Genomic DNA, 144,179 nt, shown 5'->3' on the forward strand with positions numbered 1-144,179 from the left:
TGGCTTAAAAGGTCATTAGAAATACCACAAACACTACCCTGAGCAATTTCATTGTCCTTCAAGTTCATTTTTGTTTTAAATATAATTAAACTTTGAATAGAAGGGCAAAGGTGTGCCCAATGTTCTTTTAGACTTCTTAGAAAAGCCAGACAAACCTGAACCCAGGAAGGTTCATATTTCCCCTGAGCTGACAGAACTGACTGAACCTGAACTGGGATAGGCACCAAGAGGAACACATAATCTTTGAATTCAAGCACTGAGATAGTTTATGTTTTGTAAAATTCTCATTAACTGAGTGGCTACAGATATTTTGTGTTGCCTTTTGATGTAATTGAACTGCCTCAGACTACCAGCAGGAGCACCTTCAGAAAGAGCAACTCAAACGGCTGATCTTTTTTTATTTATGAATTGTTTGTCAATTACGGTATTGTAAAATTCTTCTGTTGTTATACCTCTGCTTGTCGTGCACATAAAGACCTCTCCCTCTAGTATCCTCGCATCAAAAAGAAAGTTACCTCCATTACAGTGTTTAAATATTGTCAGTGTGATTGTGCCATGGGCCACATTTTTGCTATTGACAGAACTTTCTGGAAAATCAAAGCTTATGTGATGATCCTTTCAGCTCTGGCATTAGTGAAGGTTCAGAAATGTGGCTGTGGAATGGAACCATCCCCCTTATTGCACATGTATAACAACTCGTGGATTGATAATGTCAGTGGAAAAAAAGCATTTATTGCACTGTATTTACACAACTGATTAGACTGATATAAGAACACTGTGAAGTGAAACAATACATAACGCATTAATGCCATTCCCATAAATGAAAAAAAAAACAAACTCAAAAAGCATTCTTTTCTTTTTCTTCCCCTTTATTCAGTACTTTTGCTCAAGAAAAATTAAATGACATGCAGAGACATCATGTGATAGAATAATAAAACACCAGCTCATTGACTCCACATGGCTAATAATTTAGACAGTTTACTACTCAGCTGAGACACAAAAGAGGAGGTCAAAGTAAGATCAGCACGAATGACTAGACTCATACAGGTGCATTTTCAGCAATGTTCATCAGTCATTCCACTAAACTGACCTTAAACATAAAGGCTGAAAAGTTCAAGTACAAAAAAGTTCATGTAATAAAAAATAAACATCTTGTCTCATCAACACAATTTCTAAAACATAATTTTACTTAGCACCAGATAAACAATAATTAAGAGCAGAAACAGAGATCAATACACTGTAAAATGATTAGATTTTGACAGTGAAGGAGCATTTTGTCATCCCAAACCTTAGAAAACGGTTTGGAGGAAAGGAGAAAGTGAGAGAAGGAAGAAGATAGTGAGAGAAAGGGGGAAAGATGTACCAGATGCTGAGCTAGTTGTTACAACTGTGGTCGCGGCTGTTGCGTTGGTGGTGCTGTTGGTGGTGTTGGTGGTGTTGGTGAATGGTGAAAGGAAGGTCCCAACAGTGGAACGCAGGAAGCTGCTGTAGCGAGAGGTTGATGTAAAGACCTGCATATCTGCACGAAGAGCAATGTCTGCGCGGCTTGTACTGCCACTGCTACTGCTGCTGTTTGAGGTGCTGTTAGTGACAGTCAAAACTGCAGCCTGGAACCATGCCAGACCCTGCTTACACATCAGAGGGCCCCCATCATCACCCTGAGAGACAAAGAGAGAGAGAGAAAGAGGTAGGGTGACAGAGAGAGAGAGAGAGAGAGGCATACGAACAGATGAGATGAGATCATGTTGACAAAACATGGAAAACTGCAAAGCAAAATTTGCAAAGGCAAAAATCGTCTTTGAGACAAAAATTTACATAAGTAGGGTTTGTTCCCTCAAACATTCTGACAGTAGTTAGACTTAGGAGATGAACAGACAAACACATTGACAAGTAAACATGTCTTGAGTAAATACCTGCTGTAAATTCACAGGAAGAGTGCAGATGCTGTCAGAAGAGGATGAATTCCCACAGCTGACCACGCTGGTCTGGTTCTCCTGGAGAGTTTGTGAGGCTGAGGAAGAAAGAAAACGAAAATCTTTGTGAGGAAGCAAAAATCAAATAAGGAGTCAACATTCAGGATAGTGCCAAGTGAAACTGCTGATTTCAATACACAATGACTATGCATGTGTGCAAGGACACACATGCACACGTGCACACGCACATACACGCACACACACACACACACTCACACACGTTCTTACCTCCTCCTTGTCCTGAGCCCCAGCCTGCAACCCAGCACCGTGTTCCTGCGGAGAAGGTCACATCTCCCAGGTTGACACAGATGGGCTGTATGTAGTCTGAGAATCTGGGTGTTCTGGCCAGCTCCAGAACAGCCACGTTGTTGCCTGTCAGGTTACTCAGTGTGATGTTGTTAACTGCAAGCATGTCTTCATTCGGGTTGGAACCATTTTGATTGAGACGTCCAAGGTACACGGTCCATTCTGAAGCATTGGTGGAGCTTGAAAATGGAAGACATTATCACATCAAGAAAACTTACACTCACCATCAGCTACCACAAAGCTTGACATTCTTATCATGAATTGACCGTCTTCATTCAGCTGGTACCTGGAGAAACAGTCAGCAGAGCTCAGGACGAACCGCTCGGCGACCAGTGTACCTCCACATACGTGTCTGCCTCCTTGGTGGAGACTGGCCAACCATGGCCACAAGCCTGCAGTTGCCAGAGAGCTGCTGCCCCCAACACGAGTGTTCTTAGGGGCTCTACCACAGACGTTAGCTGAAGACAGAGAGAGAGGGACAGAGAGAGAGAGAGAGAGAGATAGGATGAGCAGAAAGGAAAATAGGAGAGGGTTTGTGGCATGAGTTATAGAATAGAGGAAGAATGAATGTATGCCAGGTTCATTAACTAGTCATTCTCTGGAGACATTTGATGGGCACTTACGGGGTGTAGCGGTGGTAGTGGGAGCAGTAGGAGTAGTGGGAGTTGTAGGAGTAGTAGTATTGGTAGGAGTGGGAGTGGTGGCGTTATGGGGTGTAGCGGTGGTAGTGGGAGTCGTAGGAGTAGTGGTATTGGTAGGAGTGGGAGTGGTGACGTTGCAGCTCACAGACAGGTCACCATCAGTTCCAGTGGAGGTAAACGTGACAAAGCCAGGCTGGTCAGTGGTGATTTGAGAGTTGATCCAATCTTCGTACCTGGACACTCTGGCGTACACTCCAGGGAAGTTAGGTAGGGCACAGCCTTCCCCAAAGCTCACAACACCTGACTGGATCCAGCGAGAGCCCTGTTTGCTCACCATTGGTCCTCCTGAGTCTCCCTGAGCAGAATTGTGCAGAGTAGAACATGAATATCATTAAGTGGTGTAGGATGATCTTTGATCCCTAACAGTACCCCCACTACCCCCCATCCCATCCACACACAGGAGTACCCATAACAAAGAGACTCACCTGACAGGAATCCTTCCCTCCTGCTAATAATCCAGCGCAGATCATGTTGTCGGTAATCTGGTACCTACCACGATACAGACAGCTACATTTCCTGTTTCCCACTATTGGCACTTCCACCTCCTGCAAAGTCTGAGGTGAGGGAAGGGGGACTGAGGAGAGACAAAACCCGACAATCATCAAAACCTGAGTGTCTCTCCACAGTACAATATAATCCATCACAACTGAATACATAAGCTATTGAGCCACTTAACTGGCCCAATGAGAACACCATAAAAGTACCAGACAAGCCTGCAAATTCCAAGCTTCAGATTTAGTGGATGCCGAAAGTATAGATTTTTTTTTTTGTAAATATCTTTGGCTATTTTATATTACTGGACGTGTTTGGGTGCTCAGCCTCAGGTGTGGCGATTGTTCACATCTTTGTGTAAAAAAAAAAAAAAAAAAAAAAAAAAATGACAACGGAACTACAGAAGAATTAGCTGTCTACTGTTTGTGAATCTCCTATTTATAATCAGCTGTCAGTCTACCTCCGTTCTAATCAGACAGAGTAAAGCCTTGCATTTTGTCTGTAACGATAATAATCTTCATGTCAAAGTGCTCCAGCATCAATTTAGGTTGGTCTCACTTATGTCCCACCTATACAAGGTAAATTGTTGAATGTTGTCGCACACATTCTCACCATCTGTTGCATTGTCTCCCCAACCCGTGACCCAGCTGTCAGTGCCATTGTAGAAGGTGCTGTTTGATGCAGCCAGACAAACTGGTCTGATAAAGTCAGTGAAAGTTACAGATGCGCTGAGACGGAGCAGAGCAATGTCATTGTCAAAGGTGGTGCTGTTATAGTCAGGGTGACTGATGATCTGAGAGACTGCTCTGGACACCTCATTTGAGTTGGATCCCTCCTGAGTCTGACGACCCAAGTAGACGGTGACTTCTGAAGCTGAAACGCTGAGGAAGGGGAAAATAACAAGTTAAAGGTTGTTCATGGTCAGTATCATGCTACCGTTTTGTTACATTCAGAAATCTAGATGATTCAGTACCCTGGAACGCAATGAGCCGCTGACAGCACCCAGTCTTTGTTGATTAAGGAGCCACCACACAAATGGCCGCCAGATTTGTGCAAGCTGACCTGCCAGGGCCAGGCACCAGGAGGAGCATCCTGACCTCCCACTATCCTGGTGTTGAGGGGGGGCTGACCACACACTGATGGGAGGAAGAATATTTTTAGGCAGAGGTGGTCACACTGATAAAAAATCTTTGAAATTTCACCTGATGTAAACTCTGGGACTTACCATCTAACTGTGAGTGGGTACCTGAAAATCAGACAAACATCAGTGAGTGTCAGTATTGGAAGTACAATGTGCTTTTTAGTTTCAAATTAAGATTTGTAGTGCAACTTGTAGCTAAAAAACTTTATTGTTTTGTCAATATCTTCTTTTCTTTGAGGTCCTATTTTTTTATTTATATATATATATATATATATATATATATATATATATATATATATATATATATATATAAAATTTATAATGGTCCTAATATTTATTGTCTTACATCATAACAACCAGTGTTTATGTCTTTGTTTAAAATTTGATTCAAATCATTTACAAGAAGAAATTTGTGTTTATTTCAAAGTTATTGCTTTCAACGAATGTGTTTTTTTTGTGGTTCTTTTTTGTGGTTTTTTATAACAAATGTCTCAGTTAATGTTTTTGCTGTTTTGTTGTTGTTTTTTTATAAAGGTCAGAAGGTAGTGGAGTTCTGCCAGGCTAAACTCATCAAAAACCATACAGTCTTAAATGTTTGTCTGGATTTTATTTTATCCTTCTCTCTTCACAGTCCAGGCAATCCAGTGAAGCGATCTGGTGAAGCATAGAAACTTAACATTTCTAAATCACATACAGTTATAATGCACCACCATCCAATGCCTGTTATAGCTGTTTTTGTCCATTTGGCTTTTGAGCATATCGAGATGTTTTCTGTGTGTGTTTTTATTACTCATTGTTTGGAGAACATGATGGTATTTTAGACACTGAAAACATGTGTTTTCAGAGTTGCATTTCTGTTAAACATTAAATGTCAGGTGTTTTTTTTGGCATCATAGGGCTTAGGTTTAAACAGGAATTACCACAGTTGAAAGTAAAGATCAAGATGTATGACACCATCCACACACAGACACATATACCAGTGTGTCCTGTACCAGCTGTTAAAGGAGTTTTCTTGTCTTCACCATTTAATCTTGAAGATTTACAGATACACACATGTGTGCTAGATTCTTGGGACCCTCCATTCACTTCTGTTATAACAAAAGTACAGAATAACCCTAAACCGTCCCTGACCCTGACCCTGAATGAACCCTGCTGTTACCAATAACAACAATTTCTTTTATAAAAACACTTTTTTTTTCACCAGTGGGGATGATGACCTCAATTTGACACTTTCAGTAAAATGTTTAGTTAACAACAAGTTAGCACCCCCCCCCCCCCCCCACACACACATACACACTTCAACAATTTTCTTTTGGTAGCTTATTGCGAATCAGAAATGAACAGAAAGGAAAGCAAAATGCAAGGTGAAGTGGACTAGTCTTTTATGAACTCAAACAGAACTCCATTATTATTATTATTATTATTATTATTATTATTATTATTATTATTATTATTATTATTATTATTATAAATGTGTGTAGTGCGCTGAAAATTGCTACACAAGACAGTGTTGTGTTTGATCGCAAAATGAAACAAATTATATCTCTTTCATTAAACTTTTCCGGCTGCAACAATTGGCAAAGATAAAACCATTAACACAAAGCAACAACTTCCAATTCCGTGGAAGGGTTTAGCCTAATGGATGCACAAATAGTTTTAATAATGTTTTTTCTTCAGTTTTACTGGAACTGTATGTTTAAACTGGATAATGATGATTATGCAATATGTAATGGCTGGCGATACAGCCTCCTTGTTACTACCTGTTTGCAAAACCCAGTTTGTATTATTCTCTGTCCAAAACCACCTACACCGACAAAATTACTGAACAAGCTACCACGACGGAAGAGACAAAAAAAAAAAACAGTCAAAAACAAATTCTCCACACATACATGAACCAACAGTAAAAATGCCCCCCCCCCCAAAAAAAGACATACACTGACTTCTCCTCTCAAGCAAAGTGAATAAAGCAATAAGTTGCTATAAAAGTTATAAAAGGTCATAAACTCACCCTTAGCTAAGAGGGTCACCAGAGACACCATACACACTGCCTTGAACATCGCCATCATCATTCCTGACATCAAAGGCAATATTTTTTGACTCTCTCTTTAAATATCCCTCCAACCTAAGGCCCCTCCCTACACGTCCCCATTTCTACCCTTTGTAGACATACGTCAGACACAACAGACACATGCAGGATGCCCTCCCACATTCTTTCCTTATGACAAAAACCCCCCCCCCAAAAAAAAACTTGAATAGATCTATGACATCTCAGTTGCCATGTTGAAAAGATCCAGATCAGGGTAAAGTGGAACATTTCTTTGTTATCCTGTCAGTTGAACTGACACAACTAGAAACAGATCCGGATCAGTAAGAATCGCATTTTATTTGAATTACATTTGCGCAAATACTCAAAATGTTGCCCGTCTGCATTTCAGTCAAATCCTTGCCAACAGCGCGATGACACACGGCATAGCATTGTGATAAATATCGAATGAAGACACTGGTGCAGACAAGGGTATTTCCTGCTGCGTTTTTTACGCAAATAAATTGATTTTCATCTGATTTATGCAGAGTAAACCAAACACGCAGATCCTTTTCTTTATGATCTGTTTTGGTTTACTGCTTATGTATTTGGCGTATCAGAAACCAATTGACTGTCAGTCTGGGCATGTTCTACCATCTGTAGCTCATTCTGCCAATTACCACAATAGGTATAAAAAAGACTTTATATCAGTCATTTCTCTCTCTGAGGTATTGAGTCCACACATACCGAGCTTCCTCACACATTCTGATGCCTGCTGTGTTGTATTTCAGGTTACGAATCTGGCCTGGTTTATTGGAATTCTGATCTTTGTCTAGTGTTTTAGATTTGGCAACTGCCCTGTGGTTAAAATTATGGTTTCTACAAGTTCCTACCTGCTTATTGACTTCACTGTGGATTTGTGACTCAGGCTTATTTGCTGTCCCTCTAATGAACCGTACTCTCTGAATTATAGATCGTCGATTACCTTCATCACACTGTTGTTGTACCTATTGCTGTTCAGCTGATTACGAACTCTCCCAAAATTATTCTAGCACTAGAAATAAAGTTACTTTCATTACAGAGATTTAATGGTTAAAATAATGTGTGTGTGATTATGTTGTGACTCAGATTTTGGCTGCTGGCAGAATTATCTAGAGAACCAAGTTTGTAATGAAGATACGACACTGGAAATTCAAACGCATTGCTGTAAATTCTTACATCTCTTATGGTTCCTGTTATTAATGCCAGCACAAAATGGATTATAAATAATTCTGGCATTGCTATGATGGCAAAGACATTCATTCATCACACAGTATTTCTGTAAATTATTGTGCTAGAATGAGAACATATTATACTGAATCATTTTTATGAGTGAAGACAAATGTTTGTTCTTAATTTGTTTGATTCAGTACATTATGGGTTTATGAAGACACGGAGGGTAGTCACATGACAGAGTAACAGCCACTTAATCTCACGTGTCTCATAACTTTGGCAGTTCAGACACACAGGCACACGTGAGACACAAAAGACGAGGTCAACACAAGGTAAATGACTAGATTCATGCAGTTGCATCTACAGCAATGTTCATCGGTCATTCCACTAGCCTGACCTTAAAAATTAAAATGCTCAAGAACAAAAATGTAACAATTGTGAAAAATAAACATTTTAAACTTGAAACATTAAAACATGAAATATTAAACTTGAGACATCAACATGAGAGAATACATCACTTGACTAAGGACAAGTGATTACCTAAGGCATTACCTAAACTGTCTGTTAGAGTGCACACAATTGTTCATTCAGCAATATTTCCATGCAAGAGAAAAAAACACAACAAATTTATAAAAAAAAAAAAAACACAGAGGGAGTTTTTGAAAAACTCCACAAAGAAAGGACCCTGCCGCCCTGACCCTCTTGATGTGAGGTGACACTACCCACTGTGCCACCGTGCACCCTGGAAACGAATCAAAATATTACATTTGGCCAAATGCTATGAGGAAACATTTTCATTTTCTACAACCTTTCCTGAAGGTATGCTGTGTTTATTTAACGTATATAAACAGCTATTAATGGTCGGTCCCACACTCACTGGCACTCAACGCATCCCCGCATCGAAAAACTGCAAAACATGTTTGGTAACCTATGCTCCACTGTCAGTTCACAGTGAGGGAGTATTTTTCATTTTCTTACCTCTCTAAGACTGAACGGCATATTTACGAGAATAAAAAAAGTCAAAAGATAAAAGAAGCATAAAGTGTCTCAAACTTTGATCAAAGTTTTGGAGGAAGAAAGGGACTGAGAGAATGAGGAAGCAAGTAAGAGAGAGGGGAAGAGATGTTATAGATCCTGTGCCAGATGCCACAGTTGTTGGGGTGACTGCGGTGTTGGAGAGTGTGCTGTTAGAGGACGTGCTGTTGGAGGCTGTGGAGGGGAAGCTGCCGACAGTAGACTTCAAAAAACCGCTGAAGCGAGAAGTTCGGGTGAAGGCCTTGATACGTGGGGCATGAGGACCAACATCTGAGCGACTTGCACTGCTACTTCTACTGCTGCTCTTTGGGCTGCTGTTAGCGACAGACAAAAGTGCAGCCTGGAACCATGCCAACCCCTGTTTACACATCAAAGGGCCCCCATCATCACCCTAAGAGAGAGGGAGAGAGAGAGGGGGAGAGAACAAGAGTGTGGAATGGTGAAAAAACAACACACCGACATCATTAACACTTATGATTCTGCAGTTAAATACTCGTCAACCCAACATATATCAGCAGTAGGGTTCAATATGAGAGTAGACTGAAGCAAACAGCATGTAACTGAAGTGTCCTATGATGCTTGCAAATTCTAGATCACTGACATTCTTAAGCAGTGATGGTGTTGATACAGTTTGGTTCCTATGCAGTATGGTATTTCTTCATGCACGCATACTTTCAGTTTTCATGAGAAACCAATGAAACTGAGGTATGACCTGTTACCAGTGATTTGCATGACTCATACCAGTCATACGCATTCCAGATTTCATTTGGACCGTGGAGGCCACAGGGGCATTTGGGAATTCTGAAAAGCTGCTTCTAGATTACTAGTCATCAAATATGTACCCATGAATTCCCGAATCTGACACCATATTCTCATCAGCGTAACCCTCTAGCATAGCAGGTTGTTGGATGAGACAAGTTCCAGGGTCAACATCAGATTTATCACAAACTTGGACTTTGGCTGATTTAACACACCTATCAACAGTTCAACCACAACAGACATACAGTTAAACAGCCCGTGTGTACAGGATGGTTGTGGGCCTAAGAAGATTACATCTAGGAACAGTTGGTAGATTTTTGCCACATTTGTTGAACCTACAAGTTAAGCATATAATATGGATAAGCTGGGTCCAGAACAACAATCAACAGTTAGCAATTTTCAGACAATGACATCAACATTTCTAGGTGATGCCCAAAGAGATGTAAGCCATCTGTGGCAAAGAGGCATCTTGCTGCACCATTCACAGCATATTGAGAATCACAGGGTCTTGAACTGCCACAACAAAGCTGACACACCCCATCGTATGAGTTTCACAGTGAGGATGCCTTCCACTTCCACCAGGACAGTGAGGAGTATGTCCTCAGATGACCGTGTGGAATAAATTCTTCACAGGCCAGTTCTCAGGGCCAGGAGTACGTTGTCAGCACCTAAACTGTTAAATACGTTTAAGTGAGGCATCTTGTTGTCAAGCACTAAATGATGCTCATGACATCTCATAACATCTGTCAGCTTTCAAAATAAATGGCCCAAAGCAACCAGTACCATCACAGCAGAGGTGTGGACGATAGAAAAAAAGTCTACCATCCAACAGACCAAGTACTGAAGGAAACCCACAGTGGTGGATGTGGTAACAAGCGGGTCAGGCTCTAAAGCTAAAGAGACAAGTTGGCTGCTGGAAAGCACTGGTCTGCTGTTGCATGGAGTTGTAGCTTCCAAGTTCCACTGAATCTATTGTACCTACAGGGATAAGGTTGTAGCCACATTAAGTCTGTAGTGGAATTAGTCCAACATGGTCTGACTGACACGCAAGATGAAGAGTAACATCATCCCAACCCTGTTTGTCTGTTCACAACCTCTAGAGCAGGGGTCTCAAACTCCGGTCCTGGAGGGCCAGGGTCCTGCTGTTTTTCTTGTAGACCAACTAAATAGAATCTCTGATTGGTTGAAGAGAGTCCACACCTGTTTTCAAGGTGAAAATCAACAGGTAACTAAGAGGTGAAAACAAAAATCAGCAGGACCCCGGCCCTCCAGGACCGGAGTTTGACACCCCTGCTCTAGAGTAAGACTTTAGTCTTTAGGTGCTCACAGCCTTGCCCATGCAGAGTGACAGCTGCACAAGTAAGTAAGAGCATGTGCCACCCACAGACCTCACCAGGGCTCAGCCTTCTGTCAGCACGGCATGAGTGTGACCACTGATTGCTGAAGTATGCCGGTGCAGTTGGAAGTAGTGCTCCCAGAAGTGATGGCCCACAGCAAGGACGAGGGAGATGCTCTTGCTTTAAAGAGAAACCCTTGACAGATGAAAGATGGTCCTTAGGAGAATGGTCACCATCACCTGGGACAGACTAAGTCAACACAGACAAGAACCTGGACAGCTCTGGGTAAAGCAAAGTTCTCTTTCTCAGGTCTGAGTGAGCTGGCAGTGCTCCAGGCATTGGTTACTTTAGGGATTTTGTTTCTGGTTGAATCAGCTGGACTGTCGTCTTTGACTGGCAGTGTGCAGTCAAAGTAGGCAGGTCCACTGAGACATAGGGTGTGGTGGTGGCATAGCTGGCAACTCTAGAGAAGATCTAGTTAAGAAATGAGCTAGGAAAGTGCTCAGCTGAGTGAAAATGGAAAGTGTGGCAGTGATGCTTTCCAAAGGAGCTGATGCTGTCATGGCATTTGGCCAAAACAAAGCCTGACTTACCGGTAACGACTTACCGGTAACGACATTGTCTTGCTTACGCGGCACACACTTGTGCCAGATTTTGTTGTGGTGGTAGGGAATTCTGAACAAACGCTCACACCCATTCACACCTTCATTGCTCATTGCAATACTACATCTGTGGAAAACAACAAATATCTAAATATGCACAGTGATTCACTCAATGAATCATTCAGCTAAATTGTGTTCTCTGGTAACTTAGATTAGAGTTCTTGAGCTTACCATAGTTATATCCAGCACATGCTACATGGGTGCACCAGCCTCATTTCTGCCTTGCTCAGTGTCTATGCTTTATTTAGATCACTGCATTGGCTAATGTATTAGGTAAATTTACAGTTACTTTGTTACTATAGCTAATACTAATACTAATGCTAATGCTAATACTAATAGCTACATTTACTAGTACTTGAGTGACTGTAGTAGAACTCCTGGGTGTTGATGTGCAGTCACCAAAATTCAAAAAAAAAAAAAAAAAAAAATCACTCGTCTCTATCCTGTGATTGGCAGTGAAAGAAGATGACAGACTGGATTTTTTGTTGACAGTTTGTGAGAAAGACTGTTAGATAAAACCATATAAAAATATAAATCAACAAGGATCCTATTGCCTTTTTCATTATTTATTTACACAGTCAAGATACTTTAAAAGTTCCGCTTGAGTAGTTTTCTCATGGGTTACCTTAACCTTTACTTGAGTAATTTTTCAGAGAGGTATCTTTACTTTTACTCAAGTATGGCTGCTGGGTACTTTATACAGCACAAAAGAATGAGATTTTTGCAGTGTTGAGGAAGTTATTCAGTTACATGAAGCATTAGATTTGAACAGTTACAGGGAAAAGGGAGGCGGAGAGATGGAGCAAGAGAGCAGCGTAGACGACTGCGATTAAACATGGCAAAAGTGCTACACATTATGTGGGTAAATCCTAAAGAGTTACTTCTTATATTTGTCCTTGCATTCTGATATTTGAAAAGTTACAGTGAAGAAATAAAAGACAAACAGAATGACACAATGAGGCAATCTCTTGAGGAAATACCTGCTGTAAATCCACAAAACCAGTGCAAATATTCTCAACCGAGTTAGAATCCCCACAATCCACTAAACTGGTCTGGATTTCCTGAAGAGTTCGTTCAGCTGAGGAATTGAAATAATGAAAAAATGAAAAGTGAGAGAGTACTTGGACTGAAAAGGCATAGAAAATTGCTCATTATTGTTACCAAGATCTGTGTTGATATCTAATACCTGATATGTGTACAGTAATAGGTGTACAATAAAAGTGTGATATCTGCTTGCATGCAATCACACACACACTCTCACACACATGAACATTCTTACCTCCTCCTTGTCCTGAACCCCAGCCCACAATCCAGCACTGTGTTCCTGTGGAGAAGGTCTCTGTTCCCAGGTCCACACAGATGGGCTGTATGAAGTCTGAGAGTGTGGGTTTGCTGGCCAGCTCCAGAACAGCCACGTTGTTGCCTGTCAGGTTACTCAGTGTGATGCTGTTGACCCTCAGAGAGACCTCGTTAGGGTTGGAACCATTTTGATTGAGACGGCCGAGGAACACGGTCCATTCTGAAGCATTGGTGGAGCTGGCAAAAGGGAGGAAATGGTCACATTTAGAAAATTCATAGTCATTACCAGCTGCCACTGGCTTAGATTTTTCAGTTACATATTTGATCTTTTCATTCAGTTGGTACCTGGAGAAACAGTCAGCAGAGCTCAGGACGAACTGTTCAGTGATCAGTGTACCTCCACATACGTGTCTGCCTCCTCGGTGCAGACTGGCCATCCATGGCCATAAGCCTCCAGTCGCCAGAGAACTGCTGCCCCCAACACGAAGAGTGTTCCGAGAGGCACTGCCACAAACCACATCTTGAACTAATGAGGGGCAGGGGGACATATTGGTAAAATGAAATATTAGTAAAATGAACTGAAGAATGGTCAGAAAGAGAGAATGAACAGAAAGGAAAAACATGAAAGTGAGTTGGTGTCAGTGTGGAGAAGAAACATGGGAGAATGAACACATACAGAAGTTTAACTGATTATGCTCGGGGGGATGTTTGATGGGCCCTTACAGATTTCAGTGGTGGAAGTGGTTCTGGGGGAAGTGGTGGTAACAGGAATCAGGCCAGTGCAGCTCACACTCAAATCCCCGTCAGTGCCACTGGAGGTAAACGTGACAAAGCCGGGCTGGTCAGTGGTGATCTGAGAGTTGATCCAGTCTTGGTACTGGGACACTCTGGCGTACACTCCAGGAAAGTTAGCTTGGGCACAGCCTCTCCCAAAGCTCACAACGCCTGATTGGATCCAACGAGAGCCCTGTTTACTCACCATTGGTCCTCCTGAGTCTCCCTGAGCATAAATGTAGAGAGTTGTAAAGATAGTAGGATTGTCTGGACCATGGGTGCCAAAACCCTGTGCTGGTGAGGCTGTGCCCAAGCTAACTTTCCTGGCCTTTTTCTTGTGAACCAACTGCATGTGGTTGGCTCTCCAGGACTGGATTTTGACACCCTTGGTCTAGAATGATCTTTGAGCCCTGACAGCATTCACTTAACACTAGCTCTGACATGACCCATAACTCCACTGCTGCCATCTACTGTCAGGGATCAGGTCCCTGAATGGGAATTGAACCTGGTTTGTGGTGGTGAGACCACCGAATCCTAACCAGACCCATAGCACCTGGAATGAGCAGAGCAAAGTGGACAAGATTACAAAGACCTTACCGGAGCAAGATGCCGGAATAACCCAGCAAAAGATTTTTTCTTGAAATCATGGCTGAGAAAAAAAACTTTAGCAGAAGTTTTGGCTCAAGTCCAAAACACAGAGGTTGTAGTCAAAATCCAAAATTCAGGCCAACAAGTCTAACACACAAGATACAAGAGTAAAAAAAAAGAAAGAAAAGAAAAGCAAGCACTTACTAGCAAGGACTCCAAGACTGGGCAACAGAAAACAACAAAGACAAGACTTAAATACACAAAATAATCAAGGAACAGGTACAGCTAAGTACATGACAGACAGGTTCAGCTTTTGAGGCCCTCTGGTGGGCTATGTCTCCCTCTGGTGGCCCATAGAGGAACCTGCTAAAAACCTCACATCTGACATCAGCCTCACAATTTACTTTCATTTGGAATGATTGTTGCACACAATTTTCCTGAGCTCATGCACTGCAAAGCACTGCATCAATGCAACAGTACATTAAATTATTAATTTAATTTATTTTAAATGAATTTATTATTAATGTCCTCTTTTTTAAAATAAACTCAGAGTTTTTTGTGGAATAATTGGACATTAGTAAATCTAGCACATAGGGAGATACTGTTTCAGAAGAATTCACCTGACAGGAATCCTTCCCTCCTGCTAATAATCCAGCACAGATCATGTTGTTTTTGATTCTGCCGACACCATAGAGACAGTTACACTGTCTGTTTCCCACCACTGGCACTTCCACTTCCTGTAAAGTCTGAGGTGAGGGAAGGGAGACTGAGGGAGAAACAGATCAAACACATAAAAGTCAAACAATATAATCTATAACGATTGTAGCTACACTGAGAAATCATATCACCTTTTCTTTGGCCGATAAAATTATAACAGTTGTGGAGATTTAAGCGTGTAATTTCTTTAATCTAAACGTAGCCAGTCAGCTGAGTATTTACTTATTCAAAATATAGATAAGACATCTCATAAGCATATTCAATGAGCCAATTCAGTGATTTTGGAGATCGTTATAGATTATATTGTTTGTTCAGGATCATGATCCACAATGTTTATCGCAATTTTCTTTGTACACTTCACTGTGCAGTACAACCAAGCTGAAAATGATGTTGTATTCCATTAGAACTGTTTTAAGAAAATCTACCCTTACAAGAAAACATTGCTCGTAACATTAAGGTATTTGAAATACGAGTAAATGAATAACTGAAAGACTGCCTGTTTCCAGATGAAAATTCAACAGTGCAGGCTTGGTGTATCTGAAGTCCATAACAACGAAACAACCAAAGAGTGAATGCAGGAGATAGTGAAACAGAAAGCTGTCAGCCAAGTTTGTCATTACCTCATCTCTACCCATAGTCTTTCATATGTACATTACTATGCAAAGTAATTGGGAAGTTTTATACAATCAGTGCTATGTACATAAAACCTGACATTTCTCCAGAATGAGAATTTGTTCAAGAAGAAACAAAGATCTTAAAGGGCAAGATCACTCTCTTAGACGGCTGGGAAAACAAAGATCTTAAAGGGCAAGATCACTCTCTTAGACGGCTGGGAAAACAAAGATCTTAAAGGGCAAGATCACTCTCTTAGACGGCTGGGAAAACAAAGATTTTAAAGGGCAAGATCACTCTCTTGGACAGCTGGGCTCAGATTGTTCATTGATCACACACAGCTTTTTGTTCAGTTTTTATTTTTTACCTTTGGTATTTTTCATTAAGAGTTACTCGTATTCCATAAGGATCTAAAATGCACTGAAAAAACACATTAACAATGATTAAAACAGGCCCATATGTCAACAAGGGCAGACTTACCCTCTGAACTTTTTTCAGTGCATTTTAATAATGGCAGATATGATGACTGTCACAAATAAAATAAAACTAAAAGTTTTTCCAGGGTCTGACATGACTCAGTTATGTATCGTCTCATGGGTTCTTACCACCGGAGGCAGTGTTTCCCCAACCCGTGACCCAGCTGTCAGTGCCACTGTGGAAGACACTGTCTGCTGCAGCCAGGCAGACTGGTCTGATGAAGTCGGTAAAAGTTACAGATGAGGAGAGACACAGCAGAGAAACGTCATTGTTAAAGGTGACAGAGTTATAGTCAGGGTGAATGATGATCTGTGAGACAGATCGGAACACCTCGTTTGAGTTGTTTCCCTTTTGTCTCTGCCGGCCCAGGTAGACGGTCACGTCCAAGGCGTTTAAAGAACTGCAAACAACAAGTTTGAGGATGTTAATGGTTAAGAGCATGCTGCTGCAAGATGACATTCAGCAACCAGGATTGTACAGCACCTCAGAAAGCAATGAGCCGCTGACAGCACCCAGTCTTTGTTGATTAAGGAGCCGCCACAGAAATGGCCGTCAGATCTGTGTAAGCTGACCTGCCAGGGCCAGGCACCAGGAGGGGCGTCCTGACCCCCCACAATCTTGGTGTTGAGGGGGGGCTGACCACACACTGATAAGAGGCGGGGAGGAAGAATATTTTAGGATGTGGAACACATATCGTTGTAAACTTTTTGAAATGCCACTTGATATAAATTGTAGGACTTACCATCAGACTGGAAGTGGGCACCTAAAAACACAAATTGCGGTTCTGTGTAAATTTCAGATTGAAACATTGACTTAAAATATTTTAACGTTAACAAAAGCAAGGGCTTTAAGAAACAATGTAAAAGTACTTCTTTACTGCACTTAAGTAGCATATTGGTAGATGTGCACTCTGACTATTGACATCAGCAATTTTAACTCTCTACCTGACTATATATATACATACATATAAATATATATATATACAGAAATTATATAAGTTTTACTCCAGTACATTTATATATTGACAACTGTTGTTACTCGTCTATTTTGCATGATCAGTCGTAAGCTTTTTTCCCCCTTATTTTTGCATTATCTAGTAGTAGCGGGAATGGAAACGACACTTCCTGTAAGGTATGTCAAGCATTTGTGAGGCATTTCAAGCTGCCGGAGAACCTAACCTATGTGGAGGTACACAAACAGGTGCAAGATCACGTGCACAGGCAGTCCCCGGGTCACGAACGAAATCCATTCCCAAAGCCTGTCTTTAAGCCGAATTTGTAGGTAAGTAAGAGCAGGTACATGCAGAGTGTTAATGGCAATGTGATCCAACTTGAAATGGCGGATGGTGTTCTCCTTACTCACGCTGATGAGCCGCTGAAGCCGCACAGTGTTTTCATGAGAGTCACAAAGTAGTGTGTGCGTTCGTTATTACGAACCATTGTATTTAAGTCACATTTTTTAATATATTAAGCTTTATTGCAGTCTGCTCGTAAGTACGAGTGGTCCGTAAATCGTAACTCGGCGACTGCCTGTACTCAAAGACTTTAACTCAAGTTATTTTTGGGTGAATGGGTGAAATACACTTTTATCAGAACCCTTGTTTTGTGATTGTATCTTTACTTTAACTTATCTAATGTGAACAAGTCTTCATCTAATGTCAACTAGTTCCAAAACTCACATGACTTTTTAAGGCGTCCTTCATTTTAACAGCCTCTTTTAATCAGTGCACCTCACATAATCCGGTTGTCATTCAAAACAGCCGTATTCGATACTTGTTCCCCTGCGGCGTTCGTGTTTCCTTCTACGTAAAGGCTCTGGCACTCCTCTTTATGAGAGAGAAAATTGTGACAAGAACAGGTTGTAAACCCTAGAGGCATGACCCAAAAATCATGCTCGAAAGCAGTTGCATTATCTATAGGTGGGTGATTCTTCAACTATAGTCATTTTTTGTGTCTCTGGAAGACATAAGAAAAACAAAAAAGCATTTCTACATTTTTATTTTGTCACACGACTTCACACCAAGAGGAACGTCTGAAAAATAAATAATAACTAAGTCATTAATTTTACTATATAAGAAGAGGCCTTTTATGTATGATTTTTACTACATTGCCTTTGTCCCTATGCTGGACCTTGGGCCTTCAACGCTGCTTTATTTTGAATTTAATATTGAAATAATGTGGAGTTCAAATTCAAATTAGACATTAATTTCTATTTTACTGAAATATATCATGTATTGTAGTATTTCTTCACATTTTCTTGTATTTTCTATAAAAAGAATACGTATCCCTTGGGTTCACTGTCATTTCCACCACGCTCTACAAAATAGAATTCTGGGATCTTAGGGTTTGTATATGTGGTAACCATAGTAACAGCCACTCAACAGGGGAACCCATGGTTGGAGAAAAGAGTGACCTCCATAGGGGGTAATAAAAAGTGGAAAAATCAAGGTAAATATGAGTTAAATTGAGAATATGTTTATTGGGGGTGTCATTTCCAAACACCTCATATTTCATATGAATGTAAAAACAACTGGACCAATTTCATTTAATATTGTGTATTTTGTGTAGATTTAATGCTAACTCTAAAACTGACATTAGCAGGCTAAGATATCATGAGATTTTAATAGAATTATGACAAAATGTCATTTCCACAACAGGAAATAATGATTTCCTCTTAATATTAGAGTGAATGTGTATGTATGTGTGTGTGCGTGTGTGTATATATATATATATATATATATATATATATAATATATGTGTGTGTGTGTATATATACACACACACACACACATATATATATATGTATGTATGTATGTATAGGTATATGTATATGTGTGTGTGTGTGTGTGTGTGTGTATGTATGCATTGCTATGGTTCACCCAACCCGCTTTCTGTAATACCCCCCAGGTGAAGGGGATTCCGATGTGAACAAACCAAAGAGTGTTTCCAAAAGACAATGTAATTGCGATTTAACCCTTTTCCAGTTCTTGTTTGGTGACAGTCTTGACATTGTTCAACTTCTTAGCCTACAACTGCGTAGGCTCCTTTTTGTTGCAAAGACTTCGGGTGCAGAAGTTGTTTTTGACCTAAAACATAAGCGACAGCAGACCACAACCCAGGAGCGTAACGAGCCAACACCGGGCCCTCAGTGCAGGATGGTCAAGGCGGGTCCCCAGCCCATCTCACTTAAACAGAATGCGTGGCGAGGTAATGTCAATAGCGAACGGGAGAAGTATTTTGAAGCGCGCAGCTTTAAAATAACCGGCAAAAGCGAAGTGCATTGCGCAGTTGACGTCACAATCATATTATTAGGCCACTAGTAGGCCTAATAGGCAACAGACAAGCGTACATTATAGGAGAGGAGAGAAAATAGATAAGTAGCCCACGCTCACGGGCCCTTAATTGTCGCGGGCCCCAGTGCAACCGCATTACCTGCTTACTGCTAGTTACGGCCCTACGTATTGCAACCGTATTGTTATTTTTGACTAGGCTGTCCGACTTTGGTAGTTACATGTAACGACAACCGCTCCATTCGCTGCACGATAACATCGGCTACATTAGATGCACGATAACATAAGGCAGCTCAGTATGGTTTAGGTCTCAACGTGTTTGGCGTCTGACAGTTTGCACGATTCATATAACATGAAAGGATTTCCGATTTACGATGGAGTAAGGACAAGGACAACAGCACTATTTTATATCACATGAAACGCACATTTCCAGTTTTTTTTATGTATCTAATGCTGCCCTCCTGTCCATCATAGTTGTCAAATATTGCACAATTGTGTAAAATGTTATGGCACTAAAACGGAACATTTTTGGAGAAGCTGTTACAAAAACAGAGATTAAGAAATTGTCTATGTTTAAAAGGTGAGTTATAATGACGTTTCAACGTGAAATGTTTAATTTAGTATGAATTAACTTACCCTTGGCAAACAAGGTTACCAGAACCACCACGCGCACTGCCCTGAAGAAAGCCATCCTCGTGATTATTCTAGACGGGCTGTTTATCTCTGTCTGTCTCTGTACAACTTCAGAACAGAATATCTCACACGCTTATGGATTTTTTTCTAAATATGCAAATTGTCTGGCGAGAACTTACCCAACCTGAATAGTGAATGTTGCATTATTACTTGGCACGCGGCCATGAAAGGCACTCGGCGACTGTTAAGTATTCTAGGTTTCTTGAGACCCCCCGACCTAATTTTAACGAGTGTGGGGAGGGGAGTCATAGCCCCCAACCCGCACCCGCGATATTTACAAAGACTCATTTTTGAAGGTACTTTCCAAAGACCTAAGCACCCGAGGCCGTAGGTTTGTGAAATGTCAAACTTGGCCCTGGACGTAGCCCTAGGGGTGTAGTACTCCAGCCGCACTGAGTTTATGGACATCTGCTAGAATTTTGGAGTTACTTGGATCAAAAGCTTACCTGTGTCATAAAAATTATACTATCTTATAGCTCCCACGGCTCTAACTCTGAAACGGTAACCGCTATCTACACCAAATTCGCTAGGTTTGCGCTTTATGTGTAAGCGATCATGGCATAAAGTTTACAGATGTCGGAGGCGAAGCCCCTGCCCATAAAAAATTTAATATAATAGAATATCAAATTATAATGGGAGTCACTGGGAATGCCTACCCTAGTGGAAATTCCCGTTGAAAAACCAGTAGCCAGTCTATTGGGATGAACTGGTCTCTATTGGCCTGTACTGGTTTCAATTGGTTCCAACTGGGTTTTCAGATTCTATTGGTTTGCCCAGGTAAGAATACCAGTTGAAACCATTTAAAACCCGTTCAGACCAATAGAGCCATGGGCAGTGGCTGCTCCACCAGTTCAACCCAGTTGAAACCAATAGGATGTAACTGGTGTTGTCTGCTATTCATTTCAACTGGAATCAATTGGTCTCAACTGGCCTAACAAACCCAATACCTATATATAGTACTGGAAAATCTGCTGCTGGAGTGCATACCATACCCCTTTGTGGAGCAGATATCCAGAAGCGGACAGCTAAACATGGCGGGATAGCCGACCACCTGTAGGAATCAAAGTTTCTTTGGCTACGATTCTCAACTTCTGTCTACAACTGAGACTCTTACTTAATTAAAGTGCATGGTCTTTATAAACGAGTACATTTTTCTCCTGAAATTAGGTCGCGTAGCAAGTTTTATACTAACAGCACATTACTATACATACATTAAGTATGTGTCTCTACCGTATGAACAGAAACTGTTTCTTTGCATAACAAGATACTATAAATCCCTTCACGTTTTCGTTGTTCAGTTATTTCAAACACGCGCGTATGTAATGGTTTATTTTGTTACTGATAGTCATGTCACAGTTAGTTGAAATAAAGCTTCGTTTTTAGATGATGCGTAAGATAACAAGATTCCATAATTATCGCTTTCATTATTAAGCCATCTTAATCGGCGATTTTCCATCAATGCCACAAATTTGTATGCAATGCATTAGCTATGTAGGCTATACTGACATAGTTACATCGTTATTAGTTCAAACAGAACTTGGTTTAAATTCGAGATCCCAATTTATCTCAAATGCTTGTTTGCAATACACAAAAGATTGAGAACACGAGGATAAAGCGCTGCAGAGATAGTTTCACAAATTGTTGTCAAACAAAGAATATTATGAGTGTAATAGCGTTATGATTGTTGTTGGCAGGAAGATGGTTGATGGGACATATGAATAATGTGATTGTTGAAAATAGTAAAAGAAGGTGCAAAGCTTGTCATTGAAGTGTCGTACAACTGCATTTCGTTGTGTTCTAAGTGTTGAAGGTTGTTCTATTCTAAGTACTCAAGGGTTGCTGGTGTGGAGACTTCATACATGTGTGTTGCGGTTTCGTTGTTCAGTCATTTTAAACAGCAGTTTTCAATGACACGCGTGCGTATGTAATGTGCTACTCTGACACTGATAGTCTAGTCATGTCACCATTAGCTGAGATAAAGTTTTTAAATGCTGCGAAAAATAACAAGATACCAGAAACAATTCCATTGTCGCTTTTAACGCATCGGTGAGGACGCAACGCGATACACATTTAATTTAATATGTTTGAGTAACTTTGCATGCTGGGAAGCATTGAGGTAGCTCGCGACCTCTGGTTTAGTTAGTCGAATTTATGAGACCATTGCAAGAAGTACCACGCCATTCTCTGTCCTGCTTATAATTGCTTTTATTTGATTACAAGTGACAGTAGCAGAAAACAGTTAGTTGTGTTGTTCGGTTGTTTATACACGTTCAAGCAGAGAAAACGAGTTGCATAATGTGTTTATTAGAAAAACCGTTTTATATTTGGCCACGATGGCTTAGTGTGCGCGAGTGGATAAATGAGAGGCAGATATCGCACCTGAACTTGCACCCGTATCAATGTTGATCTAGGTCTCATTTAGTTACTCGAATTTAGGAAACCACTGCAAGAAGTACCACGCCATTCTCTGTCCCCTTCATAACTGCTTTTATTTGATTACAGATCAAATAAGAAATACAAAGTAAAATATGTGACGCTGAAAAACCTGCCTCTTCTGTGTGTGCAACAATCACACTGTGTATGTAGTGTACATTGTCACATTAGGTGTGACATTTACTTTTAAACATTCAAACACAATTGTATGAATCATGTTGTAGGGCATTATTTGTGACTTGTTCTGTCAATCACAGATCTTTAGAGTCTGTTATTGTGCGGTGTGTTATCCAGGACATCATGGTCTCTCCCTATAGTATTCTGGCAACAGAAGGAATTACATTGTTTCATTACATAGTTTAAGTAGCTAAAATAGTATGAGTGTGATCATGTAGTGACTCAGGGTTTATCTGTAGGCAGAATCATGTAGACAACCAAGTCTCTGTATTGATATTACTTGAAGACTGTACATTGGAAAAGTTTTGGAACACACACTGTGATTTGTTTCACAGTGTTGAAGCAAATTATCACCCCGGAATAAGAACACTCATCATCATCATTTTTATGAATAAATGTTTGTTCTTAATCGGCTTTATTAAATATGTTTGGGCCCAAAATGACAAGGAGAGTAATTACAGATTAATGTATTGATCTCAATAGCTCATCATTTTGACAGTCCCCTTGTCACTGTAAACACAAGAGGTCAAAACAAATTCAGCATAAATGACTAAATTCATATTTACATTTTCAGCAATGTTCATCAATCATTCCACTAGACTGACCATATACACAAAGCCTAAGAGGCTCAAAAATATAAAAAAATGTAAAAATGTTGAGAAATCAACATCATAAACACTTTCACAATCATCCTTCATTAAATAAATGTATCACATTACTTCTAAACTCTTGTTAAGCTATGAACAACAACAACAATAACCCCCCCCCCTTTTTTGTGAGTTTATTTTGCCCTCAGTTGCTTGTTAAAGTGTTTTAAACTATTCAAACAGAGGAAGTTGATAAAAAGTGTAAGTATTACAGTGGTAAATGAAAGGTACTTTTTGACTGAGAGAGGAAAGATAATTGTGACCATATTTATTAGACAAATAAAATGTAACCTCATGACATTTTTTGAAAGGCACTGTCGTGTAGATCAGAACCCTTAAGACAGAAGTACTAACATAGTTGTTCTCTATGTCCTCTTCAGAGAGAAATGATACAAGTTTTATATATCAAAGTTCCAGGCTGTTGTGTTTGGCATATTAGTTTAATGTTTGTAGTTTTTTTTCGTTTTCCTTTTTTGGGGAAATGTAAGAGAAAAGTTTGTGATTGAGGACTGGAATATAATTAAATAAGGCAGTAAGAGTATTAAATATCCTCCAAACATTCATAGCATTTCATCGCAGAATGAGGGCTTGTGGAATATTTATATAGACCGAATACCTCAAGATCCCAGCGATCCAATTGATCATCAGATCTTGTAACTATGAAACAATTTGATTGGTGAGTATGCCCGGTGATTATTCTGACTACACAGAAGGAGGTCAATGTCTTAAACTCCAGAGAAGGGTTTGCGAGAAAGGAGGGATCGAGAGAAGGAGGAGAGAGGTGAGAGAGAGGGAAAGTGATGTACCAGCTCCACGTACAGTGGTAGCTGCTACGGTTGTGGTAGTTGAGGGTCGTGGAGGGAAGCTGCCCACAGTGTTGTCCAGAAAGCTGTTATAGCGAGAGGTTCTGGTGAAGACCTGGATGTCTGCACGAGGAGCAACATTTGAGCGACTTGTACTGTTACTGCTACTGCTGCTGTTTGAGGTGCTGTTAGCGACAGTCAAAACTGCAGCCTGGAACCATGCCACACCCTGTTTACACATCAAAGGGCCACCAGCATCACCCTTAGATAGAGAGAGAGAGAGAGAGAGAGTGAGAGAATGAATGAATGAATGAATAAATGACTGAAATGAAATGGCTTTGATAAAATATGATTAACCATGTGAAATCAATTTGGTTAAAATTGCTCTCAAACGTCAATCTTAAATCACTTTGTATTTGTTAAAATGAACAAATGTTACCACCTTATGTTAGTTGTGAACAAATGTAACATGAATTAAACGAATAAAATGTTGTAGATTTAGATCAAATAATAAATCTGAAAGATTTTGACTAAGGTTGACTTTAAGATTGTATAGTGTTGTGAGGAAATTATTCAGATTCTTGAATAGTGAAACTTGAACAATCAGGAGATAGTGAGCGACATGGGGAAAGAGAAATGACGTTCATTGTGACTATTTAAGTTTCATTCTTGAATTCAGTACTTGAATAATTAGACTGATTTACCTGCTGTAAATCCACCAAACCAGTGCAAATATTCTCTGTGGAGGATGCATTCCCACAATCTACCACAGAAGTCTGGACCTGCTGAAGGGTTTGTTCAACTGAGGATGAGGGGAAAAAGGAACAAAAAAGATTAGGGATAAATTAGGGTTAGGTCCAGTTTTTACCAGGATTTATGATAATGTCAGATGCAAACAATAACCTTTATAGTGAACACTTGAGATGCAGGGGTACTAGCACACACACACACACACACACACACACACACACACACACACACACATGCACACGCACACACGCACACGCACACGCACACGCACACGCACACACACACACACATTCTTACCTCCTCCTTGTCCTGAGCCCCAGCCCACAATCCAGCACTGTGTTCCTGTGGAGAAGGTCTCTGTTCCCAGGTCCACACAGATGGGCTGTATGAAGTCTGAGAGTGTGGGTTTGCTGGCCAGCTCCAGAACAGCCACGTTGTTGCCTGTCAGGTTACTCAGTGTGATGTTGTTCACCCTCAGAGAGACCTCGTTAGGGTTGGAACCATTTTGATTGAGACGGCCGAGGAACACGGTCCATTCTGAAGCATTGGTGGAGCTGGCAAAAGGGAGGAAATGGTCACATTCAGAAAATTCACAGCCATTACCAGCTGCTACTGTTTTAGATTTTTCAGTTACATATTGGATCTTTTCATTCAGTTGGTACCTGGAGAAACAGTCAGCAGAGCTCAGGACGAACTGCTCAGTGATCAGTGTACCCCCACATACGTGTTTTCCTCCTCGGTGCAGACTGGCCATCCATGGCCATAAGCCTCCAGTCACCAGAGAACTACTGCCCCCAACACGAAGAGTGTTCAGAGGGGCACTGCCACAAACCACAGCTGAAAAGATGGAGAGAGTCATTTTACACTGAGGTAAATTGGAGACAGAGAGAAATTCCTAGATAGACAGACAGATAGATAGTCAGGGACAGATTGGTGGAGTTTTTCAGAGACATCAAGAGGGCTACACAGACTTAAACATACAACTCCAACTTGGAAACTGGAGTTGTGGTGTGTGTGCATGTGTGTGTGTGTGTGTGTGTGGGATAGCAGAGTGCTGCTAACATCACTTTTGATGAAATATTATCATGCTTAAAATTTATATGAGTTTCATATGTGGCTTCATGGTGTCTTAATTTTAAGGTCTGTGGGATATATTTAAAAGAAGAGCTTTTAGAGCTACAAGCCATATTAAACCAGTTCAGGAACTGGAGTCTGTACTGAGAGAAGCTGAGGGAAGGTTCTCCGTCTCTCCCTTTACTGGCCATTTTGAGTTAGACTTTCTTTGTTTAGTCACTTCCATTCATTTTTTTTGGTTCACTCAGTTCATTATTCAGTCATTGTGCACACCTATTTTTGTCAATCAAGACTGGTTTTCTTCTCCTGGTTAAGGAGCCAGGAATGAGAGAGAGAAAGAGAGAGAGAGATAGAGATTGAAGGAGAGACTGTCAGGGTTCCTGCATGAACTATTTTCTCTGTTGTGCCCCCTGCTGGTCATGTCTGGTGTTAGCTGTCATTTGTTTTTGGTTTTGTCATGTGCTTTTGTTTATTTTGGTTTTCCATGTGCTCTGGCCCCGCCCCTCACTTATTGTGTCATTGGGCTCACCTGTCTCTCGTTGAAGTTGTAATTAGTCTGTCTATTTAAACCCTGCCTGTTCTACCCTTTGTTTGTCAGTTCAAACAAAAACAAAACTCATTAACTAATTATACTCTGGAGGTATTTCATGGGCACTTACGGGGTGTAGCAGTTGTAGTGGTAGGGGTTGTAGTGGTGGTGACAGGACGCAGGCCATTGCAGCTCACACTCAAATCCCCATCAGTACCACTGGAGGTAAATCTGACAAAGCCGGGCTGGTCAGTGGTGATCTGAGAGTTGATCCAGTCTTGGTACTGGGACACTCTGGCGTACACTCCAGGGAAGTTAGGTCTGGCACAGCCTCTCCCAAAGCTCACAACGCCTGATTGGATCCAGCGAGAGCCCTGTTTACTCACCATTGGTCCTCCTGAGTCTCCCTGAGTGGAATTGTTCAGAGTAAAACATGAATCTAGAATGATCACTGGCTCTGACATTACACCCAACACTGACTCTGACATCACCCTGATCCCCTGCCACTCTCTGCATGCCCACAATGACATTTTTATTCAAAGAGTACCAGTGATCCTCCTCCCAGATTTCCTGGGCTTATTCAGTGCACAGTATTACAGCATTATAACAGTAGATGAGAATTAAGTGCTACTCTGTTATAATAACTTTTCCATAATTATTACAATGATTTAGAGGCATTATGAATATGTTATTATTAAGAACACACAGATGCAATGATTTTGACTCTCCCATCTTCACATGAAAATTACAGTGTCCTGCACAAGAACTGCACAAATACAAAGGCGAAACATTTTACAAATGATTAAATGATTAATTATTTGTTATTTTTATCAGGTCAGTTAAAATGACAATGACATTTTAAAATTTGATAAAGTGAATGAATTGGTTAAATGGTGGGAATATTTACTAGACTCTTTAGTATGTGTATACACACACACACACACATACGGAGCAATGTTCGCTAGTGAGACTCACCTGACAGGAGTCTTTGCCTCCTGCTAATAATCCAGCACAGAGCATGTTGTCTGTGATTGAGCCAACACCATAGAGACAGTTACACTGTCTGTTTCCCACTACTGGCACTTGCACTTCCTGTAAAGTTGAGGGAAGGGGGCCTGAGGGAGAAACAGATCAAACACATAAAAGTCAGTCACTTACTGGGACTCCACAGAACAAAATCATCTGTAACATATAAACACATATTGTATAAAACCACTCAACTGGCTCATTAAACATGCAATGTAAATATAAGACAATGTGTCTGTGTATTCTGAATGTACAAATACTCAAATGACTGGATAGATTAAGGGAATGACGAAATCCCAACCAACTGAACATGGACAGGACTCCATAAACTCCATCTTACTGTGCTATTATGTTTTAATAACACACATATATGAGCATTCAGGTGACCTGAGTGGGTAAGAATATCAGAAAATGGGACATTTATGTTTAAAAGAGACAAAATTGTCATAATTCTTCTGGCTATTGATGAGATGAAGTAATTCTCAAAATGGCTGCTGTAGCAAGAAAAAAAACAAATGATGTATCTTTTTTTTTTTATTAAAGATATAAAATGCCACATCGCTTGATTAAACAGTCCAGTGTAGAGACTTTTTGAGAGCCAAGTTTTACTGCAACCTGTTTGAAGACATGCATTCCTTGTCTGTACTACTAACACCCTGTCTGCTGCTTTTTGTTAGTTAGTTAGTTTGTTTTCAAATATACCTATTATTAGCATTTTTAAATTGTGTTGAATTGTGATTAATTGTTCGTGACACTTCTTCAGCAGTGATCCTCATACTGGGCTTTCTGAGTTTATCTTCACTTTACATACAAATGAACATTGTGCTGGAGAGAAACTTACTCAGAGCTCAGTCTTTCAAAGAAACACTGAGATTTCAGTTTTAATGGCAATTTTAAATGTGTTTGTTATTACTGTTAAATACTGGGAGATACTTCTGTTCATTCTTAATCATTAACAAATAGCCACATTACAAAATCAATCTTGGATTTCTTTTAAACATGCTGACTTTTAATTACAAGACGGCAAAGTATATAAACGAGGACAAATTTCCCCTTTGAATATACAGTAGACATTGTATTTTAGTAATGTTGGATATGATGATGGTTGCCTCACTAAGTTTTGCCCAATGCACTAAAATATCACCTAATTTACATGTAGCTGCAATGTTAATGTGGCCCTGGTTGTTCGTCTGATTTGAATTGATTTGAATATATCTACAGTGTACCCAGTTACTCTGTGGAGCGCCTGTTCAGTTTAACTGTTCATAATTCATGGATTAAAGTCCGCCAGCTGATGACGTCGGACGATATAGGACCGACCGGGCCACCTCCTCACTTTCTGCTTCCGTATAATTCCGCCCTTAAACCTTCAAATTGGCTCCTATACGTAGGTCTGTAACAATGATCTCATAATTGCCTAACCGCGACTTTTGAAGTGATTGCGGTTTCTTTTTGAACAGCGGTTAAAGCATTTTTTTTTTTTACCTCCACCAAGGAGAATATGTTTTCGGTGCGGTTTGCTGGTTTGTCTGTTTGTGAGCATGATTACGGAAAAAACTACCAGGCCGATTTTCATGTAACTTGGAAGGGTGCAGCGTGGGCCATGGAAGAACTCGTTAAATTCTGGCGCGAATCCGAGACACTGGGTGGATCCACGTATTATTTTCCACATTCGTTAACATTGCGAGATAGGGCAAAAATGAACTGAATTTGTCGCACATCCGCGAACCCGTCGTAATTACAGTGAATGATGTGCCGCGACTACACAAAACATAACATCAACAAATACAGTAGGTATGTCAGAAATAAGCAATATCCTTACGTTTTTTCCAAGTCGATATGACCAAAGTTTAAAGGTTATTGGGGAGCATAACATGAGCATAATCGCTAATCGTTTCTTACAATAAGTTCACTTTCACAATCATACATTCTGACTTTTTTATTCAAATAGTTTTGGAAATATATCCAGACGTAGTGGTTTGCGGTTGCAGATTTGAATATCATAGAAGAGTGGAGTGTTGGCTTTGGCGGAGGTCTGCGCTCTCTGAGTGCCCTTCTAGTTTTTTAACGAGATGGGTCAAAGCACGGGCACACTTTAGTTTGCATCTGTCAAACACGTTTCCAATGTCCGCGTGCACCCTGTACTGCGGCAAAACAGCAGGTATCCTATCAGGGGACGCCGCGCCCGCATTGATTTATGGTTGTGAAGTAAAGTCGGCTTTCGAACGTTACAAATCCCAGCAGAACTGGGCAGTCAGAAGCGGTGTTAAACCTTTGAGAAATGCCCATAACATTAAACTGACACACGCTTGGTTTTCGCAGGAGTTTTCATTTACTGGAAAAAAAAAATTTGGAAAAACAATTATTGGAAAAAATTAAAGTTGGAAAAAAGATCGCTTGACACTGTCCCGTTGATCCTGTCAAAATGTGGGGAATCTGCAAGCCGAACTGAGTTCAGCTATTGGAAGACTGTGTTCTTGTGTTATTACATTATGTGGGTCACATTACAGTGAAATAACAAAAATACGTAACCTGGGATTCATTCAAAACTTTAATTTGTTTAAAAAAATAATAAATATTTTTTAAATGTGACCGAAAGAGAGAATTATATTGTTAATCGCAGTTATTTCTGAGATAATTAATACAGAAACATTTGGAATTGTTACAGCTCTACCTGTAAGTGACAAGTTTTTATTCTTTGCTCTGATACAGCAAAGGGGCTGTTATTTTTGGCCATCATGCACCTAAGCGCCGCTCAGTCCTGCAACGTAGGTTATTTTTTCTTTGCTTAATCGTTTTGTTTGTGTCAGCCTGCCGGCTGGTGTGCGTGTGCGCGTGTGTTTTGCCCAGTTTTGCCAAGCGTACTAGATAACAATTACGTATGCTTTTGTGTAAATAAGGTGAACTAACAATAGGGTATAGAAAAGTAGCAATAATGAATTAGAATGGTCCTAAGAAACCCAATACTTATTTATTCGTTTTTCTGTTGATCTGTTTATCTCTATGTATCTCTTTCGTTATTTATCGATATAATCTATCTATTTATTTGTTGGAGAAGATACCTTATAAGCCCTACTGATTTGTTTATGTTTATTCTTACCTTTAATAAACAGTTGTGTTAAATTCTAATATGTACACATGGACATCAAAGTATGTGCTCCATTTGATATGCTTTCTGTTTTATTGAACTGAAAGTAGATCAGCCCTGCGATGGACTGGCGACCTGTTCAGGGTGTTTCCCCACCTTTCGCCCAATGAATGCTGGGATAGGCTCCAGCACTCCCTTCGACCTTAATTAGGATAAGCAGCTTAGATAATGAGTAAGTGAAAGTAGATCAAAAGTAACCAGAAGTAATTTGACATGCTAAACCGTTTTATGCATTCTAAACTAAGTGACATGCTCTAAATTAGAAAGGGGTTTAACTATGTTAGTAACTAAGTAAGTGAACCCTGGGATCTGCCTGTCAGTATCCAGGGGGTGAAGAAAGTGCTACATACATGTCATGTCAGAGGATCTTACCGCCTTCTGCAGTTCGTCCCCAACCTGTGACCCAGCTGTCAGTGCCATTGTAGAAGGTGCTGCCTGCTGCAGCCAGACAAACTGGTCTGACGTAGTTACTGAAAGTTACAGAGGAAGAGAGACGCAGCAGAGCAATGTCATTGCTACTGGTGACAGAGCTATAGTCAGGGTGACTGATGATCTGAGGGACAGTTCTGGACACCTCATTTGGATTAGATCCCTGCTGACTCTGACGACCCAGGAAGACGGTCACCTGTGAAGCTGTAATGCTGAGGAAGAGGAAAATAACGAGTTAAAGGTTGCTCGTGATCAATATCATGCCACTGTTCTGTTACATTCCGCAATCTAGATGATTTAGTACCTTTGAAAGCAATGAGCCGCTGACAGCACCCAGTCTTTGTTGATTAAGGAGCCACCACAGAAATGCCTGCCAAATACATGCAAGCTGACCTGCCAGGGCCAGGCACCAGGAGGGGCGTCCTGACCCCCCACTATTCTTGGGTTGAGGGGGGGCTGACCGCACACTGATGGATGGAAGAATATTGTTAGACAGAGGAAAACACACTACAAAACCCTACAAAATCTTTTAAATTTCACTTGATATAAACTCTTGGACTTACCATCTAACTGTGAGTGGGTACCTGAAAAACAGACAAACATCAGTGAGTGTCAGCCCTGGAGATACTATGTGCTTTTTAGCTTGATTTCTAGCTTCAAATGAAGATTTATAGTGCAACTTGTAGCTTAAGAGCTTTGTTGTTTCGTCCATATTATCTAGTCATATTATTTACTGTCTTACCTCACAGTTTTCAAAATTTAAATTCAAATTTTACAGAAAGTAGTGGACTGGCTCATTAGCAGCTGGAATGAAAATTCCACTCCTTGATTCCATATGAATATATCAAGAAGAAAAGACATAGAATTCTAGTTTGAAAGCAAGGGTGACCTTTTGTTAGCACTCACATATCTGGTATTTTGTATGTCTGTGTGTGCATTTGTGTGTGCCTATATATCTGCATTTTCCCCCTATGAGTAAACACAGTTAGTTGCTTAGTTTCATACAAAAAGAAATGAACTACAAGAGGTTGAAATGAAATGACTACAAGAATTGAATGTGTTTAATTTGAAATTTAAGTCATTGCTTTCAATGAACATGTTTTTGTTGATCCTCATTATAACAAATGCCTCAATTTATGTTTTTTTCTGTTTTCTTTTCTTGTTTTTTGTTAAGGTCAGCAGGGAGTGGACTTCTGTCAGGCTAAACTGATCAAAAACCATACAGTCTTAACTGTTTGTCCAAATTATATTTATATCAGGCAATCCAGTGAAGTGATCTGATGAAGCATAAAAAGTTAAAATTTCTAAATTACAAAAAGTTATAGTGTACTGTCATCAAATGTCTATAATATACATTTTACACACTTGACTTCGGAGGATATTGAGATGTTTTCTGTGTACTTTTTTTTACTCACTGTTTGGAGAACATGATGGTATTTTAGACATTGAAAATTTACTTATGTATTATCAGAGTTGCATTCCTGTTAAACATTACGTCAACCACCATGTCAGGGTTTTTTTTGGCATCAAAGGGGCAGTTTTAAAGAGGAATTACCACAGCTGAAGGTAAAGACCAAGATGTATGACACCATCCACAACACAGACACATATACTAGTGTATCTTGTACCAGCGGTTGTCTTCACTATTTAATCTTGAAGACCTACAGATACACACGTGTACTGCGTATGTTAGATTCTTGGGACCCTCCATTGACTTCTGTTATAACAAAAGTACAGAATAAACCTGAGCCTGAATGAACCCTGCTGTGATCAATAACAATATCGTTTATTAAAACATTTTTTCTTCCACCAGTGGGGATGATGACTTTGACCCCAGTTTGACATGATGTTCCCAGTAAAATGTTTAGTAAGCAACAAGTACACACACACACACACACAACAATGCCCATACTGTTAAAAATCTGCCATTCTTTGACTGCCATAAGCCTATTAAGTTAAAATACATGTACACACAATGTAAGGCAGCAATTGGATGAGAGACTTTTTACATTGCAATACATGAGCTAATGAATATTCACTGACTGTGATATTAAAATTTTCATAGGCTCTCCCTCTCTTCTTCGGAACCTTCTCTCCCCTTCACTCTTCCTCTCAGTCCCTTTGTCAGTTACTTTGATCTTAATTTCCCTCTTTCATGGCCCAAATGCCTCCACGCATCTTCGACCAGTGCACGTCATAGCAAAAATTCAGTTGCTGTAACACCTAACAGATGCCCGGTTCGACAACGTATCGCATCAACATCCGCACCGTTTGATCACAAGTTGATAACGATCGATTCCAATGAATACCAGATCACCGCAGAGGTTAGTTTCCTGTGGGGATGGAATTTGGATCCTGGCACGAGTCAAATTTGCATTCCTTCACTTGTTCACAAACTATATAGAACAAAAGAAAATGAAACTAACCTGTATGACATTACCAAATAAATGTGTGTATTGAACCTGTAATCAGTCATACAGGCGTAAACATGTTATATGGCTTTTAAATAACCACTGACTGATTAACCAGCAGCTAATTCTCAAACTGTCAGTGAACCTAAACTGTTTGCAGTCTTAGAGCAATTATATATGAAATTGCTCGGAAACATAAAATGCCACAGATACAAGTTACTGTTCCTTAACTGGAAAAAGTTATGTAAAATTATTCAAACTGAGCTAAGAGTAACACTTCCCAAATTCTGAGGGGTGTTTCCCCCCCCTTAGACTGACACACCTCCTAAAGGGTAGCATTACCCACAGTTTCCCAAACAGATAAAAATCAGCTACCCCAGCGCTCACTGGGCGAAACAACCTGGACAGGTCACCAGTCTATCACAGGGCAGACAAACACATTTACAATGTTTATTATCTCCAATTCACCTGACTTACATGTCTTTAGACACACAAAGGACCCTGGCCGAGTGGCCGGGAGTTGAACCAGGGATCTTCTTGATGTGAGGTGACAGCGCTAACCACTGCGCCCTCGTGCTGGAGAATCCGTGATGATAAAAAAGCCTCTTAAAATCAGCTGCCCGTCATCTATCACCCCTCAGTAACTCTGGTCTCTTACACCTGAACATGGCTGTGCCTGCTCTTCTTCTACCTTTTCTCTCCTTCCATCACTACCATTAGTGTAAGTAACTCCACTACAACGTCACTTCGATAACTTCTCTTAATTAAATGAGCTTCTACGTGAGTAATAATTCATACACACATATTTGTTTCATTCAGTTATATTATAGGTAGTGAGGATATTGTTTATGAATTATTTTGAGTAATCTCTAGGTTCAGTGTTCAGAGCGCTGAGTTATAAATAGAGTTTTTCGGAATAACTGTAACTGGATCCTCAAACGGGAGTATGGTTATAGCTATGTCATATTAGTTTTCAGTCCAATATTCACAGCAAACCATTAACTACAATTTATTTATACCAATGGCATGGCACACACTACAAACATCACAATCAAATATGGGGCTAGGACCACCAAACATCTGTAAGTCAACATTACAACTTTACACCTGTAAGACCTCTGTCTTTACCTCCAATCAGAGCCCATTTGGACCTGACTGGCTAATCACCTCATTACTGGATTTGTGTTTGCGCCTTTCCTCAGTTTGTTCTCTCATTGTACCTTTATATATATATACATCTCCACATGTTTTCATGTGTGCCTCTCTCCTACACTGTACTGAGCCTTTCCTTGTTTCCTTGTTCCTGGTTCCCTGTTCCTTGTTGCTCAGTTTTCCTTGTAAGCCTTGTTAACCCTTTTCTCTCTGTTATCTCTATTCCCTCTATTATCCCAGTTTGCCTTCGAGTGTACTGACCTTAGCTTGTTCTCTATTCCCTTTATTGTCCCTGTTAGCCCTCTAGTGTACTGACCTTAGCTTGTTCCTGATTTTGATCTTGCCCAGCCCCCAGTAGCCAGTGTTTTCTGTGTCAGGCCCTGCCTGTTTATCAACTACAATTTGGATTACGATTAAAGAATTGCCTGCACTTGCATCTAGTCTTTCTCTATTTATAATTACACTAGCCACAAACACTCCTCTGCAAAAACATAGACACTACAGAGATTCTAGACACACCCCGTAGATATGACACAAAGTACAAATGTGCCTGGTCAAACAAACACATAAACCACATTTAGAACTCCCCAATCACTCACCAACTATGACTAGAACCACAAAGAGAGATACCATGACGACTTGAAAGACTTGTAGATGTAACAGTCGTTTTGCATACACTAAATCCTGTTTCAGTGGGCTATAAGAAATGACACAGCACATTCACTGTCAGACAGAGTTTATATGTAAATATGTATATAGGACTGTTTACTTTGGATCATTGCCATTGCCACTGCATCGGTGTGATCAGAGTGTCAAAACATTGAAACATAATGCTGTTTCTTTATCTCATAATCGGAGCCTTTCTCTTATATCTCTGATGAAAATGATTTGTGTTCCTACTGCTGTCATCTCCTGATAATATTCCCTGAAGATGCTTAACTGTGTTTTGAACAAAAGTAAAGAGGATATAGCATTACAAAACCTAGTTTAGCTATTTGTTATGTTAGCATCTGTCATACACTAAACATACAAGCTTTAACAAATAAATTCTGCATTCCAAATATCTAGAAGAATAAGTATAACAAGGAGTTTATAATATCATCCATTCCCAATAATGCTAGCCACATTAGGGGCTTTTTTGTTTGCTCCCTAACTAATATTTTTCATAGAAGCGCCTTTCTATGGCACGAATCTAAGAGAAACAGTTCATGTTTTCCAATCATACACAAACTGTCCAGTTGAGTTCACCTTTCAAACAAGGGGATAAAAGGTCGTGAACTTACCCTTAGATAACAGGGCGATTAGAAATACAATGCATACTGCCCTGAACACAGCCATCTTCATCAAAGATGCAGTTTTTCACCTCAGTCTTCAAATATGTGTCTTGTATATTGATCCTCTCTCTACACGGCTAAACTTTCTGCCACAGATCAACACACCTGAACTATTCCTGGAATTTTTAGAGTCAGTCTCATTTGCTCTTGAGACAGCCCTGTCTGGGAAATGATCATAGCTATATGGAAGTGGGAATTTATCTGTTGGCATAAGCACATGACTAGATAAATGCAAGTCTTTCCTGGCATGAAGTGATAAAAGTCATTTCCTCCTTTGTGTTTTTTTCTCATTCAGATATGATTATGAACTAGCGCACGTGTTGTTTACAAGTGTTGGGATTCAGTTGTGTGTCTGTGACTTTTCAACTAAAGAAATGTAGACAATGTATATCAAAGGTGGTAGAGAGACTTGAGGAAGTTGGCTTAAAGGTCTCAATTGATAGATCCCAATTTTACCTCCAGTCAGTAGTCAAGTATGTGGGACACATTTTCTCTGCAGCAGGAACTGCCACTGACCCAGAGAAGGTAGAAACAGTAAAGAACTGGTAAGAGCCATCCAACCTCAAGTACTTAAATCTTTCCTTGGGGTTTGTGAATAGTATGTCAGGTTTATTGCCAATTACTGTCCTAATGCTGTGTAGTGTGTTTGTATACAGCTAACGGATTAGTCCACTTGTTTTTTTTTTAATCGCTGTTTTTAATCGCTTATTTTCCCTTTGAAAATGCATGGGCAAACTTTTAGGTCTCTAGTGATAGGTGAGGGATTGCACACAGCGGCAGCCGATAGTTGGATTCAATGGTCTTTTGCTCCATGAAGCCAGCAGCAAACTCAGACCAGTACGAGTCAAACACTGATGTTGCAGTGTAATCACATTCGCATTTTCTGGCGGAAATGCTTCTGTAGTTCTAATCTACAGTTAAAGAATTGTTTCAATTTGACAGATGTAACTTTGTCAACAAAAATGATGTTATTTTTGTTGACTACAATGATGTGCCATTTTAGTCAGTGAGTTATTGACTAAATTGAATCAATACAACATGACTAATATCTGACTAATCTTAAGGGACATTTTAGTCAAAAGACTATGACTAAATTTAAAAAATGTGTAAAAATTAACACTGCCTGCAGACTACATTAAAATGAGGAACGCGGTCTTGCGAAGTTATAATTTAGTATAGGTTTCACAAATAACAAAATACTTAATCTTTTAAGTTTATCTAGAGAGCAAAGAGTCTGATAAGAGTTTGTTCAGTTTTAAATGACGTTAATGTAAATAGTAGAATAAATAACACACATGTATAATACGTCTTAGCTTGAATATCAAAACTTGTCTGTTCTCATTTTATTAATTGGATATGAAATTGATTATCTTCCAATCGGAATGGTATTTTAGGGCCAGAAGCAGGACAATGGGATGAGAGTCACCAGGGTAGAGCTGATGATGAGAAGCTGTTAAATGAGAAAGATGTTAAGAGCAGTATCCATCCATACCATCCATTTTCTGCTGCTTATCCGGGACCGGGTAGTAGCAGGCTAAGGAAGGTAGCCCAGACATCCCTTTCCCTGGCTACATCCACCAGCTCCTCCTGGGGGATCCCAAGGTGTTCCCAGGCCAGCCAAGATATATAATTCTCCCAACGTGTCCTGGGTCTCCCCTGGGTCTCCTCCCAGTTGGTCGTGCCCAGGAGGCATCCTGACTAGGTGCCTGAATCACCTCAACTGGCTCCTCTCAATGTGGAGGAGCAGCGGCTCTACTTCGAGCTCCTCCCGAGTGTCTGAGCTCCTCATCCTATCCCTAAGGGTGTGCCCAGCCACCCTGTGGAGGAAGCTCATTTCTGCCGCTTGTATCCGCGATCTCACCCTTTCGGTCACTACCCAGAGCTTGTGACCATAGGTGAGGATTGGAACAAAGATCGGCTGGTAAATTGAGAGCCTTGCCTTCTGACTCAACTCCTTCACCACGACAGTCCGGTACAACGCTGCCGCCCTGATCTGCCTGTCAATCTCCCGCTCCATTTTACCCTCACTCGTGAACAAGCCCCCGAGATACTTGAACTCTTCCACTTGAGGCAGTAACTCAGTCCCAACTTGGAGGGGGCAAGCTACCTTTTTCTGGCAATAGGACCATGGCCTCGGACTTGGAGGTGCTGATCCTCATCTTGACCGCTTCACACTCGGCTGCAAACCGCCCCAATGCGTGCTGGAGGTCACAATTTGATGAGGCCAACAGAACCACATCATCTGCAAAAAGCAGAGACGCAATGCTGAGGCCACTGTACTGGACACCCTCCTCAGCCCAACTGTGCCTTGAAATCCTGTCCATGAAAATCAAGAACAAGATTGGAAACAAGGTACAGCCCTGACGGAGTCCAACACTCACTGGGAACGAGTTTGACTTTGTGCCGAGAATACAGACACAGCTCTCACTGCAGTTATACAGGGATCGAATGGCTCGCAGCAGCAAACCTAGCACCCCATACTCCTGCAGTACCCCCACAGGACATCCCGGTGAACACGATCGTAAGCCTTCTCCAGATCATCAAAACACATGCAGACTGGATTGGCAAACTCCCATGTTCCCTCCAGTATCTGTGCAACAACTGGTCTGCTGTTCCACAGCCATGACGGAATCCACATTGTTCCTCCTGGATCCGAGGTTCAACAATCAGCCGCAGTCTCCTTTCCAGTACCCTGCAGTAGGCTTTCCCAGGGAGGCTGAGCAGTGTGATAATTGGAGCACACTCTCCGGTCCCCCTTTTTAAAAATGGGGACCACCAGCCCTGTCTGCCACTCCACAGGCACTATCCCATTGAAGAGGCCTGTCAGCCATGACAGCCCAACAAAATCCAAAGCCTTCAGCATTTTAGGGGACGGATTTCATCCACTCCTGGTGCCTTGCCACTGTGGAGTTTCCTAACTGCCTCAGTGACCTCTGAGATGGGTGATGACCCTCCTGAATCTTCTGGCCCTGCCTCCTCTATGGAGGGCATGTCGGTCAGGTTTAGGAGCTCCACAAAGTCTTCCTTCTCTTGTCCGACCACATCCTCAGTTGAGGTCAGAACCTCTCCGTCCCTGCTGAGAACAGCCTGGACGAGGCCCTGCCTGCCCCTACTGAGTCGCCTGACGGTTTGCCAGAACCTCTTTAAGGCCAACCGAAAGTCCTTTTTCATGGCCTCCCCAAACTCCTCCCATACCCAAGTTTTTGCTTCCATGACCGCCGTTGCTGCAGCCCTTTTGGCGTGCCAGTACCTCTCAGCCAATTCCGTGCTAGCCAAGCCCAAAAGGCATCCTTCTTCAGCCTGACAGCTTCCCTCACCGGTGGCGACAGGCCACGACAGGCACCGACGACTGTCTGGCAACAGCTCAAAGCTGCCGCTTCAACAATGGAGGCTCTGAACAGGGTTCATTCGGACTCCATGTCTCCAGCCTCCCTCGGGATCAGGGAGAAGCTCCTCAGTCCTCAGCCTCCTGAGTCCTCAGCCAGCCGTTCCCAGTTCCCCTTCACTATGCGCTTGGGTTTACCAGGTCTGTCCAGCAGCTTCCCCCGCCATCTGATCCAACTCACCACCAGGTGGTGATCAGTTGACAGATCTGCCCCTCTCTTCACCCGAGTGTCCAGAACATACGGCCACAGGTCTGATGAGACGACTACAAAGTCATCTGAGCTCTGGTACCAGGTACACTTATGAGCCGCCTCATGCTCAAACAAGGTGCTTGTTATGGACAATCCATGGCTCGCACAGAAGTCCAACAACAAAGCACCACTCGGGTTCAGATCGGGTAGGCCGTTCCTCCCAATCACTCCCCTCCAAGTCTCTCCATCATTGCCAACGTGAGCATTGAAGTCTCCCAGAGTCCCCAGATGGTGTCTTCACTGGACAGTTTCCAGTGTCTCTAGTAAGGCTGGGTACTCCGAGCTGCCGTTCGGCGCGTACGGCGTCACGACAGTCAGAAATGTCCCCCCGCAACCCGAAGTCGCAGTGAGGCGACCCTTTCATTCACTGGGACAAACTACAACACAGCAGTGCTCAGTCGGGGGCTAACAAGTAACCCCACACCTGCCCATCGCCTCTCACCCTGGGCAACTCCAGAAAAGGATACAGTCCAGCCCCCATCCAGGAGTTTGGTTCCAGAGCCAAGGCTGTGCATAGAAGTGAACCCAACTATATCTAGTTGGTATCGCTCCACCTCCCGCACAAGTTCCGGCTCCTTCCCCCCCAGAGAGGTGACATTCCATGTACCAAAAGCCAATTTCTGTTCCATAACTCCAGTCCGCTGGGGCCTTCGCCCTAACCCGCCACCCGCATCGCACCCAGCCCCTATTTCTCTCCTCCCAGGTGGTGGGCCCAAGAGAGAAAAATTTAGAGCAGTGTGTTTGGAGTTTAAACTTGTGTTAAGTTGAATTATTTAATACTGGAGATATTGTGTGTGTGTGTGTGTGTGTGTGTGTAATTTGTTTTCGTTACAGCATGGTGGGAAAGCTCAATTCAGCAGTGTCAGTAACATCAAGCACAGGCATCAACATCACATTAGACATTCAACATCCCACAGTTTGTAAACACCTTTATTACTAGTTTAAATAAACTGTGCAAACAATAGAATATTTCTTCTGTTAGAATGTTTTTTTTTTTATTAAAGTGCACTAAATTATTCAGAGAAAAGAAACTCAGAAAAAGTGGCAGTATTACAGATGGTAAAAAGTGTGACAGCATTTATCAGACAAATGAAAGGTACATTTTTGAATGCCACTAATTGTTTGATCTCATAATTTTGACAGAACACAAAAGAAGTTAAAACAAGTTTAGCGTAAATGATTGGATTCATAGTTATATTTTCAGAAGTGTCCATCATTCTGTTAGACTGACCTTAAGCATAAAGCTTAAAAGGATCAAATGGAAAAATGATGAGACATCAACATTAACATGTTTTTTTTCTATCCTGTACACAAACAGATTTTTAAGCTGTAGAACAATTTACTGTTGACCCTGCTCAGGGATTAATTTGACAGTGTGGAGGGAACTCAATGACCTAAAATCTAGACAACGGTTTGGAGAAAAGGAGGGATGGAAAGAAGGAGGAGAGATGTGAGAGAGAGGGAAAGTGATGTACCAGTGCACATCACACTCAAATCCCCATCAGTACCACTGGAGGTAAATGTGACAAAGCCAGGCCGGTCAGTGCTGATCTGAGAGTTGATCCAGTCTTGGTACCTGGACACTCTGGCGTACACTCCAGGGAAGTTAGCTTGGGCACAGCCTATCCCAAAGCTCACAATGCCTGATTGGATCCAGCGAGAGCCCTGTTTGCTCACCATTGGTCCTCCTGAGTCTCCCTGAGTGGAATTGTTCAGAGTAAGACATGAATCTAGAATGATCACTGGCTCTGACATCACCCTGATCCCCTGCCACTCTCTGCATGCCCACAATGACATTTTTATTCAGAGAGTACCAGTGATCCTCCTCCCAGCTTTCCTGGGCTCATTCAGTGCACAGTATTACAGCATTATAACAGTAGATGGAATGAAGTGCTACTCTGCTATAATAACTTCTCCATAATTATTACAATGATTTAGAGGCAAAATGAATATGTTATTATAAAGAGCACACAGATGTAATGATTTTCCCATCTTCATATGAAAAGTTACAATGTCTTGCACAAGAATCGCACCAATACAAAGGGGCAACATTTTACAAATGATTAATAACATAAAAACAGCAGTTATTTGTTGTTTTAATTAGGTTAAATGAAAAAACAATGACATTTTAATATTTGTTAAAACAAATGAAGTGGTTTAATTGTGGGGAAAAAAACCTGAACTATTTAGTATGTGTATACACACAGACACAGGGTTTGAATTATGTGTGTGTGTGTGTGTGGGGGGGGGGGGGTAAATTTGGAACCCCCCAAAGGAGGTAAAAACAACAGTTCGGGGCGGTCAAAACATTTGTATATCCTATAGTACATAGCCCTGGAGAAAAATTTGATCCCTCCCAGATTGCATTGCATATTTGCACTCTGCAGACACACACACACACACATATGGAGGAATGTTCGTTACTGAGACTCACCTGACAGGAGTCTTTGCCTCCTGCTAATAATCCAGCACAGATCATGTTGTATGTGATTCTGCCATCACCATACAGACAGTTACACTTTCTGTTTCCCACCACTGGCACTTCCACTTCCTGCAAAGTCTGAGGTGAGGGAAGGGGGACTGAGGAGAAACAGATCAAACACATAAAAGTCAGTCACTTACTGTGACTGCACAGAACAAAATCATCTATAACATATAGACACATACTGTATAAAACCACTCAACTGGCTCATTAAACATGCAATGTAAATATAAGACAATGTGTCTGTGTATTCTGAATGTACAAATACTCAAATGACTGGATAGATTAAGTGAATGACAAAATCCCAAACAACTGTAAATTGACAGGACTCCATAAACTCCATCTCCATCTTCCTGGGCTTTTATGTTTTAATAACACACGTATGTGAGCATTCAGATGACCTCAGTGTATGAGTACATATGGGAAAATGGGACACATGTCTTGTGGAGACATGACAACATTGTCAATTCTACCTGCTAATGATGAGATGAAGTAATTTTCAGTGGCTGCTATGGTAAGAAAAAACAAATAATGTATTTTCCTTTAATAAAGGTATAAACTATGGTATTATTTTATTAAAATCATTCCAGGATAAAGACTTTTTCAGGACTATTTTCAGAAGGTTTGCAAAGATTTACTGTCTGATTTTACGCATCTGAAGACATGCATTCCTTGTCTGTACTGGTAACACCCTGTCTACTGTTTTTGTTTGTTTGTTTGTTTTCAAATATACCTACTTATTAACCTATTTAAATTGTGCTGAATTGTGATTAATTGTTAGTGACACATCTTCAGCAGTGGTCCTCATACTGGGCTTTCTGAGTTTATCTTCAATTTACATACAAATGAACGTTGTACTGGAGAGAAACTTACTCAGGGCTCAGTCTTTCAAAGAAACACTGAGATTTCAGTTTTAATGGTAATTTTAAACGCCATGGCTGTGCTTGTTACTACTGTTAAAAATGGGAAATAATTCTGTACATATGTAATATAAGATAATAAGATATATAATATAATAGTATAATAAGATAATAGAAGTTGCTGTCCCTATAAGTACGTAAATAAGTATAAGTACGTCCAGTGCCTGTAGAAAATCCAGATAGCTTTCCACGTGACCTGGATTAAAGTCTGACCAGATTATGCTCCAGGTGACCAGAGAGGCCTGTGAGCTCCTCTGGCGATGTGGGAGAAAAGAGATTTCTCCCTGCTTCTCGGCCACTCGCGAGCCAATTTCATCACTGTTTGCTTCTGTCAGTCGCACCCCTTAAGCCATCCGTTTGGCTCCTGTAAGTAACTAGCTTTTATTCTTTGCTCCGATACAGCGAAAGGGCTGTTGTTTTTGTTCACCACGCACCTAAGTGTCGATCAGGCCTGCAACATGTTTTATTTTATTTGATTGATCGTTTTGCATATATGTCTGCCTGCTGGCTTATCTGTGTGTGTGTGTGTGTGTGTGTGTGTGTGTGTGTGTTTTGCCCAGTTTTGCCAAGTGAACCCTAGATAGCAATCAAGTATACTTTTCTGTAAGTAACGTGAACTTACAGTAGAGTATATTAAAAGTAATATTAATGAATTAGAATTGTCCTCAGGAACCTAATAAGCATGCTTGTTCATATATTTATGTATGTATGTATGTATGTATTTATTTATTTATCTCTTGTGAGTTTTGATGATTCTAGCTAGCAAATGTGTTAAGTAATATGATGAAATATATGAAAGATGTAATAAAAGGCCTATATCTCTGATGAATGTAGCTTCTGGTAGTTTTCCACTGTCTCTGCTTTATGACTTGTTCACCTTGTGGAAAGAGGAATTCAGTGTGAAAGAAGGAATTTGGGAAACAAGGTCAAAGAAAGGGCAAATATGGGTGGCCATGAGGACCAATGTTTTGCAAAATAACCAGAGTAAACTAGGTTTTAGTTGTCCTTGTGGTTAAAGTATGTGGCAAGAAGGATATAAAAGCTTTCACAAAAGAGGAAGTCTTCGAAGCTCACTGAACCATCATTGTTCAGTGGCATCCAAATGGCTGTTGTACTGCATGCAAGGGGAATAAAGTAACCAGTGATTTCAACATCTCTGACTCCACTTTTACTATTGGAAAAATTGCAACCATGCTATTCATCTCTTCAATTATCTATGTATCTATGTATCTATGTATCTATCTATCTATCTATCTATCTATCTGTCTGTCTGTCTGTCTGTCTGTCTGTCTGTCTGTCTACCTATCTATCAATCTATCTATCTATCTGAGAAAATACAAGGTAACCCCACTCATTTATTTATTTTTTTCTGACCTTTAATAAACAGTGGTGTTAAATTCAGAATGTGCTCTGTAGTTTTATTAAACTGAAAGTAGATCAAACTAGAAGTAATTTGACACTCTAAACCATTTTGTACAATTCTAAACTAAGTGACATGCTCCAAATTAGAAAGGGTTAGCAACCAATTAAATGAACCCTGGGATCTGCCTGTCTGTATTCAGGGGGCAAAATAAGTGCTACATACATGTCAGAGGATCTTACCGCCTTCTGCAATGTTTCCCCAACCCGTGACCCAGCTGTCAGTGCCCTTGTAGAAGGTGCTGCCTGCAGCAGCCAGACAAACTGGTCTGATGTAGTTAGTGAAAGTTACAGAGGAGGAGAGACGCAGCAGAGCAATGTCATTGTTACTGGTGACAGAGTTATAGTTGGGGTGACTGATGATCTGAGAGACTGTTCTTGACACCTCATTTGGGTTGGATCCCTGCTGACTCTGACGACCCAGGAAGACAGTCACCTGTGAAGCTGTAATGCTGAGGAAGAGGAAAATAACGAGTTAAAAGTTGTTCATGATCAATGTCATGCCACTGTTCTGTTACATTCAGAAATCTGGATGATTCAGTACCTTTGAAAGCAATGAGCCGCTGACAGCACCCAGTCTTTGTTGATTAAGGAGCCGCCACAGAAATGGTTGCCAGATGTGTGCAAGCTGACCTGCCAGGGCCAGGCACCAGCAGGGGCGTCCTGACCCCCAACTATCCTCATGTTGAGGGGGGGCTGACCACACACTGATGGGAGGAAGAATATTTTTAGGTAGAGGAACACACACTAATATAACATCTTTGAAATTTCACTTGCTATAAACTGTGGGACTTACCATCTAACTGTGAGTGGGTACCTGAAAAACAGACAAACGTCAGTGAGTGTCAGTATTGGAAATACAATGTGCTTTTTTTTCTAGCTTCAAATTAAGATTTGTAGTGGAACTTGTAGCTAAAGAACTTTGTTGTTTTGTCGATATCATCCGTTCTTTGGGGAAAATACTCCTGTTTTTTACTTAGTTACAATGTACTGTCATCATATGTTTATAGTATATATTTAATTTTTACCCACTTAACTTTGATCTTAATTTCCCTCTTTCATGGCCCAAATGCCTCCACGCATCTTCGACCAGTGCACGTCATAGCAAAAATTCAGTTGCTGTAACACCTAACAGATGCCCGGTTCGACAACGTATCGCATTAGGATCCCCGCCGTTTGATCACAAGTTGATAACGATCAATTCCAATGAATACCAGATCACCGCAGAGGTTAACTGAGGCAGAAGGAGGATGATGCTACCAAACAGACCAATCAGAGTTGTTGTGGTCTGCTTTGACATGCATTGCCGCGACATGTAGTTACATTTCTGGGGAGGTACGCTACAGGCTACGGCTTAGGCTACGCGGCTATGTGTACCCACGGCGTAGATTCGACACAGAAGTATAAACTGACCTTAAGACCTCTGTCTTTACCTCCAATCAGAGCCCTGTTGGATCTGACTGGCTAATGATCTTTTTACTGGATTTTGCACCTTTCCTCAGTTTGTCCCCTCATTGTACCTGAATATATGTATATACCCAAGTGTTTTCATGTGTGCCTCTGTCCTACATTGTACTGAGCCCTTCCTTGTCACTTGTTCCTTGTTGTGTAGTTTTCCTTGTAAGTTGCGTAGTTTTCCTTGTAAGCCTTGTTAATCCTTTTCACTGTGTTAGCTCTATTCCCTTTATTATCCCTATTATCCCTGTTAGCCTTCGAGTGTACTGACCTTAGCTTGTTCCTGATTTTGATCTTGCCTAGCCCCCAGTAGCCAGTGTTTTCTGTGTCAGGCCCATACATAGACACTACTGACATTCTGGACACACCCTGTAAATATGACACAAAGTACAAACACGCCTGGTCAAACAAACACATAAACCATATTTAGAACTCCCCAATGACTCTGACCAACTATGACTTTGACCAAAACCGGTTACACAACCATGCGACTATGTTATTGAACTTTAATACTGTAGCATGTTGGGTGGAGGGGAGGGAGCGTCCCAGCACGCATTGAGGCGAAGAACTGTAAATTAGCCCCAGTTTGCTATTGTTGCTTCATGTTTCCCTTTTTGTGTCTAGTAAAGGCGTATGTGTACTGTTGATCATGTTGTCTTTGTGTTGTGATATTCAATTCATGTGATGGTTTGTGTACCGTCATTGTACTCATCTGTGTGAATGATGCATTCCCTTCCTAACGTGCTGGAAATTTAGGTGTATGTTACTATTAATTCACATTAATGTGCATGTAAGGCTGATGCCTGACAACACAACGCAACGCAACGCAACGCAATGCAAAACTGCATGTGTACTTAACTGCTACAATATAAGATGATCTTATTTCTTTCCATTCAACTTTTGGTGGTGTTTCAGCTGTCTTAAGGTTTCTTGGCTATTGCTGCGGTATTAACAGTAATGAATGACATGTAGTTCAAGCAATGTTTATGGCATGATAATGTATGTGACCGTTCATTGGTGGTGCGCCAGAAGGCGGGACCTAAAGAAAAAGGTAAAAGCAATGCAAATGCACACACAACGAATGGCGACTGTTTGAAGCAGAAGCCAAATCCTGGACATTTTTAGCAATTTAGAAATCCATCTGGACACATTTTTAGGTCCGAAAAAGACTACTGTTACCGTCTTTTTGCAGACACTAAATCCTGTGGGATATAAGAAATGACACAGCACATTCGCTGTCAGACAGAGTTTATATGTAAATATGTATATATGACTGTTTACTTTGAATCCTTGCCACTGTGTGATCAAAGAGTCAGAACAGTCAAACATAATTCCGTTTCTTTATCTCATAATCGGAGCCTTTCTCTTATATCTTTGATGAAAAAGATTTGCGTTCTTACTGCTGGAGTGAAATGATATCACACACCATGGCTGCAAACTGGTTTTGGAACAAACGTAAAGAGGACATAGAATTATAAACCTAGTTCAACCATTTGTTATGTTTCCTTCTGTCATACTCTGAATATACGAGCACATAAGAGATAAATACTGTATTACAAATATCAACTAGTATAAGTGATGCATAAAAAGTAGTTTTTAATATCAATCAATCCCAGTAATGTTAACCACATTAGGGGCTTTTAGTTTGTTTCCCTATCTCAAATTTTTTCATAAAGGTGCCTTTATAGAGCATGATTCTAAGAGAAACAGTTTGTTTTCCAATCACACACAAATCGACCAGGTGAGTTCACCTCTCAGACAAGGGGATAAAAGGTCATGAACTTACCCTTAGATAAGAGGGTGATTAGAAACACAACGCATTCTGCCCTCAACACAGCCATCTTCATCAAAGATGCAGTCTTTCACCTCAGTCTTCAAATATGCGTCTTGTATATTGATCCTCTCTCTACACCTCTAAACCCTCTGCCACAGATCAACACACCTGAACTATTTGTGGAATCTCTTTCACTTTTGAAAGAACCTGGAAGGCAAATGCTCATAGCTATTTAGCGGTTCAAATTTAACTGCTGGCATGAGCATGTGATTAGGTAAATGCAAATATTTCCTGGTATGAACTGATAAACGACATTTCCTCCTTTGGATCTTTTCTCATTCAGATATGAGACATTAACCAATGGCTGTAAAAAGCATGGACAGCATAACGTCTCTAAAAAGTGAAGCAACCACATGTCTAGTGCCCCTGCTGGCAGGCTGCAGTATAATGTCTAGCACTGCCCATCCCCATGTGTTTCAATGACAAAATAGCCTATTTTCCATGTCCCTTTTCTAGTGTAAACTGTCTTTCCATCAGCAGTGTCTAATTTGAGCAGTTAGTTTTCCCTATGCTGATATCTGCACATTTTCCCCCAAAAATTAGTTTTTAAAACTTTATCCTACTGTATTGTGAGAGGGCGTGGATACACTTGGGAATGAGGTGATTGACAGCCTTGGCTGCAACGCGCCAGGTATTGGAAGAAGGGGGCGGGCCTACAAAATGATTTTTTGTTTGTTTGATTCTGCTGGTAGTCAGCAAAGGGGTATTTCAGAAGGCGGGTTTAGCAAAAACTCAGAGTTAGTTAATTCAGAGAAAGTCGTAAACCTTCTAGCAAAACAGAGCCATAGAGCTCTGCTGTTTGGAGGTTTACTACTTTACTTACCTCCCCCCCCCCCCCCCCCCCCCTTCAAGTGAAGAGGTCATTTATTGTTTATCGGACCCAAAACACACAAGCCAGGACTCAGGCCTGCTATGATCATTTAGATTTTGAGATTTTGTTATTGGAGTGCCTAGAATGTGTGTGTGTGTGTGTGTGTGTATGAATGTGTGTGAGAGAGAGAGCATATTGATTGTTAAGCCTGTTGATTGTGTGAGGATTTATATTTTAATCTGTTTAAGTTATTACAGAAACTGCCAGTACAGTGTAACTTGATTTAGGAGAATCCCTTTTATTGTATTATTTTTTATATTAATCGGTCATTTGTTGTTGAACTCTGATTGCATTACTAAATATTTTCATTTTGCATTTTAGGTTAAGTGTGTAGAGTGGTATTTTAATTTATGGAGCAAAGGTTTGTTTGAATTAATTAACCCTTTGATTTTATTACAAAATATAAAAATTTCATTTAAATCTTTGTTGGGAATCTGCTAAATTCATTATTTCATTACTGAGAGGAGGCATTAGATGAATTAACATAAGATCAGCACAACTGTTTACTCTATCAGAGGATTTCGTAATTACTCTTTGATTAAAAAAATGTTCAGGGATTGATATCGTTACTTAGCCAGGGCCTGGCTCGTTATTAATATATTAGGGTTAACTGATTAAAGGTATTTTTTGGTGTATCATGTCAATCAACACCAATACAGCATTTTCGTAATCATCCAACATTTCGCAAACACATTTTTATCAGTCTAAATAACTGTGCAAACAATAGAATATTTCTCCCGCTAGTCTGTTTTTTTTATTGAAGTGCATTAAATTACTCAGTGGAAAGAAACTGAGAAACAGTGGAAGTATTACAGAGGGTAAAAAGTGTGACAGCATTTATCAGACAAATGAAAGGTACCCTGGTGACATTTTTTAGATGGCACTAATTTTTTGATCTCATAATTTTGACAGATCCCAGCTGAGAACACCAAAGAGGTCAAAACAAGTTTAGCATAAATGATTAGATTTATAGTTACATTTTCAGCAGTGTCCATCATTCTGTTAGACGGATCTTAAGCATAAAGCTTAAAAGATTTAAATGCAAAAGTGTAAAAATGGTGAAAAATCAACATTATAAAACATTTTCAAAATCTTCATTCGTTACAGAAATGTATCAGATTACTCTGAGAGTGCAAGCAATAAAGCTAAAGCAATATGACTTCTTCAGAAAGGAATGATAACAGTTTTTAAAAAAGCTGTTCACCAACTCCTTTCTTACCCAAGTCTCAGTTTGATAGAACAGTCCAAAGGTTTAATTCTTTTTTTTTTTGCTATCCCATACACAAACAGATTTTTAAGCTATAAAATTTTTTTTATTGTTGACCCTGCTCAGGGATCAGTGTGGCAGTGTAGAAGGAACTCAGTGACCCACAATCTGGACAAGGGTTTGGAGAAAAGGAGGAATGGACAGAATGAGGAGAGATGTGAGAGAGAGGGAAAGTGATGTACCAACTCCACTTTCAGTGGTAGTTGCTATGGTTGTGGTTGCCGGGGCAACTGTGGTGTTAAAGGCTGTGGTGTTAGAAGATGTGCTGTTGGAGGCTCGTGGAGGGAAGCTGCCCACAGTGTTGTCCAGAAAGTTGTTATAGCGAGAAGTTCGGCTGAAGACCTGGATGTCTGCACGAGGAACAACATTTGAGCGACTTGTATTGTTACTGCCACTGCTGCTGTTTGAGGTGCTGTTAGCGACAGCCAAAACTGCAGCCTGGAACCATGCCACACCCTGTTTACACATCAAAGGGCCACCAGCATCACCCTTAGATAGAGCGAGAGAGAGAGAGAATGAATGAATGAATGAATGAATGAATGAATGAATGAATGAAATGAGATGGCTGTGATTAAATATTATAAATTGTAAAATCAAACTAAATTTGCTTTCAGACATTAATCTTAAACCAAGTTGTCTTGTTAAATTGCGCATGTTTTTCAAACTTATCTTAGTTGTGAAGAATATAACATGAGTTAAATCAGTAAAATGTACAAGATTCAGTTCATGTAATAAAATTTGAAAGATTCTAAATAAGTATGACTTTATGATTTTACAATGTTGTAGGGTAGCTACTGAGATTCTTGAACACTTAAACTTGAACAATTAGAGGACAGGGAGAGACACTCGGAAAGAGAAATGAAGTTCATTGTGACTATTTAACTTTCATTCTTGAATTCAGTACTTGAATAATTAGACTGATTTACCTGCTGTAAATCCACCAAACCAGTGCAAATATTCTCTGTAGAGGATGAATTCCCACAGTCCACCACAGAAGTCTGGACTTGCTGAAGGGTTTGTTCAACTGAGCAAAAGAGAAAAACGAACAACAACAACAACAAAAAAGATTATGGGGGAAAAAATCAGGTTTAGTTCCAGTTTTCATTGGGTTTTATGACAATGTCAGGTGCAAACAACGATATTAATGAACACCTGAGATGCAGGGGTACTAACATCACAGACACGCACACACACACACAAATGCACACACACACACACACACCCACACACACACACACACACACACACACACACACTCAAATAAATATTCTTACCTCTTCCTTGTCCTGAGCCCCAGCCCACAATCCAGCACCGTGTTCCTGTGGAGAAGGTCTCTGTTCCCCGGTCCACACAGATGGGCTGTATGAAGTCTGAGAGTGTGGGTTTGCTGGCCAGCTCCAGAACAGCCACGTTGTTGCCTGTCATGTTACTCAGTGTGATGCTGTTGACCCTCAGAGAGACCTCGTTAGGGTTGGAACCATTTTGATTGAGACGGCCGAGGAACACGGTCCATTCTGAAGCATTGGTGGAGCTGGAAAAAGGGAGGAAATGGTCACATTAAGAAAACTCACAGCCATTACCAGCTGCCACTGTTTTAGATTTTTCAGTTACATATTGAATCTTTTCATGGTACCTGGAGAAACAGTCAGCAGAGCTCAGGACGAACTGTTCAGTGATCAGTGTACCCCCACATACGTGTTTGCCTCCTCGGTGCAGACTGGCCATCCATGGCCATAAGCCTCCAGTCGCCAGAGAACTACTGCCCCCAACACGAAGAGTGTTCAGTGGGGCACTACCACAGACCACAGCTGAAAAGATAGAGAAAGGCATTTTACATTGTCATGGCACACAAGACCAGAGGAGCCACACATATAAATGGAGACAGAGAGAAATTCCTAGATAGATAAATAGATAGAGAGAGAGAGAGATAGAGAGACAGAAAGACAGACAGACAGACAGACAGATAGATAGATAGATAGATAGATAGATAGATAGATAGATAGATAGATATACAGACAGATAGATAGATAGTCATGGTTATGGCTGTTTTGTCAGTTTATTGTGTATGTTTCTAGTGTTTCCCTCTCCCCCGTGTCTCCTGTGCTCCTCCCGTTGTTCTGTCTCTCTCTGTGTTGTATGTGTGTCTGCTTTGTGGGCGTGGCACCCCCCCTCTCTCAAAACAAAACAATGGATAAATGCAAGGTGCGGTATCAAAATAAAGGATGCTGGATCGACCACATCAACTTGGCAATGTGAAAGACAAATTAACGTGAGCGCCCATGGGCGGTTAGCAAACATGTTAGCTCAGCGCCAGCTATTTAACATTAACTCGTTACTAATTTTGTAGCTAAGGGATGTTCACTTGATTAATATTTGGAAAAGATGAGTGAGTGTTTGTTTGCTTGCCACACTTGTTCGTATAGAGTGCTGGCTTTGCCATGACTATAAAAATGGTCAGGTAACTTAACACAAACGAACAACACCATGTATCCTGCATGTGCAGAACAACAACAAAAAATGTTGCAACATACAGTTATTAGCTTTTTAAAGGGAAGCTTTTGTTGTGTATGTTTTTTTCCATATTGCATTACAACAGCCTGTTTAAAGTGATCATATACTAAACAACTAATCAGTGGTGATACTATATGCAAATAGATAAAGGAGTGATGATAATACAGTGTGTTACGTCCTCGGACGTAGTTTTGTTACCGCTCAGGTGTTCCCTCTGTCTCTATGTCTCCCTTTCGCTCCCCGCCCCATTTTCTTTTCAGGTTTGCTGGCGGATCACCATTGGCTGGGGAACATCCGAGGGAAAGTTTAAAAGACGACGGCTACACATCTGGCGCGGAACCTCCCATTTGAACTCCTGCTGCCGCGTCGTTGTTATATTTTGTGAGCTCTTGTGGCAATGATGTGGACTCGTGAGTCCACATCCAGTAAAATGTGTAAATAGGTGTAAATAGTGCATTCGTCGTGTTGGTTTCTTTTGTGTTTGCTTTTTATAGTCAGCACACGTAGGGGGTGGGTGCCATTTCCATTTAAAACGTATTTTCTCCTGTTTATATTAGTTAGGGAGGAAAGTCGAATTTGTCTTTACTTTGGTATTCTTTTGTAGGTTATTCCCTTTTTCCTATTAGTTAGATGTGTTTTGTTTATTGTTTTGGCCTGGCTCACCCCTGAGGTCTTTTGCGTTTGTACATAGTTATATATATATATAGTAATAAAAACAGGCTGACTATTTGATATCGGTTTCGGTATTGGTGTTTTTTTTTTGTTCATTCGGGCGGCAGGAGAAGGAGGTTTCTCCCACTCATTTATGTTCACCCCACCCTAGACGGGGTCGTAACATAAAATTTGGGGGCTTGTGGTCCGGTGGCTCGTTTTCCAGTGTTAGCTGCTGCATTTTGGGTTGGGTAAGAAATTGTTGGCAGTTTTCGTTTGTTGGTGGGACGGTGATTTAAAATGGAATTCCATTTGGAGGAATTTGTTATTCGTCCGACGGTGGGTCAGTTCAACCGCTGTCGAAAATCGGATCTCGTAGTAGTGGCTGATTTTTATAACATATCAGTGCATAATCTTACTACTAAGAAGGAGATAAAGGCTGTGGTGCAGGCTGAGTTGATGAAACAGGGAGTTTTGCCTGGTGGTGACGTGGCCGACGTTGCTGGTGTTGGTCTGGTGGAGGCAGGTGTCCCAGTCGAGGCGGAGGCTGACGCTAGGGCGGTGCCACTGCCGACCATGGATCCTTCAACTGCGGCTGCGAATCCTCAGCTGGCGGTGGAATTAAAAAAGCTAGAGCTGGAGCTCAAGAAACAGTAGTACCAGACTCAGCTTTTGCATATTCGGGCTCTGGAGATTGAGGCGGACAGAGATATAAAATTGCGCAAACTGGAGCTACAACATGGCATGGGTGTTGAGCCAACGCGTCCTGTTCCTCGGCCCCGTACGGCGAGGCCAGTGACCAGCTCCCCTGCTACCTCTGTTCCTCCTCTGGAGTTGGCTGCAGATGCCTCAACAATTCCCCCATCTCCCACTGCACCCTCCGCATCAGCTACACCATCTCCTGACTTTGACGTCAGCAGGCACATTAACTTGGTGCCTCCGTTTCGTGAATCGGAGGTGGATTCTTATTTTGCTGCCTTTGAGCGCATCGCAGCTGCCCTTCGCTGGCCAAAGGAAGTGTGGTCCTTGTTGCTGCAATGTAAACTGGTGGGAAAAGCACAGGAGGTGTGTGCGTCTTTGTCTATTGAGCAAAGTTTAAATTATGACATTGTGAAAAATACTGTCTTGCGTGCATCTGAGCTGGTTCCGGAAGCATATAGGCAAAAGTTTAGAACACACTTAAAAACTGCCAACCAAACATTTGTTGAATTTGCACGTGAGAAAGGGGTTCTTTTTGATAAATGGTGCGCTGCTAGCAGGGTCACTGATTTCGATCAGCTACGGGAATTGATTCTCTTAGAGGATTTTAAAAGATGTTTGTCTGATAATATTGTGGTTTATTTAAATGAACAAAAGGTGATGTCATTAGCTAATGCAGTAGTACTGGCCGACGAGTTTATTTTAACACACAAGACTATTTTTCCCTCATCAAGGGGAAAAGAAGTGTTACCCAGGGTCGAGGCAGGTGGTGTCGTGGTTTCTGGTCGATGTGAAGGGAGTCCTAAACTTCCTCGCCCAGTTTCTCCTCGTGCGGGTGAAACTCGTGAATGCTTTTATTGTCGCAAACCGGGTCATTTAATTGCAGACTGTAAAGCGTGGAACAAAAAGCGCAGTAATAACCCAAAGAGTGTTGGTCTTTTGCAAACCTTGTGTCCGTCTCCTGCTGATTCAGTTGCACCAGGTTGTGACTCTGGTTATGAACCATTTCTGTGGAGTGGTTTTGTGTCTCTCACCAGTGATCAAACTGATCGGCAACCTGTCACTATTTTAAGAGACACTGGTGCGGCGCAATCTTTTATTCTTGACAGTGTGCTACCGTTTTCGGTAGAATCATTTTCTGGGTCCCATGTGTTGGTGCAAGGAATTGAACTGGGTTGCGTCAAAGTTCCCATCCATACTATCTACCTTGATTCTGAGCTAGTGTCAGGCTCGGTAAGGATTGGCGTGTGTACCCAGCTGCCAGTGAATGGTGTTTCTGTCATTCTCGGTAATGATTTAGCTGGAGGTAAAGTATTTCCTTTCCCCGAGGTAACTGACAAGCCTGATATGCCCTCCGATGACATAGCTAATTCATTCCCTAGTGTTTTCCCTGCTTGCGTGGTGACGCGTGCTCAAGCACGTAAATTTGGTCAGGACGTGGACCTGGCTGATACTTTTATGAATGTGTCTAATGTGCCTTCGGTGGGCAAGGTGCAAAACTCTACTGGGTCCCTTACGGAGCTGCTGGTCTCCGTAACTGACGCGGACGGAGCAGCGTCGCTAGGGATCGGGAAAGAACAACTCATTGCTGCTCAAAAAGCAGATCCTTCCCTAGCTCGCTGTTTCTCCGTGGTGGTTTCGGAAAGTGAGTTGCCACTAAAAAAAGTGGCGTATTTTTACGATGGTGGTGTGTTAATGCGCAAGTGGACGCCGTCCACGCAGGATGATCGTGATTGGAATTCATTTTACCAACTTGTGGTTCCTACGGGTTATCGAACACAAATACTGACACTGGCACACGATAATGCATTGTCCGGCCATTTAGGAATCAGAAAAACTTTGTATCGTATTTCTCGTTATTTCTTTTGGCCTGGATTAAAATCATCGATTGCAGAATACTGCCGATCCTGCCATGTGTGTCAACTTGTGGGAAAACCCAACCAACCAATTCCTCCAGCTCCGCTTCATCCTATCCCTGTTCTAGGCGCGCCATTCGAACGCATCATCCTCGACTGTGTGGGCCCTTTGCCGAAAACAAAATCAGGAAATCAGTACATTCTAACTATGATGTGTGCTGCTACACGATTCCCAGAGGCGGTTCCGCTGCGTGCCATTAAGACGAAGGCAGTAGTGAAAGCTTTGGTGAAATTTTGTTCTACTTTTGGTCTACCGAAAGTGATTCAAACAGACAAAGGTACGAATTTCACTTCCAAGTTGTTTGCTCAGGTACTGCAGCAATTGTCCATCAGGCACCAGACATCAAGTGCTTACCACCCGGAGAGTCAAGGCGCACTGGAGCGTTTCCATCAGTCTCTCAAGTCCATGTTGCGCACGTACTGCCTTGATTCGGGAAATGAGTGGGATGAGGGGCTTCCCTTAGTGTTATTTGCGGTGCGTGAGACAGTACAAGAATCTCTTGGGTTCAGTCCCGCTGAATTAGTGTTCGGTCACACGGTTCAGGGACCATTGAAACTTTTAAGGGAAACGTTAGTGTCTGAAACGCGATGTGAACAGAATGTTTTAGATTATGTTAGTTCTTTTCGTGAGCGTCTCCATCGAGCTTGCGCTGTCGCAAAACAGTCTCTGGGGGTGTCTCAATCGAAAATGAAACTACATTACGACCGAAAGTCGGTAAAAAGAGATTTTATTCCTGGGGCACAAGTGCTTGTTTTACTTCCCGTCCCTGGTGCTGCACTGAAGGCTCGTTTCTCTGGTCCTTATGTAATCAGGTCAAAGCTTAGCGAGACCGATTATGTGGTTGAGACACCGAACCGAAAACGCAAAACTCGGGTGTGTCACGTCAACATGTTGAAACCCTATGTTGACCGTAGTATAGGTGAAAACAGTGTACCCGTGCCTGTGAATCCCGAGGTTAAAGGGGTGGCTTCTGTCTCCCTAGTGTCCTCTTATTGTCCGGAGGAAGACGGGTTGGTGATGCGTTCTGCTCCTGTGTGCTGTGGTCGGCTGCAGAACTCCGAAATCTTAGAAAATCTGGAGTCGCACCTGTCGCACCTGTCGGTCTCGGCTCGTGTCGACATAATCCAGTTAGTCCGAAACCATTTGTCCATATTTGGTGACATTCCGACTCAAACTACTGTGCTGCTGCATGACATCGATGTTGGTGAACACATTCCAATTAAACAGCACGCATACCGTGTGAATCCAACAAAGAAGGCCATGATGCAAAAAGAGGTCGAGTACTTATTGGAAAATGGGTTTGCTATGCCTAGCTCTAGTTCGTGGAGTTCTCCTTGTATCCTGGTGCCTAAACCTGATGGAAGCGTGAGGTTTTGCACTGTTTACCGGAGAGTGAACGCAGTAACCAAACCTGATTCTTTTCCATTGCCTCGTACGGAGGATTGTATAGACAAGGTTGGTTCTGCACGTTTTGTCACAAAACTTGACCTATTGAAGGGTAATTGGCAGGTGCCATTAACCCCTCGAGCTTCTGAGATATCTGCTTTCGTGACTCCTGATGGTTTTTTACAGTACACGGTTTTACCCTTTGGTCTTAGAAATGCGCCTGCTACATTTCAGAGGCTAATGAACCTGGTGCTGGCAGGTGTGCCGGACTGTGAAGCCTATTTAGATGATATAGTGGTGTATACGTCTACCTGGGCTGAGCACATGCAGATTTTATCCATTGTATTTGGGCGTCTGCTAGAGGCTTCCCTTACTCTTAATCTGGCAAAGTGCGAGTTCGGCAAAGCCACTGTAACCTAACTAGGTAAAGAAGTTGGTCAAGGTCAGGTGCGACCTGTGGAAGCTAAGGTCTCTGCGATTGTGAATTTCCCCGTGCCCAAAACGCGGCGAGAGTTACGCAGGTTTTTAGGCATGGCCGGCTATTACAGAGCTTTCTGCCGAAATTATTCCAGCGTTGTATCCCCGCTCACTGATCTACTCAGAGCAGATAAGGAGTTGGTGTGGACGACAGAGTGTCAGTGTGCTTTTAATTCAGTAAAGTCTCTCCTGTGTAACACGCCAGTGCTTGCCGCTCCTGATTTTACGCGGCCGTTCAAACTGGAGGTAGATGCCAGCGCTACTGGCGCTGGTGCGGTTTTATTACAGGAAGACTCTCACGGTATTGATCACCCTGTCAGTTTCTACTCAAAAAAGTTCACCAAGCATCAGCTTCATTATAGCACCATTGAGAAGGAGACGCTTGCCCTCCTGCTTGCGCTGCAGCAGTTTGAGGTGTATCTTGGGTCCAGCACTCTCCCTATCTCAGTCTATACTGATCACAACCCGCTGGTGTTCTTAAGTCGCATGTGCAATGCAAATCAGAGACTGATGAGGTGGTCTTTACTCGCACAATCTTTTCCGCTAGACATTAAACACAAAAAAGGGTCTGAAAATGTTGTGGCGGACGCTTTATCCCGCACCTGAAAGTGTAAGTGGGAATATTGTATTATCGTGGTGTGTGCAGTATGACTGCGTCGACGAAGTTTGGTATGTGTAAACCAACATTGATGTGTGCTTTTGTGTGTGGGGGTGTTACGTCCTCGGACGTAGTTTTGTTACCGCTCGGGTGTTCCCTCTGTCTCTATGTCTCCCTTTCGCTCCCCGCCCCATTTTCTTTTCAGGTTTGCTGGCGGATCACCATTGGCTGGGGAACATCCGAGGGAAAGTTTAAAAGACGACGGCTACACATCTGGCGCGGAACCTCCCATTTGAACTCCTGCTGCCGCGTCGTTGTTATATTTTGTGAGCTCTTGTGGCAATGATGTGGACTCGTGAGTCCACATCCAGTAAAATGTGTAAATAGGTGTAAATAGTGCATTCGTCGTGTTGGTTTCTTTTGTGTTTGCTTTTTATAGTCAGCACACGTAGGGGGTGGGTGCCATTTCCGTTTAAAACGTATTTTCTCCTGTTTATATTAGTTAGGGAGGAAAGTCGAATTTGTCTTTACTTTGGTATTCTTTTGTAGGTTATTCCCTTTTTCCTATTAGTTAGATGTGTTTTGTTTATTGTTTTGGCCTGGCTCACCCCTGAGGTCTTTTGCGTTTGTACATAGTTTTATATATATATATAGTAATAAAAACAGGCTGACTATTTGATATCGGTTTCGGTATTGGTGTTTTTTTTTTGTTCACTCGGGCGGCAGGAGAAGGAGGTTTCTCCCACTCATTTATGTTCACCCCACCCTAGACGGGGTCGTAACAAGTGCATGCTTTGAATTCCTTAGATATAGCAATGCAGTGTTCTAAGCAGACCGGATCATGCAGCAGATGATAGAATGCTTATTACAACCATAAGAGACTTGAGACTTGACCTGGACTTGCCCCCAAAGACTTGAGACTTGGAATTCAGCTCAAAGACTTGTGAGCATCTCTGATAGATATACAAGGACAGGTAGGTCGGGTTTTGTCAGAGACATCAAGAAGGCTACGCAGTGGGTTGACTTAAACATGTAACTCCAACTTGGAAACTGGAGTTGTGGTGTGTGTGTGAGTTTCATATGTGGCTTTACAGTGTAATTGTTTTACTGTCTGTAGGATATATTTAAAAGAAGAGCTTTTAGAGCTACAAGCCATATTAAACCAGTTCAGGAACTGGAGTCTGTACTGAGAGAAGCTGAGGGAAGGTGTCACTCTCCCTCTCCCCCTCTACTGGCCATTTTGAGTTAGGTTTTCTTTTTTTAGTCATTTCCATTTTTTCTTGTTTTGTTCAGTTAATTAATCAATCACTGACACTTATTTTTGTCAGTCAAGACTGGTTTTCTTCTGGTATAAATACCCCTGCCTTTTCATTGTTTCCTAGTGAAGTCTTGACTGAACCTGACCTTTCCTTGCTGTTGAATGCCCCCGGTGAGTCTGTGATATTTCATTTTGTATCCTGCCTGGTTTCTGTTTTCTGTTCCTGTCTGTAATCTGGCCTGCCCTGCATTGAATAAAAGCTGGTAATCTGCACATGCAGCCAGTTTCCTCAACCAATTTATGACAGAAGGAGACTGAACTGAAGTAAGAACATTTGTAGTATGAGGATGAAAGGAATAGAATGAAGCTCTGGAGTTAAGGAATCAGAAATGAGAGAGAGAGAGAGAGAGAGAGAGAGAGAGAGAGCACAGAAAGGATACAATAAAAGACTGAGCCGGTGTGATTGAGAGAGAGAGACAGATACGGGAGAATAAAGAAACTCATTAACTAATTATACTTGGGAATATTTGATGGGCACTTACAGGATGTAGTGGCAGCAGTGGTTGTAGTGGTTGTAGTGGTGGGAGTGGTTAGAGTGGTTGTAGTGGTGGGAGTGGTTAGAGTGGTTGTATGGTGGGGAGTGTTCAGAATTGTGGCAGTGGTTGTAGTGGTGGGAGTGGTTAGAATTGTGGCAGTGGTTGTAGTGGTGGGAGTGGTTAGAATAGTGGCAGTGGTTGTAGTGGTGGGAGTGGTAAGAGTGGTTGTAGTGGTGGTATGGCGGGGAGTGGTTAGAATAGTGGCAGTGGTTGTAGTGGTGGTATTGCAGGCAGTGGTTTTAGTGGTGGTATTGCAGGCAGTGGTTGTATTGGTGGTGACAGGAAGTGGGCCAGTGCAGCTCACACTCAAATCCCCATCAGTGCCACTGGAGGTAAATCTGACAAAGCCGGGCTGGTCAGTGCTGATCTGAGAGTTGATCCAGTCTTGGTACTGGGACACTCTGGCATACACTCCAGGGAAGTTAGGTCTGGCACAGCCTATCCCAAAGCTCACAACGCCTGATTGGATCCAGCGAGAGCCCTGTTTACTCACCATTGGTCCTCCTGAGTCGTCCTGAGTGGAATTGTTCAGAGTAAAACATGAATCTAGAATGATCACTGGCTCTGACATCACCCTGAACCCTTGCCACTCTCTGCATGCCCACAATGACATTTTTATTCAGAGAGTGCCAGTGATCCTCCTCCCAGCTTTCCTGGGCTCATTCAGTGCACAGTATGACAGCATTATAACAGTAAATGGAATGAAGTTCTGCTCTGTTATAATAACTTTTCCAAAATTATTATGTAAGCCGCAGCACTTTCTGCACAGATGTGTCTCTTTCTGGCCACCGTACTTCACCATTAGTGTGAGTCCCTCTTTCCCACTGCTGTCTCTGTTCCCGCAATTAACTTAGTATTTGCGAGGTTTTAAAACCAAGAAGATTTGGCTTAAGGATACACTCATTCCACTCCACTCTCTACCTGTAGAGAATAGACAGGGACTGGTTTAACACTTCTATTAATTAATATTCATGGTGTACTGTACCCCTGAACAGTCACCAGTTTTCTCCCTTCCGTGTTTGGCTTCGGCTCGGCCATGCATCATAAACAGTGGTGACGGTAGGCCTACTTAACGTTCTTTCGTTGGTTAAATGATATGACTATTCTTTGTTTTTAAACAATAAATTACTTTTATAGATTGATGCAGCGTAGGAGGGCTACTTATGTGAGCCTACTTATGTGCTGGGATGTAGGCATGATGTGTCGGCCGTTAATTCCTGGTAATGCTTAAGATATGGGAAACTTTGTGATTTCTTGTGTGGCATGATCATGGTTTCAACTATGTGCTTGCGTTTGCAGGAGTCTGCCATGGCTGTTTTGCTTTTATTTATATAATTTTTTCTTTCTTGTATCCGTTTTCCTTTTTTTTATTTTTTTCTTGTTTTTTTTTTTTTTTTTTTTAAAGTTTTTCCTTCGCGTTTGTGTGGCCACTTGTTCCCTCTGCATGCTTTTTCGCATCTGTTGTTTTCTTGCTGGGCCTAAGTTTTCCTTTGAATCTTTTTGGGCTATTGTATTTTTTTGTTTTGTTTTGTTAATGTCCAGGTTATTTGTCATTAGAGGTTTCGACTGGGTGATGTTCTAGCTGCTGCTAACTATATTTTCCTCCTGCCACTCATTTTTCGGGTACTGGCTCGTCACCTTGCTTAAATATTGAGCTGCACGTATATTAATCGTACCTCCCAATTCTCCTGTATTGTACCAGCAGGGGTCAGTGTAACTGCGCCATTGTTTGGGTTACTGGATGGTGATTTCCTTCTCTACATGAGGTGAACTAGGCGTAGTATTAACAAGCACCCTCACCTTGTACTATGGCTTGCTGTGTGTGTGTTTGTAACGTGTTGTATTTACTAAACTCTTTAGTATGTATATATATACACACACACACACACACACAGAAGAATTTTTTCATTACTAAGACTCACCTGACAGGCGTCTTTGCCTCCTGCTAATAATCCAGCACAGATCATGTTGTCTGTGATTGAGCCAACACCATAGAGACAGTTACACTGTCTGTTTCCCACCACTGGCACTTCCACTTCCTGTAAAGTCTGAGGTGAGGGAAGGGGGACTGAGGAGAAACAGATCAAACACATAAAAGTCAGTCACTTACTGTGACTCCACAGAACAAAATCAAAATCATCTAAAACATATAAAAATATATTGTATAAAACCACCGAACTGACTCATATGAGTCAATATATATCAGACAATAAGTCTGTGTATTCTGAATATACAAATACTCAAATGACTAGATATATTGAGTGCCCAAATCCTATATGGACAGGACTCCATAAACTCCATCTGCATCTTCAATAACACACGTATATGAGCATGTAGGTGGCCTCAGTGGATGAGTGAATATGGGAAAATGGGACACATATGTTTAGAGGAGACAAAATTGTCATAATTTTACTCGCTACTGATGAGATGAAGTAATTCTCAATGTGGCTGCTACTGTAAGAAAAAGACAAATGATGTATCTTCCTTTAATAAAGATATCAACTGTGGCATTATTTTGATTAAAGTCAGTCCAGTGTAAAGACTTTTTCAGTACTATTTTCAAAGGTCTGAAAGTTTGCAAAGTTTTCTGCAACCTATTTGAAGACATGCATTCCTTGTCTCTTCTACTAACGCCCTGTTTCTCTGTCTGTGTGTGTGTTAGGTGAACTAACAGTTGGGTATAGAAAAGTAGTAATAATGAAATATACTGCAAGCAGCAATGAAGGGGCCAAGCACCACAGGGCAGCCAGGTAGACAACTAATCAGAACAACCCCTGAGCAAGACACCAGTCCATCACAGGGTGAACAGACACATTGAAACCCACTATGCTCTAGGAGGGTGCCAGATTCCACCAAAATCCACCTAGGGCTTCTATGGCCTGCCATAGAAAACCATTGAAAAAACAATATTCCCAAGATGGCTGAAAAACGAAATGGCTGACACAGAGGGTTCACGATCTCCCGGCTAGGGTCCTTTACTGTGATGATGCATGAGGAATTTGGCTGAAACATCTGCTTTGGTTCTAAATCGGTAGGCATTTGAAGTTTTTTCACTGTTTTTCTGGTATAGCGACCCCATGTGGCCAAATTTCATGAAACTTGTTGGGTACCCACTGGCAATAAAATGTACCCAGTTTAGCATCAATCCAAGCAAACATTGCTGTGATATGTCTCATTTCCTGTTTTGGAGTCTTAACCATTGAATTTCATTGGATGACAGTGCCCATATTTTTTTGCCTAGCACTATTCTTTTGATAACTTTTGGTCAGAGCCATCTCTAGATGATGTGTACCAAATTTGGTGGCGATAGGATGTGCAGTCTAGGACTAGTTCAAAGAGTAGGGTTTTTGAAAAATTCAAAAGAGCGGAAAATCCAATATGGCGGATTTTGATAAAATGAGTACAGTCGACTTATCCTGACCCAGGGATTCAGGAGAAAAAATGGCCAGTACTCTAGGACAAATGATGCAAAATTTGCAATCAAAAATGTGCCCTGAAATTTGGCCTGTTGGTGGTGATGGAGGCAATGATGGAATGATCCCCAATTTTTGTGCCTCGATACCTTGGGCTGTGATCTATGAGGGTACAGAATTTCACTAGGATGCACCAAAGGCTACTGCGGGCTGCCATCGAAACCCATTGGCCCCTAATTAGAATCCTCCTAAGCAACCCAATAAGCTTGTTTCTCTATGTATTATTGGAGAAGATTCATTTTAAGCCCCAGTAATTTGTTTATTTTTATTCTTACCTTTAATAAATAGTTGTGTTAATTTCTAATATGTACACATGTACATCTGAGTATGTGCTCTATAGTTTTACTGAATTGAAAGTAAATTAAAGGTGCATTCTCAATGAAGTGACATGCTCTAAATTGCAAAGGGGTTTAACTGTGTTAGTAACCAAATAAACGAACCCTGGGATCTGCCTCTGTCTGTATCCTTGGGGCAAAATAAGTGCTACATACATGTCATGTCAGAGGATCTTACCGCCTTCTGCAATTCGTCCCCAACCTGTGACCCAGCTGTCAGTGCCCTTGTAGAAGGTGCTGCCTGCTGCAGCCAGACAAACTGGTCTGATGAATTTAGTGAAAGTTACAGAGGAGGAGAGACGCAGCAGAGCAATGTCATTATCAAAGTTGGCAGAGTTATAGTCAGGGTGACTGATGATCTGAGGGACCTTTCTTGACACCTCATTTGGGTTGGATCCCTGCTGAGTCTGACGACCCAGGAAGACGGTCACCTGTGGAGCTGTAATGCTGAGGAAGAGGAACATAACAAGTTAAAGGTTGTTCATGATCAATATCACGTTCTGAAATCTAGATTCAGAAATCTGGATGATTCAGTACCTTTGAAAGCAATGAGCCGCTGACAGCACCCAGTCTTTGTTGATTAAGGAGCCACCACAGAAATGGCTGCCAGATCTGTGCAAGCTGACCTGCCAGGGCCAGGCACCAGGAGGGGCGTCCTGACCCCCCACTATCCTCATGTTGAGGGGGGCCTGACCACACACTGATAGGAGGAAGTATATTTTTAGGTAGAGGAACACACACTAATATAACATTTTTGAAATTTCACCTGATGTAAACACTGGGACTTACCATCTAACTGTGAGTGGGTACCTGAAAAACAGACAAACGTCAGTGAGTGTCAGTATTGGAAATAGAATGTCCTTTTTAGCTTAATTCTTAGCATCAAATTAAGATTTGTAGCGCAACTTGTAGCTTAAGAGCTTTGTTGTTTTGTCCACATCATTTGTTCTTTGAGGAAAATACTCCTGTTTTTTGCTTATAATATTTTTAATTTTTAATAGTCCTATCATTTATTGTCTTACTTCATAACATCTAGTGTTTACATTTTTGTTTAAAATTTGAATCAATTCATTGACTGAAAATGCAAGAATTTACAGAAAGTAGTGGTGAGGTCCATCAGCAGCCGAAATGAAATTTACACACCTTAATTCCAGATGAATGAATCACAGAGATTAACTGCCAGGCTTAACTGATAAAAACCATACAGTGTTAACTGTTTGTCTGAATTATATCTTATTTTTCTCTCACCACAGTGAAGTGATCTGATTAAGCATAAAAAGTTAAGATTTCTAAATCACATAATTATAATGTACTGTCATCCAATGTTTGTAATATCTGTTTTTATCCACTTTAGGGATGTGTCATCATTTTTGAATTTTCAAATAGTCATTAAATTATATAAAGAATCGAATAGTTTATGCAACTATTGTCTTGCCTTAAGAAATATATTCTCCCTTGTTTTTACCGGCGCCTGGTATTAAGTTATGCATTACTATCGCTAAAGCACCCAAAAGCTGTTTGCCAACTGCCATTAAATGACAAAAGAAGAAGAATAATGCATTACTAGCAGGCTCTGGTAAAATGTGTTGTGCTGTGAGATCCGATGCTATTGTATAAACAGCAGAAACATGCAAAGCCAAAGACCGCTACAGCTGTCAAAAAAGTTGTGTGGAACTCCTTCCATAAAATAAATGAAAATGAGGTGCACTGCAAACTCCGCCAGGTAAAGCTAGCATATAAATCTACCACAACTATGCACAGTCATTTGAGAGTGAAGCACCCAGCAGAAGGCAGCTAAAGACATGCTTCCCGTTAGCTTTGTCAAAAGCGAGGCTCTCTCTCTCTTTGTGTGTGTGTGTGTGTGTGTGTGTGTGTGTATGTGTATGTGTCTGCGCATGTGTGTATGTGCGTGTGCGTGTGTGTGTGTGTGGGGGGGAGGTGTCTTTGAAGAATGGTCGAATAGTTCCCAGTGAATACTGAGTAGTATTTTTGCTTGAAATGCCCATCCATAGCCCACTTGGCTTTGGAGTATGGGTTATTCTGTGTCAAAACAGACAGAATCCAGGAAAGTGGTTGCAGCACTGTCTCAGTGTTTGTTCAAAGTTTGTCTATATAATGTTTGGGTCCCAAAACTAAGGCCTGTAAAATATTTTTGTTCAATTCCAATGTTTTTATATTTTTTTGGCCCTTGATATTTTTTCATTTTTACACTCTCGAAAACACTTTATCTGGGAGGCCATGTTTGGGCAGTAATATCTTGAAAAGCATTATTCCTAGCCTCACAAACCTTTGTAGGATGGAAGACAAACATGTTCTCATTGCCAAACATAGTCTGTATTGCATGCCTATTGATTTTCTATAAGGCCCTAGATTTGAAAAAAATGTGCAAAATTCCTAAATGAGAGTGATATTGAGGGTATTATAATCCCATTTTGTGGTATCAGTCATTATTTTTTCTTCAAATACAATCTTTTATTAAATTTTGTGCCAATATTTGAGGTCTCTACCACTAATGGACATGAGGTTATTAAGAATAAAACAAGGCGTGGAAGCATTTTGCAGTCATTCACGTAGGTCCAAAATGTTACGTGGGGTGGCTAGTAGGAACATGAAAACATATGTGGAAATAGCTTAATATATGGTCATTTAGCGTGCGAAAGTCCTTCCATGTTCCTTTCATAGATAAATACACATAGTTAAAGGCATTGTTTTACCTCTAGGGAAAAAAAATGCCCATAATGAAGAAGCAGGGTCTGTACTCTCCAGATGCTTGATTTCTACTGAACACTGTTCACAGACCTTCATGCCCTGAACAAATTGTTTGTCTGTTTTTGAAGTCAACCTTTCTGCAGTTTCTTGGGAGATCACTCCAAGATTTTTTTAACAGTCTTCACATGCTTCAAGACTGGGTCACAACATGAAGTCTGTAAGTGTTCAAATTCAAAAATTCAATATTTTAAAGGCCTTGGATTTGGGATCCATTCATGATATAGACAAGGTTTGAATAAATCTGAGACGGAGCTGCAACAGCCTTATCTGGTTTGACACGGAATGACCCGTATATCAAGATGTTTTCTGTGTACAGTTTTATTACTCATCGTTTGGAGAGCATGATGGTATTTTAGACTTTGAAAACATACTTGCGTTAACAGAGTTGCATTGCATTCCTATTCCATTCCTATCCGTTTAAACAGGAATTACCACAGTTGAAAGTAAAGATCAAGATGTAGGACACCATCCACACACAGACACATAAATCAGTGTGCGGTAAACAGAAGTAACAAAAATTGCTCGCTGTAAACAATAAATGTCAGTCGAGTTGATTATCAGAGCAACACTGTTTCAAATAAAATGTCAATCAATCTCATCAAATCAACTGACAATTTATCACTCTATTTTTCAGTTCACATCCATTTTTACCCCTCTGTTTTTCAATTCAGATGCATTTTCATCACCTCCATTTTTATCAGTTCATTTTTGGTACTTCCACCCTTGAGCCCTAGTGAAAAGAATATGCTATAAGTATATCAAATCTTAGCATAATTAAGTGTATTTAAGTGTATTAATGATTACTTAACTTATAGTTTGCTATTTTGGAACAATTAATTTTGTACTAAGCGTAATTTAGTTGTAATTAAATTGTAGAAAAGCACAATTTGAAGTGTATTTAGTGTACTTGTATGCGCTAAAGCGGAACAACTTCAAGTGTACTTTGTACACTTTAAGTATATGGCTATGTATGTACTAAAATACATGCTTGATTAGTGAAATTAAAGTGTGCTTTGTTTGTGTTATATGTACAGTAAACATTTTATTTTTAATTAATTATTTAAAAGTAATGCATAGATTTATGAGTTTTACTCAACAACGCCCGGGGAACAGCTGGGAGTCAAGTGCTTTTCTCAAGGGTACTTCAACTGTAGATGTTTCCTATCAGTCTCGGGACTGGAGCCGGCATCGTTCTGATCATAAGCCCGCTTCTCTAACCATTAGGCTACAACATGCACAACTCAGTCAGGCGGACCTACGCGTATTTCACTTTCAGGAATGTGATAATCGAGAGTCATTAATAATACCCTAAATGGGAATGTCGTTGACTAGAAAATGTAAAGGAAAGCTTTAAAAAAGTTTAGTAAGTCATAAAAGCATAAAATATAAGCTATGTAATCTTAACGTATTTTATCATGTACTACCATAAATATATACGCTATTATAAAAAGTTACATTTTGTGAAAAGTTTCATCGCGCTAAAGAACTGCGGACTACGCACTCTGTTTGGGGACGCCACGCTCTTAAGTTACAAAACATCCTGTTGCAGTACAGTGTCTGGTTTTACTTTTTTGTGTGTGTTAAACATGGTCAACAGCAGTGTTGGGGCAACGAATTACAAAGGAACGTATTAATGTTGGGCTAGTTATATTACTTTCCTCCGAAACGAAGTAGCTAAAGTAAAGCATTACAGTTCAAATTTCAGTAACCACATTACAGTTACTGGATTATTAAACTGTCCCTTCCCGTGTTACACACGCCGTTTCAAAACAATGTTTTTCATGCTGTCTATGCAAATTTAACTTATAAAACGGATAGGTCCGGTCCTTGGTCCTAATTGGTCACAGTGTTCCAGTGATGTTAAAATACTTGATGATACAAGCAGCCATGATACGACACATACCTGTTCACCTTAATTGTGTATGTATAACATGACTACTCACTGTCACTAAGGAGAGATCCGTGTCCGTGATAGTAGCTCCCGTTAAATGGGACAAGACCGACAACTGGTTAGTTACCTAGCTAGCAAGGTCTGCTAAATTTGAGAAAACCTGAAAATACGGTGTAGCCAACCAGGACAATAATATGGAAAGCTTTAATGTTACTTTTAATTACAAAATGCAGATGACGCAGCTGTCAGCTGATGATGATACCAGAATGTATTACTAGCTAACGCAACTGTCAGCTGATGATGATACCAGAACATACTAGCTACCTCAGAAACTACCGGTATTTAACCACTTTATCTAATGTGCCATTTTTACTGTGTAGACAATTGCACCAGTATTGCACCAAAGTCTGATAAATTATGCCTTTAACTGTGTTCATCCTTTGCACTAGGCTGTTGCATTGAAGATAAAGTAATGAAAAGACTATGATGTTTGTCCTTGTATTTTTATGTGGTATATTGGGGAATTAGTGGTTTTAGAGAGTAACTCAAACGTAAAGTAATGAGAAGTGCAATTGCTTTTCAAAAGGAGTAACGAGTAAACTAACCCCATTACAATTTAAAGAAGCACTTGGCACGCGTAACTAATTACTTTTTTGAGTAAGTACCCCAACACTGGTCATCAGTATTAAGAGTTAAGGTGTGTCTGTGTGTGTGTGTGGGGTGGCCTTTCAAAAGAAATGTACAAGTAATATACTGAAATACAAACATGAATGAGTGCACTTAAAAATTGCACTCAGTTTTAACTTAAAATATACCGAAACTTCAGGATATTAAAATGTGTATTTTTAAAGCATACTTTCAGTGCATTGTCACAATGATAATTTTGAGCATACACTTTAAAATATACAAAAATATATTGAAAAACAAGGTTCAAATAAGCGCACTTAGAAATTACACAGAACTTTCACTTAAAGTATATTTTCATATAATATATTTATAGAAAGTGTACTGTATTACAATTATTTTAAAGTGTAAAAATCATCGTTAGTATACTTTTTATGTACTCAGAGATAGTAAAATTCTTCTTTAGGATATTTGCAATGTACTATTGAAAATGTGAATATATCTGAAATACAATAAAGTATATTTTTTCACCAGGGAAGCTACTTTCCTTAAACATTAGTTTAAGGAAAGTTTTGTGTTGTGAAAGATGAAACATGAATGAAAATGATGAGACATTGTTCTGTTTTCATCATATCACAACTGTTTTAATCAAATCGGCTTTAAATTAATTAAATCACTTGATCATTAATCACTCAGTTTTTAATTTCACGTCGATTTTTATCACTCTGTTTTTCAATTCACATGCATTTTTATCACCGCCATTTTTGTCAATTAATTTTTGTTACTTCCATCCCTCATAGTTATGTACACTTCTGTAATATGCTAAATATACAAGGATGTAAGGAATAAATTCTACATGACAAATATCTCAAGGTGTAAGTAGTGTATAATATAGTCTATTCTCAGTGATATTAACCACATAAGGTACTTTTTGTTTGTTCCCTAACTCAAACTTTTCATACAAACGCCTTTTCAGAGCAAGATTCTAAGACAAACAATTCAAATTGTTTATTTATACACAAACCGTCTAAGTGAATTCATCTCTCAAACAATGAAGATGAAAGATCATGAACTTACCCTTAGATAAGAGGGTGATTAGAAACACAATACATACTGCTCTGAACACAGCCATCTTCATCAAAGAAGCAGTTTTTCACCTCAGTCTTCAAATATATGTCTTGTATATTGATCTCTGCCTGCCACAGATCAACACACCTGAACTATTCCTGGAATTCTTAGAGTCAATCTCTTTCACTCTTGAACAGCTCTGAATGGGAAATGTTCAAAGCTGTTTAGAAATGGGAATTTATAGGCATGAGCACATGACTAGATGAATCCAAATGTTTCCTGGTATGAAATGACAGACCTCATTTCCTCTTTCAGATTTTTTCGCATTCAGATATGATTGTGAAATAACACAAAATTTATTTACAAGTGCAGGAATTCACAAATGTTAAAGCAACATTTTGTTGTTTGTTTCTGCTGGTAGTGAACAAGTGAAGAGGTTGTTATTTGTTGGTCCCAAAACACACAAGCCAGGACTCAGGCCTGCTATGACTATTTTAATTTTGAGATTTTGTTATTGGAGTACCAAGAGTGTGTGTGAATATGTGTGTGTGTTAGACAGAGAGAGAGAGAGCGAGAGAGAGAGAGCACTGGTTGTTTATCAATTGTGTAAGGATTCGTATTTGAATCTGTTTAAGTTATTACAGAAACTGCCAGTAAAGTGTGACGTGATTATTCAGGAAAATCCCATTTTTTGTATCTTTGCTTTTTTTTTTTATATCAGTCGGTTGTTTGTTAATGAACTCTGAATGCATTACAAAATATTTTCATTTTGCATTTTAGGTTAAGTGTGTAGAGTGGTATTTTAGTTTAGGCATTGCATTAGTAAATACAAGAACAACTCAGTATTTACACAGATAGAGAGTTTATTAATTACTCCTTGATTAAAAAAATATTCAGGGACTGATATTGTTACGTACCCAGGGCCTGGCTCATTAATAATATATTGGGGCTGATGGGTTCCAAGTATTTTTGATGCGTCAGGTCAATCAACACAATGCAACATTTTCAGAATCATCGCACATAAAGTAAAAACATATGTTTATCAGATACAGATTATCAGATACAGTCGGCCCTCCACATTCACGGATTTAACTTTCCCGGATTTAATTATTCACGAGTTTGCCATCAATAATGACATTTTTTGTGGTTTTGTTGCCTGTTGTGGAAAATCGCAGACGACACGCGTAAGCTAGGAAATGTAAATGTGTTACACCCCCGATAACTGTATTTTTTGTGTCCCCTCCAGGATGTTGTAGATTTTTTTTTATTTTGCATTACTATTCATGCTGTTGCATTGAGACACAATTTGCCGCTATACCTTTAAGAGAAGAGGAGTTAGTGAGTGATGTAGCGGGGTTCCTCTCGGTATAGTACAGAGTTCGTGTAAGGGAAATAAAACTTAAGAGAACAGAGTGCAGAGCAACATAAAATCTCAGAGTGATGAGTGTTTTTATACTGTTACGGAACAAACGAAGAAAACGTATCAACAACGCACTTGTTTCGGACATCGTTTCATTCAAGTGTGCGACATAAAGAAACCTAAAAAAATAGTAAGTCATAAATGCATAAAACATATGTTCATTAATCTTTTTGATCATTTACTAACATAAATATAGGCTACAGTATTAAGGGTTAAGGTTCGGGGGTGTCTAAAGATATTTGCAGTTTTCCACTTTCGTGCTGCGCCACGAACCCCCGCGAATGTGGAGGGTCGACTGTATAATCAAGCAGTGTTTATATCAACACGTTTGTCTTCAAGACAAACTTTATAATGGCTTAGAATGATTAGCTTTACTATAGTTAAAACTGAGATTATGATGAGTCTGTAAAGGACAGGTTGATGTTGCTTCCAGAGGAACCACTGGCTCAGAATAGGGGCTTGCAGAGGGTCCGGGCAAAAGGGACAGGTGTATCTAGGCCTCATGCTGGAAGCAGACGGTTGGGACTGGTACCTTGTAGACCTCAGAATGGATACGCCAATGTTGGGGCAGAGAAGTGAAGATCAAAAGCAAAAAAAAGAGGGAACAAGATTGTTAAGCAAACTGAACCACAGGATAAAGTTCTTTGAGGTGTTTTAGAATGATTTTGATTCTGCTTGGTGAAATAGGTGAGTCTTCAGTCTAGACTTAAACTGAACCGGACAGCAGTTGGAAGACTGTTCCATAGTTTAGGAGCCATGTAGGAGAAGGACCTACCACCAACTGTAGATTTTGTTATTCTGGGAAGCCACCAAAGGTGTCCTGACTCACTACTGTCCTGGTGTTGTGGGGGGACTGACCACACACTGATGGGAGAAGAGGAGGAAGAATATTTTTATGCAGAGAAGGACACACTCAAACAAAGTTTTTGAAATTTCACTTGATTTAAACGCAGACTTACTGTCTAACTGTAAATAGGTACCTGCAACACGGGCAAATATCCGTGAGTGGCAGTCATAGAAATAAAATGTGCATTTTAGCTTTTTAGTTCAAATCCACATTTTGTTTGTGTGTGTGTGTGTGTGTGTGTGTGAGAGAGAGAGAGAGAGAGAGAGAGAGAAAGAGAGAGAGACGGAGAGATAGGGAGAGGGGGAGTGTGTGTGTGTGTGTGTCTGTGAGTGTGTGCCTGCTCATCTGCATTTTTTCTCTGTGAGTAAACACAGTCAGCCGGACAACTGCAAGTTTTGGCAAACTGGGTGTGATACAGAAACTACTGAACTAGTCTTGATGACAAGTTACATGCCTTTGCAATGCCCTGAGATTCTTTTGGATGTGTTTTTTTTTTATACTGCCAAATGTAATCATGAACTAACAAATGCAAAATTTGTCGGTATCCCTTGTTGGGATTAACAAATATATGTGCATCATTTCCAGTATAAAACACAGCTGTCTTCACTGACCTACATTTATAATTCACCAAACCAGTGAACTCAGTTCCTTCATTGCTGATCACGGTAATTTTGTCAGAATGAATAATTTAGTTACCCCAAACCACTGCATATTTTTAAAACCCGCAACAAAAATACGTAATTCTCTATCCTGACTTTGAATAACATATAGAATGTTGCATACAATAATCAAACAAGAATGTTATCGGTTTGGGGGTGTTCCACCAGAGACCCACCACACACTGATGGAAAAAGAGGAAGAAGAACACTTTTAGGCAGAGCAGGACACACTCACAGAGAGTCTTTAAAATTTTATCTGATGTGAACTCTGGGACTTACTATCTAACTCTGAGTGGGTACCTGCAACACAAACGTCAGTAAGGAGCAGTATTGGAAATAAAATGTGCTTTTTCACTTTATAGTTCAAATCTGTATTTTGTTTACACTTGTGTGTGCGTGTCTCTGCGTGTGTGTGTATGTGTGTGTGTGTGTATGTGTGTGTGGAAACAAATTTCTTGATAAACTGGGTGTGGTACGGGAATTACCAAACTCGTCGTGATGACAAGTTAAGCATCTTTCCAATGCCATTACCCTGAGATTCTCTTAGATGTGTTTTTTTTTACTGTCCAATGTAATTATCTAACAAATGCAAAATTTGTTGGTATCCCTTGTTGGGATTAACAAATACATGTGCATCATTTCCAGTATAAAACGGACTGATGGAGGAAGCCGTGGACGATGCTCATCTCAGTATCCTTGTTATCGGCAAAACCCTGGGGAAGCATGCTAACAGTCTGTCTAGCACTTCCTAAAGGTGCTAGAGAGACTTGAGGAAGTTGGGCTTAAAGGTGTCAGCGGTGGGATGCACTTTCTCTGCAGCGAGAATTGCCACCGGCCCACAGAAGGTAGAAGCAGTAAAGAACTGGTATGAGCCAACCGATCTCCAGTACTTACAGTCTTTCCTTGGGTTTTGTGAATATTATGTGATATCATGTCAGATTCATTGCCATTTATGCCGCCGTAGTTTCTCCAGTGACCGATCTTACCAGAGACTTCCCGCCTAACCAGCATGAGGAAAAAACCGTGTGAACGATAATACCAAACCATACTTGAACCAGTCTCATCCGTTTGAGGAAAGATGGAAGTAAACTTGCAGAAATGCCTTTCAGAAGAATCTCACCAATGCCTTAGTGCTAGTGCCGATCCTACCAAACCCTATATTCTGCATATAGATGAACCAGCAAGTAACTAACTAACTGACTAACTGACTAACTAGAAGGAGAAGCTGGACAATGGGATAAGAGTCATCAGTGTAGAGCTGATGACAAGAAGCTGTTAGTTGAGAGAGATTTTAAGAGCAGTATGTTTGGAGTTTAAACTTGTGTTAAACTGAATTATTTAATACTGGAGATAATCCATTATGTCTATTTGAGGAGCAGGATAAACCCCCCAGACTGTAGTGGAACATAGTTCCAACCTGCTGAAGCTGGTAAGGACTGTCATTGGTCCCTGGTTTAGTCTGCCTCCTGATTTAAAACATCTTTCCAAGACATTGTTCACTTCCTTGAAATGCCTTGTGTCCCATCCCCCCCCCCCCCCTCCCCCCAAGTTTGTGAGTGCTAAACAGTTCTACATGCATTTTTTGTTTGTTTGTTTCTGATGGTAATGAAAAAGTGAAGAGGTTGTTGTTTATTGGTCCCAAGCCATGACTCAGGTCTGCCACGATTATTTGGATTTTGAGACTTTGTTACTGGAGTACCTAGAGTGTATGCGTGTGTGTGTGTGTGTGTGTGTGTCAGAGAGAGAGAGAGAGAGAACGCCCTGGTTGTTTATCAGTTGTGTAAGGATTTATATTTGAATCTGTTTAAGTTATTACAGGAGCTGCCAGTAAGGTGTGACGTGATGATTCAGGAGAATTCCATTTTTTGTATTTTGTTTTTTTGTTTTATATATATATATCAGTCGGTTGTCTGTTAATGTACTCTGAAAGCATTTAGCATTGGGCGGTATCAAGGTATTACGGAACACTGGGGTATTTAGAAATCCCAAAGGTATGATGTTCAATACCGTCAAAAATACAGATGCTCCTCATTCTATTAATCTGATACAGAGAGGCTGTGTTGAGGTCCCGCTTTGCACTGTACCGCACAGCATTTTGACCCTTTATCCCGCATCTAGCACACTGAGATAATGTTCCGTATTTTCTTTGGTCATTTGGCCTTTAATTGTCAGAAATAAGAACACATAAATGCACTCTTTCACCTGCCCAGCACATGAGCCACTTATGCCGTCGTGGCATAGTTTCTACTCTATTTAATAGCACTACGTCAAAAGCAGCAATGCGGCTCAGACAAATGCAAAATAGCCAAACTGTTCTAAAAGCCTGGCTTTCATCCAGTGGCTGAGAAGAGAGCAGTGAAGGCTGTCATCAAGAGGCTGTGAAGGCTGTCATCAAGAGGCTGTGATGGCCGTCAATCAAACTGTGCAGGCGTGGGGCTGGTGAACTCCTCTTCTACGTTGCAAAAACAAAACTTACACAAACTTTGCAGATATGAAGGTAAAAAGCTACCAAGCCTCTGTGAAGAAAGTTACAAAGCGTGTGTTTGACTTTGCACTCTCCACTAAAACAAGGTTGAAAGAACGTGCATGGCAATGGACATATGGTGCCTTTTTCATTTTGCCTTTGAATTCTAGATTGTGGCCCTTTGTAAGGTCCACTCATTTTGGCTGCACCATCATACCCTTTATAACATATGTCCTCTACTTTCAGCTGACTCTCCTCCAGTAGCTTCATGACCAAGTTCTCAAGCTCCTCTCCAGTTGTTGACTTGACATCACAAAGCTGGATGAAAAACTCCTTTGTGGTCATGTCATGCACATAGCGCATAACAAATGACGCCTGCTCAGTGAGTGACACATCAGTGGTTTTGTCAAGCAAGATGGAGAACGTTGACGCCTCCGTCACTGCCTTGTGGATTTCTCGTCTCACATAAGCAGCCAGCACTCTTATGAGATCGTTTTGTGATCGATTGGAAAGGAGACCTGAACTGTTTTTTTGTTATCCCACCCCAACTGAGCCCCATGCTGTCTTGTCATTCTTCATACTGCCTACTAGTTGTGTTTTCATGTTCATTATCACTGTGTTGTTTTGTAATTTGCCCACTGGGTTGGCACCTACTGCACGCCTGGCTGGCCTAGAAAGGGTCTCCTCCATCTGTGGTCCTTCTCAAGATTTCTCCTATTTTTCCCTAGCATCTGGGTTTTTTGAGGAGTTTTTTCTTGCCCGCTATGAGGATCAAGTCAGGGGGTGCCACCCTGCTCTGTTTGTTGTAATCCTGTGGGCATGTAAATCCCTTTGAGACTGTAAACAGTGATATTGGGCTTTAAATAAACTTAAACTTGAACTTGAAACTTTTGCTTGATTTCATCAAGATAAAACTTGAAGACACTGTCATGCTGACCTATCAAACACTGTCATGCTGACCTATCAATTCCACCAGCTCCAGGAAATTTCCTCTGTTTAAACTTGGTGAGCTTTCGTCCCTACCCCTTGCGAGATGTGATGTCGATCAATCGGAAGATAATCTTCCCGTTCTTCTGTCCGTCCCTTTCTTTGGCTGCTTGCATTTGATTGTCAGACACTGCAAAAGCCACGTCTAATGCCTCTCTTTTAAATGCATTCCATCTGATCATGCTTAACATGTGTGATTCACTGCTGCAGTGCTCCTTTATTCAGACTTTGGCCACCCTCCACATGATCAACCCCGTGGACTTCCATGCAGACCTACTCTTATACTTTTCATCATTCAGAAATAGCCAGCAGCAGCTGAAACAGTGCATGGCATCATTCTGTGGAGAACACTCTAACCAGTGGTTTTATTCATACCAATGGCCCTGAAAAGACTGGACGTCTTGGCTTTTGGGGAACTGCACAATGGGATCACAGGGTCCAACTGAATTTGAAAATGTTATGAAGGCAGCGTTGTGCTTTATATCGTGTTTCTGTATATGGGCCGGATCTGTTGGATTTGGGAATTGAAGCAAAAAAACAAATTCAGCAGGTGTTTTCTCTTCCCTTTCCATGTCCTCCCTTTCTCTCTCCATGTCCTCTCTTCCTGTCTCCAACACTACATGTTTTGGCTCTGCCCACTTTATTTCCATAGCTTCTCTCTTTGTGTTGGCCAGCTGTGTAAAGTTCTTTGAGGTGTTTTAGAATGATTCTGATTCTGATTGTGACTGGAGGGCAGCACTAGTGCTCCGGCAACTTTAATTAACACGGCGTTAATCCGAAAAAGAAAAGAGAGGGCACATAGCGATTAGGGGTCCCTGAGACGCCAACAACTCTCCACTCCATCATCAACAAACTTCAGTGATCACATGTGAATAGAGAGGAGACAGCATCAACATCTCAGTTCACCAAAAAAACACTACATGGCCTCCCTGGCTAAGATAATTAGTTATATGCTTGGCTAAATAGGTGAGTCTGAAGTCTAGACTTAAACTAAACCAGACAGTAGTTGGAAGACTGTTCCATAGTTTAGGAGCCATGATTTAAACTCTGAGACTTACTATCTAACTGTGAGTGGATACATGCAACACAGACAAGCATCAGTGAGTGACAGTAATAGAAATAAAATGTGCTTTTTCGCTTTATAGTTCAAATCCACATTTTGTTTGTGTGTGTATGTGTGTGTGTGTGTATGTGTGTGTGTGTGTGTGTGTGTGTGAGTGTGTGAGTGTGTGCCTGCTCATCTACATTTTTTCTCTGTGAGTAAACACTGTCAGCTGGACAACTGCAAGTTTTGGCAAACTGGGTGTGATACAGAAACTACTGAGCTCTTTTAGGCAGAGCAGGACACACTCACACAAAGTCTTTAAAATTTTATGTGATTTGAACTCTGGGACTTACTATCTAACTGTGAGTGGGTTCCTGCAACACAAACGTCAGTAAGGAGCAGTATTGGAAATAAAATGTGCATTTTGGCTTCATAGTTCAAATCCATATTTTGTTTTCGCATGTGTGTGTGCGCATGTGAGAGAGAGAGCGAGAGAGAGAGAGAGAGAGGCTGTGTCCAAAATGGCATACTAGTGTACTGCATACTGGCCCAGTATACAATGTGTACTGCACACTACTCCATACGCTAGTATACAGTATGGTACACAATTATGAGAACTTTCGTGTAGTGTACTACACGTTTGCTATCGGTTGGGCTATCTGTTCTGTTAAAATCGAACAACACACGGCGACCACAAATATCTATCAAAAGTAGCCCTATAAGAAAGCGTTGAAGACTTATTACACCAAAATATGCAACTGGTACATTTATATTCGGAACTGTCACTGCAGTTGAAGTTGTAGCTACTTCGGTCGCTGTCCGCCATGTTTTTTAAAATTTTTTGACAGATGGAAATCACCGCGTTGCTTCATGGGATGCAGTCCCCGACGAAGTGAGCTCCGGTTGTATACTGCAAATTTTCGCCAGAGTAGTACATCATCCGGGTAACTGTCGTGTACTGCAAAATTTTTATTTTTCATGTACTACATACTACTTACTACTTTTAGGTCAAGATCAGTATGCGAGTAGTATGTAGTATGCCTTTTCGGACACAGCCAGAGTCTGTGTGTGTGTGTGTGTGTGTGTGTGTGTGTGGCAACAAACTTCCTTGTAAAAGGAAAACAAAGAATCTAATCTAGTCTTCATTTTTTTGCCAACAAATGCGGCAACACATATGTAACGTTCTATTGTCCATCACACCCTGATGGAAAAAGAGGAGGAAGAATATTTTTAGGCAGAGAAGGACACACTCACACAAGGTCTTTGAAATGTGATATGATTTGAACTCTGAACTTACTATCTAACTGTGAGTGTAAACCTCCAACACAAACGTCAGTAAGGAGCAGTATTGGAAATAAAATGTGTTTTTTGGCTTTATAGTTCAAATCAATGTTTTGTTTTTGCATTTGTGTGTGTGTTTTGTGTGTGTGTGTGTGTGTGTGTTTGGCAGCCAATGTGAAAGGAAAACAAAGGATCTGATCTTGTCTGCATTTTTTCGCTGTGTGCGTAAACACAGTCATTCAGACTGTTTTGGTAAACTGGGTGTGGTATGGGAACTACCGAACTTGTCTTGATGACAAGTTACACATCTTTGCAATGCCATTACCCTGAGATTCTTTTAGATGTGTTTTTTTACTGTCAAACGTAATCATGAACTAACAAATGCAAAATATGTCAGTATCCCTTGTTGGGATTAACAAATATATGTCGATCATTTCCAGTATAAAACACAGCTTCACTGTCTTCACTGACTTCACTGACCTATATGTATAATTCACCAAACCAGTGAACTCAATTCCTTTGGATTAGACAAATTGGGGAAGTGGACCAACTGAACTGCGTGAGGAGGGTGGAAAAGAAAATCTGTCTTTTTAAAGCCAGACTTACTCTATTCATTATTTTAAAAAAAGGGATTAGATGCCAAAAACCAACAATTTGCCTTCCACATGGAGCTGTGTCTCAAGCTATGTTCTCATACTTTGGTACCTTTTTATTACTGGTATCCTTGCAATGGATCTTTATATAGCTGTGAAATAAAATGGAGAGAGATAAAAGTAGATTCTAAGTTATTTATTTCTCTGATGTGCAATTCCTAATGAAAACAGACACCAAGCCACAGTGCTCCAACAGAAACAAGAAGAACAGCATAATGGAACATGTAGCTTCCATTAATAACATTATAAAACATGTATTTACTATTATTTTAAGTATTATAAGTAGACTGACAATGTAACGAAACGTTTTCCATATTTATTTATTATTGGCAAAGGAAACCTGCTTAAATTACATTTGCCAGCAATGCTGTGAGTCCTGGGCTACTGCTACTCTTTTGTCTAGTTTTCTGACTCATAAAGACTCTGTCACAAATTAAATTTTTTTTTTTCCCAAATGGAATCAGTAACTGCTGTACGCCTAGCAGATTGCTCTTTGAAAACATCTTTAAATATTGCTCCAAAAGCCAAACTCTAACTACCTGCTTCATTTCTTTTAACCAAGTCTGTTTCAGTCACTTATTTTTGTTAATATGGATCAAAATGTCCTAAAAACATTTTTATTCATATTAACAAAAATAACATGCGACGTCCCTGTAACAGAGACAGATTGTGTGAAGGAAGACTTCCTCACAGAAAGATGTAGCCAGAGAGAGCTACACTGAGACACAGCAGTAGGCAGCAGAGCCAGACAGAGAGCGAGATGTAAGTCTAGAATCAGAGGAGTAAACTTAACCATTCCCAAACACCACTCCAACATTTGTTCCTGCACCTCCTCCGGCCACCCTAAAATTTGTATTCTGGAACACGCCCTGACTTTGCCAGTAAGCCAGAATTTTTATGTCCTGGTCCATTTTCTGAATAGGATTCAACTTTGGGGCTTTGGGCGAGTCAGACATGTTCACAGTATTGTTCAGCAGACAGAACCAAAACTGGGAATGGTGCGATGATTACTACAATGGGTGTGACATTTTTTTTCGCAAACAATCAAAGATCATTGTGTCAGATTTGTAAAAGCTTTTAATCTGGACTTGTTTTTGACAATATGTTACACCTTGTTACTTTCATTTACTGTGTTTAAGTGACAAAATATTGTCAGTGGGAGTGTGCCAAGGTTCAGATTATGGATTTTTTTTTTATTGGCAGATCCGTCTTGAGGAGCAAATCTTTAGTGATATTACTTGAAGTTTGGAATTTGGAAAAGGTTTGAAAACATGGCTGTGAAATTTAACCAGCCCCATAATACACATATGTAATGCATGTGATTGGTAATAAATTGTCATTTATTTCACAGTAATTACGCAGTTTATCACAATGGAATAAAAACACTTAGAAGTGTGATAAATTATTTTATGAATGAAAAATGTTTGTTTTTAATTTGCTTTATTCAGTACTTTTGGTCCACTGAAAAAGATAATGATGCAGAGAAGAATCATTTGATATATTAATAACTCATAATTTTGACAGTTTCCCAGCTGAGAACACAAAAGTGGAGGTCAAAACAAATTAAGCATAAATGACCAGATTCATAGTACATTTCAGCAATGTTCATCAGTCATTCTGCTAGACAATGCTTAAACATAAAGCTTAAAAGGTTTAATTACAGAAAAGTAAAAATGATGAGAAATCAACATCATAAAACATTTTTTAAAATCTTCCTTCATTAAGAAAATAATTCACATTACTTGGAAACTCTGGATTCACTTCCACTACTCTGGAATTTTTTCTCCTGTTAGTTTATTTTTCCCTGAGTTGTTTGTTTAAGTGCAATGAACTATTCAACGAGAACAAAAAAACTGGAGGTATTCCAAATAGTAAAAATGCCCAGAGCACTTTTTGGTTGAGCGTAAAGATAATTCTGAAAGTATTTTTCAGACAAATGAAACATGCCCTGGTGACTTTCTTAAAATGGCACTATAGTGCAGCTCAGGCACCTAAAGACTGAAGTAATAACATGGTTTGTTCTCTATGACCTCTTCAGAAAGGAATGATAGTATAACAGTTGCATTTAAAAAGCTGTTCACCAGATTTGCTCTTACAAATGTCTTATGACATAGAGCATGGTGGATGTTCCCTTTGATATAACAATCCAAGCTTGTGATTTTTTTTAGGGGGTGGGGGTGTGTCAGTACCTCTGCTTGGATTCAGTGACTCTGTGGCCTCCTGCTGGTCATTCTGGGTTTTGTCTTACCATGTGCTTTGTTTTTGTTATTCATGTACTTCTGACCCGGCCCCTCGCCTATTGTGATCTACTTCCTGCCATTTTTTGTTTCCCACCTTTTTGCTGATTGTTTGCTCACCTTGTCCTCATTGTGTTTGTCTCACTCAGCCTATTTATTACCTTGTTATCGCCAGTCCTTTGACTGTGTCCATGTAGCCTTTTGTCCTGTTTTTTTTTTTTCAATTCTGCTTTTCTGTCTATTTGAAACGTGCCTGTTTTTGGATTTTGGATTTCTGTCTGCCATTTTGGACTGTTTGCCTGCCTCTGCTCCTGTTTTTTGGTTTGTTCTTTGCTTGCTCTTGGATTATGCTTTTGGACTATTATCTGGTTTTTCAACCTGTTTGAATTTATTCCTTGTTTTTGGTTGACAGCATTCTAGAGTCCTGTTTTTGTGTTTTGTGTTTTTCCTGTGAGACCTGAAATCCTTTTGCCTCCTGTTGAACAAAGCCATCTCTGCTTCATTAAACTACTGATCTGAATCTGCCCTTGGGTCCGAGTCTCTATACCAGTTGTGTGCGGTGGGTTTTTTACTTAGGCAAGCGGAAGTCAGAGCCCTGACATAATCAGGAGATCCAGGGTCCTGCCAGTTGTTCCTAGCTCAGTGTGAGCTTATTTTTGGGTTGCAGCCTTCAGCTTTCTCATCTGATCGCTCCAAGGTCGCCTACGTCATCACCCACTTGTCTGGGCGAGCCCGAGACTGGGGAAGAGCCATCTGGAGCAATGATGTGGCAGCTCAGGAACGATATTTTGCAGTTTTCCTCTGAGAGGAAGAAGGTCTGCAATTGCTCAAATCAAGTCAGAGAAGCTGCACGTGAGATCCTACACCCCCGTCAGGGGCTCATGCAGTAGAATTCCGCACCCTCACCTTGTCTACGGACGGGCATCTAGATGCCCCTTATGACGCTTTTTTCAACGGGCCTTTCTGAGGAGATAAAGGACGAGCTCATTCCCCGTGATCTGCCCAATTCGTTTGACGGCTTGGTGGATGTGGCTATCTGTGTTGACACCCGGCTGAGTCAGCAGCGCAGACTGAAGGCATCACTCAATTCCCAGAGAACTGATCAATGCTGGGAAGGAAGAATATTTTTAGGCAGAGCAAGACACAGTCTTTGAACCTTGAATTTTGTACAAAATCTTAAACTCTGGGACTTACCATCTAACTGTGAGTGGGTACCTGAAAAACAGATAAACATCAATGAGTGGCAGTACTAGAAATAAAATGTGCTTTATAGCTTAAGCTTTATAATTCAAATCTATAGCTACAGTGCAATACATAGCTATTTTTGTTATTGTTGTTGTTTTAAGACAATCATCAGTTCTTTGAGGTAAAAATGATCTACTGTAACCATGTTTTTTGACTTCATAACTTGTAGGGTTTATGATTTTACTTAATTAACTAAACAATATATTTTAAACATTTGACTTTACTTGAAAAACAGGTCAGCCACACTAACGGCTGAAATGAAATTTCTGCACCTTTATTGTATATGCATACGTTGCAGAGAAGAAAAAACATGTTCTCCCTGTTGTCTGTGTGGGTTTTCTTTGGGAACTCCAGCGTCCTCCCACAGTCTAAAGACATGTACATCAGGTGAATTGGAGATACTAAATTGCCCCTAGGGGTGAATGTGTTTGTCTGTGTGTCTGCCCTGCGATGGTCTGGTAACCTGCTCAGTGTGTTTCCCTGTGTTTTGCCCAATGAATGCTGGGATAGGCTCCAGCACCCCCTGCTACCCTGATTAGGATAAGAGCCTTAGAACGAATGAAAAGAGTTTGATTTTTATAAAAAACATATATTTATTCATCCACTGTAATGAATTAATGAATTTAGCAGATTCTCAACTAAGAATTAAATGAACTATTTAAGACCAACACAACAGTTTACTCTGTCAGAGGATTTTGTAAATACTCATTGATAACTCATTAAAGGTATTTTTGTTGCATCATGTCAGTCAACACCTATACAACTTTTTCATAATCATCAGAATCAGAACCGGAATAATTTTTAATGACCACACGACCGAAGTCGATGGAATTTGCTTTTGGGACAGCATGGTGGATAAGCTCAGTTCAATAGTGTCAGTAACATCAACATTATATTAGAAATTCAACATCCCACAGTTTGTAAACACATTTATTATTAGTCTAAATAAACTGTGCGAACAATAGAATTAGGGCTGGGTGGTATAGCGGTAAACAGCAGACTGAAAGAGGGTTACTTTTAGTTGGGCGCCAGACATCCGCTAGGAGCGTCACAGAGAAAGAAGAAGAAGAAAGTAAAAAAATTAAAGAAGAATAGTATAGTCTACTCACAGCCTTTTTACCCCTATCAGACCGCATAGGCGTCTAGTAGGGCCTAGATTCACCTGCGGCCTGGCACAGCTAGCTCTATCTCAGGGCAGTCATACAAAAAGAATTCCCATCAATATTTCAAAGTAGGATGAAAACAGAGTAGGGACCATGAATATATTTACAGTTGTTAAACATCCAGAGAATCAAAGAGAGAAGAAAAAAAAATAGAAAAAGTTTGGTGATGTAAAGTGACAGGAAAGGAAAGCGCGATAGAAAACAGAGAGCAAGTTATTTATCGGGAGAAAAAATAATGAGCATGACACGGTGAAGGGTCCGTGTCGATTGCCACACTCTTCCCCCCGTGGGAAAAAAAAGAAAAAAAAAAAAGAAACATAGTGAAACCAGGTTAAGGGAAACCCAGAAACTCCTCATCTGAAGATTCCTCCAAGAAGATTTGTCTTAATCGTTGTGTTTGTAATACCTCCAGATCTTCAGCAGTGGGGTAACAAGGCTTGAGGTCTACCACATGAATGGTTTGTGGGTCTTCTCCCATGTCCTCATGAGAAACAGTATAATTGACTGGTCCAAGTTTCCTTACAACTCGGTATGGACCAATCCAGCGAGGAGCCAGTTTGGCTGACAACTGTGCTGAGGCCTTAGACTGAGGATGGTTATGGATCCATACTCTGTCCTGAGATTTGTAAGTGACATCCCTCCTAGTTTTATTATAGTTGTGTTGCTGACGGAGTCGGGCCTTGGCTCTGTTATCCTCAATCAATTTCCTCATGTGTTTCTGTTGATGCACTATGTCATACACTGGAGACTCTGGAGGAGCAGTGGAGACTTGCAGAATTCTGTCAATGGGTCCGATTAGACACCTCCCAAGATGGGCTTCTGCAGGTGAGACACCAAGGGATTCCTGGACAGCACTATTGAGAGCAAAACGAAACTCTGGTAGATACTGATCCCATTTGTTATGTTGGTCACCTACATACGAAGCAATCATGGCTTTCAACGTACGGTTCAACCGTTCAGTGTAATTAGTTTGAGGGTGGTACGAAGTGGTGAGTTTGGACATTACTCCCCAGGTGGAACAGAAACCCTGGAAAACAGATGACACAAACTGGGACCCACGATCGGACAGAATATACAGGGGAACCCCCCAACGTTTGAAGATGTCCCTGCGAATAATCTGAGAAATTACAGAGGAGGTGGCCTTTCGAAGAGGGAAAAGCTCCACCCAGGAAGAGTAGTAGTCTACCACAACTAAAAGATATTCATTTCTGGAGGTGCTCTTAGGTAAAGGTCCCATTAAATCAATGCCAAGCATAACATTAGGTTGTGGAACCATGGCCTGTTGAATTTTTCCAGCAGGACGTCCAACATCCGGTTTGTACTGTTGGCAGATGGGGCATTCCTGTATAAACTACTTAACCAGTTTCCACATCCCAGGCCAGTATACGGTTTCCCTCAGACGTCGATAGGTCTTAAAAACTCCAAGATGTCCACTGACAGGGGAATCATGGTAGGCTTGGATTACTTCCTTGGTAAGACTGGACGGTACATATAATCTGTAATGAACACTCTGAGGGTCGGTTCCAACAGTTCTCAGATAAACTTTGTCCTCCAGGATGCAGAATTTGTCACTGAACTTGCTGGTCTCTCCATCCTCTGACAGGCTCTGGTGAATTTCCATAATACCCGGATCACTTTGTTGAGCCCTCCATACTTGAGCATCATCCAGGGGAAACATCAGATCAGGTGAATCAGATTTACCCATTTTTGGCAGGAGAAGAAGCCTGAAAGGTGTTACAAATGGGAGAACACTCAATGGTTTCAGAAGTGCGGGATAAGGCATCGGGAACCGTGTTGAGTTTTCCTTTTCGATATTCCAGAAAGAAGTTGAATTTCTGTAGTGGCAAAGCCCAGCGGATCAATCGACTATTCGTTTTATTGGAGGAGAGAACCCATTTCAGAGCTGCATGATCGGTGACAACAGTGAACAACTTGGTATCCAGGTAGTACTGCCACTTCTCCAAAGCCCACACAACATCTAAGCGCTCACGCTCTGTAGTGGTGTAGTTTCTTTCAGCACTGTTAAGTATTCGAGAAGCATAAGACAACACTTCCTCAGTGCCCACTCCGGTCTGCTGGGTGAGGACTGCCCCTAGGCCGGTATCACTGGCATCAGTATAGACTACAAAGTGAAAGTGAAAGTTTGGATGACCCAGAACTGGTGGAGTAGTTAGGAAATTTTTCAGGGCATCGAATGCCTGTTGGCATACCTCATTCCACGTAAACCTTGCTCCCTTTCTTTTTAGGGCATTGAGAGGTTCTGCCACCTTGGAGAAGCCTGGTACAAAGCGGTGGTACCACCCTGCCATGCCTAAAAAGCGTTGAACCTCTTTAAGAGAGGTTGGTGTGGGGAAATTCATTACGGCCGCAATCTTATCTGGATCCGGTTGTATACCCTGGGGGGTGACAATGTGTCCCAAAAACTTAATGGTGGTCTGACAGAAGTTACACTTTTTAAGATTCAGGGTGTCCAGCCAATTTCAGCTTGTCAAACACCTGCTGTAAGTCACTGAGGTGTTGTTGTGCAGAACTCGAATAAACAATAATATCATTAGGATAAACAAGACATATCTGCCCCCTCAGTTCCCCTAAAACCATCTCCATAAACCGTTGGAATGTGGCAGGTGCATTTTTCAAACCGAATGGCATGACATTGAAGTGATAAAACCCTGCGGGAGTGACAAATGCAGTCATGGGTTTACTAAGAGGATCCATGGCCACCTGCCAGTAGCCACTGTTAAGATCCAGGTTGGTAAAGATGGTGGCTCCTGTTAACGAATCAAGGATCTCCTGGATGGTAGGCAAGGGGTATGCATCATTTTCTGTGATAGCATTTAAACGTCTGTAATCCACACAGAATCGATGTCCTCCATCTTTCTTGGGTATTAGCACAACAGGAGAAGACCAACCAGAATTAGAGGGTTCGACAATACCTTGATTCAGCATGTCATTGAGCTGTTCCAGAACAATGGCCTGTTTGGATGGGGAAAGACGGTAAGGACGTTGTTTAATTGGAACACTATGTTGAGTATATATAACATGCTTTAAAACAGAAGTTCTCCCAGGAATAAGTGTGCAAACATCACCGTTGGCCTCCAGCATTGATTGAAAGCAGCCCTTCAATTCCCCTTCAAGCATGGCACTCTCAATTGCTCTTTGTATGTAAAAAGACGCATTGGGTTCCACGGTGTCAAAGGTAAGAGGAGGAACAGCTGTCAGTAACGCAGAAGTAGGTGACTTAAAACCAGATTTTTTTAGAGGTTTTTTTTTAGAGTCCAGTTGAGACTGTTTTTGAAGAGTCCAGCCAGATATATCTGCCGTACCAGGCTGGAAGGGAAAAGGGAAAGAAGGAGCTGAAGGCAGGTAGTAAGTCTGATCTCTGACACAGAGTCTAAGGCCACTAAAATGCATAAAATCCAAACCTAGGACCACAGCAAAGGCAAGGCATGAAGCGGGAAGAATTGCCACAGGAAGGGAGACAGCCAGGCCATGGAGCTGAATGTTTAGATCTACCCAACCCAATGGATTGGTGGCTTCTCCATTGGCCAAGTACAACGGTCCTTCAACCCAGGGTCTCAATTTCTCCTGTGAGCACACCATTTTTCTCCAGAGGGACTCTTGCATGAGGGTATAAGTAGCTCCCGTATCTACAATGGCTTTTCCTATCCATTGGCGGATAGACACAGGAACCAGAAGCTGACGAGGTATGGGTATAAGACATGCAGAGGGAGACGATGCCTCTTTTGCTTGGGTCATAAGAGGGGTTCCTGAGGCCTCTGGCCTTATGGCAGCATTCACTCCTCCCTTTTTATCCGAAACGTTATGCTCGTGTCCTTGTGTTCCTCTCTTCCCTTTTTCAGGTCCCTGTGAGGATGAATAAGAAGGACAGGATCCAGGAGAATTCTGGCCTTTGCACCTCCAGCACAGTACAGATGGCTTTTCTATAACCTGTGTGGATTTCATAGTAGAAAAACGATGACAGGAAGGAATACCAGAAGCAGGGCTAATTTGAGTCAGCTGTTGATGATGTACCCAGTCTTTCTCCAGCTGAGTGCCCAGTCTGACCAGTTCCTCCACATCTTTAACTCTACCCCGGAGCTGACTGGCCAGACGAGGAGTGATGTTTTTTAAGATGAGTTTGACAATTTTGGGTTCGGTGATCCCAGGTTTCCACCTCTTGCACAGGGCACGGTAGCTGAAAGCAAAGTCCCGGACAGACTCTGTCTCTCCTTGGACTCTGGTCCGAACTCTCTCGGCCAGCTCATCGTCATAGTCCTCCGAGAGGAAAGCAGAAAGGAAACGAGTTTCAAACTCCGCCCAGCTGGTAATGTTTTCACGAGCAACATCCCACCAATCTCGGGCAGTGCCGAAGAGTACATTCCGTAACGTGGCAATGATTTCATCATCATGCAGATGATTCAAAGCAAGATAATCATTACAATTTTCCAGAAATCTTAAAGGGTCAGGATCATCTTCCTTCCTACCAAAGCAAGGAAACTGAATCTTGATGGGGGTTTTCCCCATAAACATGCCTCTCAAATCCCCTGGAAGAGCAGAATTAGGAGGAAAAGCCAGAACAGCCTCCTCCGATCCAGGCTGCACAGTGGACTGTAAACGCTGCAACCGCTGGACAACAGGAGTACTGGCTCCCACAGGTGGAGAAGTTACTGTCTGGGTGCAAGCATGATTACAAGAAACAGACTGAAACATTTGCTGTTTTAATAATGGGTAATCGGTATGAAATGAATCCATCAATTTTGAACATGTTGCAACCTCAGACTGTACTTGCTGTAAAGTTGAAATAAACGGTTGCATTATTGCTTTTGTGTCCTGTAGTATTTCAGACTGGAGGTGTTTCAAGCGCCAGCTGAAGGTGGCGGTGAGTTGACTTTGTAGATGAGTGATGTGAGAATCCATAGCGGTCCTTAACTCTTTTTGTTGTTTGTCCAGAAGGTCGGATACGTGTTGTGGAATATGTTCCAAAACCTCCTTCATATTTGTTTTCAGCTCCAGCTGGGTAACTGAGAGCTTCCGGAAATTATTAGCCATGGATGACTGGAGACCTTGTATAGCTGTATGTAAGGATTCCCAGTTACCTGCTGCACCTTCAGCAGACATATTCTTTGGCCACACTGTAGGTAGGGGGTGAAGTGGTAAGGCCAGTTCCGAATCCCCACAAAGCTCCATATCAATAAGAGAGAGATTTGAAGTGGGAGCTTCAGTTCTTTGGAAAAAGGCCTGCCGGTTGTCTCTTGCCATGTGATTTTCATCCAATTGGGTTGAGGCTAAATCCAACTGATGCATGTCACTAGTAAGGTCCACAAGGTCCTCTTCGCTAGCAAACATTTCGTCCTCAGAGCTCGGGCCCCACGTTGGGCGCCAAATCTATAGCGGTAAACAGCAGACTGAAAGAGGGTTACTTTTAGTTGGGTGCCAGACGCCCGCTAGGAGCGTCACAGAGAAAGAAGAAGAAGAAGAAAGTAAAAAAATTAAAGAAGAATAGTATAGTCTACTCACAGCCTTTTTACCCCTATCAGACCGCATAGGCGTCTAGTAGGGCCTAGATTCACCTGCGGCCTGGCACAGCTAGCTCTATCTCAGGGCAGTCATACAAAAAGAATTCCCATCAATATTTCAAAGTAGGATGAAAACAGAGTAGGGACCATGAATATATTTACAGTTGTTAAACATCCAGAGAAACAAAGTAAAGTGTATAATAACCAACATAAAAAAAACCAAAACTCAATGGCAACACTCAACACAAAACGCCGCACGTCCAGCCCAGAATACAATACACAATTTACAATTTGTCACAAATATTTACATATATACAGACGACCGACTGAAGGTCGTTTCTCATTAGGGATAACTGAAAGGAGAATCAACCACAAACAAACAAAAAAACAAACAAACAAACAAACAAAAAAACGACCTCCGCAAAGTTCGTCCCTCCTCACGGAGAGTCCGGTTAGTAGGGTAAGTTTGCCAACAATGCGAACGGTGTTTCGAAAACAGCAGATAGTGAGTGTGAAATCGAGGGTAGTCACCTGGGAAAGTAGGGGGGAAAGCCGGCAGGAAAAGTGAGGGGCCGAGCAGCAATCCAGTGTGGAGTCCAACCACTACAAGTCCGTGATTGTAATTCCGACTAGTGGAGAGAAAAAATTCCCACGCCGTACGAAAACGAAGTTGCGCGTACTGAACAATCGACAATGAAAAATAAACGAACAGGAAGCGCCTTGGGGACTGGGAGAGAAAAACAAACCGCGAGAATGCCGTTTCCAGTTTTCCCTCACCGTAGCAGGAATCACGCCCCTTCCTATCTTCTACGCCAGCCCCTTTCAGTCACGGCAAAAAGCCAATGACATAACGGCAATCAAAGAGAGAAGAAAAAAACAATAGAAAAAGTTTGGTGATGTAAAGTGACAGGAAAGGAAAGCGTGATAGAAAACAGAAAGCAAGTTATTTAGCGGGAGAAAAAATAATGAGCATGACACGGTGAGGGGTCCGTGTCGATTGCCACAGTGGTATGGCCTAAACTTTATATCACGGTATAAGCTGAAACACAGATGGTAACGGTATATTTCATGGTATAATCATTTTTCTTAAAATTTCAGTATAAATGCTTCTGAAGGGGTAAAACACTGATATGGCAACTGCATGGCAGCTATTACTGTACTGTGAATATAAGACCAACACAACTGTATACTCTGTCAGAGAGGGTTTGGTAATTACTCATTGATTAAAAAAGTGTTCAGTGATTGATATTGTTACTTAGCCAGGGCCTAGGTCATTAATAACATATTAGGGTTAATTGAGTTAAAGGTATTTTTTGGTACATCATGTCAATCAACACCAATACAGCATTTTTGTAATCATCCAACATTTCACAAACACGTTTATTAGTCTAAATAAACTGTGCAAACAACAGAATATCTGTTAGTTCGTTTTTTTTTTTTATTGAAGTGCATTAAATTATTTAGTGGAAAGAAACTGAGAAACAGTGGAAGAATTACAGATGGTAAAAAGTGTGGCAGCATTTATCAGACAAATGAAAGGTACCCTGGTGACATTTTTTGAATGGCACTCATTTTTTGATCTCATAATTTTGACAGGTCCTAACTGAGAACGCAAAGAGGTCAAAACAAATTTAGCATAAATGATTAGATTTGTAGTTTTCAGCAGTGTCCATCATTCCATTAGACTGATCTTAAGCATAAAGCTTAAAAGATTTAAATGCAAAACTGTAAAAATGGTGAAAAATCAACATTATAAAACATTTTCAAAATCTTCATTCGTTACAGAAATGTATCAGATTACTCTGAGAGTGCAAGCAATAAAGCTAAAGCAATAAGACTTCTTCAGAAAGGAATGATAACAGTTTTTAAAATAGCTGTTCACCAACCCCTTTCTTACCCAAGTCTCAGTTTGATAGAACAGTCCAAAGGTTTAATTCTTTTTTTATTGCTATCCCATACACAAACAGATTTTTAAGCTATAAAACAATTTTACTGTTGACCCTGCTCAGTGATTAATGTGACATTGTAGAGGGGACTCAATGACCCAAAACAAAGGTTTGGAGAAAAGGAGGAATGGACAGAATGAGGAGAGATGTGAGAGAGAGGGAAAGTGAAGTACCAGCTCCACTTTCAGTGGTAGTTGCTATGGTTGTGGTTGCTGGGCCAACTGTGGTGTTAAAGGCTGTGGTGTTAGAAGATGTGCTGTTGGAGGCTCGTGGAGGGAAGCTGCCCACAGTGTTGTCCAGAAAGTTGTTATAGCGAGAAGTTCGGCTGAAGACCTGGATGTCTGCACGAGGAACAACATTTGAGCGACTTGTACTGTTACTGCTACCGCTGCTGTTTGAGGTGCTGTTAGCGACAGTCAAAACTGCAGCCTGGAACCATGCCACACCCTGTTTACACATCAAAGGGCCACCAGCATCACCCTTTGAGAGAGAGAGAGAGAGAGAATGAATGAATGAATGAATGAATGGATGGATGGATGGATGGATGGATGGATGGCTGGATGGATGAATGAATGAATGAATGAAATGAGATGGCTATGATAAAATAGCATTAAACATTATACACTGTAAAATCAAATGAAATTTGCTCTCAGACATTAATCTTAAACCAAGTTGAGCATGTTTTTCAAACTTATGTTAGTTGTGAAGAATATAACATGAGTTAAATCAGTAAAATGTACAAGATTCAGTTCAGGTAATAAAATTTGAAAGATTCTAAATAAGTATGACTTTATGATTTTACAATGTTGTAGGGTAGTTACTGAGATTCTTGAACACCTAAACTTAAACGAAGTTCATTGTGACTATTTAACTTTCATTCTGGAATTCAGTACTTGAATAATTAGACTGATTTACCTGCTGAAAATCCACCAAACCAGTGCAAATATTCTCTGTAGAGGATGAATTCCCACAATCCACCACAGAAGTCTGGACTTGCTGAAGGGTTTGTTCAACTGAGCAAAAGAGAAAAAAAGAACAAACAAACAAAAAAAGATTATGGGAAAAAAAAATCAGGTTTAGTTCCAGTCTTCATCAGGATTTATAAGAATGTCAGGTGCAGACAATAATATTAATGAACACTTGAGATGCAAGGGTGCTAACACGCATACACACACACACACACACACACTCAAATAAATATTCTTACCTCCTCCTTGTTCTGCACCCCAGCCCACAATCCAGCACTGTGTTCCTGTGGAGAAGGTCTCTGTTCCCAGGTCCACACAGATGGGCTGTATGAAGTCTGAGAGTGTGGGTTTGCTGGCCAGCTCCAGAACAGCCACATTGTTGCCTGTCATGTTACTCAGTGTGATGTTGTTGACCCTCAGAGAGACCTCGTTAGGGTTGGAACCATTTTGATTGAGACGGCCAAGGAACACGGTCCATTCTGAAGCATTGGTGGAGCTGGCAAAAGGGAGGAAACATTTAGAAAATTCATAGCCATTACCACCCATCATAGGCTTTAATTTTCTTGTGATTCAGTTGGTACCTGGAGAAGCAGTCAGCAGAGCTCAGAACGAACTGTTCGGCGACCAGTGTACCTCCACATACGTGTTTGCCTCCTCGCTGCAGACTGGCCATCCATGGCCAAACGCCTGCACTAGCTACAGAGCTGCTGCTCCCGGTACCAACATTGTTCCTAGAGGCACTGCCGCAGACCACCGCTGAAAACACAGAGAGAGAGAGAACTCTTATTTTTAGTGGGAGCTTGTCATAGCAAAGCAGAATGTGGGACACCAAATCCTTGATCAGTTTGTTAGTGGGCATGGTTTGTAATTCACATTTTGGGCATGTAACGAACCTGGGGCTCTGGTTTGGAAGCCCAGTGCTTTACCCTTATGTCACCAAGTGTAAGACCCAAATACAGAGAGCGAGGCAAAAGTAATTCAGTAAAATGGTTCCTTTTAATTGGTAAATCAGGGCAGAGGAATCCAAGAGAGTCAGACAAAATCAGAAAACAGCTCAAGGCGGAGGTCAAATCCAGTAAGCAAGATATCAGCAAACAAATCCAAGGAGTTGGCAGGCAAACTCTTATTCCAAGAACAGGCAAAACAGAGGTTCAACAACAGAGAATAATCCAAAGAACCACACAGCGCTTACAACAAGGCTTGATCAGGAATTGCACACGAAGTAACAACTCAAAACTGAGCAAAGAGCCAACACGTTGAACAGACAGAATTTGGAAGATGTGGTTTCAGAACACTTGTGCTGTCAGAATTGTTACAGACTTGTCAAAAAATGACAGTTTTTGAAACGAGTTTTCAGAACTTGCTGTCGGAGTTTAAGAACTTGCATTCCTGCGCTATGTGAGGAGCATCAGAGTGTGGGAGTGCTGACAGCAGATACTGGGCGGAGGGCTTAGCGGAGCAGCGGGCTGTGAAGACACACAGAGCCAGGCCAGCGGAATGCGTGGGTAGAGCCGCTAACACGAGTGCAGCTGGCAGAGACAAGCAATCGGACCACATTGGAGCTAAATCCAAATGCCGTGCTACATATAGCCCTATAGTTTCATCCTCCACTCGTGCTAGCACAGCCTGTTATGCCAACGCTAATGCTAAAGCTGCTGCTCAGAGATCGCAGAACAAAGCCAGAGCAGAATATTGGTCCCAGTCACCTCATTTGCAAAACAGATTTGAACAATGTTTCTGAGAGTTAGGGTTAGGGTTAGGTTCTCAGAATGTTTCTGAGAGAGAGCCAGTATCCTGTGGTGTGCCCCAGGGTTCAATTCCTGAGCCGCTCTTATTTAATTTATACATGCTTCCTCTCGGCCAAATCCTACAAGACTATGAGATATGTTACCTTAGCTATGCAGATGATACCCAGATTTACTTGGCCCTCTCTCCAAACAACTATGGTCCCCTTGACTCACTATGTAAGTGCCTTGTACACATCACTAACTGGATGGAGCAAAACTTTCTTCAGTTGAATAAAGATAAAACACAGATTATTTTATTTGGGAATAACAATGAGAGGCACAGACTAGCTGTTTATCTTGATTCGAGAGCCCTAAAATCTAAAGAACTAGCAAGTAACCTTGGCATACTAATGGACTTCGATCTCAGCTTTAGCAATCATTTCAAAGCAGTTACTAAATCGGCATTTTATCACCTTAAGAACTTCAATAAGATTAGAGATTTTCTGACTAAACTAGACCTGGAGAAACTCATCCACACCTTTATTTGTACCAGGATTGATTACTGTAATGGTCTCTTAATTGGACTCCAGAAAAGACAATCAAACAGCTTCATTAGATTCAAAATGCAGCTGCCAGAGTTCTCACTAGGAGTAAAAGAAGGAACACATCACTCCCATTCTTAAATCCTTACACTGGCCACCAGTATGCTACAGAATAGACTTTGAGGTACTATCACTGATCTATAAATCACTTAATGTTGTAGTCTCAGCGTATGTATCTGATATGCTGCAGCAAAATGAGTCGAACAATACCCTCACATCATTAAGGGTGAGTCAGTTAATACTGCCTAAGGTAAAGACTAAACATGGAGAAGCAGCATTTAGCTATCACGGCGCTCTTAAATGGAACCCCGTTGACAGAGAGCATTAGAAGAGTCCCAACACTAGACACTTTCAAATCCAGGCAGAAAACGTTCCTGTTTGACCAGGCTTTAGCTCAGTTTAACACAGTGTTAGCTCTACTGCATTTCTATCCTGTAACGGCACCTTATTATCTTCATTCAGTTTTTAATTTGCTTTTTCTTTTCATGTTTAATTTCTTCTCATTTGAATCTATTGTTTTAATCATGTTTTAATCATGTTTAATTTCTTCTCTTTTAAATCTGTTGTTTTAATCATGTTTTTAATTTCTACTCTCTTATATCTTTTTATTTTGAATTTTAATTATCTTTGTATTTTGTATTTTCTCATTTGCAAAGCACTTTGAAAGACTACAGTGTATGAAGGGTGCTATATAAATAAACTTGCCTTGCCTTGTGTGTGTGTGTGTGTGTGTGTGTGTGTGTGTGTGTGTGGGTGTGCGTGCGTGTGTGCGTGCTTACGCGAGCACAAATATGTGTGCATGGGATAGCAGAGTGTTGCTAACTTCACTTTCAATGAAATGGCTTCGGGCTTAATATTTGTATGAGTTTCATATGTGGCTTTACAGTGTATTTATTTTACTGTCTGTGGGATATATTTAAAAGAAGAGCTTTTAGAGCTACAAGCCATATTAAACCAGTTCAGGAACTGGAGTCTGTACTGAGAGAAGCTGAGGGAAGGTTCTCTCCCTCTCCCCCTCTACTGGCCATTTTGAGTTAGGTTTTCTTTTTTTAGTCATTTCCTTCTTTTGTTGTTTTGTTCAGTTAATTAATCAATCACTGACACTTATTTTTGTCAGTCAAGACTGGTTTTCTTCTGGTATAAATACCCCTGCCTTTTCATTGTTTCCTAGTGAAGTCTTGACTGAACCTGACCTTTCTTTGCTGTTGAATGCCACTGGTGAGTCTGTATTATTTTGTATCTTGCCTCTGTTTTCTGTTCCTGTCTGTCTGTTTTCTGGCCTGCCCTGTGTTAAATAAGAGCTGGTACACATGCAGCCAGTTCACTCAACCAATTTGTGACAGGAGATTGAACTGAAGCAGGAACATTTGCAGTATGAAGGTGAATGGATGTGGAACGAAGCACCAGCGTTGAGGAGCCGGAAATGATAGAGAGAGGGAGAGAGAGAGAGAGAGAGAGAGAGAGAGAGAAAGAGAACAGAAAGGGTAAAATAAAAGACTGAGCTGAGGTGGGAGAGAGAGAGGGACAGATATGTGAGAATGAATGAATGCAAAAACCCATTAACTAATTATACTTGGGAAATATTTGATGCACTTACGGGATGTAGTGGTGGCAGGGGTTGTAGTAGCAATGGTTGTAGTGGTGGGAGTGGTTGTAGTGGTTGTAGTGGTGGGGGTGGTTGAAGTGGTGGGAGTGGTTATAGTGGTAGTGGTTGTAGTGGTGGTGATAGCAGGCAGGCCAGTGCAGCTCACACTCAAATCCCCATCAGTGCCACTGGAGGTAAATGTGACAAAGCCGGGCTGGTCAGTGGTGATGTGAGAGTTGATCCAGTCTTGGTACTGGGACACTCTGGCGTACACTCCAGGGAAGTTTGCTTGGGCACAGCCTCTCCCAAAGCTCACAACGCCTGATTGGATCCAGCGAGAGCCCTGTTTACTCACCATTGGTCCTCCTGAGTCTCCCTGAGTGGAATTGTTCAGAGTAAAACATGAATCTAGAATGATCACTGACTCTGACATCACACCCAACACTGACTGTGACATCACCCTGATCCCCTGCCACTCTCTGCATGCCCACAATGACATTTTTATTCAGAGAGTGCCAGTGATCCTCCTCCCAGATTTCCTGGGCTTATTCAGTGCACAGTATTACAGTATTATAACAGTAGATGGAATTAAGTGCTATTCTGTTATAATAACTTTCCAATTATTATTACAATGGTTTAGAGGCAAAATGAATATGTTATTATTAAGAGCACACAAATTCAATGATTTTCCCATCTTCACACGAAAAGTTACAGTGTCTTGCGCAAGAACAGCACAAATACAAAGGGGCAACATTTTACAAATGATTAATAACATAAAAAATCAACAGTTATTTGTTGTTTTAATTAGGTAAAATAAAAAGGCAACGACATTTTAACATTTGTTAAAACAAATGAGGTGGTTAAATGATGGGGGAGGGGACACTTATCTTTTCCAAACTCTTTAGTATGTGTATATACACACACACACACACACACACACAAACACACACACAGACATGGAGGAATTTTCCTTACTGAGACTCACCTGACAGGAGTCTTTGCCCCCTTCTAATAATCCAGCACAGATCATGTTGTCTGTGATTGAGCCAACACCATACAGACAGTTACACTGTCTGTTTCCCACCACTGGCACTTCCACTTCCTGTAAAGTCTGAGGTGAGGGAAGGGAGACTGAGGAAAAACAGATCAAACACATAAAAGTCAGTCACTTACTGTGACTCCACAGAACAAAATCATCTATAACATATAAACACATATTGTATAAAATGACTGAACTGACTCACGTAAGTCAGTTTAAATATAAGACAATATGTCTGTGTATTCTGAATATACAAATACTCAAATGACTGGATAGATTAAGTGAATGACAAAATCCCAACCAACTGAACATGGACAGGACTCCATAAACTCCATCTTCCTGGGCTTTTATGTTTTAATAACACACATATATGAACATTCAGGTGACCTCAGTGGGTGAGTGAATAGGGGAAAATGGGACACATATGTTTAGAGGAGACAAAATTGTCCTAATTCTATTCACTACTGCTGAGATTAAGTAATTCTCAATATGGCTGTTACTGTAAGTAAAAGACAAGTGATGTATCTTTCTTTAATAAAGATATGAACTGTAATAACTGTTTTTCAGGACCATTTGCAGAAGCTTTGAGGGGTTGCAAAGTTTTACTGCAACCTCTTTTAAGATATGCATTCCTTGTCTATACTACTAACACTGTATCTGCTTCCCCCCCCCCCCCCCCCCCCCCAAACATACCTACCTATCAGCGTTTTTAAATTGTGTTGAATTGTTACGAGCACATCTTCCTCAGTGATCCTCATACTGGGTTTATCTGAGTTTATCTTCACGGCTCAGTACGGTAAAACTCCACCTAATTTACACGTAGCGCTGCTAAGTGGATAAGTGGAGAGTGCGCGAGGAGAGCAGGAGTGGGGACTACTCAGTTTTGAAGGAAACAAAAAAGTTTTAAAATGACAGTTCCGAGATATAGTTTTAGGAGACAATATAAGTTATTGTCTCAATAAGTACATGAGATCCATATATGTGGAAATGCGTTGGCCGAAACGTAATACAGTGGTCCCTCGTTAATCGCGGGAGTTACGTTCTAAAAATAACCCGCAATAGGCGAAATCCGCGAATTAGTCAGCTTTATTTTTTACAATTATTATAGATGTTTTAAGGCTGTAAAACTTCCTTTAACATGTCCAGAAGTCCAACTTTTTGTGCGATGGTTAGCATCTTCCACTGCCTTTTGGGTGCTACCGCAGGTGCCTTTGACGGTGCAGAACGTTTCGTCGACATTGTGGGGTTTGTTGTTGAGAAAACTTGCAAACATACAGTACAGCACTTCAGAGTCGCACTGCTAGCGATCGAAGATTTATGTAAATTTGGCAAGCTGAACGCATTCTGTACTGTACAGGAGACACGGCACGGAGGAGATTGATTGACAATGGTCTACAGCCAATCAGGACGTAGAACACAATGCGCTGTAAAAAAAAAAAAAAAAAAAAAAAAAATCATGCAAAATTGCACTAAAAAAATCCGCGAAACTGCGAGGCCGCGAAAGGTGAACCGCGTTATAGCGAGGGACCACTGTACATGTTTTTATTCTGGGTGACGTGGATTAAAATCCGCTAACTGTCAACGCGGGATGGTATGGGGCCGATCAGATAATGCTCTAGGTGACCGGAGAAGACGGAGATTTCTCCCCGCGTCTGGACCGCTCGGGAGCCACCTCGTGACTGTCTGCTTCTGAAAGTCGGATTCCTTAAGTCGGCTGCTGTATGTAACCAGTTTTTATTCTTTGCTCTATTACAGAGAAAGGGTCGGGGCTGTTGTTTTTGGCCACTACGCACCTAAGCGTTGCTCAGGCCTGCAACGTGGGTTATTTTATTTGTTTTGTCGTTTTGTTTCACTGTCTGCCTGCCAGCTTGTGTGCATGTGCGTGTGTGTTAGATGAACTAACAGTTGGGTGTAGAAAAGTAGTAATAATGAATTAGAATCCTTCTAAGCAACCCAGTAAGCGTGCTTGTTTATTTATTTGTTGTTGTTGTTTATCTGTCTATCTCTGTTAATCTATCTATCTATCTATTATTGGAGAAGATACATTATAAGCCACAGTAATTTGTTTATTTTTGTTCGTACCTTTAATAAATAGTTGTGTTAAATTCTGATATGTACACATGTACATCTGAGCATGTGCTCCATAGTTTTATTGAACTGAAAGTACATTAAAGATGCATTATTCACTAAGACATGCTCTAAATTGCAAAGGGGTATAACTATGTTAGTAACCAAGTAAATGAACCCTGGGCTGCACTTGTCTGTATCCAAGGGGCAACATAAACGCTACATACACGTCATGTCAGAGGATCTTACCGCCTTCTGCAGTGTCTCCCCAACCCGTGACCCAGCTGTCAGTGCCATTGAAGAAGGTGCTGTTTGCTGCAGCCAGACAAACTGGTCTGATAAAGTCAGTGAAAGTTACAGACGCGCTGAGACGCAGCAGAGCAATGTCATTGTCACTGGTGAGAGAGCTATAGTCAGGGTGACTGATGATCTGAGAGACTGCTCTGGACACCTCATTTGAGTTGGGTCCCTGCTGAGTCTGACGACCCAGGTAGACGGTGACCTGTGGAGCTGTAATGCTGAGGAAGAGGAACATAACGAGTTAAAAGTTGTTCATAATCAATATCACGTTCTGTTAGATTCAGAAATCTGGATGATTCAGTACCTTTGAAAGCAATGAGCCGCTGACAGCACCCAGTCCTTGTTGATTAAGGAGCCACCACAGAAATGGCTGCCAGATCTGTGTAAGCTGACCTGCCAGGGCCAGGCACCAGCAGGGGCGTCCTGACCCCCCACTATCCTGGTGTTGAGGGGGGGCTGACCACACACTGATGGGAGGAAGAATGTCTTTAGGCAGAGGAGGTCACACTAGTACAAAATCTTTGAAATTTCACTTGATATAAACTCTTGGACTTACCATCTAACTGTGAGTGGGTACCTGAAAAACAGACAAATGTTAGTGAGTGTTAGTACTGGAAATACAATGTGCTTTTTAGCTTGATTTCTAGCTCCAAATGAAGATTTATAGTGCAACTTGGGGCTTAAGAGCTTTGTTGTTTTGTCCATATCATCTGTTCTTTGACAAAAATAGTCCTATTTTTCGTTTATAATATTTTTTCATTTATAATCGTCCTATTATTTATTGTCTTACTTCATAACATCTAGTGTTTACGCTTTTGTTTAAAATTTGAATCAATTCATTGACTGAAAATGCAAGAATTTACAGAAAGCAGTGGTCAGGCCCATCAGCTGCTGAAATGAAATTTTACACACCTTGATTCCAAATGAATGTGTCATAGAGAAAAAAATGACAGTTTTTGTATTGAACACTAATCTGAAAGCAAGGATCAACGGCGTTTTGTAAGCACTAAGAAAACCCTGGTATTTTGTATGTCTGCGTGTGCATTTGTGTGTGCCTACTCATCTGCATTCTTCCTCTGTGAGTAAACGCAGTTAGTTGCTTAGTGTCATACGAGAAGAATACTGTGTTTACTTTGCTGTCAGTGGATGTGCTATTGTCGTTCCTCATTATATCGAATACTTCAATTAATGTTTGTGTTGTTTTTTTGTTTTGTTTTGTTTTGTTTTTTTAAGGTCAGCAGGTAGTGGAGTTCTGCCAGGCTAAACTCATCAAAAACCATACAGTCTTAACTGTTTGTCCGAATTATATTTTATTTTTCTCACTTCACAGTCCAGGCAATCCAGTAAAGTGATCTGATGAAGCATAAAAAGGTAAGATTTCCAAGCTACATACAGTTATAATGCACAGCCATCCAATGTTTGTAATATCTGTTTTTGTCCACTTGGCTTTGAAGTAGGCTATGTCAAGATGTTTCCTGTGTACAGTTTCATTACTCATTGTTTGGAGAACATGATGGTATTTTAGACATTGAAAACATACGTATGTGTTATCAGAGTTGCATTCCTGTTAAGCATTACGTCAACCACCATATAAATGGCAGGTTTTTTTTTTTTTTTTGGCATCATAGGGCTTAGGTTTAAACAGGAATTATCACAGATGAAGGTAAAGATCAAGATGTATGACACTATCCACACACAGCCTCACCCATAATATCTCCTAGTTCTGAGAAGAGGTACAATGTCCTCAGCTTTTCATTTCACATCCTTTTTTACAGCTGTATTTTTCAATTCACGAGCATTTTCATCACCTCCCGTTTGATCACTTAATTTTTGTTACTTCCACCCCACATACTAGCACGACACACACACACACACACACACACACACAACAAACATAAAAAAAAAATATGAGGCCAGACCACCAAACATTGTACAAAGCTTTTTTAAGGCCTGCCTTTATCTCCTCATCTCCTGGCCAATCAGCGCCCAGTTGGATTCTCAATTTGTTCCCTCATTGTACATGTATATGTATGTGTGTGTGTGTATATATATATATATGTGTGTGTGTGTATATGTGGGTATATATATATATATATATATATATCTCCTTGTGTTTTTATATGTTCATTGGTGAAGTCTTATGCTAGCTGTCTGCACTGAGCCGCTCCTTCTTTCCATCTGTCTTTCTTTGTTTTTTGTTTTTCCTGTTGCCCAGTTTTGCTTGTTTTCCTTGTTGCCTAGTTTCCTTGAAAGCCTTGTTATCCCTATTTTCTCTGTTAGCCCTGTTCCCTTGATTATCCGTGTTAGCCTTCTAGTGTATTGACCGTAGCATGTTCCTGACTTTGATCTTGCCTAGCCCCTAGTAGCCAGTGTTTTCTGTGTCAGGCCCTGCCTGTTTATTGACTACTATTTGGATTACGATCAAAGAATTGCCAGCACTTGCATCCAGTCTCTGTTTGTGATAACACCCGCCACAAACACTCCTCTGTAAAAACATACACATTACATATATTCTGGACACATCACTGGGAGTAACACATTATACAAATACCCCTGGGCAAACAAACACATACACACTAGTTACAACTCATCAATGACTCTGACCAACTATGCCTTTGACCAAAACCACAGAGTTACCATGGTGGCTTGGCAGATTTGCAGCTGTTACAGTCTTTTTGCATACACTAAATCCTGTTTCAGTGGGCTGAAAGAAATGACACAAGACATTCACTAAAAAAAAAAATTGCAAGTTGCAAGTCTTGTTCATTGTTCTGTCCTTATAGAATATACAAGAGCATGGTACAGAGAATAATGAATATGCATTCTTACCACGATCTTTTGCTTATGAGGTTGTTAAACTTGATTGACACACTTGTCAGTCGTTTTGGTTTAAAAGTATCCGCTCAATGCCAAATTGTAATTTGAATTCACTGTCAGACTGGGTTTATATGCAAATATGTATATATGATTGTTTACTTTGAATCCTTGCTTTTGTTACTTGTAACAGCGTGATCAAAACTGTGTGGGCAAAGCATAATTCTGTGCTTCTTTATCTCATGATTGGAGCCTTTCTCTGATATCTTTGATGAAAAAGATTTATTCTTCTACTGCAGGCATCTAATGATATCATACACTGAAGTTGCTAAACTGGCTTGGGACAAACGTAAAGCGCACAAAGAATTTTAAACCTTTTTTAACCATTTGTTATGTACACTTCTGTCATATGCTAAGTACACAAGGATGTAACAAATAAAAGTAGTGTATAATATAGTCTATTCTCAGGTGTATTAACCACATAAGGTACCTTTTGTTTGTTTCCTAACTCAAACGTTTTATACAAGCGCCTTTTCAGAGCAAGATCCTTAGACAAATAATTCAAGTTGTTTAATCAAACACAAACTGTCCAAGTGAGTTCACCTCTCAAACAATGGGGATAAAAGGTCATGAACTTACCCTTGGATAAGAGGGTGATTAGAAACACAACACATACTGCCCTGAAGACAGCCATCTTCATCAAAGAGTAGTTTTTCACCTCGGTCTTCAAATATGTGTCTTGTATATTGATCCTCTCTCTACACGTCTAAACCTTCTGCCACAGATCAGCACACCTGTACTATTCCTGGAATTCTTAGAGTCTCATTTGCTCTTGAGACAGCCCTGTCTGGGAAATGTTCAAAGCTGTTTAGACATGGGAATTTATCTGAAGTCATGCACACGTGACTAGATAAATGTTTCCTGGTATGAAATGACAAATGTCATTTCCTCTTTCAGATTGTTTCTCATTCAGATATGATTATGAACTAGTGCAAAAATGTGTTTACAAGTGTAGGGATTCACAAATGTGCCTGCAGCATTACCAATAAAGAAATGCAGAAAATTCACATCTAAGATTCAGTGACAGGCAGTGGTAACCTGAAAAGGCCTTCAGCATTGCGGTGCAGCATCGCTGATGCTTTGGACAACTTGTTGGGCAGCCAGTGGCTCTTTGTCTTGGACCTCAGGAAGATAAAGAGAAAACGGTTTTCGTCTGTCCCCTTGAATGTTCAAGAACATGCCACAACAGATCACCTGCACACCCATAACATTTCAGAGGATAATAGAGGAAGTTGTGGGTGACGATAATTTTTTCCGGATGCTGGTATATGTCGATATCCTTGTTTTCAGCAAAAACCTGGGGCAACATCCTGGCAGTCTGTCTAGCACCTCCTCAAGGTACCAGAAAGACTTGAGGAAGTTGGCTTAAAGGTGTCAGTTGATAAAAGCCAGTTTTACCACCAGTCAGAAGTCAAGTATGCGGGACACATTTTCTCTGAAGCCAGAATTGCCACTGACCTAGGGAAGGTAGAAGCAGTAAAGAACCGATAAGTCAACCGATCTCAAGTACTTAAAATCTTTCCTTGGGGTTCATGAATATTCTGTCGGATTTATTGCCAGTTACGCTGCCATAGTTTGCCCTCCACTGTAAAAATGAAGTATATTTTAATGTATTAAAAATGTACTTTAATATCAGCAAGTACATTTCTAGCACATTATTGTTTTGTGTGCTAAATAAAAGTGCAAAAAAATTTACAAATGTACTAATAATTACATTTAATCCAGCCACTGGGATGCTCAGAGTCAGTGCATTCTCAGTGCCAGTCTCAAGCCCGGGGAGAGGGTTGCGGCATCCGGCGTAAAACCTAGGCCAAATCAAAATGCAGATCATAAATCAGATGTCCATACTGTATCAGTCGAGGCCCGGGTTACCAACGGCTGCCACTGCTGACCAGCAGGGTGCTGGCGGAAACTATGCTACTGTTGGGAAAAGGAGAAGGAAATGGAGTAGGGGTAATCCTGAAGGAAGAGTATGTCCAGAGTGTCTTAGAGGTGAGGAGAGTGTCAGATAGAGTGATGAGTATGAAGCTGGATATTGAAGGTGTGATGATGAACGCTGTCAGTGCATATGCCCCTCAAGTTGGGTGTGAGATGGAGGAGAAAGAAGATTTCTGGAGTGAGTTGGATGAAGTGGTGGAGAGTGTACCCAAGGAAGAGAGAGTGATGATCGGAACAGACTTCAATGGGCATGTTGGCAAAGGGAACAGAGGGGATAAGGAGGTGATGGGTAGGCATGGTGCCAAGGATGGAAATGGCTCTGGTTAACACATATTTCAAGAAAAGTGAGGAGCACATGGTTACGTATAGGAGCGGAGGACGGTGCACACAGGTGGACTACATCCTGTGCAGGAGGCCCAGGGGAGAACGTAGCAAGGCAGCATCGGATGGTGGTCTGTAGGATGACTTTGGGGATCAAGAGGAGGAAGAAAATGAATGAAAGATCAAATGGTGGAAGTTGGAGAAAGAAGACTGTCGTGCAGAGTTCAGAGAGCAGCTAAAACAGGCACTGGGTGGCAGGGAAGAGTTGGCAGATGGCTGGGAAACTACTGCAGGAGTGATAAGTGAGACAGCTAGGAAGGTACTGGGTGTGTCCTCCAGAAGGAGGAAAGAAGGCAAGGGGACATGGTGGCGGAACCAGGAAGTACAGGAAAGTATATGGAGGAAGAAGTAGAAATATAGAGAAGGTCAGAAGGAGTTGCACTGCGTCTTTGTGGATTTAGAGAAAGCATATGATAGAGTGCCGAGAGAGGAGGTGTGGTATTGTATGAGGAGGTCGGGAGTGGCAGAGAAGTATGTAAGAGGGGTGCAGGACATGTATGAGGACTGTGTGACAGTGGTGAGGTGTGCGGTAGGAGTGACGGATGGGTTCAAGGTGGAGGTGGGATTACAGCAAGGATCGGCTCTGAGCCCTTTCTTGTTTGCAATGATGATGGACAGGTTGACGGACAAGGTCAGACAGGAGTCTCCGTGGACTATGATGTTTGCGGATGACATTGTGATCTGTAGTGAGAGTAAGGAGCAGGCTGAGGAGAGCCTGGAGAGGTGGAGGTATGCACTGGAGAGTAGAGGAATGAAAGTCAGTAGGAGCAAGATGGAATACATGTGTGTAAATGAGAAGGAGGACTGTGGAACGGTGAAAATGAAAGGAGCAGAGGTGGTGAAGGTAGATGAGTTTAAATACTTGGGGTCAATGGTACAAAATAACGGGGAATGTAGAAGTGAGGTGGAGTGGGTGGAGAAGAATGTCAGGAGTGATGTGCGACAGAAGGGTACCAGCAAGACTGAAAGGGAAGGTTTACAGGATGGTAGTGAGACCAGCTATGTTGTATGGTTTGGAGGCGGTGGCACTGACGAAAAGACAGGAAGCGGAGCTGGAGGTGGCGGGGCTGAAGATGTTAAGATTTACGTTGGGTGTGACAAGGATGGACAGGATCAGAAATGAGTACATTAGAGGGACAGCCCACGTCGGACGCTTTGGAGACAAACCAAGAGAGGCCAGACTGAGGTGGTTTGGTCACGTGAGGAGGAAAGAGGCTGGGTACCTTGGGAAAAAGATGCTGATGATGGAGCTGCCAGGCAAGGGGAAAAGAGGAAAGCCAAAGAGAAGGTTTATGGGTGCAGTGAAAGAGGATGTGCAGGTGGTTGGCGTGACAGAGAAAGATGCGGAGGACAGGACGAGATGGAAAAGGATGATTCATGTGGCGACCCCTAACGGGAGCAGCCGAAAGAAGAAGCAGAAGACTAATAATTACATTACTACCTCAGTAGTACTGATACTTAAATTGATATTTAGTGTATTCAGATAAAGTATACTACCCCAAAAATTTACAGAAATGTTTTATTAGTGCATTCCTTAATAGTGTGCTTTGAATGCTTCATATATAAGCTAAGTTACATTTTAGTGGATTTTCACATTGTAATGACCTCGCCCCCTCCCTCGCCGGTCTCAGCCATTCCGCGCTCAGCGCCGCCGGTTTACTGATCGCCGGTCTGATCACCCTCATCCTGCGCACCTGCTTTCACTTTGGTTTTCCGTGATGTCACTCGCTATTTAAACCCCCTCCGCTGGATCAGTCAGCACGAAGTCTACGCCTCCCATGTGTTTTCTGAGCCGCTTATTGTGAGTGTTTGTCTATATACTGTGTATCGTCCCATAGTTTGCTTTGGCCTCCTGTTCTGGTTTTATTGTCATTTGTTCTTCAGTCCCCTGTTAACCCTGTTTGTGTTCAGCCCTCTGGTGATCCATTATTTACATCTGTCATTAAAAGTCCTGTTCAGACGCACTTGTGTCCAGCATTGTGGTTCTTCCTGACACATATACTATTAGCAAGTGTACTTAATGGCTAGCTTTTAAGAAATTTACTTTTGTCACACTTTCAAAATATCTTTTCGAGACGTTAGCATAGCAGTTTTGAAGTGCACTTAAAATAAGTGAATTAATAATTAAAATGATGACAATGGTAAATTAGTGTATTCTTCCAAAGTACACTGTAAACCAATACAAAGTGGTGAGCATTTAGTCCTTTCTTTTAAAGTGTGCTTTGATCAGTTTAAAAAGGTTTACAGTAAAAGTTAATTTCCTTAACTGACCTTTTCTGTTTCACATTTTGAAATACTGCCTTTTGCCAGTAAAATACTACAGTGCTATTATTTATGTGCATATTAAATATTTTTAAAAAATTATCGATACATTATCAATTTTTATTTTAAAATGCAATTAATGTTTAGTGAGTGTTATTAAAAAGTACTTTAGGATTATTTTAAAAACTTAGTTCAAAGTCACTAATGTTTTTATGTAATACTTAAAAATTGTGTTTCTTGTCACATAAATTCTAAATAAACATGAACACTACAAACAGCAACAACATACAGCACTTTTCAATGCACTAAGGGCTTTTTTAGAACACATTATGGTCACTAGCATTTTTAATACTGCTATTAAAATATATAACCACAGGACAATCTTGAAATTATTTTTTTTCTTATTTTGTACATTCCCTTCCCAGTTACTGGTTAGATGCTTCTGTGAGTGCATGCACAGAATTAGAGACTCAATATGTTCCATTTGCATATACACAATCACAGCCACAACATAATTCATCCTGGTCATTCGTACATAAAAACTAAAACTCGACATACATAACACAAATCTCTACACACACAGAAATCCATTTAAAACCAATGTTATTGTCTTATCAGTAATTTGTTGTTTTTGAAGGTCCTCGTCTGTCATCACTGTCTAAAGCCCCTTTCACACATGCACTGCAACCCTAAAATAATCTAGATTCTAACCGGAGGGGCTCTTTGTGTGAACGTAAGTGTCCGGATCAGTCAAATCAGATTCTAAACGGACTTTATTCTACCAGCCCCCTTGCAGATTATAGTCTGGAGAATGCACAGCGAGCATGCTGATGCCATTTCTAACATGCGACATACATATATACATACATATAAATACAAATTTGAACTATTTTGTGCTGCTGGGCTATTTGGGAAGCACTGTAAATAAAACACCATTGCAGTGTATTTTCCTGAAAACCCGTGGCCAAAAAAGGGCCAAAACCAGCTAATCAAGCACGGATAGCATCTTACACGCCATCGCTGGATTTAAAAAAATCAATTTTAAAATATATAGAGAGCCAGTTACGGCAGAGTATGTGCACATGTGTGTATCTGAGAAATATGTTTTACTTATTTAAGGGTTTTTTTTGGTAAGAACTTAAAGTTTTATTAAAATTGTCTATCGAAGTTTGCCGTTTGACATTTTGCAAGTGGTGGACATTTTCCCCATCAACGGTCACCACCATAGACAGTAGAAGGTCACCACCAAGTGTAATGGAAAATTGGGTGCGATTCAGGGAAACGTTGAATTGAAAATGGCACCGTTTAAGTTAGCAATGTTGTATTTCAGGGACAACTCATTTCATGTTGAAAGTACTGACATTGTGACACCTCAGTACAGAGAGCAGCTTGTCCAGTATTAACATGTATTGTATTAAGAGGGCCGGCATTCTGACGAGTTGTACAGCTTTGTTGAAAAATGCTACCATAGTGCTAATCGATAGCAGAGTCTAACCCTAACCCTGACTCTAAGAGCACAGAACTGCTAAGTAGCACATATCAATAGGTAGCACAATCTGTCAGAACACCTCTCAGGTAACCTCAGAGGCATACAATTCCGATGGATCGAAAAATTTGGAACCGATTCTCAACTGGATTCTTGATTCTTGATTCCGGTTCTTGATTCCCATCCCTTTGGTTTGACCTAACTTGAAACCTAAATGTGAAATAAAAAGAAAATTCAAATCAAGTTATGTTGAACTGTGATGATGGTCATGACATCAGCCAATGAAATGTACCATCTATACAGCTAATATTTAATTTGCGCCATCTTTTCAGTCTCATTAATGCTGGCTTTGCACATATCACTGCTGTTCTCTCTATAATAACAGAGTTACAAAAAATCCTGAGACTAAACTGTACACCTATTAATGATAATATCTTAGTAACTATTAGTCAGAATATCTATGGTTTTGTTCAAAAGTCAGTTGTTGATAGATTCCATCTACAGCTGGACTGTTGCCCATTTGCTGTTTTTTTCTGTTTCAACACTCCTTGTTATATTTTGGACATAACTGAGTTATTTTACTTCTTGTGCCCTTTGGTTTAGAGACCGAAAATGACAAAGGCTGCAACAGATAGAGTCCTTTATCAGGGATGGCCCCCGAAACCTAGTCAAGACTGAGTCCAAATTCCACATGCATTTGGACTCAGTCTTGACTAGGATTTGAACCTCTTTGGACTTGGTCTCAACTAGTCCTGGTCTTGGACTTGTCTTGGACTTGACAAAGGTGGTCTCAACTACAGCTCTGATACTTAGTACATCAAAAATAGCACACTTTTGGTACATTAATCATGAGTGCATGGAAGTATCCTAAGTATAGCTGAATTAAGTATCCTTCAGTGGACTTTTTTCCCCCCTGGGCTCTCACCAGTCTTACCAAAGGCTACTCACCTAATCAGTCGGTGACTAACTAACGAACTAACTAACTACCCAGAGGGAGAAGCGCTACGTTGGGATGAGAGTCACCAGGGTGGAGCTGATGATGAGAAGCTATTAAATGAGAGAGATTTTAAGAGCAGTATGTTTGGAGTTTAAACTTGTGTTAAGTTGAATTATTTAGGACAGGAGATAATCCATTGTGTCTATTAGATCCATTGTGTCTATTAGATTAAGAGTAAATCTCTGTGATCGCGCACACACTCTGTGAGCAGTTAATTTGACCTTTGCATTTGACCCATCCATACACACCAGCACAGTAAGCACACACTGTCATGTATTTGGGAAGTGTAGTTCTTTTTTGGCCATGTGGTGTCCTCAGTCTTTGTTTTGTGCCTGTTTTGTTCATTATTGATGTATTGTTTTCACCTGTGTCTTGTTCTGTCTGTCTATTTAAGCCTCTTGTTTTCTTCAGTTCTTTGCTCAGTCTTGAGTTGTTACCTAGCGTACGATTCCCGATCAAGCCTTGTAGTAAGCTCTGTGTGTTTTGTGTGTTCTCTTGGATTGTCCCCTGTTGCTGAACCTCTGTTTTTGCCTGTTTTTGGACTAAGATTCTGCCTCCCGTTTTCTCTGGATTTGATACTGGATATCTCTGCTTACTGGTTTTGACTTCTGCCTGGAACTGTTTACTGATTTTTGCCTGACTCCCTTGGATACCTCTGCCCTGATTCACCCGTTAAAAGAATCACTTTTACTGCATTACTTTTGCCTTGCTTTCTGCATTTTGGGTCTTGCACTTGGCACCAGGGTAAGGGACTGGGCTTTCAAGCCAGAGCCCCGGGTTCAAGTCCCAGGTCATATGTCACACACACAACCACTAGGTGCAGGAGCAGTTGGCAGTGCACCTGCACTCGGGGGGGCAGTTGGGGGTTAAGTGCCTTGCTTAAGGGCACTTCAGCCGTGGATGTTTTCCTGTCGGTCCTGGGAGTCAAATCAGCGACCTTTCGGTCACAAGCCCGCTTCTCTAAGACTTAGGCCCCTGAGGACCAGGGTAAACTCCCCAGACTGTAGTGAAACATTTTTTCCATCCTGCTGAAGCTCGTCAGGACTCACATTGCTCCCTGGTTTGGTCTGCTTCCCAATTTGAAGCATCTTACCAGGCTGTTGTTCGTTTCCCTCAAACCCCTCATGTGGTGTCTCCCCCCCCCAAGTCTGTGTGAACTGAACAATTCCACATGCATTTTTTGTCTGTTTGTTTCTGCTGGTAGTGAACAACTAAAGTGGTCATTTGTTGTTTATTGGTCCCAAAACACACAAGCCAGGACTCAGGTCTGCTCTGACTATTTGGATTTTGAGACTTTATTATTGGAGTGCCAAGAGTGTGTGTGTGTGTGTGTGTGTGTGTGTGTGTGTTTGAGAAGGAGAGAGAGAGAGAGAGAGAGAAACAGAGAGAGAAAGAACACATTGCTTGTTTATTAATTGTGTGAAGATTTATATTTTAATCTGTTCGAGTTGGTTTAGGTAATGAGATGTTATTACAGAAACTGCCAGTAAGGTGTGACTTTATGATTCAGGAGAATCCCTTTTTTTGAACTTTTGCATTATTTTTACTATTATGATGAGTCTGTAAAGTACAGGTTGATCTTGGTTCCACAGTCCAGTTAAGTCAGCATCACAGGTGGGCCACTGGCTCAGAATAGTGGCTTGCAGAGGATCCGGGCAAGAGGGACAGGTGTATATAGGCCTCATGCTGGGAGCAGACAGTTGGGACTGGTACTGGTACCAGAATGGATACCCCAATGTTGGGGCAGAGAAGTGAAGATCAAAAGAGAAGGAAAGGGAGAACGAGATTGTTAAGCAAACTGAACCACAGGATAAAGTTCTTTGAGGTGTTTTAGAATGATTCTGATTCTGATTCAAGTGCAGCACTAGTGCTCTGGCAACATTAATTAACGCAGTGTTAATCCGAAAAAAGAAAAGAGAGGGCAGAAGCAGTGGGTCACATAGCGATTAGAGTTCCCTGAGACGCCGACAACTCTCAATTCCATCATCAACAAACTTCAGTGATCACATGTGAATAGAGAGGAGACAGCATCAACATCTCAGTTCACCAGAAAAACACTACATGGCCTCCTTGGCTAAGATAATTAGTTATATGCTTGGCTAAATAGGTGAGTCTGAAGTCTAGACTTAAACTGAACCGGACAGTAGTTGGAAGACTGTTCCATAGTTCAGGAGGCATGATTTAAACTCTGAGACTTACTATCTAACTGTGAGTGGATACATGCAACACGGACAAGCATCAGTGAGTGTCCGTAATAGAAATAAAATGTGCTTTTTCGCTTTATAGTTCAAATCCACATTTTTTATATGTGTGTGTGTGTGTGTGTGTGTGTGTGTGTGTGTGTGAGAGAGAGAGAGACGGAGAGATAGGGAGAGTCTGTGTGTGTGTGTGTGTGTGTCTGTGTGTGTGTGTGCCTGCTCATCTGCATTTTTTCTTTGTGAGTAAGCACTGTCAGTCAGACAACTGTAAGTGTTGGCAAACTGGGTGTGGTAAGGTAACTACTTACCTCTTTCAGACAGAGTAGGACACACTCACACAAAGTCTTTAAAATTTTACCCGATTTGCACTCTGAGACTTACTATCTAACTGTGAGTGGGTACCTGCAACACAAAAGTCAGTAAGGAACAGTATTGGAAATAAAATGTGCTTTTTGGCTTTATAGTTCAAATCCATATTTTGTTATCGCGTACGTGTGTGTGTGTGTGGGAAAGAGAGGGAGAGGGAGAGTCTGTGTGTGTGTGTGTGTGTGTGTGTGTGTGTGTGTGCAACAAATTTCCTTGTAAAAGGACAACAAAGAATTTAATCTAATCTGCATTTTTTGCCAACAAATACGGCAACACATATGTAATGTTCTATTGTCCATCACACCCTGATAGAAAAAGAGGAGGAAGAATATTTTTAGGCAGAGAAGGACATATTCACACAAAGTCTTTGAAATTTGATCTGATTTGAACTCTGAGACTTACTATCTAACTGTGAGTGTAAACCTCCAACACAAACGTCAGTAAGGAGCAGTATTGGAAATAAAATGTGTTTTTTGGCTTCATAGTTCAAATCAATATTTTGTTTTCGCATTTGTGTGTGTTTTTTGTGTGTGTGTGTGTGTGGGTGTGTGTGTGTGGGGCAGCCAATGTGAAAGGAAAACAAAGAATCTGATCTTGTCTGCATTTTTGTACTTTGCATAAACACAATCAACTGTAAGTTTTGGTAAACTGGGTGTGGTACAGGAACTAACAAGCTCGTCTTGATGACAAGTTACACATCTTTGCAATGCCATTACCCTGAGATTCTTTTAGATGTGTTTTTTTTTTTACTGTCAAATGTAATCATGAACTAACAAATGCAAAATTTGTTGGTATCCCTTGTTAGGATTAACAAATATATGGGCATCATTTCCAGTATAAAACACAATGAATTAAAACAGACACCAAGCCCCAATGCTCCAACAGAAACAAGAAGAACAGCATAATGGAACATGTAGCTTGCATTAATAACATTATAAAACATGTATTTACTGTCACTTTAGTATTATAAGAAGAGCGTGGCTTTTGGTACAAAAATGTCTAATAATGCCATTTACATCACAGCAGTCCATTTAAGCATTCGGCCGTCACCATAAAGAAATCAGTTTCCCTTTAACTTGTTTCCGAGAGGCAGGTAAGCAGGTTTCTGAGATATTTTTTCAAAAGATGAGAAATATGACACGACACTGTCACGTTTTCAGAAGAGGCTGGATGCATGCGCAGGGTCAATTTCATTGAAATGAAACCTGAAACTAAAGACTTCTTAAAACTCACAGAAACAGGATTCTTGAACACAAGACTGACCGTACACAACATGTTGACAATTCATTGACAGTGAAACTCAATTCCACACAAAGAAAGAAGGGAGTATCTATATAGAAAAGAACAAGACTTGATCAGCCAAACACAGGTGGAACTAATGGTAAAATTGTCAGGGTGAACTGAGGAACCAGGGAGTAACACAAACTGGCCAGTAGAGGGGGAAAGAGAGAACCCAGGCCGTGACAGACACAATGAAGAAATACATAAAATGTAAAGGAGACCCATTTGTTTATCACATGTCTCTGATGAATTGTCGTCCCTCAGAGTAGGGGATAAGCATTTTACTTCAACTTAACCTACCTCAGTGTAGGCTGACAGTGTAGATTGGCAATGTAGACTGGCAATGCAGCCAAAGGTTTTCCATATTTATTTAGTATTGGCAAAAGAAACCTACTTAAAATACGTTTGCCAGCAGAACTGTGAGTAGTTGGCCAGTGCTACTCTTTTATCTAGTTTTCTGATTCATTAAGACGCTATCACAAACTTTCATTTTTTTTTCAGTAACTGCTGTACGCCTAGCTCTTGGAAACATCTTTAAATGTTGTTCCAAAAGCCAAACTGTAACTACCTACTTCATTTCTTTTAGGTCTGTTTCAGTCACTTATTCTTGTTGAAGTTTGCTTGTTTTTATGACATTTCTATCCATATTAACATGCGACGTCCCTGTAACAGAGACAGACTACGTGAAGGAAGACTTCCTCGCAGAAAAATGTAGCCAGAGAGAGCTACACTGAGACCCTGCAGCAGGCAGAGGAGCCAGGCAGAGAGCGAGATGTAAGTCTAGAATCAGAGGAGTAAACTTAACCATTCCCAAACACCACTCCAACATTTGTTCCTGCACCTCCTCCGCCACCCTAAAATTTGTATTCAGGAACACGCCCTGACCTTTCATGTCCTGGTCCATTTTCTGAATAGGACTCAATCTGGGGCTTTGGGCGAGTCAGACGCACTCACAGTATTGTTCAGCAGACAGAACCAAAACTGGAGATGGTGCAATGATTACTACAATGGGTGTGACGTTTCTTTTCGCAAACAACCAAAGATCATTGTGTCAGATTTGTAAAAGCTTTTAATCCGGACTTGTTTTTGACAATACGTTACACCTTGTTACTTTCATTTACTGTGTTTAAGTGACAAAATACTGTCAATGGGAGTGTGCCATGGTTCAGATTATGGATTTTTTTTTTTTTTGGCAGATCCATCTTGAGGAACAAATCTTTAGTGATATTACTTGAAGTTTGGAATTTGGAAAAGGTTTGAAAACATGGCTGTGAAATTTAATCAGCCCCATTCTACACACTACACATAGGTAATGCATGTGACTGGTAATAAAAGTATATTAAGTCATTCTGACATTGCTATGATGGTTAAAATTGTCATTTATTTCACAATAGTTACGCAATTTATCACAATGGAGTAAAAACACAGAGTGTGATAAATTATTTTATGAATGAAAAATGTTTGTTTTTAATTTGCTTTATTCAGTACTTTTGGTCCACCAAAAGATAATGATGCAGAAAATAATCATTTGATATATTAATTATGACAGTTTCCCAGCTGAGAACACAAAAGTGGAGGTCAAAACAAATTAAGCATAAATGACCAGATTCATAGTACATTTCAGCAATGTTCATCAGTCATTCTGCTAGACAACGCTTAAACATAAAGCTTAAAAGGTTTAATTACAGAAAAGTAAAAATGATGAGAAATCAACATCATAAAACATTTTTTAAAATCTTCCTTCATTAAGAAAATAATTCACATTACTTGGAAACTCTGGATTCACTACAAGAATTTTTTTTTTTCCTGTTAGTTTATTTTTCCCTGAGTTGTTTGTTTAAGTGCAATGAACTATTCAATGAGAACAAAAAAAAACTGGAGGTATTCCAAATAGTAAAAATGCCCAGAGCACTTTTTGGTTGAGAGTGTAAAGATCATTTTGAAAGTATTTTTCAGACAAATGAAACATGCCCTGGTGACTTTCTTAAAATGGCACTATAGTGCAGCTCAGGCGCGTAAAGACTGAAGTAATAACACCGTTTGTTCTATATGACCTCTTTGGAAAGGGATGATACAAGTATTACAGTTAAGAGTAAAAATTATGGTTGCATTTAAAAAGCTGTTCACCAGATTTGCTCTTACAAATGTCTTATGACATAGAGCATGGTGGATGTTCTCTTTGTTAGAACAATTCAAGGTTGTGATTTCTTTAGGGGAATTTGGGGGTTGAGATGAAAACATTTACTTTGTGATTGAAAACTGGAACAGAATTAAACAAGACAGTAAGAGCGGTAAGATTACTGTAAACATTCACATCGTGTCATCAAAGGACGGGTCTTCTCTGAATACCCGTAGATCCAGTGCGTCAAGGTCAAAGTCATCCAACAGACTCTCAAAATTGTAACTGTGAATGTACTTCGTTGTCGACAGCGCTCAGTGATTATTCTGAAGCTGTAGCCGGTACTCAGTTACCCAAACTCTGGAGAAGGGTTTGAAGGAAAGAAGGAATGGAGAGGAGAAGGAGAGATGTGAGAGAGAGGGAGACTGATGCACTAGCTCCATTTCCAGTGCCACTTCCACCACCGCTGCCTGCGGTTGTTGGTGCCGCTGTTGTTGTGTTGGAGGCTCGCGGAGGGAAGCTGCCAACTGTGCTGGTCAGAAAGGTACTGAACTGAGAGGTTCTGGTGAAGGACAGCATGCTTTCACGGGGGTCCACACCTATACGACTGGTGCTGTTGCTAGTGCTGTTGCTGTTTGTCGCTGTGCTGCTGTTTGAGGTGCCGTTAGCTACAGTTACAACTGCAGCCTGGAACCAGGCCACACCCTGTTTACACATCAGAGGGCCACCAGCATCACCCTAAGAGAGAGAGAGAGAGAGAGAGAGAGAGAGTGGAATAGGAGAAAGGATGAGAAATGACATGTCTGTGATTAAATACGATAATCATTTCACCTTCGTTAAAATGAGCAAACATAACCAACTTATGCTAATTTTGGCCTGAAAAAATAAACATCTGCATGTAACGTCAATGTCAATACCTTTCGTTTGATTTAGTAAAGGTAATAAATTTGAATGTTTCTCAGTGAAGTTAACAAATCAGTCAGAGGACGGGGAAAGAGATAGGAAAGGAAAGATAAACTATGATGACTGTTTAATTTTCATCCTTAAATTCAGATACAGATTGAATAATTACACCGAGGTGATAAACAGACAAACACATTCAAAAATGTATGACTTTTTATCAAATACCTCCTTCAGATCCACAAAACCAGTGCAAATATTGTCAGCAGAGGATGAATTTCCACAACTGACCACAGGGGTCTGATCCTGCTGCAGGGTTTGTTGCACTGAGGAAGAGACAGACAAAAAAAAAACAGATTTAGTGACAAGTAAAAAGAAAAGAAAATCAGTTTCAGTGTTTTTACCAGGACTTATGATAATGTCAAGAAAATAAAATATTTTTTTTAAAACCCTGAGCGTGCAGTTGTGCTATTACACACACACACACAAACACACATATTCACATAAAAATTCTTACCCCCTCCTTGTCCTGAACCCCAGCCCACAATCCAGCACTGTGTTCCTGTGGAGAAGGTCTCTGTTCCCTGGTCCACACAGATGGGCTGTATGAAGTCTGAGAGTGTGGGTTTGCTGGCCAGCTCCAGAACAGCCACATTGTTGCCTGTCATGTTACTCAACGTGATGTTGTTCACCTTCAGAGAGACCTCGTTAGGGTTGGAACCATTTTGATTGAGACGGCCGAGGAACACGGTCCATTCTGAAGCATTGGTGGAGCTGGCAAAAGGGAGGAAATGATCACATTAAGAAAACTCACAGCCATTACCAGCTGCCACTGGCTTAGATTTTTCAGTTACATATTGGATCATAGGCTTTAATTTTCTTGTGATTCAGTTGGTACCTGGAGAAGCAGTCAGCAGAGCTCAGGACGAACTGTTCGGCGACCAGTGTACCTCCACATACGTGTTTGCCTCCTCGCTGCAGACTGGCCATCCATGGCCAAACGCCTGCACTAGCTACAGAGCTGCTGCTCCCGGTACCAATATTGTTCCGAGAGGCACTGCCGCAGACCACAGCTGAAAACACAGAGAGAGAGAGAACTCTTATTTTTAGTGGGAGCTTGTTATAGCAAAGCAGAATGTGGAACAGCAATAACCCCCCCCCCCCCCCCAAAAAAAAAATTACACATGAAAATATGGAGAAAAAGAAACAAATGAATAGTTTTGTATGAAATGATCATGTTTTGATTTTTATTGTCTCCGCAAGATTAATTGAAAGCCACTGCTTTCAAGAGAGGAACCTGGGGGCAGGAGATGGAACTGAAGGGGGAGAGATGTTGTATGAACATAAGTGTTTGAAGAATGACGGGCTGCAGGACCAGGAATGACAGAAACAGAGAGAGTGAGAGAGAGAGAGAGAGAGAGAGAGAAAGCCCATTAATTATACTCTGGAGACATTTGAAACTTACGGGCTGCAGTGGTTGTAGGTGGACTGGTGGTGGTGATAGCAGGAAGGCCAGTGCAGCTCACACTCAAATCCCCATCAGTGCCACTGGAGGTAAATGTGACAAAGCCGGGCTGGTCAGTGCTGATCTGAGAGTTGATCCAGTCTTGGTACTGGGACACTCTGGCGTACACTCCAGGGAAGTTAGCTAGGGCACAGCTTCTCCCAAAGCTCACAACGCCTGATTGGATCCAGCGAGAGCCCTGTTTACTCACCATTGGTCCTCCTGAGTCTCCCTGAGTGGAATTGTTCAGAGTAAAACATGAATCGATAATGATCACTGGCTCTGACACCACCCTGAACACCTGCCACTCTCTGCATGCCCACAATGATAATTTTATTCAAAGAGTACCAGTGATCCTCCTCCCAGCTTTTCTGGGCTCATTCAGTGCACAGTATTACAACATTATAACAGTAGATGGAATTAAGTGCTACTCTGTCATAAAAACTTTTACCATACCATAATTATTACAGTTTACAAATAATTAATAACATAATAACAACATATTTGTGATGTTTATTAGGTTAGGTAAAACGACAATGACATTTTAACGTTTGACAAAACAAATGAAGTGGTTAAATGGTAGGAAAAAAGCAGTTTTGTTTACTAAACTGTTTAGTAAGTGTACCCACACACACACACACACACACACACACACACATACGGAGCAATGTTCGCTAGTGAGACTCACCTGACAGGAGTCCTTCCCTCCTGCTAATAATCCAGCACAGATCATGTTGTCTGTGATTGAGCCAACACCATAGAGACAGTTACACTGTCTGTTTCCCACCACTGGCACTTCCACTTCCTGTAAAGTCTGAGGTGAGGGAAGGGAGACTGAGGAGAAAACAGATCAAACACATAAAAGTCAGTCACTTACTGTGACTCCACAGAACAAAATCATCTATAGCATATAAACACATATTGCATAAAACCACTGAACTGACTCATGCGAGTCAATGTGAATATAAGACAATATATCTGTGTATTCTCAATGTACAAATACTCAAATGACTGGATAGATTAAGCTAATGCCAAAATCCCAATCAACTGTTTATGGACTCTCCATGTTCCTGGGCTTTTATGTTTTAATAACACACATATATGAGCATTCAGGTGACCTCAGTGGATGAGTGAATATGGGAAAATGGGACACATATGTTTAGAGGAGACAAAATTGTCCTAACTCTACATGCTACTGATGAGATGAAGTAATTCTCAATATGGCTGTTATTGTAAGAAAAAGACAAATGATGTATTTTTCTTTAATAAAGATATGAACTGTGGCAGTCAGTCCAGTCTAAAGACTTTTCAGGACTATTTTCAGAGGGTTTGAAGGTTTGCAAAGTTTTATTGCAACCCGTTTGAAGACGTGCATCCCTTGTTTGTACTGCTAACACCCTGTCTGCTGTTTTTCTGGATTGTTGTTTTTGTTTTGTTTTTTTCAAATATACCTACTTATTAGCCTATTTAAATTGTGCTGAATTGTGATTAATTGTTAGTGACACATCTTCAGCAGTGATCCTCATACTGGGCTTTCTGAGTTTATCTTCACTTTACATACAAATGAACATTGTGCTGGAGAGAAACTTACTCAGGGCTCAGTCTTTCAAAGAAACACTGAGATTTCAGTTTTAATGGTTTGTTATTACTGTTAAATAACAGGAGACACTTCTGTTCATTCTCATTCATTGACAAATGGCCACATGACAACATTGATCTTGGGTTTCTTTCAGTCAAACATCTTGACCTTTAACTACAAGAAGGCAACTGTAAAGGAGTTATATAAACGAGGGTAAATTCCTTTAAATCTATGGTAAGCATTGAAACGATGGCTGTGATTAGGGTTGTTTTTCTAAGTTTTGTCCGGCGCAGTAAAATCGCTCATTTGCATGTAGTGCTGCTGAACGGGAAGGCGTGAGGGGAAGGGGACTGGGCGCTACAGGGCTTAGTTTTGTCAGAAACAAAAAAGTTTAAAAGTGACAGTTCTGAGATATAGTTTTAGGAGACAATGTAAGTTGTTGTCTCTATGAGCACGTAAGATCCATACATGTGGAAAAGCGTAAGGCTGAACGTAACTGATGGTTTTTTTAGTGCACCAGGTCTAGTGGAATGTATGTCAGCACAGAATCTAACATGTTCTCAACTGGCATCTTTGGGCAGTTGAGGTGGAGACAAAGTCCAGACAGTATTCTGAGTGACGTGGATTAAACTCCGCGAGCTGGCGACGTGGGACAGTACGGGGTCGACCAGAACCCACCTGTCCCCCACTGCCTAACCTCCCTTTCTTTACAAAATAACCCCAAAAGCCTTGTCTTGTATCTGTGTTTGTCATTCACTGTCAAAGTATTCCAGGGGCGCAATACGAAGAGTAAATTAACGCACAGTCCTATTGTGATCTCTGCTTATGAGGTAATAGGATCTGACTGATGCACTTATTGTAAGTCGCTTTGGCTAAAAGTGTCTGCCAGATACCAAATTGTAAATTGTAAATTGTAGATAACGCTCTAAGTGACCGGAGAAGCCGGAGATTTCTCGCCGCGTCTGGACCGCTCACGAGCCGCCTGGTGGCTGTCTACTTCTGAGAGTCGGCCCCTGTAAGTGACCAGTTTTTATTCTTTGCTCTACCACAGAGAAAGGGCCGGTTTCTGTTGTTTTTGGCCACTACGCACTTAAGCGTTGCTCAGACCTGCAACGTGGGTTATTTGTTTTGTCATTTTGTTTCGCTGTCTGCCTACTGGCTTGTGTGCATGTGCGTGTGTGTTAGGTGAACTAACAGCTGGGTGTAGAAAAGTAGTAATAATGAATTAGAATCCTCCTAAGCAACCCAATAAGCATGCTTGTTTATTTATTTGGGTTTTTTGTTGTCGTTTATCTCTTCAATTATCTATCTATCTATCTATCTATCTATCTATCTATCTATCTATCTATCTATCTATCTATCTATCTATCTATCTATCTATCTATCAAGAAGATGCATTGTAAGCTGCACTAATTTGTTTATTTTTATTCTTACCTTTAATAAAAAGTTCTGATATGTACACATGTACATCTGAGCATGTGCTCCATAGTTTTATTGAACTGAAAGTAAATTAAAGGTGCATTCTTAACAAACACATCCTCTAAATTGCAAAGGGGTATAACTATGTTAGTAACCAAGTAAACGAACCGTGGGCTGCACTTGTCTGTATCCAAAGGGCAAAATAAGCACTACATACATGTCATGTCAGAGGATCTTACCGCCATCTGCAATGTCTCCCCAACCCGTGACCCAGCTGTCAGTGCCATTGTAGAAGGTGCTGTCTGCTGCAGCCAGACAAACCGGTCTGATGTAGTTAGTGAAAGTTACAGACGCGCTGAGACGCAGCAGAGCAATGTCATTGTTACTGGTGACAGAGCTATAGTTGGGGTGACTGATGATCTGAGAGACTGTTCTTGACACCTCATTTGAGTTGGATCCCTCCTGAGTCTGACGACCCAGGAAGACGGTGACTTCTGAAGCTGAAACGCTGAGGAAGGGGAAAATAACAAGTTAAAGGTTGTTCATGGTCAGTATCATGCCACCGTTTTGTTACATTCAGAAATCTAGATGGTTCAGTACCCTGGAACGCAATGAGCTGCTGACAGCACCCAGTCCTTGTTGATTAAGGAGCCACCACAGAAATGGCTGCCAGATCTGTGCAAGCTGACCTGCCAGGGCCAGGCACCAGGAGGGGCGTCCTGACCCCCCACTATCCTGGTGTTGAGGGGGGGCTGACCACACACTGATGGGAGGAAGAATGTCTTTAGGCAGAGGAGGTCACACTAGTACAAAATCTTTGAAATTTCACTTGATGTAAACTCTGGGACTTACCATCTAACTGTGAGTGGGTACCTGAAAAACAGAGAAACGTCAGTGAGCGTCAGTATTGGAAATACAATGTGCTTTTTAGCTTAAGCTTCAAATCTGTAGCTACAGTACAATACATGGCTATTTTTTTGTTGTTGTTGTTTTATGACAATCATCAGTTCTTTGAGGTAAAAATGATCTTATTTTAACCATGTTTGTTTGACTTCATAACTTGTAGGGTTTATGATTTTACTTAATTTTCAACCAAACCATTTATTTTTAATATATGACTTAACTGGAAAAACAGGTTAGCCACACTAACAGCTGAAATGAAATTTCTGCACCTTTATTGTATACGCATACGCTGCAGAGAAGAAAATACAATTTCTATATTGAATACTAATTTAAAACCAGGGATCAAAGGCCTTCTGTTAGTACTTGTGTGTCTGGTATTGTGTGTGTGTGTGTGTGTGTGTATGTATGTGTGCCAGATCATCTGCATTTTTGTTCTCTGTAAACACAGTCAGTCAGACAAAAGCCTGCTTGATGAGTGGTCATGTGACCAAACTGCTTTTCCCATCAAGACTTGGAAAACTGGGTGTGTTATTGGAATTTACCACCTGTATGAAAAATGATTTGAGCTTGACTTGTGAACTTGTGGCATCATTTGGTTCAGTGTGCAGTGACCAGTGAGACGTATTAGGCTAGCCACACACACACACACGCACACGCGCACACGCACACACACACACACACACTTGACCATGCGCACTCACACACATTTACCCTCAGCAGTGCCCAAAACTGTGCCAATTATTCTTATGTAATAAGCACATTAAATTAAAAACATACATACTTATACACGCAACACACACCTAAACACTAGTCAGAACACACACACACACACACACACACACACATACAACTGACACCATATGTGTGCACAGATGCGAGCAAACACATATCCTCATTTTATCTTTTTTCTCCATTCACGAACTCTTACCATAGTATTCCAACTGCACCTAATGCTCCTACCACTTCCTACTAACTCTGAAGCTGTAACAACCACACTCGCCACTAACTCTCAGGTTACCAGCCCACAGTGTGTTACCAGTTTTTGTACAAACAGCCTGGTTCTTTCCCCCCTTTTTTCACAATTCGTTTTTTTTTTTTACACATCCAGTCTTTTTTCAATAACTTCCAGTTAGTACAAAGGCTTGAAAAACTATTTTAATGATCACATTTTGGGCTTTTTTGAGACAAATGTAAGGTTTTCTCACCGACATTTCTTTTGTAGTTGACTTTTTTAAAACTTTTTTTTTTAAGTCTATTTCAACGGAATGCAGGAAATGAGAGATCACATTGACCCTTAAAGAGAACTTACACGCCAATATCACTGCCTGCTTTGTGTGCCTATGGCTTTTGTTAGAGTTTCTTGTTAATAGTGCCATTTTTCAGTTTCACTGAGTACAACTTTCAGTTAAAGAAGGTTTACAAACTGTTCAGTTGTTGTAGTTAAGCTGTTGTAGTTAAGTTGTCTGTTTCTGTCTTATCCCATGATAAGAGACCATTTCTGACACCTTTGATGAAAAATGGTAATATTCTTACTGCTGGCCTGTATTCACATCGCACCAAAATGTTTTTAAAGTTTGGGAATGTAGAAAGGACAACAGAAATGTCAGCCTAGTTTAACAGTTTCTTATGTTCTTCTGTGTCCTGTGTTAAGTACACAAGCATATAACAACTAAATTCTGCATGACAAATTTCTCATGACACATGGGTATGTTCTATAGACTCTATTCCTGGTAAAATTAACTAAATGAGATGCTTTCCTTTTTTTTTCCAAACTCAAACCTTCACACGAAAACATTATGATCAAGTATGATGAAATTTCCTCACATTGCTACAATGATGAAATTTCCTCAAATTGCTACAATCAAATAACATCTTAACATGGAAAAAAGTGTCTTTTATTGTCTCTGTTTACAAAATGTGCCCTTCAAGGACAAGGCATCGTAATGCTGACCGGCCTCATGTCATTAATGACGAAATAACAAAATAACTGATCCAAAAAAACAAAATAAGAAAACAATGAACTAATAACTTTTTTTTTTTTTTTAAAGAAAAACCGTTCAAGATTTCTTAACCATACATACACCAGCCAAGTGAGTTCGCTTTTGAAACAGGGGCATAAAAGTTCATGAACTTACCCTTCGCTAAGAAGGCGACTACAAATACCGCAGATACCGCGCTGAGCAAAGCCATTGTCGTTAAACGCACCGTTTGTCAGTTCAGCCTTCAAATATCAACTCTGCGGTCTCGCTCCTCCCTCTTCACCTTCACCTTTATTGTAGAGCAACACGCCGGAGCTGTTCTAGGAATCCTTCCAGCCAATCTCTTTTGCTCTTGAGCAACACTTAAGAGGAAACATTCATACCTGTGAGGTACGTGGAATGTTTTTGTTTCTTTGTATCGTTGTGATTTAATGACGGTTTTGGCCGTGAGCATTTCCCGGTATGATGCATCAAAAAGCTGAGCTATGTATGTCATAAATGTCAGAGTATTACCCTCGTTAAATTCTGCGTAATATTTATGTTAAATCCCGTCTACACAAAAGCTTAAAGTACTGATATCTCTTGTCGGTTCAGTGGGTCCTGTCAGTGAGGTACATGTCATTGCCAGAAACAGCAAGATGCTTGTGTGAAGGGTGTACGTGAGATTTGTTTTTTTTTTTTACTCTCTCAAATGTAATTATGAATTATGTCGCTGGGTAGTGAGGACGCATGAACCAGGTCGCTATTTCAGCCCTGAAAGGGGTGCTTTATTACAGCAAACCAAGCGACAACATACATATGTGCTTTATTTCAGCAAAACAAGTGACAATATACATGTCTACCGAAGGTGACGGGCCAAGGGGACCAGTGTGAGGGGAGTTGCAGGTATGGAGGCTGTCTGTCAGGGACGATCTGGAGGGGGTCCAGGGATTGGTCGGTAGCTTGCAGAAGGACCAGGCAACAAGGCAACAGATCTTTCCTCAGTTCGGGCCCAGCCGGTGGCAGTGGCTCCCCACAGCAACGTACTGAGGAACCCAGAAGAGACCTGCACCCCGTGGACCCTCGTTCTTCTGGTGTGCACAGGCGGCGGTCATCTCCGGTTGCGGTCCACTCAGGCGGCGGTCATCTCCGGCTGCGGTCCACTCAGGCGGCGGTGATCTCCGGCGGCAGAGCTCAGCAGAGTCTGGGGAACAGGGCGGAGATGTTTTCCTGACCTAGGCCAAATACTGCAATAAGTTGGGCTTTTTTGACCAAAACTTTATGAGTGTGCATTTGAACTGTTGAAAGCGGTCTTGATTTGATAAAGATGGTGATAAATTAAACTGTGTTGCCCTGAACTGATAAAAGAAAAGCAGTGATTGGAACTGGAAGGTGTCAGGTTAATTCCATTTAAATGTTTTTTTTTGTTTGTTTGTCACTGTTTAAGTTAATTTGGCCTACAGGTTATGATCTGTGGAATGCTCAGTATTTTTCAAATTTAGTTGTGTATTGTTCAGTTTGATTTTTTTTTTCATTTGCAAGCCCATAGCCTTAAAAAGACTCAGGATCTGAATGAATATTAATATTCAACCCTGTTTGTTTTACTCCACCCAGGTAAAGATCATTTGGTCAAAATATATTGGTTGTTTGTCTAATTGTACTTCTCTTTTGGATATGCCAAGATAATAAAGGCTTTAAAAATGTTTTTGTTTTCTCTACTTGCAAATATATTAGACTTTACCTCTTTTGAATGTTCACTGAAGCCACCTAGCATTTTCACCACCTGTTTCAAGCATAACGAGCAAACGCGGTTGCAGCGGCTGCTGTTGTAGTCCATGTTGACATGTCAACATCAAACACTAAAGTAAGAACTGGAAACCATATTCAGCTGCAGTGTAAACACAACTTTTGTACTGTTTTTGCTCATATGACAGTATCTGCAGAAGCAGTAACCTTACTTGCACTGTGAGACTTTGAGGGCTTTGAAGCCATAAACAATTCATAAAATGCCAAAATATGCAGTCAAGAGTTCTAACCAGAACATAACAGCGAGAACCTATTACGCTTGTCTTAGCCACATTGCACCGGTTCCTCATCTCTTTTAGAACGTATTTTAAAAATGGCCTGTCATCATCATTATTTCAAAATTTTCAATTAATTTGGTGACAGTGAGCAGCTCTGTTGACTGTACCAAGAGTTAAAGAGAAAAAAGTGTGGTTGTGAAGCCTAGTTTTATTCACCTCTCTTATGCTTCCATTTTTTTTTTTTATCATGCGCTATTTAAGTTGTTTTAAAATGTAGCACTACATATTTACACATTTTGCATTTTCATTTGAACAATCTCCATTATTTTATTAATACTGTTTTATCTTCTGTTTGTAGTCTCTTTCTTTTGCTGTTTCTTGTGTTGATGGTTGCATATTGTTTTATGTATTAAGTGAGAACAAGCCAGAAAGCTCGCAGAGTGGCATGTGGATAACAAGTATTTCCATAACGTCAGCAAGGTGTAAGCTTTCACTGTCCTTCTCAGGAATTAACAAGATCAACTCTACTCCAATCAGATTGGCGATACCATGCACTGGAAAAAAAAAATAGTTGGTTGGAATTTGTACATTGGTTCCACATGATTGAAATGTCTTTTGTCAATATGAATTGTCCCTCTCAATGTTGCTCAGTTTTTACTAGTTTAATCAGCTTTATTAAATGCCATCTTTTCTCATTCAGTCAGCCTGAGCTACTTGAGTAAATCCCAAACCAGTGAACAATATCATTTCAGTGCTGTTGTGTGTTGCCAATTCTACATGATCCGATATGTTTTTGGGTTTTTTTTTTGTAGTTAGATTTATGGAGCTAACACACTTAGAGGCTCATGCTATACTCCCCTACATCCACCACTGATCTTGCACCCCTGACCAACCAATGGGAGTTGCTATTGCAAGAATGGGAAGAGGAATTCCCTGCTAGCTTCCCACCTGTAAACACTGCCAGCCGTGTCTGTGTGGACATCCAGGCTAGCTGGAAGCGCTGTTACCCTGGATACACACCTGGGCCAAGAGCATGTGTCTTTTCCGCTGTGCCGTCCGTTAACTTGATGAGTGTTTGTGCCCTAAATATGCGCGGTGTTTACCTTCAACGACACGCAACAGTCATCCCTCCCAAAAGCCTTTTTTCTCTTCTCTCTCTTCTGCTTTGTGTTTAACGTTGGCTTGTCCTCAGTTTGAATTTCTGTCATTTCTGGTGGCAGCGGCTAAACTGAACCAATTCATTTTCTCTCAACGTGACTGAAACAGGTGGAACCCCTCCACCCCACCACTTTTGGGATTAAATGGCTTACAGTAGATTAAATTACGTTCAGAGGAGGAACATAAAATCAATTGTGAAAAAATGAACAAAGTGCAGTTGAGTAAGTTCAATGGCCCTTAGTTTCCTTTTTTCTACGTGCAGCACCTACGCTTCATACAGTGGAGGGAAGTGGAGGAAAGTCAGCTTGTTCCTCCAGACTGATTCCAGTTTATATAAGGCAGGTGTATGTAAAAACCAAATGATCTACTGTATGGCTCATGGAGTAGATCAGTCGGAGGTCATGAGAACTCTATGTTAGGGAGAGGCCATAGGTCTCTGGTAGATTGTGAGAACAGTTCCTGCTCATTCTGCAACTGTACTACAGTATGGTACTGTCTCATTTTCAATACATGTTATTTTGTAATGCTAGTCATTTTGCATTGTCTGTATAATGTAACTAAATGTTTTTATGCACTACGTAACTAAATGCTGGCATCTTATGACAGCCAGCAAGACAAGAATTTTGTTTGACTGTGCACTTGTGGATGAATATAAACAGCAACAAATATTGATTCTCCTTCTTCCTCTTCTTATGATTAGTTGTAGTAGTGGTAGTAGTTGTAGTACGAGTGGTAGTAGCCCTGATGTTGTTACTGTTCTTCTATCGTGTCTTGTTATTGAGTTCAACACAAGTGTATTCTGTTGAAGGAAGGTAAATTAGACACCGTTTAATTACTTTATCGATGACCTATCTTGTTCGTTGAAATTTTGTCATGTCTGTCTATTTCTGTACCTTTTGTTGTTCAGGTGATTATGACTTCACCCAAACATCATCATAACACTTTGCCCAAAACCGAGAAAAAAAAACCACACACACACACAAAAAATGCCCAAATTGCAGACATCACAGTCCGTAATTATCTCATGTCAACACAGTGACTCAGCAAAGAAAATCTGCCGCTCTTAAAAGCTGCCATTCAGGATTCACAAATGTTCCACAGAATAATCACACACTGTAGATACAGAGAAAAGCCTAAGAATAGAAGAACGCGGATGATTGGGAGAAAAAAAAAAAAAGAGCCAGTTTGACAACATTCCTCAATCTCACCACATTCACCTCTAATGCACCTTATGTACGACAAAGAAAACAAACTGTCTATGTAACATGTCATGGACACTAAATGTCTGTGTAAACCTGTACAGTAATATGCTCGGTGGAAGAGAATTTGAGAAACTCAGTGTAAGGCTTCAAGGAAACAAAGGAAAGGTGTACTGTTATTTTTAATGAACAGAAAACAGGCTTGATTAACAAACATAGGAGAACACAATGATTGCATAATTAACAGACCGAACCAACTGAAACAGAACCCAGACTAAAACAATGAAAACAGGACCCTAAGCATGTGTGTGTATGTGTGTATGTGTGGGTCGGTGGAGGGGCAGCTATGAATACGAACAGAACAAGAACAGAAGAATAGAAAATTAATGTTAAAAAAAGGGGCTGTTTTATATCTAGCTGGTATTCAATTAAACAAACCTGGACTGTCACAGAGAATTTGATCAAGACGCTTAATAAGTCAGGCTGTCTGTTTTGACCTGCCTTAGGATTTTTAAACATCACAATAAAGCCATGATGAATCTTCGTTTTGATTCGGCTTCTGATACGTATACGGAACACACAGGACGTGTGTTTATGTTTCAGTCAGACTACAGGAATCAGGACGCCCGCACAAGGTGATATCTCATTCAAAAAAACAAGACAGAGACAAAAACCAAGGGAACAGGTTAGTGACTTACTGTGACGTGGATGAAGCTGAACACAAAAATGAAGGCTAGAAGTTACAATGCGGAGTGTTATGAGTTGACTTTGCCGTGACGATTGAGATGGCGATATGTGTGTGTGTGTATATATATATATATAAACTGACCACTCATTTCTGTATTACTGAATTTATATGCCTTGTTATTTTCCAAGTTTTTCAGACAGACACCCCACTGGTTTTTGCATTTTGGTTTTGACTGTGTTTTGACTTTGGCAAATAAATTGTGGACTTGTGTGCTGTGTTCTTCAGCCCACAGTTGACCTTTTAAGTTTAAGTTTAGTCACTGAAGAATCTTGCTTGCTCAGAATCATGTAATTTTTATATTTCAGAAATAAATAATTCTTTAAAATACAATATCCTGAACCTCCAGCGTCTATTCATGGGTGTAAAACATACAAATTAGACAATTTCTGGCTCTGTCAACATGTCAACACCAAATGATGAGTCCTTTTGACGAGTTCTTGTGTTGTGAGTTCAAAAGAGTGACCCTCAGTTCTAGATGAATGGCAAACAGTTTCTTTAAAGCTGTCCTGAACCACCCAGAAAATTTGTCTGTCCAGCACAATTGAATCACTTTCAAACTGTTTTTTTTTTTTTAAACACGAAGCACTTAAACGACTCAGTAATCATTACTTCATTGTTTCCAACTCATTACTTGGTGCCAAGTGAGTTCGCAGGCACAATGGAACATGCTCTAAACATTTCAGTTGAGTCATTTCCTCATATGACTCCTTCAAAACCAAGATATCATCATTGGTTTCTACCAGCAATTTGTGTTCTCCACACCTTCCCCATGGTTGAAGTGCAGCTTCCAGGTATCAACCATACCTTGACAAGATTCTTTTTCTTTGAAAAAAAGATTAGAAGAAATAGGATAGAGTGGAGGAAAAACGGGAGCCGTTTACAAGTTACTTCACTCATCTTACCCTTTGGATTGAGTTTAAAAACTATTCCAGTCTTGCCCATAAGCCAACCTGAGGTTATTGATGACCTGTTAAAGCTTATTGTAAAAGGTCTTACACCTATCTTGTCTGTAGAAAGATTATTTTATTTTGTTATGTTCTTGTGCAAGTACAAAAAACCATATTAAATGTTAACTTTCTCAGAACAGAATGATATCATGTAGGACTTCATTCTCGCATGCAGGAATTTCTAGACAGCAGCCCTCCCATCAAATACAGACAGCATCAACATGTTGATGTTTCATCCTTTTCAAAAGCTTAATACCTTTTGATGGGGTTTTAAAAGTAGAGTTCTTTAATTAAACAAAAGCTTACTCTTTACAAACAATGTACTGAATGTTCTTTTGACATCTGAATCAGGGAATTCACAACCCGCTAAACCTGCCTAACTACCCGTCCTTAAACTAAAAGTACACACAGCTCACTCAGAAATCACAAAAGTGCACTGTCTGAAATGTCAAGTCATAGGTGCAGTTTCCATGACATCAGTGGCACAAGGTCTGTTTGAATCACGTCGTTACTGAAGATGAGGCCGCTTTGTGGCAGAGTAACATGTCATTCTGTTTGTAGTACAAGCAGTTTCTCCCCCTTCTAGACTATTGTGCCATTACAATAGTGAGGGATTGGGAATAAGAACAAACTAAACGGTCTGACAATTGGCTGCACAGGTGTCCGTTGAGTAACTATGACAAAGTTGAGTTTCACGTCACATTCTCTTAAACTGGAATACTGGAATACATCCCTCATGAGTTTTTAAATCAGTTTTTCAATCAGTTTTTCAAACATATCAATAACTAAAACATGCAAGTGTAACATAACACTGCTGTACTTCATGACATACATTAAAAACAAAAAAGAATAGTCCTTTGTGTGCGTGTATGTGTATGCATGAAGGTGCGTGCGTGCGTGTGTGCGTGCGTGTGTGCATGTGTGTGTGTGTGTGTGTGTGTGATGGGCCTAAGCCTAAGACACCAGTTTGATGTAATATTATTATTATTATTATTATCATTATCATTGTTGTTGTTGTTGTTGTTATTGTTAAAATTACTGTTATTATTATTACTATTGTTATTATTATTATTATTATTATTATTATTATTATTATTATTATTATTCCTGTTGTTGTTGTTAATATTATTTTTATTTTTTCAGATAATACCATCAGATAATCCCACGTACATAATATAAGTATCTGTGTGTGTGTATGTGTGTGAACATATTCAGGACTGCACAATGTGATATTAAAAGTGTAAAGGATAATAAAAGAAACTTGAGATACAAATTCACCTTAGTTTTACTTTCTTTCTCAAATATTGAGATGATAAAAGCAAGTTAGAAAGCACATGCAAATACCTTTACTTTCAGTTGTTCTTTATGCAGACAGACACAAACTGAATTGGGTCAGTAACCAACAGAAAGCTAATTTGTTAAGACAAGAAAGAAAAAATGTTAATGGGATAGAAGAGGTATAAAGGGTAATAAAAAGGCTGGGTGAAATCTTAGGCTGGCTTTCAATGGGCATCACAACACTCACAGTGATCGCAAATGCCAAGATAGGCACAGAGGCAAAGATTGTTGGTTGCCATATTTGTCACTGTGTGATCCATTTACTAAGTAACAATGCAATGGTTACAGTGGTTAGCACTCCACACAAGGAACAGAAGGGTTAAAATTCTGAACAGGGTACCCAAGAGGAGGTGCTGACCTCGTACCAGTGGGCTGTTTGTTCTGAGGTCTCTGCTGTTGGCTGGTGACAATGGACCTTCAAACAAGGTGGTAAATGGGAAGGTGCTCCAGGAGTGCTGTTACATGGTATTAAGGCTGGACGGTATAAACAGTATAGAAGGTACACCAGTATGAATTTGTCCTACAGTGTGGATTGACTATACCGCGCTGAACGGTAGAGCCCTAACAGTGCGCTTCCATTAGAGCGAATTTTGCGTCACTCTCATTCAGGTTGTGTGGGGCAAAATTCGCTCTGATTGGGTGAAATCAGAGCAAATCCGGCGAAGCAAGTGAAATTGAGATGGCGAATCCCAAAATCTATGCACACAAGAACCAATTGCCTGTGATGTGTTTGGTATGTGATGTTCTCTAGAGAGGCAGGAGTAACACAAAAAGTCTAAAGGCTACATGTAGCATGAAAACATGTATATGATTAAAAGATGTATGGACAACCATTTGTGTCTAAATCAACAGGGGTTGTTCTTTACATGAACTTAGTCGAGCCCAGAGCAGAAGGCAAAACTCTCTCAACCTCTCCAGACCTCTCTCAACCTCTCCCAACCTTGGCTGGGGCTAATAGACCACTATAGAGCTTCATTTAAGTACTCCAACTTAACTGCTACTACCAGGATTGCCAGGGATAGCTTGTTGTTTTCGCGACCACAACCCCAGAGCGAGAAAAGTGGTAGGGCAAAATTCGCAAGTTGTTTCGCTGTGTGAAAGCCTACAGTAGGTCTGCAGCGATTAGTCAACATAATCAATGACAACGAAGCTGAAAATATGTTGGCATCAATATTTTAAACCAACGCATCGTAGTTTTATTTTTATGAATTTACCTTTTTGATTTCTAAAACAATTCAATACATTGTAAGAAATTTTTTTTTTCAATATCACTACGTGATTGCCGCTAGGGCTGCCACTAACGACTATCTTTCTATTGATTAATCTATCGACTAATTGAAACATTTTCTAAAGGCTGTCCTTTGGCTATGAGAAAAAAAGTCAGCAGTGGAACAACATAACAAATGACATCACTGTGTACGTGTTCTTAAAATACCTCTGTACTATGTGAAATATGTCCGAGTAAGTTAAGAGTACAGTCATAGCTGCCATGCAGTTGCCCTACCAGTGCTTTACACCGCCAGAAGCATTTACATTGAAATTTTAAGAAAAACGAATATACCGTGATATATACCGGATACCGTGATATACCACCCAGTCCTACATGGCACCCCTGTCTGCCCTCCTTCATTCCCCTATAAGGCAGCTTTAGAGAGGACAGCAGAGATGCTCAGTGGTTTTACTCAAATAACAGAAACACTTGGTTTTTCCTGGGATGTTTTTTTTTTCTGGCCCACTTGGTTTAGCTTGTACCTGATACAATTTTGGCCAGTTTGTCAAGGTTTTCTGGGCTAAAAATTTAAACTGAATGTTCTTCTTGTCAACAATCCTCTTAAACTCAGTCCCCATAAAGAAGGTTAAAACATGACCAGGGCGACTCTGCATAAGTGTAGATGCACTCCAGATCACGATGATAAGAAACTCTATCTGGTTTGCCACTATCTCTACAGAGAGGTTTCAAAGTCAGATCTGTATATGATCAAATCCCAGTGCTATAGCAGATCAAATTCAACGGCACCCCATAAATGGCTGGAAAGAAAGTGTTTTACATAATGGAATATTTCTGGTGCTAGATTTTTGTGTTATGTTCCATTGTTATTATTCTTTACAGATCTGCTCATATTTAGCTTACCTACATCTTGCTGTGACACACACGCACACACACACACATACACACACGTATACACACACACACACACGTATACACATTTGCTCACACTCATGCACATGCCCATTCAGTCCGTTCTCACATACATACCTGTTGACGTCTCTAAGCCACATGGCATCTATAAGTCACTAAAGTCTCTTTACCTTCACGGCAAACAAATGACTGACAAACCTGAAATTCCTCTGAGGAAACTGTCAGGTTCTGTGTATCTTGTACTGATGTTCTATGCGATAATAGGACAGGACAGGCAGAAATGTGGGGTCACAGGCCTCTCTCTGTTTGTGTGGGAGTTTTGCTTTATCACTCTTGTTTGGGTTCACCAAAACTGAACAATATCATTTCAGTGTTTTCCGATGGTCACTGATTGGGGGGGGCATGGGCGAAAGTGGCTTTACCAGAGCTGTAGGAGGAGAGCTTATGAAGATGGTCAGATTACAGAATATCACACAATAATGCTGTACAACCATTGTATTCAATACCGATTTGTGAAAGCCAAATCTGATTGCAAGAAAGCACAATGCCACAACTTCACATTTTTGAGATTGGTACGATACAATGGCTAACCATCTCAGAAAAAATGTTAGATTAGTTGTCAGCATAGTCTTAAGGTCAGTGAACAGTATGTTCATCAAATGACATAGCCTTCAGTAGTGCATCTGGAAAACTGGTTTTATTTTACTGTACGGTGTGAGTTTTTTATATGCTGCCATACCGTAGCATAGCTAAAACAACAGCTGTAACGCTTCAATAGGCAGTGAATTATATAATATTGTTCTCCATTAGAAGCGTGGTTGAGTGCTGTGCTGGCTGTATTGAGAGGGGACTCCTATTAACTGTGTGTGCACATCTTACTAACGGTTATAACTTTATAACACAACAATTAATTATAGGGATGGGCAGTTAAAAGCAAAAATACTATTCGATATTCACCTAAGCCATAATGATACTGACAATGATTTTGAACGTAAATTCTGAACATACCTGAGTGTCAGCAATGCTGACATTTGAATATATCAGATTTTGACATTAATGCTGTTGATTTTTTAAATCCCAAATTCCATATCCAATTACAGATCTGAATTCAAGTCGTAAAGATATACATCGTTTTCTCTTGGTCTGGCATGGATCTCTCTGGTGATTTGGATGTAAAATCAGGGAAACTATGAAAATAGCATGACAATCACAGAATAATAATGGAAATGTTCATTTTAAATGAGGTTTGGAAAAAAAAAACTTTCTGCCTATCTATTCGCAAACACAACCAGCTTGTTTTGATGAATTCATACCAACAAAAGCATCCACAAAAATGATAACTGTGACTTATAGAACAAAAATGATGACAACATCACACATTCAGTTGAAATGTAATTTGGTGGGATAATGTTGATGAATAAATGAATGAATGCTCTCCCAAACTTTGGGTGGGGAAGATGTAGTAGGCGTAGAGTGGGCTCTAGGGCAAAAATTAATAATAAGATGAATTCTGTGCATAGTTATGATGCACTAACTGTGTTTATTTCCATTTTTGCGAGCACTATGCCCTCATTGTTTTTGTAGTTTCAGCATGAGGCATTAAAGTATGCCTTTACATAGTTTTTGTGGGTCGGTGACAACGTGAGATGTGACAAAAGATAGAGCCCCCCCCCCCCCCCCCCCCCCCACTGAGAAAACACCTGGTTCACATGCATCTGTATCTACAAAGAAGCCACCTACGCCCCCTAGTGTCCAAAAAAAAAAAGAAAATCCACAGCAAAAAATGGTTCTCAGAATGAGATTTCAAGAAAAATGCAGAAAATGAAGCCTTGCGTTGACTCTCAACAGTTAAAAATCTAATATATATAGTTAGTCATTACCAGAGCATTAATGTTAAAGCATAGGCTCTGAGGAGAAAAGAATTACATGTTTAACAACGGTGCGGACTCTATCTATCAGGGACACAGCCACCAACACCTGTTGAGAAATGAACATTCAAGAACATACCATTTAAAAACATGAGCAATTTAAAACATTTAAAAATAAGCCACTTAAAACACTGTTTGGCTGAAGTATGTAGATGGGGTATATAGCCAAAAACACATTTATCATTTAACTTTCCACCAGCCCAAACTTATCTGAACATTTTCAGCTCACAGTGTAAGGGAGTCTTACAAATACATGTACTTTTAATCTTAAAACATAATCCTTGAAACATTACTCAAATGTTAAATAAAAGAAATGTAGGTATCAGCTTATCTGCTTTAACACGCTGAGTATCATCCACTGCTATTGTCTGAGAGACTTGTACTACTACTATCGTTTACTTTCAGCCAAAAATTGTCATTTTGGTGCACCCTGGCTGAAAACGATACACTCAAATGTTTTGTTTGGGTGAACATGAATTACAACACACCATAAAATGATTCTCGTAATGTAAATTCCGCAAATGAAGAAGATCTCTTTATTTGTTAAGAGTGACTAATCCTAAAAAATAAAAAAAAACAGCTCATAAACATGGAATTTTATAACTTGCTGTAAGCAACAACTAAAAAACTGTTAAATATGAAAGAAATGTTTACTGACGATGCTCAAAGTCCAGTAAGGAACATTTCTTACATGACACAAACAAAACAATAGATGCACAATGGAACATATTTGATAAGGCAAAACAACATTGTGATGCTGTCACAAGACAGTGATGTTTATCAGGTTGGTACAGAAATTATACTTTAAAAAAAAAATTTGAAAATTTGTTTCAAAAGATGCGTTCCACAGGTTTAAAACTATAATCATGATCCAAACTGTAATCACTGAACAATTATTTATTTATTTATTGAACACTTTAAACAGTGATCAAATCTAGAGGTACAAAGAAAATAGTCAGTATGCAAGAAACCAGTTTAACTGTTTTATTCACATTCTCAACAATACAACATAAAAACAACACAAGTAGATGTTATATTAAAATATGATTAAAATAATTACATAAAAATGTTTTGTGCATTTCCCAAAGGCAATAATATATTCATGGAAGAACACTGCACACTCAGTAAACAAGTCATTCAACATTCCAGTTTTTGAATTCTCTTATTGAAAAGAAGTGTAATGAGCCAGTCCTTTTCATATTCATTTGTTGAACCAAATGAAACTATGCCATTTTTGTGATATAGTGTTCAAAGTGCTTCAAGTTTTTAAACATCCTAAAAAAATACTCAGTAGAGTCCATTTAGAAAAGTACAGGAGATAGATCTCTCTTAGTCCACTTCCTCAATGGTTGGCCCCTGAGAACTGGGCCCTGAACTGGCTCTTGTCTGAGCTCCACAGCCTCCTGCTGGCGTCCCTCCCTGATACAGCTTGGTGATGATGGGGTTGCAAACTTTCTCCAGCTCCTTCAACTGATGCTCATATTCTTCCTTATCAGCCAGCTGGTTGTTCTCCAGCCAGGTGATGGCCTGGTTACACTTCTCAATGACCTTCTTCTTGTCATCCTCACTGATCTTGCCCTTCATGCTCTCATCCTCTACGCTGTTCTTCATGTTGAAAGCGTAGGACTCCAGGTTGTTCTTGGCAGCAATCTTCTCTCTCTGGAGGTCATCTTCTGCTTTGTATTTGTCTGCCTCTTGCACCATCCTCTCGATCTCCTCTTTGCTCAGACGGCCCTTGTCGTTGGTGATGGTGATTTTGTTTGCTTTGCCGGTGCTCTTGTCCACTGCTGACACATTCAGGATGCCATTAGCGTCTATGTCGAAGGTCACCTCAATCTGAGGGACCCCACGTGGCGCTGGTGGGATGCCTGTGAGCTCAAACTTCCCAAGCAGGTTGTTGTCTTTGGTCATGGCCCTTTCACCCTCATACACTTGGATAAGGACGCCAGGTTGGTTGTCTGAGTAGGTGCTAAAGGTCTGGGTCTGTTTGGTGGGGATGGTGGTGTTGCGTTTGATGAGGGGGGTCATGACTCCACCTGCCGTCTCGATGCCCAGAGACAGTGGTGCCACATCCAGAAGCAGCAAGTCTTGAACGTTACCAGATGTATCGCCCATGAGAATGGCAGCCTGAACTGCAGCGCCGTATGCCACCGCCTCATCTGGATTAATGCTCTTGTTCAGTTCCCTGCCGTTGAAGAAATCTTGCAGCAGTTTCTGGATCTTAGGGATTCGGGTGGAGCCTCCCACCAGGACGATGTCGTGGATTTGAGACTTGTCCATCTTGGCATCCCGCAGGGCTTTCTCCACAGGCTCCAGAGTTCCTCTGAAGAGGTCAGAGTTCAACTCCTCAAAGCGGGCCCTGGTGATGGAAGTGTAGAAGTCGATGCCTTCGAACAGGGAGTCGATCTCAATGCTGGCCTGAGAGCTGGAAGACAAGGTTCTCTTAGCCCTCTCACATGCTGTGCGCAGCCTCCTCAGAGCCCTCTTGTTCTGACTGATTTCTTTCTTGTATTTCCTCTTGAACTCTTCTACAAAGTGGTTGACCATGCGGTTGTCAAAGTCTTCCCCTCCCAGGTGGGTGTCTCCAGCTGTGGCCTTCACCTCAAAGATGCCGTCTTCGATGGTCAGGATGGACACGTCGAAGGTGCCTCCACCCAGGTCAAAGACCAGGACGTTACGCTCTCCTGACTTGCCTTTGTCAAGGCCATAGGCGATGGCGGCAGCTGTGGGCTCGTTGATGATTCTCAGCACGTTCAGCCCGGCGATCACTCCAGCATCCTTGGTGGCCTGACGCTGAGAGTCGTTAAAGTAGGCGGGAACAGTGATGACTGCGTTTGACACTTTCTGTCCCAGGTAAGCCTCTGCAATCTCCTTCATCTTTACCAGCACCATTGAAGAGATCTCTTCTGGGTAGAAGGATTTCTGCTCCCCTTTGTATTCCACTTGAACTTTTGGCTTCCCTCCATCACTTGTCACCTTGAAGGACCAATGCTTCATGTCAGACTGCACAACTGGGTCGTCAAACTTCCTCCCAATCAGCCTCTTGGCATCAAATACCGTGTTGCTGGGGTTCATGGCCACTTGGTTCTTAGCAGCATCTCCGATCAGCCTCTCTGTGTCTGTGAAAGCCACATAACTGGGGGTGGTCCTGTTGCCCTGGTCGTTGGCAATGATCTCCACTTTTCCGTGCTGAAACACCCCTACACAGGAGTAGGTAGTGCCCAGATCAATTCCTACAGCCACTCCTTTTGCTGATGACATCTTGACTCTTTACACTCAAATCTGTCATAAAATCACACAAGAACAGGTAAGCATCAATATTGTTTGCCACAGCACTGCAATATCCTTCATTCTATCTAAGTATTTGTTTTTTGGCATTGTTAATTAATTACTTTTCCATCTTTTTGATGTTTTGGAAAGCCTCTACAAAACAAAGTGTTTCTGTAGCCTGCAGCAGAACAGCTCGTAAAACATGAACATAGCCAGGATTTGCTCTTCACACAGAATAATTTGAACTACTGCCCATAACTCATTGCAACTGTACGTAAGATCACGCTTAGTCCTTCAAATCAGCTTAGATAAATACAGTTAAAATCGGTAGTAATATGGCCTGACATTAGGTTATTGCTGAACCATCGAAACCAAACTTAAATGCCAGTAAGATAACACATTGGCTTTGCATGTCTAAATTACACATGCTCTGTCTAAGTTTATTAATGTCGCCGACTGCATTCAGTTCTGTAAACAAGAATGTATACTTACATGGTTATTGATGATATTTACTCCTTCGGAATTTTAAAAATTAAATGTTGGCGTAAGGAAACAGAATGATTTTTTTCTCTTCTTTTCTCCTCTTTGCTTCGACTATGAATGATGACTGCCTGTCGGCTCTCCTGTTTTTATTCATCGGCCCGCTACACGTTCCACAAGTTTCTGGAAAGGCGCTCTGGACTAGCCAATGACAACGCAGACCGTTCAGTTGCTACGCACGCAGCCACGCCCACAGAAGACTCCACGCTCCCCGAACTGTAAAGTCTGACTCGCTCGAAAGCGCAGGGAAACACTCGAGTCATTGTTTATACATATACAAGGGAACGTGGTGCTTAGTATTTCTTTTGTTGTTTGAAGTTGAAACTGTTAAAAGCTGTTCTAACATGTACGTCGGTTCGATTCTATTTCACTTTCGTTACTTTTAAGTAGACCACTACACCCAGTGACTCGACACGTTACCGTTCACTGTTCCAATAAACTGGGCAGAATGTTGTTTTAGATTACGCCTGTCTCATTAGCACGGTAAATGCACGAATCATCCACGTATCTTAGTTTTACAGTTTTAAAATGACTCTGACCAAACTTAAAATGTTTTAATGTCTCTTCTTGCTACTTTTGCTGAAATGAAAAGAAAGTTGTGGTAAAATGAATTAAAACGTACTATTGACAAAGGATAGGATTGTTGCCGTTATCTACTGTCAGGAAGGACTGCTGTTTCAGATGAAGCAAACCGATTTTCCTTCTAAGCAGAGGAGCTGAAGAAACAGCAATTTGGGGGACCTTCACCTCACACATGACATAGTTTTTACCAACGCTTTAAGCCACATTTGACTATTCTGATTTTGTTGCATCCAAAATGTCAAGAAAATAATATTTTAAGTGAATATAGATACTGTTTCAAACCTCTTCAAAAATGTAATGTAATTTCCAGAGGGATATATTGAACAGCCACGTAAAATCCTGAATATAGCTTTATATGTGACCCGTAGCTCCTAGGTTCCTTTATTCCTATTGTGGCCATTGTACACACTCTACATTCGCAAGATAATTCATCATGTCTTTCCTTGATTTTATCCTCAATTCCTGAGTCTGAAATTTAGACAAGTTATTTACCCCAGAAAGAAAGACACCAGTTTACTGTCAACTGATGGTGGGCCAACAAACGTGATGTAACTTTGTCATTGCTTCATTTCAGCAAGAGTTGCAACGAAAGCCTTTGACAAGTTTCGTCAAAGTAAATTTAAACAATAAAACTACGGTGACTTCCTTTGGAAATGGTTTTTCGGATGGCATAATTTAAATAAGACTCTGCCTAATCTATTTGAACTGTGAGCTGTAACATGTCAAATCTTTACATGTATTAATTTACCTAAAAATAACAATAATGTCAGTGAATGGAACAACGCTGTACATTTTTACAGAAGCACAACCAAACCCCCACACTCCATTCGATCAGTGCATAAGCGATGACTCCAGTGCCTTCCTGTACTTTCGTCGCAGCAGACAGTTCAAGGAGCATGGAGACTTCTGTGGGCGGGACTGTGAGCGTAGCTGGGAAACACTGTGTTTTGTGATTGGCTAATCCAGGGCGCCCTTCCAGAAAGTTGTGGAACATGTAACTATACGTTGAATAAAAGCAGCGGAGCCAGCAAGCGGACAGTATTCATAGTAAAAGCGAAGAGAGAAACAGGAGGGGGAAAATAGACAGTGACCTCGTGACAGCATTTAACTTTTTAAATTTCGAAGGAGGCAATATCATCAATCACCATGTAAGTATGGATTCTTACTTAGTGAACTAAATGAAGTCGGCGACATTCATTAATGTAATTAGACAGAGCATGCTTTATGTTGACATGTTTAGCAAATGTGTTATCTCATTGGCTTTTTAGTTCAGCAATATCCTAACGTCATGTCATATTACTACCGATTTTAACTGTATTTAACTAAAATGACTGGAATGACTAAGCGTGAGCTTTCATTAAAGCTGACGTAAATACAGTTGCGATGACTTATGGGCAGCAGTTCAAATTATTCTGTGTGAAGGACATATCTTGGCTATGTTCATTCTTCAAAGAGATTTGCTGCTGCAGACTAGTACAGAATTTGTGTTGTAGAGGATTTCCAAAACAACAATTAGATGGAAAAGTAATTGATTAACATTGCCAAAAAACAAATACTTAAATAGATTGAAGGTTATTCCAGTGCTGTGGCAAACAGTATTGATACTTACCTGTCCTTGTGTGATTTTATGACAGATTTGAGTGTAAAGAGTCAAGATGTCATCAGCAAAAGGAGTGGCTGTAGGAATTGATCTGGGCACTACCTACTCCTGTGTAGGGGTGTTTCAGCACGGAAAAGTGGAGATCATTGCCAACGACCAGGGCAACAGGACCACCCCCAGTTATGTGGCTTTCACAGACACAGAGAGGCTGATCGGAGATGCTGCTAAGAACCAAGTGGCCATGAACCCCAGCAACACGGTATTTGATGCCAAGAGGCTGATTGGGAGGAAGTTTGATGACCCAGTTGTGCAGTCTGACATGAAGCATTGGTCCTTCAAGGTGACAAGTGATGGAGGGAAGCCAAAAGTTCAAGTGGAATACAAAGGGGAGCAGAAATCCTTCTACCCAGAAGAGATCTCTTCAATGGTGCTGGTAAAGATGAAGGAGATTGCAGAGGCTTACCTGGGACAGAAAGTGTCAAACGCAGTCATCACTGTTCCCGCCTACTTTAACGACTCTCAGCGTCAGGCCACCAAGGATGCTGGAGTGATCGCCGGGCTGAACGTGCTGAGAATCATCAACGAGCCCACAGCTGCCGCCATCGCCTATGGCCTTGACAAAGGCAAGTCAGGAGAGCGTAACGTCCTGATCTTTGACCTGGGTGGAGGCACCTTCGACGTGTCCATCCTGACCATCGAAGACGGCATCTTTGAGGTGAAGGCCACAGCTGGAGACACCCACCTGGGAGGGGAAGACTTTGACAACCGCATGGTCAACCACTTTGTAGAAGAGTTCAAGAGGAAATACAAGAAAGACATCAGTCAGAACAAAAGGGCCCTGAGGAGGCTGCGCACAGCGTGTGAGAGGGCTAAGAGAACCTTGTCTTCCAGCTCTCAGGCCAGCATTGAGATCGACTCCCTGTTCGAAGGCATCGACTTCTACACTTCCATCACCAGGGCCCGCTTTGAGGAGTTGAACTCTGACCTCTTCAGAGGAACTCTGGAGCCTGTGGAGAAAGCCCTGCGAGACGCCAAGATGGACAAGTCTCAAATCCACGACATCGTCCTGGTGGGAGGCTCCACCCGAATCCCTAAGATCCAGAAACTGCTGCAAGATTTCTTCAATGGCAGAGAACTGAACAAGAGCATTAACCCAGATGAGGCGGTGGCATACGGCGCTGCAGTTCAGGCTGCCATTCTCATGGGCGATACATCTGGTAACGTTCAAGACTTGCTGCTTCTGGATGTGGCACCACTGTCTCTGGGCATCGAGACGGCAGGTGGAGTCATGACCCCCCTCATCAAACGCAACACCACCATCCCTACCAAACAGACCCAGACCTTTAGCACCTACTCAGACAACCAGCCTGGCGTCCTTATCCAAGTGTACGAGGGTGAAAGGGCTATGACCAAAGACAACAACCTGCTTGGGAAGTTTGAGCTCACAGGCATCCCACCAGCGCCACGTGGGGTCCCTCAGATCGAGGTGACCTTCGACATCGACGCTAATGGCATCCTGAATGTGTCAGCAGTGGACAAGAGCACAGGCAAAGCAAACAAAATCACCATCACCAACGACAAGGGCCGTCTGAGCAAAGAGGAGATCGAGAGGATGGTGCAAGAGGCAGACAAATACAAAGCAGAAGATGACCTCCAGAGAGAGAAGATTGCTGCCAAGAACAACCTGGAGTCCTACGCTTTCAACATGAAGAACAGCGTAGAGGATGAGAGCATGAAGGGCAAGATCAGTGAGGATGACAAGAAGAAGGTCATTGAGAAGTGTAACCAGGCCATCACCTGGCTGGAGAACAACCAGCTGGCTGATAAGGAAGAATATGAGCATCAGCTGAAGGAGCTGGAGAAAGTTTGCAACCCTATCATCACCAAGCTGTATCAGGGAGGGATGCCAGCTGGAGGCTGTGGAGCTCAGGCAAGAGCCAGTTCAGGGCCCAGTTCTCAGGGGCCAACCATTGAGGAAGTGGACTAAGAGAGATCTATCTCCTGTGCTTTTCTAAATTGACTATTCTTTAGGATGCTTAAAAACTTGAAGCACTTTGAACACTTTTTCATGCAAATGGCATAGTTTCATTTGGTTTAACAAATGAATAGGAGAAGGACTGGCTCATTCCACTTTTGAAAGAGTGGAAGGTTGAATGATACATTTACTTAGTTTTGTACATGTGTGCAGCCTTCTTTATTGGATATTAAATGCCTTTGAGATGCCTTAAGAGTAATGCACAAAATCTTTTTGTTTATTTATTTTTTAAATCATTTTTAATGTAATGTCTAATCTTTGTTATTTTTCTGTTGTTTTGATGAGAATGTAAATAAAACAATTAAACTAACTTATGTGTTCAGACTCCTTTCTGTGTACCCTTAGGTTGGATCATTGTTTAATTATCCCATAGTAAGAAACTTTCACGTTTTATTTCATCACCCAATAATTTTCTGTTTTATTTGATGAGTGAATGAATCCCATCAGACTAAACAAACATTACAAGTTAGTAATGAGCATTCAAATATTTTTATATGAAAGGACTGAAAGTATTTGTGTGTGGGTAACTGGACAGGGATGTTGTGATCCTCTCAGTGGTAATGAAAGGCGCTGATTCTCACCAATCTAGTAAATATCCTGGGAAATTCAGCAGTT

At 40.9% G+C, this 144,179-nt stretch overlaps 7 protein-coding genes across 8 annotated transcripts; 1 reads left to right on the forward strand and 6 right to left on the reverse strand.

The window, feature by feature from the left end:
* Positions 1 to 1,289: 1,289 nt before the first annotated feature.
* On the reverse strand, positions 1,290 to 6,682 carry LOC115829501 (transmembrane protease serine 9-like). The gene is made up of 10 exons (XM_030793619.1): positions 6,622 to 6,682; positions 4,698 to 4,718; positions 4,446 to 4,608; positions 4,085 to 4,353; positions 3,406 to 3,554; positions 2,938 to 3,275; positions 2,566 to 2,733; positions 2,202 to 2,458; positions 1,914 to 2,011; positions 1,290 to 1,658 (listed from the first exon to the last, which is right to left on the reverse strand). Exons 1-10 carry the CDS (start codon positions 6,680 to 6,682, stop codon positions 1,290 to 1,292), a joined length of 1,893 nt encoding a protein of 630 aa, XP_030649479.1.
* A 2,213-nt stretch (positions 6,683 to 8,895) lies between these two features.
* LOC115829784 (polyserase-2-like) lies at positions 8,896 to 20,088 on the reverse strand. The gene is made up of 11 exons (XM_030793947.1): positions 20,034 to 20,088; positions 16,851 to 16,871; positions 16,592 to 16,760; positions 16,237 to 16,508; positions 14,923 to 15,068; positions 13,658 to 13,940; positions 13,286 to 13,466; positions 12,921 to 13,177; positions 12,622 to 12,719; positions 9,014 to 9,274; positions 8,896 to 8,931 (listed from the first exon to the last, which is right to left on the reverse strand). Exons 1-11 carry the CDS (start codon positions 20,086 to 20,088, stop codon positions 8,896 to 8,898), a joined length of 1,779 nt encoding a protein of 592 aa, XP_030649807.1.
* A 3,952-nt stretch (positions 20,089 to 24,040) lies between these two features.
* Positions 24,041 to 47,755, reverse strand: LOC115829785 (transmembrane protease serine 9-like). The gene is made up of 18 exons (XM_030793948.1): positions 47,701 to 47,755; positions 45,256 to 45,276; positions 45,004 to 45,166; positions 44,643 to 44,911; positions 42,073 to 42,218; positions 41,114 to 41,336; positions 38,923 to 39,032; positions 35,953 to 36,007; positions 31,658 to 31,690; positions 31,411 to 31,573; positions 31,050 to 31,318; positions 27,479 to 27,618; positions 26,634 to 26,910; positions 25,563 to 25,737; positions 25,198 to 25,454; positions 24,855 to 24,952; positions 24,167 to 24,412; positions 24,041 to 24,049 (listed from the first exon to the last, which is right to left on the reverse strand). The coding sequence occupies exons 1-18, from the start codon at positions 47,753 to 47,755 to the stop codon at positions 24,041 to 24,043; spliced, it is 2,709 nt and encodes a 902-aa protein (XP_030649808.1).
* Positions 47,756 to 49,395: 1,640 nt separating this feature from the next.
* Positions 49,396 to 70,209, reverse strand: LOC115829786 (transmembrane protease serine 9-like). The gene is made up of 12 exons (XM_030793949.1): positions 70,149 to 70,209; positions 64,577 to 64,597; positions 64,325 to 64,487; positions 63,966 to 64,234; positions 61,902 to 62,047; positions 60,163 to 60,493; positions 51,520 to 51,694; positions 51,161 to 51,417; positions 50,813 to 50,910; positions 50,264 to 50,375; positions 50,069 to 50,161; positions 49,396 to 49,409 (listed from the first exon to the last, which is right to left on the reverse strand). Exons 1-12 carry the CDS (start codon positions 70,207 to 70,209, stop codon positions 49,396 to 49,398), a joined length of 1,740 nt encoding a protein of 579 aa, XP_030649809.1.
* Positions 70,210 to 85,837: 15,628 nt separating this feature from the next.
* Positions 85,838 to 124,287, reverse strand: LOC115829787 (transmembrane protease serine 9-like). Its single transcript, XM_030793951.1, has 19 exons — positions 124,233 to 124,287; positions 122,047 to 122,067; positions 121,804 to 121,957; positions 121,434 to 121,717; positions 118,885 to 119,030; positions 118,154 to 118,428; positions 116,401 to 116,441; positions 100,195 to 100,357; positions 99,840 to 100,108; positions 97,470 to 97,615; positions 96,497 to 96,860; positions 93,152 to 93,326; positions 92,810 to 93,066; positions 92,518 to 92,615; positions 91,825 to 92,082; positions 88,173 to 88,811; positions 87,464 to 88,004; positions 86,814 to 86,962; positions 85,838 to 86,575 (listed from the first exon to the last, which is right to left on the reverse strand). Exons 1-19 carry the CDS (start codon positions 124,285 to 124,287, stop codon positions 85,838 to 85,840), a joined length of 4,773 nt encoding a protein of 1,590 aa, XP_030649811.1.
* A 12,579-nt stretch (positions 124,288 to 136,866) lies between these two features.
* On the reverse strand, positions 136,867 to 138,798 carry LOC115829498 (heat shock 70 kDa protein-like). The gene has a single exon (XM_030793618.1). It carries the CDS (start codon positions 138,796 to 138,798, stop codon positions 136,867 to 136,869), a length of 1,932 nt encoding a protein of 643 aa, XP_030649478.1.
* A 2,786-nt stretch (positions 138,799 to 141,584) lies between these two features.
* Positions 141,585 to 143,525, forward strand: LOC115829497 (heat shock 70 kDa protein-like). 2 transcript variants are annotated; one of them, XM_030793617.1, is made up of 2 exons: positions 141,585 to 143,297; positions 143,358 to 143,525. In XM_030793617.1, the coding sequence occupies exons 1-2, from the start codon at positions 141,585 to 141,587 to the stop codon at positions 143,514 to 143,516; spliced, it is 1,872 nt and encodes a 623-aa protein (XP_030649477.1). In that variant the 3' UTR covers positions 143,517 to 143,525. The 2 variants fall into 2 exon arrangements, with proteins under 2 accessions (XP_030649477.1, XP_030649476.1); XM_030793616.1 differs by having other exon boundaries at positions 141,585 to 143,525.
* Positions 143,526 to 144,179: the final 654 nt, after the last annotated feature.

The sequence above is a fragment of the Chanos chanos genome, chromosome 16, assembly GCF_902362185.1.
Source record: "Chanos chanos chromosome 16, fChaCha1.1, whole genome shotgun sequence".
Taxonomy (NCBI): domain Eukaryota; kingdom Metazoa; phylum Chordata; class Actinopteri; order Gonorynchiformes; family Chanidae; genus Chanos; species Chanos chanos.

Excerpts from the sequence above, each read along its gene's own strand:
- LOC115829784 (XM_030793947.1), bottom strand. The coding sequence starts at position 20,088 with ATGGCTTTCTTCAGGGCAGTGCGCGTGGTGGTTCTGGTAACCTTGTTT. Across the intron at positions 13,178-13,285 it reads TCTGCTGACTGTTTCTCCAG|CTCCACCAATGCTTCAGAAT; the intron begins GTACCAACTGAA and ends CCCTTTTGCCAG. Across the intron at positions 12,720-12,920 it reads GGGTTCAGGACAAGGAGGAG|CTGAACGAACTCTTCAGGAA; the intron begins GTAAGAATGTTC and ends TCAATTCCTCAG.
- LOC115829501 (XM_030793619.1), bottom strand. The coding sequence starts at position 6,682 with ATGATGATGGCGATGTTCAAGGCAGTGTGTATGGTGTCTCTGGTGACC. Across the intron at positions 4,719-6,621 it reads GGTGACCCTCTTAGCTAAGG|GTACCCACTCACAGTTAGAT; the intron begins GTGAGTTTATGA and ends TCTGATTTTCAG. Across the intron at positions 3,555-4,084 it reads GGGAGACAATGCAACAGATG|TCCCCCTTCCCTCACCTCAG; the intron begins GTGAGAATGTGT and ends GTCTCTCCTCAG.
- LOC115829786 (XM_030793949.1), bottom strand. The coding sequence starts at position 70,209 with ATGAAGATGGCTGTGTTCAGAGCAGTATGTATTGTGTTTCTAATCACC. Across the intron at positions 51,418-51,519 it reads TCTGCTGACTGTTTCTCCAG|CTCCACCAATGCTTCAGAAT; the intron begins GTACCATGAAAA and ends CCCTTTTTCCAG. Across the intron at positions 50,911-51,160 it reads GGGCTCAGGACAAGGAAGAG|TTGAACAAACCCTTCAGCAA; the intron begins GTAAGAATATTT and ends TCTTTTGCTCAG.
- LOC115829785 (XM_030793948.1), bottom strand. The coding sequence starts at position 47,755 with ATGGCTGTGTTGAGGGCAGAATGCGTTGTGTTTCTAATCACCCTCTTA. Across the intron at positions 45,167-45,255 it reads TACCCACTCACAGTTAGATG|TGTGTGGTCAGCCCCCCCTC; the intron begins GTAAGTCCCACA and ends TCCTCCCATCAG. Across the intron at positions 36,008-38,922 it reads TCTCAGAGGTCACTGAGGCA|ATGGCTGTGTTCAGGGCAGT; the intron begins GTTAGGAAACTC and ends TCTTTGATGAAG.
- LOC115829497 (XM_030793616.1), top strand. The coding sequence starts at position 141,585 with ATGTCATCAGCAAAAGGAGTGGCTGTAGGAATTGATCTGGGCACTACC.
- LOC115829787 (XM_030793951.1), bottom strand. The coding sequence starts at position 124,287 with ATGGCTTTGCTCAGCGCGGTATCTGCGGTATTTGTAGTCGCCTTCTTA. Across the intron at positions 86,963-87,463 it reads CCCTTTTCCCTTCCAGCCTG|AAAATGATGCATACCCCTTG; the intron begins GTACGGCAGATA and ends ATGCTATCACAG. Across the intron at positions 86,576-86,813 it reads TGACTGCATTTGTCACTCCC|ACCACCATTAAGTTTTTGGG; the intron begins GCAGGGTTTTAT and ends AACTTCTGTCAG.
- LOC115829498 (XM_030793618.1), bottom strand. The coding sequence starts at position 138,798 with ATGTCATCAGCAAAAGGAGTGGCTGTAGGAATTGATCTGGGCACTACC.